The sequence below is a fragment of the Lacerta agilis genome, chromosome 11 (genome assembly GCF_009819535.1).
Source record: "Lacerta agilis isolate rLacAgi1 chromosome 11, rLacAgi1.pri, whole genome shotgun sequence".
NCBI classification, from domain to species: domain Eukaryota; kingdom Metazoa; phylum Chordata; class Lepidosauria; order Squamata; family Lacertidae; genus Lacerta; species Lacerta agilis.
In genome coordinates this window covers 26,063,514-26,207,692 of record NC_046322.1, presented here as the reverse complement: position 1 = coordinate 26,207,692, position 144,179 = coordinate 26,063,514, and the positions used below count along the sequence as shown (strand labels likewise).

Below are 144,179 nucleotides of genomic sequence, written 5' to 3'. Positions count from 1 at the left end.
TTTGTTCCATTGCGAGCAGCACAGACCTGGCTCCTTTAGGAAGCCTTGGGACTTCATAATGGCTTGGTTATTATGCAATTTATTGGCTCTTGCAATGTTGGAATTTATGTGTGGGTGGGTTTTTGCAGTTCTAACTTGTTTTACTTACATATTTCTTCTTATTGTTGCTTCTGTATTCTTAGCCTTAGAGGTCTGCTGCACTCAGAGCTTGGAGGGCGGTGTAGCTGAAAGCTCAGCTATAAAATGGAATAGGAGCTGACTGTCCGATGGATTGGGGAATGAGGGAAATGCCACTGTGTAGCAGCTGGTACTAGCAGGCAAGTCCATCACGCTTTAAATATGCAAAGCATCTTTTGAGAAGGAAACCAAAGTTGTCAGAATGGAAGGTACATCTGGAAAGACTGCTCTGCCTGAAGGCAAAATCGAACTTTTGCTCTGACTACTCAGGTGGGGTTTATGTGCCTATCTGCTCAGCAGATTAATAAATAATAGAGCAGCTTTCAAGATCCCCGTGAAAAGTGACCTACTGGGATGCTACCTAAGTTTCATGCAGATTAAAATATATACAGTACGGAACACAGAAATGGCTTAAAAAGCAACAGCAATGGGCAGTTCTGGGAATATTTCAGACAGTTGCACACAGTTTAATGGAATGGCAGGTGGCTGGTTCTGGTGATGGACTGAGGTAGGGGTGTGTGGGGGTGTGTTTGCTTGCACATGTTCTGGCACCTTCCATGGGTGCCAATCTAGTCTATGGACAGTATGCAATTATTGTTTTCCCTTCAAAATACAAGGCAAAATAATCCAGACTCACGTACGTGAGAAGTGCACCCTTAACGCGCTAGTCAGTGTACATGGGGATAAGATCATATGTATCTCGGTTTGCCTGATCTTATAGTGACTTTCTTTGTCGCCACTTCAGGCATTCGGGTATCTATGTGTCATTATGCCCTTCAAGGCCTGGTGAGAACTACAGCTGCTAGAGACTGTTTTTGGGGCCTCAGGCTGCTGAACACTAACTAAACCACACCTTTGGAAAGTGTTCCTTGCTGGCAAGGACAAACATAGAGTTGATGTCCCTAGGGATGTTTAGATCGGGACGGAGGAGGAAATTTACTTATACTGCTTTCTTTTAACCCTTTGTTCCATTCAGTCTCTTCAATTACAAGTCTTTTATACATTTCAACCTAAAAATTCATTGCCTCATCCGTTTCTTTTTTTACGAACTGCCAAGCTCCTAATTAAATCCCATATGCCGAACTGCACTGAAAATTGTTTCACGCAACACCTTTTTTTAAAGACTCCACAGAACGTGTCTAGCTGCATGTTAGAATAAGCCCTGATATTTAAAAGGGATGAAAAGGGTATTTAAAAGGGATGAAACAGCAGTAGATATTCAATGAAGCCAGAGACTTCTTGAGGTTGATACACCTTGCAGTAGTAGTAGTAGTACGGTAGTAGTAGTAGTAATTAATTAATAATACCCCATCCATCTGACTTGGTTGCCCCAGCCACTCTGGGTGGCTTCCAACAGATATAATTGTACCATAATTGTTATGAGAATGCAATAAAAGGATGCAGCATTGCAGCCCAATCCTATGTAGGTTTATTCAGAAGTAAGTTCTTTTTTTTAATTTTTATTTACTTTATTACATCTATACAAAAGGGGAAAAAACATTGAATAAAAGAACAAACAAACAATAACCAAAGAATAACAATGTTAAAAAATTACATGTTGAATTCTTCCTAAAAAACCACAAAATGCATTCAATTGATGTCTTCCTATATTCCCAAAAATTCAGTTGTAAATAATACAAAGCAAAACATAACATCCGATTCTATATTTCATATAAATCAATTCTATTAACCTTTAGTAATACTTCTTTCTTCCTTACTTCTGTCCATACTTGTGGAAGCCGTAAGGGAAGGGGAAGTAACAGATAGTAGAAATAGACAAGTATTCAGAAGTAAGTTCTGGGGTACTTCCTCCCTAGTATATCCACCTACTACGGAGGAAGTCTGCCAGAACTGAAGTTTAGGAGAGGCCTGTTTAGAATGTTGTTTTCTTTTTAAAACCAGTGATGACTTAATTCATTAAACCAATTAATTGTTATCCATACCAATAAAAACACTGATGTTTCCTGGCATACCACTGTTGCACCTCCATTTTACTGGTTAATTAAGAATGAATGAATGAATGAATATCATCAGTGCTGTTTCACCATTCAGGAGCTGGGCATACTGAGTGTATTTGACTCCCAAGAAGAAAATCCATTGGGTTAAGAGAGCATAGAACATTAATCACTGCCTGAGACATTCCAAGTGAATACCTTACTGTCTAATTATATTCGATCTTTCAGAATTGAAGGGCTGCCCCAGGGTGGGTTTGGTGTTTTGATTTGACTCTTACATTTGTGAACTTAAAGACTTTCTGTTTATGCTCTGAATGGAGTCCAGTTTGTCTCCTTTCTTTCCAAGACCGAAACATATTTCATAATGCTGGTTGAAAAAATTAAGGCAAATAGCAGGAGCTGATTTTATAACTTGAAAGGGGATCTTTGGACTTTTTATAGCTCTTAATAAGCTTTATCAATATAGCCAGCCCTGGCACAGAGCTTTTTAAAAATACCAGACATAAGAGACTTTTAGATGAAATTCTGTTTTATCTTTAATATACAAAGGTGGCTTGTTTTCAGTCTGCTCCCCCCCCCACGCACCATCCTGCTAGCAAAGCACATTAGACCTGTCAAGGATGTTTAACTGTTCTCTCATTATTGTAAACTACAGCGTCAGACTGTTTAAGATAAGTCACATTGCTGAATAAAGAGTATTTGGAATCCTGGCATTGGTTTGGGATTATAGCCGACTTGGACCATTGCACAAATTGAACTTTCCAGATTAGAGGCTGGCTGCTTTGGTTTACCTGTTGCAGGCGATTCTTGAAAGGTTGATTTTCCTCATCACAATTCTCCTGATTATCAAGATAACTGGAATTCCTAGTTAGCAGAAAGCAAAGCTTAGCCTTTTCCTCGGGCTCAATATCCAACACCTGCCGCTGTGCCACCACTACGGTTGACTGGGATTTTGAACTAGTTACTCATCATGTGTATGCATTGGGAATGGATGGATGTAGCATAGTGGTGTTTCCAGATAGGACAGGGAATGTCCCCTGTCTGGAACCCTGGAGAACCTCTGCCAGCCATTGTTGCCAGAACTGAGCTAGATGGACCAATGGTCCGGCTCAATATAAGGCAGCTCCTATCCGTGCATTTTACAAGTTTAGGCTGATTTGGTTGCTGCAGCCCCGTCTAGCAATTTATCAAAAAAATAGGTTTTAAACTTTCCCAAAATTCACAGCACATTTTGAAATTCCGCAGTCTTTCTCTGAAGGCGCCAAACACCAGTTATACAAAACAAATTAGAAGTTGGTAATAGATAAAGCTTCCTTCTACCCCGCTCTCTTTCTCTTTCTTTTGCTGGCAAATGGATTGCAAATGTTGAGATATTTTAAACTCCTAAATAGCATATATGTGAGCATTCAGAGATGAGAAGGTGCCTGCTTTTGAAGTCCATTGTTATGATGTAGTTGTGGAGTCTTAAGTCTGTAACACGAGAGATACATTTCTTGGAATTGTTTGGGCATATGGTAATCTCCTGAAGTCTTGGTTATTTGTGGCTTTGGCGAGAACGAAAATGCAGTAGAACTCCCACTGCTGGAGTCTCAAAGCTGATTTACGTGTTGCATCCCCAGCTTGTAAAAAGGCAAAGGCAAAGGACCCCTGGACGGTTAAGTCCAGTCAAAGGTGACTATGGGGCTGCGGCACTCATCTCGCTTTCAGGTTGAGGGAGCTGGTGTTTGTTCACAGTCGTCTTTCCAGGTCATGTGGCCGGTGTGACGAAACTGCTTCTGGTGCAATGGGGCACCATGATGGAAACCAGAGTGCATGGAAACACCATTTACCTTCCCGCTGCAGTGGTACCTATTTATCTACTTGCACTGGCGTGCTTTCACACTACTAGGTTGGCAGGAGCTGGGACAGAGCAATAGGAGCTCACCCCATCACGGGGATTCAAACTGCTGACCTTCCAATCAGCAAGCCCAAGCTTGTAGGTCGCCAAGGAATGCTCACCCAGCAGATGGGACACTTTAAAAGCTCCTTACTGCACGCATCCCCCAAATTCTGTATACTTGTGTTGCCGCGACCACCGGGGAAATGCAGGATGAGAATGCAGGTGCTGGATATGGTTGGCACAACACATACAAGTAGGGGACTTAACTATTACGTGGAGATTGAGGTGGCGTGTAACAATGTGCTTTGCAACTTCAGTTATGTTACTGTGATTCCCCCCCCCCCCATTCAAACAAAACTAATCTTAGGGACGTGAAAGGTTAAAGATGGAAGTTATCCTGGCAACAGAACTACTAGATTGGCAGTCACCTGGGAGGAACTGATACCAGTGCACTGATTTAAATAACAGTGAATTCACAGTAGACTCTATTGTCTGCCTTAGGCTACATCACCGCCATCGCTTGATTGGAAAACCTGGCACAGCTTATTCTGTTCGGTTTTATGTATTTATTTACTTTAATGTCTGTAAATGGGGAAAGACAAAGAAGAACCATTTCTCTCCCTCTCCCTCTCCCCGCTCCCCTTTCTGCAGAGAAGGGTACCAATTTGAAAGAATGTGGATTTTTGTGTTAAAGCGATAAAATCAATGGGAAGGCACAGTGTCCCACTGCCTCGTCACAGAAAGGCAGCAATTTAGCACCCGCAGCAAGTAAGGAAGAAATTATAATGCTTTGCCACAGCCTTGGGCCTGAAACATCAAGGAGGCTCTCGATGGTGTGTCAATTTGCTGCACTTATTTTCACTTACTTCATCGTCTTGTACTGCTCTCCTGCGGACACACAGATCAAAAGCAAATTGTGCAAAAATTGCCTTGCACTATGCCCAGAAGTGATTTTCCTCTTATTTTCAAATCAACATGAAGGAAAAGGAAGCTTTCAGGCTGCAGAAGTAAGCCTCTTACTTCTTTTCTATTCAGAGTTGTCTTAATAAAGCCATAATACCTCGTAGGAGCTCTTTGTTGCACAACCAAATATACTGTGTGGACATGGCCAATTTGGAGGTTGCTTTGTAAAAATCCCTTGGGATACAACACATGCCCTTACGACGGTGCTAGCTGAAAACCAATGCTAACCATTTTTATTTCTTTTTGCATCCATATTCCACATTAGACTGACATGCAAACTTTCAAGTGGATAGCCACAATCTAATTAAATGTTTCTAAAACTCAAATCTGGGCTTCTAAGATCTGAATATAAATCCTCTATTTTCTTTAAATTAAAAACAGCAATGTTTTTCCTTGTAGCATAATTGGCAGAAGGATAGTAGCGATTGTGTGTGTTGTTTTTTTGTACTTACCGGTATTTATTCTGCTGTAGGTATAACATTGTACCTGACCCAGGAATGGTAGAATTAAGTCAGAACAATGGCACAGGGAAAGGGTTAAAACTCCCACCTCCAGCCCAATGGTTCTGTTCCACATGATCTTCCTTATAACTGCTGTAAGCCAAACAGAAATGCAAATTTCAATAATTTCCTGTGACTGCAGAGTTCCTGTCCTCGCCACCTGCAGCCTATGATGTTCATACATTGACGGGGAAGGTCTGAAGGAGAAATCTTTTTGCCTGGGGGGTGGGGGTGGGATCACCTCAGACCTGGGGGTGAATATGGCCCTTCATCCCTCTATCTGACCTTCAAGACCTCTTGCCCTCACCTTCTCTGCTTTGCACCTTCATTGGCTGAAATGTGTCCTTGACCTCTGAAACAGCCTGAGTGGAGGATAGAGAGGGGTTTGTGAGCATGTGCAGAAACTAGCCTACTGCACAAAGGTGGTGGTTTCATTCTGGTGTCCATGGATCTAAGCTGGTTGGCATTCACTTTCAGAAGCCAGTGGATATTGGGGAGTTGAAGCTGGCGCACCAATGGAGAGTGAAATATGAATGAAGGTGTCCATTGACATTCTTCATGGATGTTGACTGGTGTGTGCGAATGGGAGGTTTCAAATGTGGTTGAGGTGATTGGTGGTATGTATGTGCATGTATGTGACTTGTGAAAGGAAACTGGTGAATAGATGAAAAGTGTGGAAGTTGGCTGTGGATTAAGTCAGTGGACGAAGTTGTGAGGGAGAAGCCAGTGGAGGTGCCCGGGTGATGTTGCGGGATGGTAGCCTCATTGTCTCTCTGATTTTCTTCCAGGGATGTCTAAAACCAGTGAAGATTTCTCAAGACCATGCATGAAAACAATGAAGAGGACAGCCATAGGGCTGCCTAGCAGCAAAGCTTTCTCAGGATCCCCACCCTGCCTCCTTGGAAAGCAATGAAGAAAACTGCAGGGCTCTAAGTGCAAGCCAGTTTATATTTCTAAATATATTTTTTCCTAAATACATCCACCTGCAGTGTCCATTCTGTCTTTTCCTTCAAAGCAAGATAATAGAAGGTCAAATACCTTCTATTTGTGGCCTTTCAGATGTTGTTGGATTCCAGCTTCAGATGTTGTTGGTCAATGGTTGAGGATTATGGGAGTCGTAGACAAGCAAGCGAATTTTCGAAAGCTGTGGTGGTTTGTGACCAACAGCTTGGTCAGCCATCTTGCTGCCACCTTCCAAAATGCATGTTTTGGAGTGTCTCAGATCAACAGAATATTCAACTGCAGTTGAAGATATCCCTGAGCATGGAGATTCCAGTGAGTGAGAGAAGTGTGATATGTAAACCACATTTTAGCCAACCATTCAAACACCACTCCAAATTCAGAGAAGCAAATGACATTATGCTGAATCTTCCTCCTATACGTGATTTCATCACTGATCATATTTCTAGGGGAAATGGTGGAAATTATGGCTACTCTCCACTTAAATGCAGAGACAATAATCTGGAAGCATTTGTGCAAATTGCTACTGAGGTGCTTTGCATGTACGTGTGCTCTTGAGGTTTGTAGGCCATGCAACAGGCTTCACATCTATTTCTGAAGGATAGTTTATCAACATTTTCATAGCTTGCATCCCCTGCTAGAGGAAGATTCCAGAGGCGACTGAAAGGGCATCTCTTCCAGCAGCCTATAGATCAAATTTAAATGTTTGCAACACCACCTCCAAGAAAAGGCAGATGGAAAATAGCACCACAATAGAGCTTTGTAAACAGCATGGTTTGTGGGTTACCCTTAAACTTTATCTGTGGTTTTCGTGCGTCAAAAGAACACATAAAGCTCACCATAAATGAAATTGGAGACATACACATGTTGTGACACATGCAAACTGATTAAATTTTCTTTTCAAGGGAAGTTTTTATATGCAACTGAAACCATATTGTGGAAGCTGCATCAATCTCTGAAATGCAGTTGAAATGAACTGTAACTGCCTGCCCTCTCGGCTTTGCCTGGAAGCTCAGGGAGCAAAAACTGCTTGAAGGCCAGGAGAATGGCAAGGTTGGCCTGGGCTTCTGTGACCATAGCGTCCCCCAGTCTCCTGAAGAATCAAGAGAACTGAGCCATCCCAGTTACTTCTATGGAGGGTGAGAACTCCTGTGGAGAAAGGGGAAATGCTAATGCTCCAATCAGAAGGGGCCGTTTCCTTTAGGGTTGATTCTGCATAAATCTTGATCAGCAATTTGCTGAGTCATCGGGATGGGGGAAGGAAGTAAATTTTGGTGTCTATAGAAGATTAGGACACTAGTAAATGCATTTTTGTACACATAACTCACCTGGAAACCTATACTGCAAAATTCAAAGAAATGTGACTTTGAATGGCTGTGTTCTGGTTCGCATATTGTTTTGGAAAGTGCAGATTAGGTAAGTTAACATTTAAATGAATTGGATTTCTTCCTCGTCCCTGCTCAAAAGTAAACCCCACTGAGTTTGATAGAATTTGCTCTGAAGTAAGGGTGCACTGAATTGCAGCACTAGGCAACCAGAGCCCAGTTGCTAAGATCCCTGCTACATGCACAAGATCCATCATAGAAGTTATTTTATTTGTTGTCTTTCTGCACAACAAAGGCTCTCACATAAAACATTCATTTAAATCAGGAGTAGGCAGTCTAAGGCCCATGGGCCACAAGTGGCCCATGGCGGTCATTTAACCAGTCCACAAGCCCCCCCCCCAAACCAAGCTGTCCACTCAGTGAGTCCCCGCAAGCTGCGCTAAACCAGCGTGGCACGGGGACTCACTTCCGCAATGCCAAAAATCACATCTGCGCATGCGCAGATGCCAAAAATCACGTCTGCACAGACACAGACACCAGAAATAGCATCCGCGCAGACACAATACGGCCCATGGAGGGATCTCTGCTGGAGTGAACCAGCCCAGGCGAGGTAAACCTCGCCGACCCCTGATTTAAATAATAAACCATCATTTGAAAGAGTAACATTATAACCGATCGATCAATATTAATGACAAAGCAACAACCACCTGGGTTCATACAACTAGCAAACAGCAGCAGTAAAGCCTTTCTCTGGCCAGCTCTGTCAAAGGTCTTCTTTGTTGCCGATCATCACACTGGGCTTGAGTAGGGACAGGAAAACATACTGAGTTCGGAGATGTTGACTGAACAAATACGTGATTTCTTGCATATAGTGCCTTCTTGAAAGAGGTAACTTGGGAACACTGAAGGAAAAAAAAATCACACCTTGCTTCTGGTAACTGCCAAACCACGTCTGGCCTTGCATATTCTCCTGCCAGAGGTTCAGGACCTCCACAGCTGGAGGCAGCAATGCTTCTAATACCAGTTTCTGGAAACTACAGGAGGAGAGAGCGCTCTTGTTCTCAGATCCTGCTTGTGGGCTTTCCATAGGCATCTGGATGGCCATTGTGAGAAAAGGATGCTGGACTAGACTGGCCACTGGCCCAAACTAGCAGGCTCTTCTTATGTTCTTGTGTTGGAAGTCTGTTCTAGATGCTTCAGTTAGTTCAAAACACAATCCTTAGGTCACAAACTAGACCAGGACATAGGAAACATGCTTAAAGAGCTACACTGGCTTCTGGTTTGAACATGATTCAAAGTGCTGGTGCTTACTTTTAAAGCACACAAAGGTCTTCTCTGGGTTCCTCTGCCATCTCAAGTAAGCTGGGGGGGGGGCAGACTATAGGGCAGGTGGTGTTTTAGCCATGAGGTCTCACTTGTTGTTCACTTAGTGCCTACTCTAACAATGTTCAGGCACTTCACAATAATGCCCCCCTCCCTCCCGCTTTCAAGTTTGGATGTGTGAATATATTTCTTCCTGTCTTGACCTTCCCCATTCCAAAGCCAGCTGGACTATCAGTTGAACATTTCTTCAATATGCACAATGGGATAATGCTCTCCACTGGGTAGAGACCAGTCCTCTGTTCTCCAGCACTTCACTATAGCTCTCTGCCCCCAGCAACTGTTGCCAAAGGCGGCTGTCTCCCTCTGTCTAATACTTCTTCTCTACCTGTGCCAGATGCTGCTCAACATTAGAGCAATCACAGATCATCTTTGGAGTTTGCACTACTAAATGGGTGCTACGCATGCCTGAATAATTTCGGCCCCTGCTTGCCCACTAAGAAATAGGCACACAGGCTACAACATGATGAAATGTGACATAAAATATTTGCTCTAATTGTGGATCTTGTTTAGGTTTTGAGTTTAGCTCTCCCTTTTGTTCTTGGGCTGGCTGAAGAGAAAGTTGAAATCACTGCACATTTTTCTTGCTTGAGCTCCTTCTGTCTCTGCCTAAGTAAAAACATTTTTGTGACCACAAAGGGGGCTTGTTCCACGAGGCTGGTGACATGTCTGCTTAAGCCTCCAATTAAACTGTGGTTGATTAATCATACTGACAATTTAACTCCTTTGTTAATTAGTGATATTCTGAGGGAAACCAACCTCCTTGAAGCATCCCCCCCCATTAATTCAAGTAGGTGTTTTGTTCAGATGTTTGTTGGCATTACAACCTCTTCAGATTTGTGCTTGAAAGCCCAATCAACACTCCTGACCTTGTGATCCTCCTTGTGACTCCTAGTCTATATGCAAGAAATAACTCACTGGGACAATTGCTGCTCTTCATACGTCAGGTGAGGGGTCCTATAAGTAAAATCTCCCCCACTGCTATCCTTTTTAAAGTTTCTTTCTTCACATAGAAAGCTAGAGACTTATGACATCTTGCTGAAGAGTTTAGCCTATTTTGTTTCCGGAAATTCTAATTTTTCATGTGTTTTCCCCTGTGTCGCCAATGGAATCACAGTCTAGGAACAGTTTTACTTTATGGTGAGTTTGCAGTTGGACTGGATTCATGTTAGGCACATACTGTAGGAAGCTTCCAGTTATGTTAAAGACTTATAACCACTGGGTTATAAGTATAAGATATAAATTGTGCTTATTACAGGAAACATGAAGAAATGTTCTCAGCTTCTCAAAGGGCAGCTCTATACTTCCCACCAGCCGTATAGGGATCATCTGTCACCACTAACTGGTGTTAGTCCAGCTGTGATGGATGTGTGTTTCACTGGCAACCTTCATTCAAGTCTAATATATTTTCAGTGTCTTCACCAGCAGAAGTCTTTATTCTTTTTCAAGACCTGCCCATTCAGCCTTTCCCAGTGACTTCCTTGATTGGATCCTGGTGACTTTCCTCGTGATAAAAACTTCCTCGTCAGGGGACCAAGCCTTTGCATGAAGAATTGCCTCCTTGGGCCTGTGAATCAAACCATATGACCTGACATCCTCAGAGCTTCTTGCTGCTAGAGTTAAAAGCAAATAAATCCAGTCTTTAGTTTTTTTTTTAAAGAAGCTGTTAAAACAGGGCTTGGTTGTTAAAAACAAACAAAACCTGGCTAAATAGCAATCCTAATGTCCTACCTGGAAATGACTGTGTACCTGGAATTCACTGCTAAAGTCTTGAGTTTGGAACCATTGCTTTAGGCTAATGACACATTGCTGTTAAATAAGGCTATAGAGTTACTTAAGGGCACTGACAAGATTTTCTGGTATTACCGGTGTACGTGAAGCAAACTTCCTTATTTAAGGGCATTAGGCCCTTTTATAGCTCCTTTATGCTCCTTTAAACCTAAGCATATTCTTGCTGGCTTTTTTAAAAAAAACCTTTCTGTATAGCTCCCTTTGGGTACCCTCAGTTTGTTGGTTCACTTGATTTGTGTAAAACACTTTTAAGATCACCACAGCTGCCCTGAAAAAAACCCTGTTACAAACCAAAATTTCATTGGGAGCAGCAACTGGGGTTGCTTTGTTTTGAAATAAACACTGATGTTGAATGGAGCCATTTTCATTAGATATGTTCCTTAATTCCTGCAGGATAACTTCACGAAGATCTTTCTCTCCATCAGTTTTCTGCTGTTAAAAAAGAGTGAACAATGAACAAGAAGGAAGGAAGAGTAAATGGATGGTTCTCACAATGGAAGGAATGTAAAAATGATTGGTGCTTTATAACCTAGTTCATAAGTAAACCACAGTTGAGCAACGAGGTGACAAATTTATTCAGGATAGCAAAAACCAAATGGGATTGCCAAGCACTCCAATAGGATCTCTACAAACTGGGTGAATGGGCATTAAAATATCAAATGCAGTTTGATGTAAGAAGGTGTAAAGTGATGGACATGGATGGGGAAGTGGGCAGAATCCTAACTCATGGAGGTTGAACTGGTGGGGACTGACCAGGAAAGAGATCTTGGAGTCATGCTGAATAGCTCAGTGAAATTGTTTTCCTGGTGTATGGCAGCTGGGGAAAGGGCAAATTCATTATTAGCGATTATGAGGAAAGAGGTCTGGCACGTCATGCGGGGCTGGACCTCAGCAGAAGCAGCCTCTCCTCCTCCTCCTTCTCCTCATGGGGTGCTCCCTCACAGCCACCCCTGCCACCGCTCAGGGGAGATAGGGACATTTCAGGATCAAATCAGGCTTTTATAATTCCAGGACTGTCCCTGGAAAATTGGGACACTTGGAGGGTATGAGAGGTTATTGTAAAACAGGAAAAGGTACAGAAAGGGGCTACCAGAATGATTAAGGGGATGGAATAACTCCCCTGTGGTGGAAAAAAAGTGGGCTTTGGGGCCTTTTTAGTTCAGATAAAAGATAAATTAGGGAGACAAGGCAGGAAATTCTACAGTGCTGCGAGAAGTAGCTACAGGAGTAGGGTCAAAAGTTAGCAGCTAAAAAGTCCTAACATGGGGAAAGTGGAAAGCTTTCTCGCTGCTACTCAGTTGTTTCTAGAAATGTGTTTTGCCACTGGTGTAGTTTGGCTATTTTCATCTTTTAAAGGGGGAGGGAAATGTGAAGGCAACAAGGTGAAGGGGTAGGATAAGGACAGAGAGGGATGGAAGAACGGCAGGAGCTCTCCTTGAACTACCTGAAATCGACCAGAATATTGCCCTTTTCACATTTGAAAAGAGGGTGGAGGGAGAGAAACAGCACAGCTTTTTGGCAGCATTCCCCAAGGCTTTAAAATATTTGCAAAACACTAGAGTTATATCCTGGGCTATGTAGAAAGCCATTGTGCGAATCTGCTGCTGCAAGCGGGGAGTTGGCCAGCGAATGAAGGAAGGAAGGCAAGCAAGCAGCAGATTCTTAGTTTCTTCATCATTCAACTGGACTTGGACAAGCCAGTCTCTCCATCAGAAGACTGTCCTCCATAAAGTAGGACACAGGGCTGTCAGATGCTGCTGTCCATAAAGATATCGGCACCTTATATTTGTTATTTGGCGCCTGAGCCGGCATATCCGGCACAGCCCTTAGTCTCTGGATTCGAACGGAGTTGAACCAACCGGGTACTCTTCTTGGGGATGATCAAGTGTATAATGTAGTTGTTACAACTGAGCCAGGTCTGAACAAGGAAAGAGACATATAAGGGAATCCCCTTTGTGCTAGTGCAATCTTCCAAAGGATGGGTACTTTAATATAATGAAACGGATAAAGATGTGATGAGAAATGTTTGATAAAAGTAAATTTAGCCTGACAGAAATGAGGAGGGTTCCCCCCGCTAAAAAAAAGGTTGTTTCCTAAAATACACCACCCACCATACTTTGTGCAGTTATTGTGCACAATCCTGCCAAAGTGAAGCACCTGTACGTCTTAATTATTTCAGTGACATCAAATTATGTATCTGCTTTTTTCTGACAAAATCAGTGGAAGTTAAATAATAGGTGGGTATGCTGAACCCCAAATTCACCTTCTATTTCTAATTGATTTCTCAGTTGCTTTGTTTGAGGTTTTGGTTTCTGAGACAAATCTAAAATAAAAAAATAAAAAACAGCTGTAACTTTACCCCCGCTTTGGCCAAAGCCAAAGTGGATGAAATTTAGAGGCATAGGAGTGCTTCCAGAGGGAATTGACCCTGCCAAGTTGCAGACTAATAGACCCAGGGGCTTTTTGTGGGGGAGGTAACTTTCATCAATAATCTATGTATATTAGCTTCATTAGTTTAGACCCCCCCCCCAAATCACCAAATCACCTTGCTACTTGGCCCACACACTTAGCCAACACCCCCTTGCCCAGTTTAAAGATGGGTTGAGGGATTCTTGTTATGAGGAATATATTGGTGAACTCTGCTCAATCCATAACTCCAAATGCTTTTAAATACTTGTTTATTGGAATAGCATCATTTAAAGAAGCTGTATCAAGAAAGGCACTAAAGTAAGTAGCCAACTAGACATCCATGGGATGCTTGTAACCCCCCTTTGAAGCCATTCAGATTAGTGCCTGTCACTACTTCATTGTGGTTGCATATTATAGTTTAACTGTGTCCTGATTGCCTCATTGGATGACCCTGGCTTCTAGTATTAGAGCATGCTTAGAAACCATTTTGACATGTAAGAAGTAAGTAAGTAAGTAAGTAAGTAAGTAAGTAAGTAGTAGGTAAGTAACATACAGCCAATCCATTGTTTGTGCAATCCATCATCAGGGCCTCCACAACATAAACTTAATGCTAAGACCTTGACTTATCATGTAATGCATCCTGCCATGCAATTGTTTGTTAGCCTATGTTGAATAATCCCATGTATTTTAAACCACAATTGCCTCCACTTTCTAAGCAGGCTTTGGCATGATTGAATCACCATTCTATAATCCATCCAATATCCTTTCCTCCTGGCTTGTTAAGATTATACCTGATCTTGGTCTGCTTCCACCCTAAATGTTTTAATTCTATCTAGCTCTTTGATATTAGCACTGTTGGAAACTGGTGTGATTGTGGATCTAGTTTTATATTCTCATAAACAGAGCAAGCCTAAAGAATTCTATTATGCTTTGATATATTTGTTTTTATGCACAGAGAAAGGATTCTATTTGGATGTGGGCACAAATCATAGAAAGACTCCATTTACTCTGCCATTTATGTTCTAGATGATATATTTGCAAATAATTACCATGTCAAGTCCTTCAACATTCGTAATCCTCCTGTTTGCTTTTTGTTCTCCAATTCTTCAGTCTGCATCCTGCTCCTAAAAATCCCTTTCTTCCTACTGAAAGGTCTGTTTAGTCTGCATTGCTCTCAATGCATTCCATAGCATCGATCCAGCTCTAGACAACGATTCTCATACAGGGGTGGGGCGAAGCCATTTGCCTCAGGTGGCAGAACAGACCCCCTCTCTGCCCCCACCATTGCGCCACTGCCAGCATCTATTGGGCTTCCTGCACTGCCAACACAGTGACCTTGCCCTTGCAGTTCTGCCAGCTGTGCCCCTACCTCTGTGTTGTGGTGGTAGCAGGGGTGCAGCTGCAGGTGAAGCTACAGCTGTGGTGATGGGGCTGGCGGCTGCATGGGGTGTATGGGATGGGCCCTGGATCGGGGGGCGGGGGCGGGCATTGAGTCAGGGTTGGGCCATTTTGTCTGCAGGCAGCCCTGTTCTCGTGGTACCAGTAGGAATGGGCATCCCTACTCCCTGCATCAAACGATACTGCAATGCAGCTCAAGAAGATCTGAGCTGAGAAGTGGGAAGCAGGGGCGCCAACTTGAATAAAACATGGTCCCCCCCCCATAATTAACCACAAGATGCGGCACAAGCACACCCTATGGATGGCAATGCCTCCCTAGGGCTCTGGGCCCTTTGTCACATTTCACAGGCACAAACATACTCTTTGATATGGATCAACCATATCCCCCCAACACTATATAAAGTTTAGATGGCTTACCATTCGGAGTCTTCACTTGGGAGTTTATTTTATTGGATCAGTGTAACTCTAGAATACATTTATTTACTCAAATGAGAGCCAAAGGGTTGTCACCAACGCTAGTCCAACTCAGAGGAGATCCATTGAAATTCATGAACTTACCGGTAAGTTAGCCATGTTTACTCTGTGTTTGACACAGAGGTGTAGGAAGGGGGTGTGGAGGGTGCGGGGCCACTCCGTGTGTCATGACGGAGGGGGGGGTGACAAAATGGCAGGCGAGTGGGTGGCACACCTTACGCCCGGCGGTGGCAGCGGCAGCTCTTCTGACCCGGTGGCAGAGAGCAGCCCTCCCTCAACCATGGCAAGGCGCACCCGGCCGCAGCAGCTCCGTTGCCAGGTCATGTCTGACCCAGCTGCGGAGAGTAGGAGGAAAGTGAGCAGCAGCTTCCTCACCCCTCTCCTACCCTGAACTGTGGTGCATGGGAGGGCACCCTCCACTCATCTGGGAACAGGGCAGCATGGGCATATGCTCCGCCACTGGTTTGAAATAACCTCAAGGCTCAGTATGACATGGAGGGGAGAGAGATTTCTCCATGCAGCAGTGAGTGGGTTCCGGATTGGGAGCTGTACGTATATTGTAATATACCATCTCCATTTAACCATATTTACTAATGTTTGCTTATTTTTTACTGAGTCATTCACTTGCTATTTCGGGTGTTTGTTGTCTTGCTTTCAAAAGAAAGCAATGTTTTTTGAGTTTAAAATATACAGCATTATTGTCCAAATAGATTTTTCTCGTGGTTGAAAAGCAGGCCAGGCAATTGTAGAGGTATCAACTGAAAGAAAAGATTGTATCATTTTATATCTTCTCCTAAAGTGCTACATGTCTGCCAAGGAAAACCCACTTAAATCTAAAATTTGCCGCACGAAAGCATTTTTCAAAACAAGGTCAATTTTGTTATAAACTATGTGGAGAGGTTAAATTACTTTGGAGAGCCTTGATTCACTTCTCCACTTTTGACAATCAGATGTCTGAGCGGAAATCAAAGGAATACCATTTTAAAACTCAGGTGACTTCATGATGAATCCAATGCAATGCTTTTCAGTCAGCACTAACTGTGTGAGACTTCAGATAAGGGTTGCAATGTGGCACTTTTTAAAAAAAAAGAAAGAGAAAGAAAACTGCCCCTAACTCAAAAGAACTTAAGAGACTTTCTAACTTCTATCAGGAAATTACAGACCCGCCAAACATACAGGCCTATCTCACTGGGCTCTCTTGAAATCCTCTGTGTAAAGTCATCGAAGGGTTCCCAAAGAGTGAATGATTAGGTTGGAAAAGGAGTTATGAGATCAGAGACAGATAAGAACAGCAGAAGAAACCTCCTCTCTAAATCCTGTTGTGATTTTGCATTTTGATTGGGTTTCGCACAATACAACCTGTTCTCAAATCCAAGTTTATTGGTTGAAAGTGGGTGAGGCTATTAATCAAATCATAGGTGATAAATTGAATTTTGATATTTTTTAAGCTTATTCTACATCATTTGGAGTGGGAATGGGCATATGACTGTTGGGAGGAGGAACGCAGAGAGAAGAAATGCCAGGGTGAATCTACAGCAGCACAACTGGATGCCTTCATCGGCCTCAGTTGCAACAAAACATGTCTCTCCCATATCAGTCTCTGCAGCCACAGCAGACACTAACTCTCCAGTGGTTTGACATCACCACCAAAGCTGCACTCCTGCACTGTCTCTAGAGACAAATGAATGCCAAGGCCGAACTGTGCATCCTTCCAGCTAGGGACGGGCAAATCTGTCATTTTTGTTTTCTCCCAGTTGCTTGTTTTTCCAATCTCAATTTTGGTTCTTCATATTTCTGCAACAGTCTGCATTTTTTAAAAAAAGATTAAAAAATCCTCAGCATGCATTTTCCACTAATACAGATATTTTTGCATAGCAAATTTCCCCGATATGATGCATTTTTGCATGTTACTTCCACTAATGTATGCATTTTATACACACTCTATGCATTTTTGTACATATTACTTAGTTGGGGAACTGCACTGCAAAATCTGAAAAACTGTGAATTTGAAACAATGCCTGTGTTTCCATTCACATGTTGTTGATTATTTTGGAAACTGTGAATCACCTTTAAATGCAAACTATCAAATTCCTCCCCCATCCTGTCGGAATACGCTGCGTGGATCCGTCAAAAGATCCGCGGTTGTTTCATTTGCTTTAATGGGTTTTTGAGAACTACTTTTAGTATCTTTACGCGTGAAAGCAAAAGTGAAAGTAAGAATGAATAGTTGGTTTACCAATAAGATTAATCCGCCTTTTATTTGTAGTTCCGGCAACATTTGAAGTTATCAATGAACGTTAAATCTGCTTCCCGCCTTTTTGGAGGGCAGCAACAGTGGTTTTATTGGTTGAAGTGTCAATCGTGATGTCACATCTGTTCCCTAATAAAAGGCTGAGGCTCCCCGCTTAGGCACGTTTTATTCTTTTGGGAACTTTTACTTTCAGTTCAGGTCAAGTTTAGTTTAAGGGATTTTGGGAGCGGGCTGGTTGGGTTGGATGGGTTTTTGCTTTTAGTTAGGTTTAGGTCGCGGAAGATATTCGGTTTAGCCTTAGTTAGGTTTCTTAGGTTTAGCCTAGGGCTAGAATTGCGGAAGATATTCGGTTTAGATTTAGATTAATTTAGTATCGCGGAAGAATTGGCGCGCAGGGACTTAGAGCTCAGGGAAACTTAGCTTAGGGCCAGAAGACGAGCCTATGCGGGTTTTGCCAAAGCCAAAAAAGAAAGATCCAGTGTCTGTCGTCATTTGGGGAAAAGCGGGTAAAGGTTTTAAGAATTTTAATTTCAACGCAATGTCCTTGGTTTGCTTTACATGGTTCAGATTCAGGGCGTCCTTTGGTTTTCGAGGCATCCATTAGTTTTCGAGGCATTATTTTAGTTAGAAGGCATTCAAGAACTCACACACCTTCGGAGTCATTTTCCGTCTTACTCAGCTTCCTTCAGATTGTGAGACTTGGCCGGCGCCCGTGCTCATAAGCACGTGGAACGCTGGCCGCTTTTCCCCGCTACTGGTACCTCGTGCATGGGCAGCTTAAGTTTGTGCACGAGGAGCTCCAGCACCCGAACCCCGACACCATCCCTAGCTGGCTGAGGCAGAAATCCACTCCTTCCTTGGATGCAACTGCAGCTATTTCCTACAGAGTATCCATTACAGCAATTTACTCATTTCAATACATTTAAACATGGCTGTTAAAAAATAAAATAAATGTCTTGCTTCCCCTCAGACAAGATGCTCTCAACTTCTTCTGGTGGAAAAAGAATATAAACATATTATTCCCTGAGTTTTCATTTTTAGAGAGATGGTTGCAAGGGTTACCCAGTGCTTGAGTAAAGGTCTATCCATGATGAAGTATTCAGCTATAAATAGAGAATGAATCTGAATACAAAGCCATTACAATTTTCTCATACTCCTCTCATTTAATTACAAAATGCACAAATGCAATAAGGGCCATAATTTGAATGTTAGCCCTCATGACACAATACACTTTAATATGATACAATACCTACAAACAGGGCATTAGGTAGATTAGCACAATGTGGAGCAATTCAATTAGAAACAGAGTGACCTTTTACTGCTTTGTGTTTGCAAACACTAAAAGCAACTCTGCCTATATCAAACCCTTAGTTTGCTGCTGTTTTTCAAACATTATCTAAATTAAAGTGTCTCTTCGACGTTGCAGATGGATCTCGATGGGTTTAACCTTTCAGCAGGGAAAAGCCCTTCTGTGGCTCACTGCTCAAAATGTTAAGACAGTATAATGAAGAAGGCCATCTATGGCACACAATAAAATGATGGCTTCATATTCAACTGGTTGGTACAGCGTAACTCTTGGTTCTCTGCGCTAACATTTGCTTCTCAGATGAAAAGGTCCCAAATAATATTTACAGGATAACTTACTAATGTTGCCCACATGATTTTGTAGGACCATTCTGGGCTCCTGAGTGCAGGAACATGTACACAAAGATCAGGCTAGTGGCCCATCTAATCCAGCATCCTTTTCTCACAGTGGCCAACCAGAGGCCTGTGGGAAACCTGCAAGCGGCATTTGAGCTGAAGAGGACTCTCCCAACTTGTGGCTCCAGGCAACTGGTATTCAGAAGAATGACTGCCTCTGACTGTGGAGGCAGAGCATAGCCATCCTGATCCTCCATGAATTTCTCTAAGCATCTTTTAAAGCTATCATAGCTGGAGGCCTTCTCTGCCTCCTGTGGAAGTGAGTTCCATAGCTTGACTATCTTTTGCGCGAATAAGTATTTCCTTTAGTCTGTCTTCAGCATTCAGCTTCGTTGCGTGTCCATGAATTCCCACGTCATGAGAGCAAGAGAAAAACTTTTCTCTATTCACTTTCCTCATGCCATGTGTAAATCTATGCCTTTGCTCTAAACTAAGGTAAAAGTAAAGGGGCCCCTGACCATTAGGTCCAGTTGCGGATGACTTTGGGGTTGCAGTGCTCATATCGCTTTACTGGCTGAGGGAGCCGGCGTACAGCTTCCGGGTCATGTGGCCAGCATGACTAAGCCGCTTCTGTCAAACCAGAGCAGCACACGGAAACACCGTTTACCTTCCCGCCGGAGCTGTACCTATTTATCTACTTGCACTTTGATGTGCTTTCAAACTGCTAGGTTGGCAGGAGCAGGGACCGAGCAATGGGATCTCATTCCGTTGCGGGGATTCGAACCGCTGACCTTCTGATAGGCAAGCCCTAGGCTCTGTGGTTTAACCCACAGCGCCACCCTTAATAAGTCCCAAATGCCACAACCTTTCCCCATAGGGAAGTCACTTCACAACACACAAGGCAGGTAGACAACCCCAGTCACCCATAGGAATGTATGCATCCACCAATTCTGGTTTCTCATTTTTCCATTTCCATTTGCCACATTTCTGCATCAGCCTGTGATTTAAATAAAACTCATGAAAATTCACCACCATTTTCACACACATTTTTCCTTAATAGATTTGGTTTTGTATATGTATGTTTTGGCCAGATATCTGCATCACAAAATGCATATTTTGAAAGATAGCTGATTTTTTGTTCATGAATTTGGGAAGTGCGAAACAGGCCTACATTCAGAACTGAACCAATTTTCTCCTCCTCCACCAGGGCCGCAGAAAGCTGCCTAATCTCATGCCGAGGGTTACCGTAGTCCCTGAGGAATGGACTGAGCCCCAGGGCTGTCAGCTGACGACTCCAGCATGACACTGAACGCAGCAAATTTTATTTCAGAAAAATGGTCCACAGAGAAAAGGGCAGCTGGAGGCTGCATGGGGAAATAACAACTGGGATGGTGGAAAAGGAGTCCATACAGGGAATCACAAAGGTTAAAGGGCTGCATAGCTTAAGGCCAGAGCTGTTCCATTGGACAGGACACACTAATTTGTAGCCACTTAAGTAAAGGTTTTTTTCCAAGTGCTGCTAGGTTGTAGGGTTTTTCCACGACCTCAGAAGCATGTGGTTTTCTCCACCTTTCTTCTGCCTGATGCAATGGGCGCCACATTGTTGAAACACTTGATTGCTGCTTTGCTGATTGCATTACTTGCCAAGTTTGACTGGTCCTGCCTAACTGCAGATGCTGCTCTGCTGACCTTGTTCATTTATGAGCATTCCTGAACTGGAGCACATTCAATAGTCGGTCTTAGCCTGTGAGTCAGCTGATAAGGCTGTCTCCTCTGTACCGATAGGTATTCTGAAAGGCTCCTGGGGGTAAAGGCTTGATCCATGGTGTGTTTTATTGTAATTGTCACTTTCCTTACAAGAGCAAGAGGGCAGTGATCCATATCTCAAAGCTGTAGACTGATTACTGTAATTTTCAGAAGTGTGCATGCACACGAAAGCTCATACCAAGAACAAACTTAGTTGGTCTCTAAGGTGCTACTGGAAGGAATTTTTTTATTTTATTTGGTTTTGACTATGGCAGACCAACATGGCTACCTACCTGTAACTGTAATTTTCATGTATCAGTAATCAAAGGGACTGTCTTCCAACACTGGGTTTCCACAGGGCCGACAATGCAATCATTTTATTTGAGCTTGAAATGGTCATATTTGGGGAGAGAAGATCTTGGGCCAGTTGAGAAAGATCAGTTATTTTGGCAGGACCAGCACCTGTTGACAAAAAAGCAAAACAAAACCCACCAAACACTATTTTAAGAAGAAAATATAAAATAAATACAGTAGAACTGCATCCAAAGTCTGTTGTGTCCTGGGCTGTGGGAGCCAATAATGCTCTGGTCAACAATCTTTAGCTCACTATATTGGCTTCCCCCTTTTTAATCGGGTGCGCTAGAAACCTCGCAGACTATGAACCATGGGAGTTCAATTCAAAGCTAAACCAAGGGCATGTTTCCAAATATGCTTTCCATGGTGATGTTACCAAGTGGCTTGTGATAAGAGCCGGGAGAGTAATATCTTCAGAATACTATTATATAGATATTCTGCTCTGTGACTGAAGTCTCGTTCACCAGCTATTGCTGTTCCTGGACACTCTTAAGGTATCCTAACCAAATTTTAGATGATGGTTCCTGAGATCAAGGGGTAGGTTTTTGTTTATGCTTGGATGCAATTGGATGCCATTTTGAATCAAGAATCTTTTAAAACACAGATTTTAACCACTGATTTCAAAACTTCACTGATTCTCTCTCTCTCTCTCTCTCTCTCTCTCTCTCTCTCTCTCTCTCTCTCTCTCTCACACCCCCCCCCCCTGGTTCTTAGAATTTCCAGGGGGTGCATGCCAGTTTGGGGCAGAGTGAGAGGGGGAAAGTGGATAGAGAAATGGATGTAAATTTTAACTTTGTAAATGAAGGTAGGTTTTCACTTTGTACAGTAGGCTAGTTTCTACAGATGCACACAAACACCTGTCTCTATCCTCCATGAGAACATGCAAGAGGTGTTGCTGTTGTTTGTTTGTTTGTTTGTTTGTTGAATTTATGTACCGCCATATACCCGGGGGTCTCGGGGCGATTCACAGAATAAAATCAAGATATAAAACCACAAAATAACTAATAAAAATAAAAACAACATCCTAATAGCCCCCCCCCCCCACAAAAAACACATTTTAAAAGGGCATGGGATGTAAATCAGATCAACCAAAGGCCTGGTTAAAAAGGAATGTTTTTGCCTGGCACCTAAAGGTGTATAATGAAGGCACCAGGCGAACTTCCCTGCGGAGAGCATTCCACAGATGGGGGCCACTGCAGAGAAGGCCCATTCTCGTTTTGCCACCCTCTGGACCTCTCGAGGAGGGGATACACAAAGGAGGGCCTCCGAAGATGATCCCAGGGTCTGGGTAGGTTCATACCGAAAGAGGCGGTCCTTCAGGTATTATCCGAGTTCAAGAACACATTCTAATGAGACAAATGTATTAGGGGCACCAAGTGGTGTCAGTGAAGGGCATGGCCTGAGGAGAGTTCTGAGGGCCGAACAGAGAAGGCTGCAGGGCCACATTTGGTGAGGGGCTGAGAATTCTTGTTTAACACTTTTCCTTCAGTCACAGATCTTTAACTCTCCTGATTTCCTTGGTGTGTTAAGTGAGCTCAAGGACAGCTGCGCAACTGCATTCCAAACAGCACTATCGTGATACACAACTAGTGTGGGACAAGGCCAAATTTTCCCAGTGACAAAAATGTCAGTGCTAAAAAAAAATCAATTCCAACTGGGTAGTAACTGAGGAGCAATGATGAAATACGGCAGGGAAAATACTTTCCTCTGGAAAGTCAAATGTCTTGTCATTGCCATGAAAAACTTTTTTTAAAGCTGTATTTCAAAACCAGGAGATTTCTATCTTCCTTATGAAACTCTGATGATTTTGAAATAGGAAACCTATCAATAATTTTACTGATTCTTCACCCTTCATATATAGAGTATATGACAGCACATAACTGGTATATACGTTATCAGGGCTCCATACAGAATAGCCCTTTTAAGAAATTGTCAAAGTGCCATAAGGTACTGAGTCTGCAATAACTACGAATTTATGGGAAAGTCCTTGAGGAAGGGAGGGAAAAAAGAAATAGTACAGATCCTTGAAGAGGATCATGTCTCTATGTGTGGAGCAAGGGCGTAACTTTGAATATAATTTGTGCTAGAGGGAAGGAAAAGTCATTTTTTTATTGTACAATGGAAGCGGTTCATTCATTCATTCATAAGATAACGAAATGCAAACATCATCAGACTTTCATCCCTACTGATTCACAGACCTGGCACTAAAAAATGCATTTGATGCAGAATAGCCATTTAAAGGACTTCTGCTCACCCATCCCTCTCATGCTAATGGAGAACAGGCTTCGAGAACTTTCCTAAGAGCAGGAGATCAGGGCCAGAGCACATGCTCTGCATACACAGGCTCAGTTTCTGCACCTGCAGTGTTTCATTTCATTTATTTATTAAATGTCTGTCCATCCTTTTTCCCAAAGGAGCCCAGGGTAGTAAACACCAAAGCAGTAAAGGACCATGATTAAAATTGAAATAAAGGCACATTAAAAACAATTATGAGCTTCTACAACCCCCCCCCTCTTTTTTTAAAAAGAACATCTAAGAAACATTTAATAGTCTCATAACTTTACAGCTAATAACATCGAGGTTGCTTGGAACAGTTATTCCTGTGCGGACAGGAACATTTAAAAATACATCCTAGAAGTTAAGAATGACAGAGACAGAGCCACCTCACCAGGGAGGGCATTGCACAAAGAAGGAACCATCACTGAGAAGGCCTTGTCATGGGTCGATTCTAACCTAGGAGCACCATCCCCAGTTAGAAGGACCAGGTTGCAAGTAATGAGAAAGATGTGAGGTTCTCCAGATGTTGCTGGATTGCTGCTGCTGCCAGCATCTCCGACTCTTGGCCCTGCCAGCTAGGGTTGAAAAGAATACAAGTCTGATAACGTATGGATGGGCACAACTCTGCGCCAGATGAGCAAATAGTCTAATCTGGTATAAGGCAGCTTCCTATGTAACTAAAGGATAAGATATGCTGAACCATACTTCCAAATCTTGTCGGTGTTGGCAAGAGAGCACAAAATGGAGTGCATAAAATATATTGTCTGGTATGACTGCTGGTTGAAAGAATAAAGAAACTTAAGGTTTATTATTCCTGGCAAGCAAAGCCATTCTGAGAACAGGTTTACATTTGGCCATCATGGAACCATGAAGTTAGCAACCCGGCTTCTCTCTCCCACCTGACTCCACTTTATCCCCCCATCTCCCCCACCACTCCACTTCCAGTCTCCCAGTTGCATACCCTCCAAGTGCCCTATGTGAAAGAGAGCAATCAGTGTGGCGGGAGACTGAGAGGAAAAGTCCATTGTGCCCATGTTGTACTAATACTTTCCTCTTGTATTTCAACTTTCCTTTCCTTCACTTATCTTTCTGTAGCCTGAGGGGCAGCTATAGGTTTCCCCCCCTCTAGTATTTTAGAATGACATTAACTGATGAATAACACAATTACCAACCTACACAATATATAATAAAGGTGTGTGGTTTCACACACACACACACACACACACACACAGGGATTAGTCAAAACATGTTATGCACCCAGTGGTGTGAAAATGCCCTTTCAGTTCAAAACCCACAACTCTGATCCCACATAGCTCTTTTAAGTCCTGCTATTTAGAGCCTAGCTCTTAGTACTTTAGTCCACAATCCTATTTTCACTTGCCTGAGAGTAAGACTTGTTGAACTCAGTGGGGTTTATCAACGAGAAGACATACACAGGGGAGAGCACTGTTAGGATAGGATCGCTAGAAGTGTTCACTCAAGAGAGCTGGATCTGTCAATTCTGCAAATTCTTGCCATTATATTTATTCAACAACATAGTGTAAACAAGAGAACTTGTAATGCTGTATCAGCAACAGATGTTAGGTATAAAGATGTCAGGGTGAAGGACAAGACTGTTATAGACTCGTCCTGAAATTAAGGCAATGCCATTTATGCAGGCAAGAGTTATGGGAATGTCGCCTGGTGTTTTGCTTCTCTGCCTCACTGAATAGTTGTGCATGCTGTGTGTACATCTATCTTGTGTGCTCCCCTGAATCTGAATTCATTTGATTTAAATATCCCATACCGTTTGCAAAACAGGGACAATTATTTATTATTATTATTATTCAGAAGGATATTGAGAAATGCTTAGAAACGTATTCAGTTAATTTCCCTGCACACTGCTTCTTTAGCACCCATGATAAATATGTGAGGTATTATCAACATCCCATGGAACAAAGCTGGAGAAGTAAATAACTCCCCTGAAAAGTTCATGAACTCTTCCTTCCCCCCAATAAGTCTTCATATCTAAGTCTGATACCATTCTGAAGTTATGCACACACAACATTTTGCCTTGAAGTCTGGCTGATTGGATTTGAATACAGTGGTGCCCCGCCAGACGAAAATAATTCGTTCTACGAGTGTCTTCGTAGAGTGAATTTTTCGTCTAGCGAAGCGGCAATGCAGCGCGGAGGTTTTCGCGACGGAAAATTCCCCCCCCACCGTCTTGCGAGGGAGCCCCATTGACATTTTCGTCTTGCGGGGCAGCCTTCCACTAGCGAATGCCGTTCGTCTAGCGAGTTTTTCGTCTAGCGAGGCATTCGTCTAGCGGGGCACCACTGTACATGTTTGTTGTCTTCTTTACTCAGCTGAGCAAGGCACGTTCCAGTTGCATTTTTTAAAAATATATTTATTGAAGCTTTAAAATTATAAGAAAAAGAAAAAGAAATACAGAAAGAAAATACTTGTGTGTCATCCTTGCGCTGGGGCCATGCTAATCTTCTCTGTATCGTTCCAATTTTAGTATATGTGCTGCCAAAGAAAGAAAGAAAGAAAATAAGGAAGAGGGAGAAAGGTTATGGGTGGGGGGGGGAGAACTTTATGCAGCATCAGTGCAGACATGGTACATGAGTACAGGAGAATATATTTGTGGTCTAACAAATACTGGAAAAGAAAATATCACAGTAATTACCAATGAGTTGAGCACCCAATTGGATTTTACCTTTTTTTGCAGAAATTCCTATAGTTTCTAGAAATTCATTTATGCCAACCCAACACTGCCGGGAATACTGCCTGAATCAGAGACATGACACGACCTCTGGATGTTATGAGTGGAGAGTAGGGATGGGAGAGAAAGCTGAATCAGTTTGCATTGACAGGTGGATCCATCAAGTTCACACTTTTTGAAACAGTATGAGCACTGAAACACAACCATCCTTCGAAATTCCCACTTATCTGGATTTTGTGATGCAGCTCTCAAACCAGTGTTTAAGAAAATGCATACATCAGGGAAGCACGTGCTTAAAAATAAATATATATTCACAGAATTGTAGAGTTGAAAGGGACACTGAGGATCATCTAATCCAATCCCCTGCAATGCAGAAATATGCAGCTGTCCCATACGGGGATCAAACCTGCAACCTCGGCATTATCAGCACCATGCTCTAACCAACTGAGCATTAAAATAGTGTACAAAATGTGTTGCAGTAGAGAAAATTGCTTGCCAAAAAAGGTGTGTGTCATTCAAAGCAGCAGACAAAAATATGTTTAGTAGGAGAGATTTGCACTAATATTCTAATGAATTTTCAGGAGGATTAAAAAAAAATAGAAAATGACAGTGCAAACTGCTGCAAAAATGTGGAGTACTGGATTTTAACTGGAAAAATGAGAAATGGGGAGAACTGAAATGAGCAGATCCTTTTGTTCCTTGTGAAGAGCACTATTGCGCTTGTGGAGTTTCCATAGGCAACTGCTTGGCAACTGTGGGAACTGGATGTTGGACAAGACAGATGTTTGGCCTGACCCAGAATAGCTCCTTCTCTGCTTTCATGTTCTTAAAATAAGGCCACATCCATAGCATACATTTAAAGCACACGGCTTCCTGCAAAGAATCCTGGGGAATGTAGTTCATTCAGGGTGTTGGGCACTTCCGCTCTGTGAGGGGGATAAATTTCAGTTCCCAGTATTCCCTGGGGGAAAGCTATACACTTTAAATGTGCTTTAAATGTATGGCATAGATGTAACCACACATTAGAGGCAATAGTAAGGAGATGGGAGCTGAAGGAGGGCATGGTTGGTTGGCTGGCTCTGAAGCTACTCCAGGAAATGTGGCAAGATGGTAGCAGCCAGCCACCCTTCCTGCAGTGGCACTGAAAAGTGTAGGCACAATGATCGTCCAGAGAGGGCTAGTGTTAGGTGCCTAAAATAAAGCAGGGGGGTGGGGTGGGGTGGAATCCTAGTGGAAATTGGCTCCTGCAAACATTGGGTATGGTTTAGGAGGAATCCTAATGCTATCAGTATTGTTTAGCAATGTTTGTCACCAAATACGTTTGCTAAACATTAACTGAACTACTGACACCATAATCAGGCCTTTCCATTCATACAGCCCCTCTGTACTCTGGACCTTAGGGTTAATGTGTCTTCATTTTGCAGAGGAAAAGTCCAGCTCACATAACCTTGCCTTTTTAGGTTTCTCAGAACTCTTTGCTAGTTGGCTTGGCAGGGCACATTTCAAAGCTTTGGTTTCGGAAGCGTTACTTAACAGTTTCACATCAAGGCCAAGGTTTCGGCCCATCAAGTATGACTGTCCTTTCCAAAGAGAGTGAGTCAACTCCTTATTGAGGAACCTGAGGAACCAAGTATGGTTTTGAAACCAGCATCACTTTGCTCCAGAAAGCTTTGCTCCAGGGAAACAGTGCAAGCAAAGTAGACTTGAGCCAAGAGAACAAAACAAATTCAGGAGAAATAAATGCAACAGACAGGAGAATGCTTGTTAAGACATTTGAAAGCCTCTTAATGAAAGTGGTGGTGATGGGTTAATGTTCTGTGTAGCAATAACCACCCAAATGCTGAGAATAGTCTATTCTGAATATATCAGGGGTATGGCCTTGTTAAAGAGGAATGGTTTTGCCTGGTGCCTAAAGGTGTATAATGAAGGCACCGGGTGAGCCTCCCTTGGGAGAGCATTTCACAAATGGGGTGCCACTGCAGAAAAGGCCCGTTCTCCTGTTGCCACTCTCTGGACCTCTCACGGAGGAGGCACATGAAAAATGGCCTCAGAAGATAATCTCAGGGTCTGGATAGGTTCATACAGAAAGAGGCGGTCCTTGAGGTATTGCGGTCCTGAGTCATTTAAGGCTTTATAGGTCAAAACCAGCAGAATTGGGCCCAGAAACTATTTGGTAGCCAGTGCAGTCGGACTAGGATCAATGTAATATGCTCAAACTATCTTGCCCCAGTGAGCAACCTGGCCACTGAATTCTGCACTAGCTGAAGTTTCCAAACAGTCTTCAGAGGCAGCCCTGCGTATAATGCATTGCAGTAATTTAACCTCGAGGTTACCAGAGGATAGACAACAGAAGTTAGGCTATCCCTGTCCAATTAAGATTGCAGCTGGGCCACCAGCTGAAGCTGATGGAAGGCACTCTGAGCCACTGAGGCCACCTGATCCTCAAGTGACAGCAAAGGATCCAGGAGTACCCCCAAGCTACGTACCCACTCCTACAGAGGAAGCTTTACTCCATCAAGAGTAGACAGCCTCCCATCCATCCAGTCTAGGGAACCGCCCACTAACAGTGCCTCAGTCTTACCTGGTTTGAGTTTCAGTTTGTTGGCTCTCATTCAGTCCATTATCGAGTCCAGCACTTCCACTGCCTCACTTGCAGGTGTAAAGGAGAAGAGGAACTGAGTATCATCAACATATTCCAAACCTCCGGATAACCCCACCCAGCGATTTCATGTAGGTGTTTAACAGCATATGGGATAGGAGCTAACCCTGCAGAAGCCCAGAAGAAAACCATGGTTGATGGTATCAAAAGACACTATGTATACATTTCTGCCTCTGACCATGGAGACAGAGCACAGCCATCATGGCTAGTAGCCATTAAGAGGCAGGCTTCTTTGGCTCTTCAACCAAGAGCTATTTCTAGCCTTGATAAGATTGACCTCATGCTTGGTGCTTTGAGGGTCAAGACATACGGCTAACAGCTTTCCAGACAGAAGCCATTAGTTCTGCAGTGTCTTCTTGTGAGTGGGAACCTCCCACCATGTGTGCACAAGATGGCACAACCCCAAATTGTGAACATTATAAACTTTCAGGAAACTCAGTACTGACTCTAGATCAGGGGTCTGCAACCTTTAAGACACAAAGAGCCACTTGGACCCGTTTCCAAAGGAAAAAACAACAACTGGGAGCCGCAAAACCATTGCGACATTTAAAACAAATATAACGCTGCATATATTGTTTCTTACCTTAATGCAATAATAATAAATAACGTATAGGAGCCAATGCAAAGTATAATTAGTAAAAACAACAAGAATAAGTTATTACTTTTTTGCATTGACTCAGGGGCGTACCCAGGATCAAAACTAGGGGGGGGGGCAAGTCATGGTTGTTTAGGTTGTGACATTTCAGCACGGAAAGGCGAATGAAACCAAAATTTTAGGGAAATTATATATAATTATAGCAGTGCTTTATTACAGTAGTTATTACAATTATTTGCTTGGTTTTTTTAAATTTTTATTCTAGTTACATGTCTTATACCAGGGGTGGCCAACTCCCAAGAAACTGTGATCTACTTTCAGCAGTGATCTACCCCCGTTTTTTGGGGTTCAGCTCAAAGTTGTTTTTTGGGGGGTGTGGTGGGTGGGAGAGAGGGCTTCCCCCTCTAAGATAGGTTGGCAAGCGAACTAATAAAGAAAGAAAAAGGGGGGGTGGGAATGGAAAAGTGGGGTGGAAAAATATAAATTGGGGTGGGGAGAATATCTATTAAAAATATGTAGTAGTTTAAAAAATAAAAATAAAGGGGGAAAATCTTTTTCTTCTTTTTCCTTTTTTTGAAAACAAAAACAAAAGGGGAAGAGAAAAGAAAAAGGGGGGATAGAGGGAGAAAAGGGTAATAATAAAAATTCAAATAGAGTGGCTGCAGCAGCTGTGGGGGGGTTGTTTGTTTTTCGTTTGTTTGTTTGTTTGTTTAAAAAATGGGATTTCTCCCCTTGGATTAAAAAAGGAGGGGAGGAAGAAAAAGAGAGGGGGTGGGAGAGCAAGGCAAAAAGCCAAAAAGCAAAAAACAGGTTTTTTTGGGGGGGGGGAAATCACGGCAGGCACTGCAGCGCGCCGGCCTCAGGGCTCCGGGCCCCCGAGCCGCCCTTGGGGCCGTCTTGAGCATGTACACCGCCCGCAGCGAGCGCTGGCGAAGCACCGGTTGGCGGAGGTTTCAGAAGCAGCCCGGACGTTTTCGCCGCCGCCGCCCCAAAGCAGCTCTACTTCATCCTGTCGGTGACCATCGTCGCCCTCCCGTCACAGCGACGCCTGGCCTGCCTGCTCCGCCCTCCGCGCGGCCGCTTTGAAAAGGATTCTGCCCGACAGGGGCCGCTCCAATCGCCGCCACCACCTCCCGCCGCCTTTATTATCCCGACTCTTTTCTCTCTCTCTCTCTCTCTCTCTCTCGATAACTCGCAAAGCCCAGCTCCTTCTTCTCCCCGCCCTAACGCCACCCTCATTGGCATGTTCCCCTCAAACAGGAACAGGCATCCCGGCGGCTCATTGGCCGGACGAAGCATTGCTCTCCCGTGCCCGCCTCCCGCCTTCATCCTCAGTGGCTACCTTGGCGGTAAGGCCCCGGCTCCGAGCCTATGCGCCAAGGCGGGCGATCTGTCCTGCCAATCGGCACGCCGAGGTGGTAAAAGCTCAGCCCTCCCCACACGCTTATTGGTGTGAAGAAGTCGCTTCCTCTCTCTGGGAGTGGTCAACGTGGACATCAATCTTGGGTCTGTCCTCGGGAACCCCGAGAGGGCTGAGAAAGACCGCCCAGCTGTTCAACGTTGATGCGGATTATTCATGGTTTTTTTGGCCCCCCTTTTTTTTGCCGATAACCATTTAATTATTATTGAAAGGGCATTGAAAGGGGGCATGCCGGAGCCGCGGGAGACCTGTCAGAGAGCCGCATGCGGCTCCGGAGCCGCAGGTTGCTGACCCCCGCTCTAGATCAATATCCTGTTGCAAACCCCCAAGGTTTTCCAAGCTGGCTGGGAGTCAATAGTTCTTATCAGTCCTACCAACAAGTAGCTATTGAGGTCTCCTATTCTTGGATCTGACTATTGACACCATCAAACTTCCTCAACCTGGTGCCATCCAGATGTTTTGGATTACAATTCCCATCAGCCTCGCCCGGCGCAGTTGGGGAGGCCTGCAATAAAAACCTTTTGCCATATGGCATAGCCAGCATCCCTATCATGGATCAGTTGCTGCAAAGGCTGCCAGGTGACATTCTAGTTACTGGAGGGAAATTGGCAATGCATTTGAAGAATTTGGAAGCAGTTCCCCTGAGGTTGCAGAGCTAAAAATGAATGAGTAACTGTGATTTTTTTCCAAGATAAAGTTAAATATGCAGGACACATAATTCTCTGGATCTTTTGCCAGCAGAAATAAAAAGTTCAGGCAATCACAGAGCACCCACCCCTAAAAGTATGCCAGTGTTGAAAGGTTAAATCCATGACTATCTTTCCTATTCTGTATATATCAATCAATCAATCAATCAATCAATCAATCAATCAATCAATCAAATAATCATAATTTAATCCCAGCTTTCATCCGAGGAACTCCTCTTCCTCATATCCTCACAACAACCTCATGAAGTAGTTAAGGTTGAGAGATAGTAACTGGACCAAGGTCACCCAGTGAGCTTCATGGAAGAGTAGGGATTTGAAGCTTGATCTCCCAAATCCTAGTCCAACACCCCAACCACTATACTGCACTGGCTTTCTACAATAATGCAACTTTTTAAATGAATTGCTAACAAAACAGAGGGTTGGGCCACTGGCTTTATCAGCAGAGCCCATGCAGTTTGTGAGTGGTTTTCTCAGACTTGGAGCTAGCCCTGAGTGAGGACCTTTTACTCTGATGTGATAGCAGATGCTGCAGAGAGGATGATTGCTTATATGTCTCTCAGGCCCATTCCAAGGTGCCATTTGCAAAAGTCTCTCAATGGTTGCCAGTTCATGCTAGCCACTGACTACAGCAGAGGTCTGCAAACTAAGGCCTGTGGGCCGGATCAGGCCCAATTGCCTTCAGCATCAGGCCTACGGACTGTCTGTGGATCAGCGTGGGGATTCTGTTCGTTTGGGCTGTGCCATTTTCCCCTTGCGCCATTCCATTCCCCCCCCCCATACACACCCCGGCGGTGCCTCCTCCCTCCTTCTTCCTGGCTTCTCCCCGCCCTGCCTAGAGGAGGAAGGGGGCTGGGCTGAGCTGGCTGAGTGCCATTTTAAGCAGCCCCTCTCTGTAGCCAACCCTTATGCGCCGCTCATCTTCCCTCCACCGCTGCCGCTGCCCTGATGCTCCTGTGGGCCAGAGAGCGGAGCGGGCGAGCTCACTCTGCCTACCCACGAGAAGCAGCAACAACAGCCTCTGGGAAGGTAAGTGCAGCGGCTGGGGGGTGGGGAGGAGGACTACCGTACTTGTCCCCCTCGCCTCTTCTTTCAGCTCCCCCCCCCCAGTGCCACTTCTCCGGCCCGCCACAATGTCTGAGGGACAGTGGACTGGCCTGCAGCTAAAAAAAGATGCCGACCCCTGGACTACAGGCCATTCATAGGCTGGGAATCTTCCCCCTGGTGGAAGCTTGGCTGCAAAGCAGGGCTCTGATTTGGGCTTCCTATTCTGAAGGAAATCAGCCCTAGGTGCTCACTGGAAGGACAGATCCTGAAGCTGAGGCTCCAGTACATTGGCTACCTCATGAGAAGAAAAGACTCCCTGGAAAAGACTCTGGTGTTGGGAAAGATGGAGGGCACAAGGAAAAGGGGAGGACAGAGGACAAGATGGTTGGACAGTGTTCTCGAAGCTACCAACATGAGTCTGACTAAACTGCAGGAGGCATTGGAAGACAGGTGTGCTCTGGTCCATGGGGTCACGAAGAGTAGTACACGACTAAACAAGTAAACAACAAAATTATTTCAGCTTAATCTTTAAACCTTTGACATGGCGTACAAATGCAGATGTACTCTCCCGCTTGCCTGTTAAAGGAATGGCACAGCCACTCACGTTGGATTTTTGGGGGGGTGGGGTGGGGTGGAGGGAGAACATTTACATTTTTCAGTCACAGATGTTGCCGATGCAATGTGACATGTTGCACCTCTTTTCACACTCACATGGGTTGTCTCCTTTAAGATTGGCACCTCCTCCTACAAATGCATGTATCATTTAAGGCCAGAAGAAGCACAGCGCCCCAACAAAACCCACTATTGCAGTCAAATGCAAATTTAAGCGGTTATAATCAATTAAACATATGATTATTCAACTAAGATTTCTCTAATTGGGTGACAGCTGTACTAGTCAGATTAGTACTCTAAATATAATCCAAGAAGACAGCCAGGAGGGGTGGGTGTAATTGGTTTTTACTATTATAGAGCAGAATAAAAAGAAAATATCCTTTAACGCTTGGGAGTTTCTCCAGGGAAATGATATATTACTTCCACAGACAGTCATCACTACCTTATCATGAAAATAAATAGAAGTTTGTTGGACGTCTCACAGCATCTCCTTTCAAAGTCTGCATGTTTCTTCAAGATGCTTGAGTAGTTCTCCGGCTAAAGTAGCATCCTGGGGAGCTTTTTCTTCTCGTTCCTGAAAGTAGCTGTCTTGAGAACAAGTTTGTTTGCATCTATTGTGTCCACTTTTCTCATAGTCTATTTCCTTATTTCATCTATCCAAGGAGAACACACAAGGAAGCATGCATCAACCATATCTTCCCTTACAAACTACTTTGTGTTTTAACTAGAAGCCATGATCCACCAAGGAAAATAATGGGTGCACCTATGTAGAGATAGGCAAGGATTTGATTTTGGTTCAGGTTTTAATGGGAAACTCCCCAAATATGACCTGAAATGCAGCTATGGTTTGAAATTCACACTTTTCTGATTTGTGCAATGCTGTCCTCCTACCCAAAATGTGAATATTAGGTGGGGAATGTGTGTGAAAGTAGCATGAAGCAACATACAAAAATGCATTTTATTATGGAAATTTGCTTGCAAAAATGTGCATACTGTATTAACAGAAGTCCATATTAAAATGCTGAATAATTTTCACAAGGACTTTAAAAAAAAGGGTCACAAACTTATGTGGAGAAATAAACCTAAGACTAGCCAAATGGGAAACTAGCTGAAATTGACAGTGTTTCCCATCCCTAACTCCATGAACCATATGCTCGGAAGATCTGCATATATGGGCACACATCTATATTGAAGTTACTACAGATTGTGCTCATGTCCTGCTTTTGGGCTTCTTGGAGGCATCTGGTTAAGCACTGTGAGAACAGGATGCTGGACCAGACAGACCTGCCCCTTCTCCTTCTTATCCAATAGGACTCATCTTACATTCTTAAAGATTAAGGATTCTCACAGGCTGATATGGAAAACAAAAAACAATTGTTGCCTTTGTTAAACAGCTGACAGTCAGAAAAAAGATATGAATACTGCAAATCATCCAATCGTAACGGTCATCTCTGGTCAAACAGATTTTGGAATTTTTTTTTTTTTTGAAGCAACAGGGGAAATGAATCCTGAAAAACTTGAAGGACTGGCCCTACCATCAGACAGACAGAGTGAGGTGACTGCCTCGGGCAGCAGATACATGGAAGGGAGTGGCAGCAAAGTGTTGGATGACAGGGGCTGCGTAGGGTGTGTGGCCTCCTCTGCACCCTCTGAGCTAGCCTGCTGCCCTCAGGTGCAATGGAGGTTATTGCCCCATTGCCATTGCTGATGCAAGAGTCAACTTCTGTACACGGAATGGGGGGTGGTGGTGGAGATGGCATCTTCTCTTTCACCTCAGGCATTTCTTGGGCCAGCCTGTGCTTATCAGAGGTGAAACTGTACTCACCTTGGGAGCAGTGATCCCCTCTTCAAATGACTTTTTTAGTTTCCCACAAGATTATTGTCTGCATCAAGCCTTTAAAAAAAGGTGGTGCTCCAGTGCTCAAACTTCAGCACAGCTCCACCCTCTAGAAGCACGACTTCTCCTTCCCTGTCTATCGATTGGAGGCTGAGGGTTGTGTCCAGTGGTGTCTCTCAACTCACTGTAAGCCTTCCAGCTGCAGCTTTCAACCATTTATAAACCCAGTGCCACCTCCCAAAATCAGCTCCATATGGCCCTCCAACTCTCTGGTGTAGAGGGGGAAGCTGAAAATTGTTTCCCTTTCTGTTTGGCTGATGACAGCCTTACCAGTTGGATAAAACCCTGACTCTATCCTCCGCTCTGTGCCCAAGCAGGGCTAACCACACTTTACTGCTGCTTTTCATATTGACAGGCATTCCTGTGCATTTTTCAAGTCAGCGGGAAGGTTGATTGCATCTATTTGGTATTCTTACTGCTCCGTTGCCTGTAATACTGTTGCTTGCTCTGGACGCTTGCAATCATAAGGGTCACAATTTGCCAGGAGGATAAGACTCCGTTGAGACAAGCGAGAACTTCGTGGGAATCTGGCAGTGCTCTGGCAAAGCTTCCATTCGTTTGAACATTGCTTGTGCAGGAGAACTTCCTTCTGGTGTACTGCACCCGAAGCGCATTGCATTTGCCCAAGGCTAAGCACATTTAGACCATAAACTGTAACCCTCTTCCCTCTTCCCCATCAAAGGCCCTGTGAAATTCTCCATGAAAAACAAAGAGAAGCCTTTTGGCTGCATTACATATTTCTCCCTGTTTTGTATCTCCAGCTTCTTAGCAATGAATAATCTTTCAGAGCTGGAGTAAGCATCATGACGCCACCCACATGGGAAAGGAGAAATGGAGGAAGGTGGCCAGGCCCTACCTCCTACAGCCCCTAGGAACTCCACAAGAACTCTTAGAAATGAATTTTCCGTTTCAAGTTACACATCCTTGCATCCCTGTGTGAGTTTCAGTTTCAAGTAAACCCAAATCTTACGGCAAATTCCGTCCCCACTGCCAAGTCTCAGATTGGTTTAAGGTGGAATCATAACTCAGCTCAGCCTCTTTGAAGCCTCACCCTGAGTCATTCGAAACTTGGCGCAGGTTTGCTGAAAAGCCTTCAAAGTTCAGCAAAGCCAGGATGTCTTTAGGGCTGTAAGGAACCCAAGAAGAAGTTGGCTTCCTTCATATAACCTTCCCGTTTCCTCGAGAAATGTTCCGCCAAGTCCGCTGTTTAGTGGCTTTGGGAAGGGAGCTGAGAGTGTCAGCCAAATCCAGGGTAAGAATCCTACCTCTTTGCATCCAAGTAAACGTGCAGGCTGTGAACCTACTGTGTGTTTCTCGCACACAGGTGTATATCTCAGGAGCAGATGGTTTTACTTCTTGGGTGTTTTTTTTTAAAAGCATTATATAGCATTGGGGGGGGGGAATACTTCCTGGAAAATGACACATATACAACCATGGAGGAAAAGACATGCAGAAGTGTGAAAGGGTAATGCTTAGTAACCCCTAGCATTTAAAAAAAAAAGATCTAAAGAGATGTTCACAGTATTAAGATTCTGAAAGGCTGTGCAGCTGGAAACAAATCACTTTTCCCAGTGGGCCAAAATAAGAGTCATTTAGCATCTTGCAGGCCACAATCTGATTTTTCTTCCATGCTGGAAGCAACATTCCCATGGTTCCATGTCGGCACCCATCCAGGCACCAATGACCAGCCCCAGTCCTGCTTAGTTTCAGGAAGATAGTAGCCTCATGTGCCTTCAGATCATATACCCCGGGACAGCTTTTTCTGGACCAGAGTCTACTTCAGTGAACACATGAAATTATTTTCTCAGTTGGCAGCTGAGTATGGGTGGTGGTGGTGGAAACATTAACTGAGGGCCAAATGTCTTTAAAACAAAATGCAAAAAAAGTATGGCTTGTGATCATGAAAGTTTAAATGTATGCAAAACAAGCAGAGTGACCATTTTCAACAGCAGCCGTGCCACCAATAGCTGCTGTTATGAATGGTAACTGTGCTTTTTTGTGTTAAACTTTATTTGAATGATCAGGAACTGTACTTTTTTGCATTACGTTTCATGACATTTGACATCACTACCAGTGTTCTGTCTGCTACCTTGACATCTCTTTTAATCTTTACCTATAGTTACCTACTTGAGAAAATACTGAATACATCCGGGGTGCTTTCCCCCCGCCATGGCTGTTTATAATGGATTCAAACCCAGGTTATTTTCCCAATTGTTCCTGAAAATCCCTGAAAATCCCATAAGTAACACACACACACACACACAGAGAGAGGAGAGAGATAGAGAGGAGAGAGAGGAGAGAGAGAGAGGAGAGAGAGAGAGAGAGATCTGGATTTAATGGGGAAATAGTTATGGGGTAGCATTTTGATGAGGATAATGTCATATGAATGCTGCAGAAAATTAGCACGCAAAGTAATGAGGAGTCAACAATAAACTGCTATATGGAAAGGTACTGGATGTCGAGGTGCCAACTTCTCCCAAACATTCGGAGGCTGATGCGAATTCCTGTGTCACACTTCGGTGTTCATTAGAATCATACAACTGTAGAGTTGGATCATCTAGTCTAGCCCCCTGCAATGCAGCTGCCCCATACAGGGATCAAACCTGAAACCCTGGCATTATCAGCACCACCCTCTAACTGGTGGAGCTGTCCGGTTGTTGCCCTTTTCTTTCTTGTATATTTTTTTCTTTTGTTTCGTTTAATGCCCCATTGGGTGCTGCAAAGCCCTTCTTGCAATAAGGAAAGTGGCCACTTTGCTAATAGAGTCTGATTCACAAAGCAAAGGTGAAGGGTGTGTGTGTGTGTGTGGTGTGTGCAAGGAGAGTAGAATAAATGAGGCTTTAGATCTTATTTAGGAAAGTGCTCTAGTCGGAATGTCGAACAAGGAGAGACTGATTGGAGTCAATGAGATCGTGTTTTCTCCTTTTGGACACTGAATGTAATTACTGAACACCCCCTTGGCTCACGTTGTTATTTCATGGCAGTGTTATCCATCATGTATCTTTCGTCTCTATAACAGGCATTTTTTTGTGAGGCACTGGAAGGGAATAAATTCACCTTCCCATACTCATGGAAGTCATAGAACCTTTCTGGGTGATGAGTTTAGAGCTTGACATATGTGATGCAGTTGCTCACTTGGTGAATACTGCATCGAGGTGTCAGGCTCAGTGCCAGCTCTCGACACCCTTGGTAGGACCAGCTGGCACTGACACCTGCCCTGATGTCTTGGTCTGTGAGCCATCTTTTAAATTCCCCACAATGCCCCTGACTGAGTGTCATTGTGGGAAACTTAAATGGACTCCTGCTGTTCCCATCACCATTGCCAGATCAACCGACTTCTTACAGGAAGGGCCCACCGGGGACACTTTGCTGAGGGTTTCCCCAAACTGGCACCAATCTTGCCAACCATCAAGTGACAAAGAGCACCTCATAGACATTGTATCATCAAGCTTATCGTTTGGGTGATAGATGTGCAAACTGCTGCTCTGCTACACATATAAATAATGAAGGGGGAAATAAAGATGCAAACTGTGTTTTATTATGTAAGGGTATGAAAGAAACAACCGTGATTTAATGGCCTGGTGGGGGGGGAAAGGATTGGCCACAATCCAGCACACAGGTATGCTCAACCCCATTGGTCCCCAAGTGCTGAACTCCAGCCAGAGGGATTTATGTGATTGTGTATGTGGGAAGAATATTCATTTACCTCATGATCTCATCGGCCTTGCTACACTTTGTGTGCCATTCAGGAGACAATGTACGTTGCTTCATATAGATTGTGACTTGGTTTCCTAGAACTATTTTCTGCTGACCTCCAACAGCTAAAATGTATCTGCAAGATCTCCCGTTGTCAATCCTGACTGTTGCTTGTACAGTGCTCAATGACAGCCTTTTTCTACCTTGTTTCCATGGAAATGGGAACTGAAAGAGGACAAGTAAGATCGAGAAGGAACTCTTGAAAATTAAGCTTTGGAAATGCTTCCCAATGTGCTTAGCTGTAATTGTATGTGAACATATTTTCCCCCCGATTTGGATTGGTTTTTTCAACTGAAGACTAGAATTCGGTAGGTAATAGAACAGGAATAGACTGACTTTAGCATCACCACATTCCTGAATTAAAAATTACTATTTCATAGTTTCACTGCACTGGGAAGAATGCAAAGAGAAGAGGGTCTTCTAGTCCAATAACTGGCACAGAAGGAAGTTCTCCAGTACTCATTCTTCTGAGCAGTAAAGAACAAGTTTCTCATACTCCAGAGAGGAGAAAGAATTTATGTATCAGTCAGAGGAGCCAACTTCTAGGGGCTGAGGTCCCTTTGCCCCCCCCCCAATAAAATATGTGAGGCGGCTGGGCCCCCCATAGTTGATAGGCATTCAAATGGTGTGTGCGCGCTGTGTCGTGTGATCAATTATGTGGGGGTGGGGCTTACCTGGGCTCCCCCAACATTTTATTCAAGATGGCACCCCTGGAATCAGTGGTCAGGATACATCAGCTAGAGAGCAAAGGTCCAGGACAGGGGGTGGAAAACTTGTAGCTCTTCAGGTGTTGCTAAGCTGCAACTCTCATCATCCCTTACAATCTGGAGGACACCACATTGGTTATCCCTGGTTTTATAATGCTTGAAGAAACTGTCCTGCATATCCAACTCCATATTTTAGGTGTTTCCATGCCTGCCTCATTAATGCAACTTGGATGTAAGATGCTAAATCTATAGACTCAATGTGCCCATGCTAAAGTCACATCAGATGTTGACAACATTGTGGGGAGGATACCTGAAGTTCCTAGATGGGACAATTTCTAAGAAAAATATTCACTGGGAAGGAATTCAAGAGACTGAATTATACTTTGAAATGATTAAGATGAAACAGGAACATAGGAAGATGCCTTCTATGGAGTCAGACCAGTGTGTACACTGACTGGCAGTGGCTCTCCAGGATTTCAGACATGGGGCCTTTCCTGCTCTGCTTGGAGATGCCGGGGACAGGGGCGTTCTGAGGCAGGGTGGGGTGTGTGGGCAGTATGACCCAGGTGCCATTCCAAAGGGTGTGTGTGACAAAATGCCCCCACCCGATCGGCAGCACCTCCTGGGGCATGCGCCACTCGCTGCGCACCCCTGGGATGTGTGCCACACCCCCACGGGTGGTGCACCATGCCCCCTGGGACGAACACCGCTCCGGGTACCAGAGCAGGTTGCTCCGCCTCTGGCCAGGGAATGAACTTGGGACTTCCTGTATGCAAAGCAGATGCTGCAACTCTGAGCTCCACATTTTTCCCATGTTTAAAATGAAATCAAAAAGGGAGGAAATGAAAGTAAACATCAAGTATTCTGAAAGCAGGAGAGCTGGTACAATATCCATTGAGTTCAGTAAGTCTTTTTTTAAAAAAAAACAAAAAAAAACCCTAAAATCCTAGAGACCTTGCAGGTACATGTTACTTAGGCAAACCTGTTAGATCAGAAGATATCACGAACCCCCAGCTTGCTTACTATGGCTTCCTGCCCAAGGGCACTTCATAGAGATTACACCGCACAAATACATAATTCCATGATAGCTCTGTAAGAACAGCACCCTTTTGAGTGGAGTTTTTGCTAGCATTCCTGTTAATTGTTTACAGATGCTGTGAAAAGGGGGGGGGCTTTCCTCGTTGGCCTAAGCAATGCCAATCCATTCACCACAAAGAATTCTCAGGAAATGCAGCGTGGAGGAAGAACGAGAAGCAATTCAGAGACTAGTTTTCATCCATTTGTTGACGTGATAATAGCTACCTATCGAGTTTTTTCCATACTGATGCTGCATGCCTTGAAGAACCACAGTCAAACCGGGGGGGGGGGGGAAAGGGTGCTTTAAAAAATGGGCATGGTTTAAGACAGGTTTGGTATACAAGGCCAGCAGGACCGAAGGGAGTAAGTTTCCACTTTCCATCACAGGGCTCTTAGGTGACACTGTGGTGCAGTTAGATTCTGAACTTAATGGTGTTATGAGAGCATTCTTTTGCTGGTATGAGCATCAAAAGAACACAGGAAGTTGCCTTATACTGAGTCGGACCACGGACACATCTAACACCACATTGTTGACACAGATTGGCAGTGACTTTTCGGGGTTCCAGAAAGGCTTCTCTCCCAGTCCTGCAGAGATGCTGGGGACTGAACATATGTAGATACAGGGGAATAACTTTCCATAAATATCCTCAAATACAGTGGTACCTCTGGTTACGAACGGGATCCGTTCCGGAGCCCTGTTCGCAGCCTGAAAGGTCCGCAACCTGAAGTGCCGATTCTGCGCATGTGCATAATGCGATCCGGCACTTCTGCACATGTGCAGTGACAGCAGTGGTGGTGTAGTGGTTAAGAGTGGTAGACTCATAATCTGGGGAACCGGGTTCACGTCTCCACTCCTCCACATGCAGCTGCTGGGTGACCTTGGGCTAGTTACACTTCTTTGAAGTCTCTCAGCCCCACTCACATGACACAGTGTTTGTTGTGGGGGAGGAAGGGAAAGGAGAATGTTGGCCGCTTTGAGACTCCTTTGGGTAGTGAAAAGCGGGATATCAAATCCAAACTCTTCTTCTTCATCATCATCATTTTGCACGTCTGCGCATGAGTAAATTGCCGAACCTGGAAGTAACCCGTTCTGGTACTTCCAGGTTCGGCGCATTCGTATCCCGTGATGAACACAACCTGAAGCAATCGTAACCAGAGGTACGACTGTATCTCCTATTGATTTAGCCCCATTTTCCTCCCCCTCATTGCAGTGAGGTTGCAGCCTGGGCTGGGCTCTTGAGTCTTTTGGCTCCACTAAAGTGTGATCTTTTCCTCACTCTTGGGCCCTGCTGGATATGACTGCACTGGGAGCACCAGAGCATCTGTGGAGTGTCCTTCATACTTTTCATGGGGTGTCTGTGAGAAATCCATCTCCTGCTGCGGTGTGAACCTCCTACATTTTTGTGCCCATGAGGAATCCAGTATACAAAATGTCTACTGAAATAGCGAATTTAAAGCTCTGTCTTTCTCAATCCCCCCACCCCCAGTATTCTCCACTGCTACTAATCTGAGCTGAGTCTGGGTAAATTTGCCCATCACTCAGCTAATCTAACTTTTTGCCATAAACGTCATAGGACCCTATACAGCTGCAAATAAAACGTTTTAAATGTGTTGTAAAGTGCAGTATACAAATGTGGCACCAGATAGCGACAGTGAGCTATGCAAAATTCAATGTATTCTTCAAAATGTTTTAAAATAAAGTATTTTGACAGAATTTTTTTAAAAATATGTTCATAGATTCCACCATAGTATATCTTGACATGGCCCTTGAATATATACTGAAATAAATAAATCTAATTCTGTGGGTACAACTGGAAGAAAATATATTGATGCTTAAATTCCATTGAAATTAGTCACATTTGAAGCTCCTGTGCTTGCTCCATTCAATTGCAGAGAGCTGCTTCTGTTCATTTTAACTGGACTTTCATAGGAGAACATCCTGCTAGATCGTGGCCAGAGCTTATAACTGTGCTATACAGTCCCACGGTTTTCAATGAGACTTGAACATGCTTTCTGTTATTTGCTTGGCTCTATGTCATTAACTGGCAAGGAGTGATGCTTTTGCTGAATGACCACCATTTAATACCCTCCTGTTTTCTCTTTTCTAATCAGCCCTTTATTTTCTTAGGAAAGAATTATAGTTGATTTGCTGCAGCAAGGAGCCTTCTTGCTAAATGTTCAATTGTTGTACAAATCTAATGTTATTTATTTGTTCGCAATTTAGCAAAATAGCACACTAATATGTTCTTTTTGGAATTTCACTTTCTCATAAAATCAGGCTGCCTGCTTGCCTAGGCTAATTTGTATCCCAGGCAAATTGTGTTTCCTGCCATTTTAGACCCTGCATGTGAAGCTTCCTATCTTCCTACTCTGTGTTCAAATTTTCTTCCAGTTCCTGGTCTCCTTTTTTGCTGCTTCTTCACACTGTTGACTCATGTTCAACTTGTGATCTACGAAGACTGCTAGATCCTTTTCACATGTACTACTGGCAAGCCAAGTGTTCCCCCATCTCATTTTATCCCACAGTTTCCTGCCTACTACCATGTGTTTGCTTAACAAAAGGTTGAAAGAAAATGTTCTCAGTGAGCAATTGACTAAACCTGGCCATCCTTTGCCTGCCTCCTATCTTAAAATTATCTCACCATTATCTTGATGTAATCCATTCAGGTGTTAAACAGAGTTTACCGGCAACTTGATTTACATGTGCTGACTTTTACGAGGTGTGAGGAACTCAAGATATTTTATGAATGCCTTCCAGGGCATGCTTTGAGATTAGACTGGTACCAGGGTTCAAGAAAGTTCATAATGGAGGGTCACCTGTAATGCCAACCTTCTTACTTATGCCATGATCTACAGTAATAAACCATAGAATAAGTTCAGATTCACACACACACACACACACACACACACACACTATTGACACAAGGACAATCTATGGTATCTGTCTAAACAGCTTTTGCCAACCTGGTGCCCTCCAGATGTTTTGGACTACAACGAAGTTGTACTCCCAAATATTTTGATTAGCCTTTCTCAATCTTGGGTCTCTGAATGCTGTTGGACTACCACTCCCATCATTCCTAGCCAGCTTCGCCAGTGGTCAGGGATGATGGGAGTTGTAGTTCAAGAACATCTGGGGACCAAAGTTTGAGAGAAGCTGATCTAGAGGGAACCGGGTTAGTGAAAGCTGGTCTAAAAAACATTTCCAGTAGCAGGAGATTTGAAAGACCTCTGCTTGCTATCTCAGAGATTCAGGACCAGAAAGAGACAATACTGGATTAGTGGTATTATCTGTCTGACCTGGTATCAGGGAGATTCCCATGTTTCTTGTGACTTTCCTTCAGACTGTACTGTATTAACCACACTAAGAAAAGACTGTATGAAGGCCTTTGGTTCTCTGAAGTTTTGCAACTGCTTTGAAATGTGACCAACCTTTAAACAGATCTTCCCCATCATCATTTAGGCACCAGCTGCAATCTTTTTGCTTATGTAGGTTTTTTTGTGCCTGTGCAAGTTTCAGTTCTGGCCTTTCAAGTTTTCCTTTCCCCCACCCTGGGGAATAATGATCTATTCCTCTGTCACATTGGCCTGTAACCCCTATCCTAGTTTTAACATTATTTTGGGGTGGGGGTGGGGAGATGGGGCTTTTTTGCCTTTAAAAAGAAAATGTGAGAGATACTGGAAGGGGAAACAAATGATTTTTTAAAGTCAGATTTGGTCAAAGCACTTTGGGTTTTAATATTAAGCAAATTAGATTTCCTTTAGTAAGGATTAGTAACCCTATGTGTTCGGTTATTGACTAATTTCAAAGATTTTTACATTGCCCGGCATCTGGCAATCTAGAATACTTTGCATGGGGGGGGAAATCAAGTGATTAAAACATTCAAAAACTAAAACAAAACTAAAGACAGAAGACTAGAAAGTGACCAATAGGACCAATGGTTAACACATTAAACATGCAAATACATACTCCACAAGTGTCACAGAAAAACCAGGACATCCAATTTTTATTATGAGAAAACAGTGGCCATTTTGGTTGCCGTGATCTCGTGCAATTTTGTGGTGCAATCCCCCCCTAGAAACACACTTTGTAAAGGGTTGTGGTCTTGCATGATGCCCCTAAACATGCGTTTTTTGGCACCGTGGCCCAAAAAGTGCTGGGGGGGGGACCACAGTGCAAAATCACACTAGATTGTGGCAACCAAAATGGCTGCCATGCTCTCACGATAAAAAAAATGGGAAGATGGCGTCTGGAAAAATGGGATCCCGCATTTGGGCTTCAAAGTGTTGGGGGGTATGCAACTGCACACAGCTAAAAAGCCTGGAAATGAAAGGAAGTTTATACTTGGCCCTAGAAACCCTACCGTTCAAGCAACATAAGTAGGGAAGATTGCAGCATCTACAGGAGCCACCACCCAATCCTCCCTCATTCTGAAAAATAGCGGTAAATGGTTTAGTTAAAAAAAAGATGGTCTAGAACAGGGGTCAGCAACCTTTTTCAGCCATGGCCCGGTCTACCGTCCCTCAGACCATGTAGTGGGCCAGACTATATTTTTAAGAAATAACTCAGAGATGCATTTTAAATAAAAGCACACATTCTACTCATATAAAAACACCAGGCAGGCCCCACAAATAACCCAGAGATGCATTTTAAATAAAAGGACACATTCTACTCATGTAAAAACACACTGATTCCCGGACCATCCACTGGCCAGATTGAGAAGGCAATTGGGCCACATCCAGCCCCCGGGCCTTAGGTTGCCCCTGTCTAGAAAGATGCTCATGCATTCAGTCCATTGCTGTTCTCTTAATTAGCACCCCACCCTTCTCCCTTTGAGGTGAGCTCTGAGCATGTTTGGACTGCCCTTTGAGGTAGCCCTAATATGCCAGTACGAATGATGCTAGTTAGCCCTCATAGCAACAAATCAGGCGAGCTTTTCATGTAGGTCTGACTTTCAGGCAGTTTGAACAGCCACATGGTTTACCTGCTTAGAGACACACAGGAGGGATCTCTTTGCCAGAGATGTGTTTTTGGTTTAGGATAGGCTGAGTACTGCAGAGGCCTGGTTGGTCAGAGAACTGTACATTAACAGGAATGTTTGCAGAGCTGCTCCAAGTTCAGACATGTACAAAGTGTGTGTAGAATACGAGAGAGCGTGCAGCTTTGAGATTTTTTGAGGGCTGGAGTTAAAAAAAAAAAGTTTGACAAGTTTTCACAGCAGCCCTAAAAGATCAACCTACATTGGCTGCAGCAGATGAGGTGTTTAACCTGGTAAAAGGCACTGCATGCAACTGAGGTGACGACCCAACTTATTTCAATAGACCTGGAGGTAGCATGCATGGAATTCCTATAGTTCTTCCATTCAGGCACTAACCAGCCACAACTCTGTTTAGCTCTAGCAAGTTTGTTCCATCTTGTGCTTCCATACTGCAGACTTGCCGATGGAGCAAGACCCCCCAAGAGGTGTCTATAGTCTAAGCGAAGTGCTACAGTTAAGCAAAGCTCAGAGCTTGTTTGGTGCTTGAAGGTTATTTTTCATGAGTAGCCTTAGTCGAAATGCACCCTCCTTGCACTGCTGTAATCTGTATTAGCCGGCCACAGATTTTTCCAACGAAAGAAGATGAAACATTGTTCTCGCCTGCATTTCACATTTCTTAAAAGATTACATCTGCTCCTGTATAATGTCTGCATCACAAAACAAATCATCCGCTTGCTTTGACCCTGACACCATTTTATAGGCTTAATAATAATAAATCTATGTCCTGAAATAGTTTCAGCAGCTTACGGCAATCAATCAACATTCAGGAGCCTTAAACCATTAATGTCATCAGCAATGATCCAGCACCTTGGGAATCTATCTAAATCAGCCATTATTACCGAAAATGTTCCTTAAGAGCTTTAAGAAAAAGGTAGTCTTTGGGAGCATAAATTGCAGCTCTCACCCTCTTTGGGAGATGGGAAATGATTGTCATAGCGATTTTTAAAAATCTCTTTCAAGCAAGGCGTTTCTAAAATAGTGCCTTGCCTTATTATGTACAGCGCCTTTTAAGCACTAGGGGAAACCGTATAAATTGTGGCTTTGAATATCGGGACTAAAATCAGGGCCATTCCAAGTTTGTTGGCTGTCCTACAAATCCAAACGTTACTGCTTTCTCCACCCCCTGGAGTTTATGCTGAGAGGCAGAACAATAGCTCCTTACATAATTCAAACTTGATCAGGATTATGTTTTTTGTTTTGTTTTCATTTGTAATGTCACCAGCTTAACTATTGCACTGCCAGACTCCACATTAGTTGAAGCGGAGTAAATAGTAACTTCCCTTCTTTTCCTAGGCAATTAAAGCACTTCATTTAAGCCTGTGGACATCCAGATGTTGGGCTCTCAACTTCCGTCAGCTACAGCCAGCATGGCCAATGGCCAGGGACAATGGCACCCCTTTAGAGGGAACCTGAATGAATATATATATATATATATATATATATATATATATATAGTATTATAGTATTTCTCGTCTGAGGACAATGAATCCAAGAACAAGTTTTGTTTTCCTAGTGAAGAAGGTAGGAATGTTAAAAACAAGTCCTAATAATATATCAAACAAAGATTTAAGTTACAGGTAGGTAGCCGTGTTGGTCTGCCATAGTCAAAACAAAACAAAATAAAAAATTCATTCCAGTAGCACCTTAGAGACCAACTAAGTTTGTTCTTGGTATGAGCTTTCGTGTGCATGCACACGAAAGCTCATACCAAGAACAAACTTAGTTGGTCTCTAAGGTGCTACTGGAAAGATTTAAGTATCATCCTTTATCATGTTAAAAGAGCAGTAGGACGGCCTTCAGCTAAAAGAGGAAGCATCAGAGACAGCCCAAAGAACTGATGTTGGTGGCTGAAAATTCAAATGGTGCTCCATCTAATCTTCTGCCCAATCTGGTAAAAATGCAGAAGTACATCTGCCAGGTAATAGTATCCTAAGGAAGGTTGCCCACTCAGCCAACCCTGGGGAAAGGCATACCAGAAAGGTGAGCCGTAGCTTCATGACTCTTGGAGCTGACATGTTGGTAAGAACCCTTTTCCAGAAATGTACAGCACTTCTCTGCTCCCCAATGACTATATTCTGCTTAACTGCTTTGTCTTTTATCTTTAGCAGAAGCAAGGGTACCTTTTCAAGGCAAGACCAGGAACTGTAGCCTTGGGGAACATCCCATAATTTTTATATACTTTGCCCGCTGTTCTGAGTTAACTAATTTGCATTCAGTACTAAATAGTGACTCGCCATTGAATAATAAAGTTGTTAATAGGGACGAGTGCAGCAATTGGTGATGAGATAAGCTGTAAATGCAGCCTTTAATGTCAGTTTTTTTACTGTTTAATTTTAAAAATCCCAGTAAAAAAACACACCAGTTACGGTAAAAACTAGAGATGTCCAGGAAAGGAGGTGACAAACCTGTCTGTAAATGATGTGTGCTTCCTTCTTGTATAGTTAAGGTTATGGGGGAAGGGATTAGTACCTCTTAAAAATTGTTTTAGTTAGGGGGGAAAGGCAGGCACAGAGCTTGAACTGGATATGCAACTCAGCACAGTAGCAGAGGAGTTCACTGCCCTGTTTGTAGGAAAGTGCCTTATGCAGACTCAGCTCAATAGTTCTGTCTAGCTCAGCATTGTCTACAGCAGTATTTCCCGAACTTGGGTCTCCAGCTGCTTTTGGACTACAGTACAACTCCCAACATCCCTAGCTAGCAATGCCAGTGGTCAGGGATGATGGGAATTGTAGTCTGAAAACAGCTGGAGACCCAAGTTTGGGAAACACTGGTCTACAGAAAGGATGGAGAAACTGTGCCCTCCCCCCACCACATACATTGTTGGACTCCAACTCTCACCAACAATGGTCTGGGATGATGGGAGTTCAGTTCAATGAAGTCTGGAGGGCCATAGGCTGGTGGGATGTGCAGACAATATATTTGCAACCTGGTCAACCACAACATTGAACATGTCTGATCTGCACTGACTGGCAGAAACTCTCCCAGGTTCACACACGAGGATTTCTCCGCCCTACCTGGAGATGTCAGGATTGAATCTGGAGCCTTCTGCATGCTAAGCATGTGCCCTGCTAGGCTGAACTGCAAAAAAAAATGAGCTCAATCTGGTTCTGATCTGTTAAAGTCATACAGTGATGAGGTTTTACCTGGGATGTGGAATTCACAATTCTGGGAGGAGTGCAGATGAGTGGGAAATGCATCAACAGGACTATACTCTACTCAACACAGTCATGGAATGCAAATTCATGTGTGTTTACTTGACAGTAAGTCACTATGTTCAGTGGGGCTTGCTACCAGGGAAGCACGCCTAGGGAATGTGTTCGTGGTCAACTAGTTGGTAAACAGATATATCAAATTAAACGCACTACAGTATAGCCTTGGGCACCAGAGATTTCTGAAGCATCCCAAAGCTGGAAAACATTTCATGAGCAGGCTGGTGCACCGAAGCTGTGTTTTGTGTGGATGCAAGGAGAGTCAGGGCTTCTTTTCTGAAGCACTGGTAGCATGCCAGCTACTAACCTCAAGCCACTGTTGTAGCATATGGAGGACATCATGTATAGACAGATGGCATGCACAAAACAACTCGCTGTATATTGGCCCTGATCCAGTTCAGAATAAAAATGCAGTGAAGCCGATTGAAGTCAAGCACATTGCAGCATGCTTCCATGGGAAGCGCTGAAGCTTGGGGTACCTCATTCAGAAGGTTCCAGGTTTAATCTCTGGCATCTCCAGGGAGGGCAGTCCAAAGGCAGATCTAGGGGAGCAACAATACATGATTCAACATGATGCATTTATGCATGCTTATGTATGCCTTCCTCTAATATGGACATTATTTAACTGGAAAGCTACAGTGCAACGTTTGGAGAAATGTGATTTTGAATAATAGTTTAATTTCAGTCCCTGTATTATTCTGGGAAGTGTGAATTAGGTAGGTTCACATTAAAATGTGAAACGAACCATTCCCACCCCCCCCCCCATCTCAGCTCTGGAGTCAGTAAGAAATGGCTCTTAGGCAAACAGTGAATTGTGTGATTGTCATTGGCCTTGCAATAATCAATATGCTGACCTACCAAAATTTGCTGACAGTACCATGGGACGTGGAAGCTGGGACATGGGTGTAGAGTCATGACTCCATCAGCATCTGCTAAACATGCCACCAATCTGATGTATACAAAAGGGCTCTGAGGATTAGGTGACTCCCAGATGGTTGCAGGGGTGGAAAGACATGGGCTTTATCTTATCTGGCCTAATAGATAAGTGTTAATTCATCCTCTGTGGAATTGATTCACACTCCAAACAGGAAACACTTATTTTGGGGAAGGGGAGATGACACTAAGTACATACCAGTGTAGACACTTGGATGTTTGGACAATTTGCAGCTATGCACTTTACTCTTTCACCTGTCTCATGGCCTTTTTTGTTAACTCCACCCCACCATTACCTTGGGTTTAGGAAATTGAAGTAATTTAAAGACATCTATCACAGACTCCTGACCTTTTGCTTAACCTTGCATTACTTGAGGGCCAGACAAGATATGATGGCCACAGACAGACCCATCTTTTCAAATGCAAATTTGCCCCAATCATCCATAATGTGTAGGGGGTGGAGTGTACTGCTCACCCACAAAATATCCAATGCCTTTAAAAATCCATGTTTTGAAAGAAAATGTATTCAAAAATATACATTTAAATGCAAATTTCCATGCAGATTAGTTTTTTTTAAAAAATTACACAGATCATTGCAGAACATGACGGAATGGACATATGAAAACAGGTACACAATATTGGATTTCTTCTAATGGACAGAAAGTATTGTTCAGATTAAATGGCTTCTCATGCCAAGTGTGTGTGTGTGGTGTGTGTGTGTGTGTGGTGGTTTTCATGTGGCAATTAATTGTGTCTGTAGGTTCCCAGTAATGTACGGAAGTGAGAGCTGGACCATAAAGAAGGCTGATCGCCGAAGAATTGATGCTTTTGAATTATGGTGCTGGAGGAGACTCTTGAGAGTCCCGTGGACTGCAAGAAGATCAAACCTATCCATTCTCAAGGAAATCAGCCCTGAGTGCTCACTAGAAGGACAGATCCTGAAGTTGAGGCTCCAGTACTTTGGCCACCTCATGAGAAGAGAAGACTCCCTGGAAAAGACCCTGATGTTGGGAAAGATGGAGGGCACAAGGAGAAGGGGGCGACAGAGGATGAGATTGTTGGACAGTGTTCTCGAAGCTACTAACATGAGTTTGGCCAAACTGCGAGAGGCAGTGAAGGATAGGTGTGCCTGGCGTGCTCTGGTCCATGGGGTCACAAAGAGTCGGACACGACTGAACGACTGAACAACAACAACAGGTTTTATTAATTCCACAGACACACAGCCCCTCCTCCAGAGTATGTTTAGCACCAAGGTCTATATCTGAAATAAGCTAGAAATTCCCCTATGCAGATTTGATGTTATGGTGCTTTTACTTGTTGTCAAATGCTAGTTGTACACCTTTGCCGTCTTTGCTATCTTGTGTAGAAAACAAGCAAACAGGAGTATCAACGGCACTGCAATCCACTCACGTGCATTAGCACCAGCTACTGTATTTTTAATCTAAACTTAAGGCAATGTTGAATACAATCTGCCATTGTGTCAACGATCTGCCATTGGGAAACTGCCCTTCACTTCTCAAAGAAGCAATGCTCTTCACTTCAGCTTCAGCAGGGTGGTTGCATATTGCTTTGTCATTGGCATCTGGTGTTGCCTACTTTTCCTCAGCCAAATTGCAGCACTGCCAATAAAACAATGTGGCACTCAACTCAGGTTATATTTTTTTCAAGGCTCTAGCCCTCATGGTTGCTGAGAATTTCCTGAAAATGAATTGCAAGCAAGGCTCTAAATATAACCAAGGCCGCACATAAAGAGTGCCCAAAATTATGGCTGCGTTTGGAGGAGCTGACCTGAGTTCAGAATTCCTGTCGCTCTCCAATCTATTATAGTCTTCCGCCTACAAACTGACAGCTACTGAAGCCTTGGCTACGGATTCTTTTGCGAGGGTGATTCCTTAATTCTTCTCCCCCGTTCTGCTAATGGGAAGAGCAGCAGCTGGGGAGAACATTTGCTGTGGGTCTCGCGTAGGCTGCATTAGGGATCAGCGTTTAAGCACACCATTTCAACATCGATGCAGAACCCATTTAGATTTCAGCTGTGAACATGTTTAATCTTGTTCAAAACTGAGCCTCTTAGAATCTTTCTGTAAAAGCCGAGAACTGCGAGAAATTAAGCCTGTGTGCATTACCTTTACTGCGAAAAGGTCACTGGCAGTGCGCAAGAAACAACATTGTTCCTTGTCTAGCTCCATGTTGACAATATATTGGCATTTTCCAGGGCTGGAGCTAAGTCAATGCAGACCCACCTGTTGCCATGTGTATTCACGAAACCCCTGATACATAAAGTGGGTGATCCTTAACTACCAAAATATGGCAATTCTTTGAGCATGCAAGAGAAAGCCATTTATCAAGTCCGTACCACAGACATTTCATGAGAGGTTGAGCACCTGCCACTTGGTCTAATAACCAATAGGCAGAAGGGATTCTTTGTCAGCTCAATCTCCACGCCAGGTTAGGATCTAACATGTTGCTCTCGATTCTGGTGAAAGGCCTGTGTAAATTGAAGGATGTCGTATATGACAACCACGGTTCGCACCCAGACAAGGGCAAAGTACAGTTAAATCAACGTCACGCTTCTTTGTGTGAATGTTAGCTTTGGCAGCCTAAGAGAGAGTTCCTTCCTGTCGTCAGTCAGGTTTGTAAGGGAGAAGGCATTATAGGCCAGAGCAAGGCTGCGGAAACTTCTTGAACCTTCTGTTCTGGTCAACCTTCTGTAGGCCACAGAATCCCAGTGCGTGGGCGGGGCAGAGACAAAGTGGGAGGAGCATAATATGCAATAATAATAATATTTTTTTTGCATACTAGGATTGTTCTCTCCATACACTCATACACCCAGCACTATTTTTTCTAGAAAAAGACTGGTACCAAACTCACTATGAACGCTTCCCTGGTTCTCTTATATGGCATGGCACCCACCCTGACAGGTGCCAGAACTGAGTTCTGGAAATTTCTAGCTGGCCAAAAAAGCCCTGCATACACACGTCCATCTGGGCAAGCAAGGGAATCAGCTAAATCTTCACCTTTTGTCTAAACTAAAAAACGGGCCCCAACAATTGCTGCAACCTTTCTTCACAGGGGAGTCGCTCCACCCCTTGATCATTTCGGTTGCCCCTCTCTGATGTGTTTTCCCAACTCTACAATACCCTTTTTGAGGTGAGGAGACTAGAATTGATATGGTACAGTTTACAACTAGGTTCCACCTGTACTCAGATGTTGGAGAGTTTGGAAGTACAGGACATCTATGCTATTGAAGAAGATCGCATATCTGAAAGCACAGCAGCAAATGAACTAATATTCACCGCTTGATAGGTAACTTTATATTGTCTTATCTATGCAGACCCAATTCAGCTGGATTGTTGACTCAGAATATATAACACTGTGTTAAATAATTTTGTGGTGGTGCCTATTTTAATGCTTTAGCGTTGTTTATTTGAAATGAATGTATATGTGGCCAAAGGTAATAGCAAAGCAACTTGTACATTTCCCCTCCTTGTTGACCTCAGTATTGTTACCAGATCTGTGTGCGTGTAGCTGCAAATGCATTGCACATTCCAGCAAGAGGACTATATGGCAGTTTAATGTACGCTCAGACACTAAGCATGTGGCGGCTCAGCTTCTGCCCATTTCTGTGCCTCTTGGGTGTGATTATATATCTGGGTAAGTCTGGTGTGTGTCTGTGTGTGCGTCTGTTCATGTACAGGAGGAGAGTTACTGGGGGAGGCGGGGCCGGATATGTCCAAAACTGTTGTAGCTGCTATCACAGTACAAACAATAATAATAGACATTCCTACCAGACTTGTATCTGTTTCAAGTCCTTATGGATCGCATCCAGATATAATATGATTACAGCTTCTTCTTCTTTTTCTAAACGAACCCAGCCATTCCATTCATGTCTCCGAAATATATGGTCCTTGAGGTTCTTAGGAACCATTTGGGTTTCATCGTAGGTTGCCTAGCACATCACAATGACAAACAATTAACACATTCTGAGGATCTTCCCTGGATGGTTCAAGTAATCCTAGGATTCAAATGTTATAGACTTCCAAGAGCTTTGGAAAGTTCAAATTTTTCCTGCATGCATTATCCTTTCCCAGGGTATCAACAGCTGTTTTCATTCTAATAGCTTTGTCCCAGTTGTGTCTCCATAGCCTTCCTAATGCCCTTGCAGATTTGTCTACAGCTATAAGTCTAAGCTGCTCATATACAGAATACACTGCATACATTTCAAATCTTTAGGGGAGCAATGGTTTGATTTAGATCAATAGATTACAAATCAAGCCTGAAACCTGGGTTCAAATCGGTGCTCAGCTACCAACTCATGCCGGGTGGTCTTTAAGTAAATCATTATCTCAGACTCAGCTGCTGAACAAGAAAACATGAATGAGGGTGTGTCCAGATGGCATGTTTTGCACCATCTGCTATCGACTGCCAAACTGCCAGTTAAAGACCACCCACTGTGAGTGGGCATACAACACCTAATTAAAGAGGCACACATTTTTTAACAATTGGTCTAGTTGGAAGTCCATCCATCATCCTAATTCCCCATTATGGGTCCTTATTCCTCCTTCTTTTATTTAGCATTTGTATGGTCATAGAATAATAGAATTGTCAAGTGGAAGGGACAACAAGGGTCAGCTAGCAATGCTGGAATTTTTTACCGAACATGGGGCTCAAACCCACAACCTGAGATTAAGAGTCTCATGCCCTACTGACTGAGCTATCACCAGTTAGACAACTTGCTACAGTTTATCTGCTATGAACAAAGAGGCTGATGCAGCAGAGCCATTTCATCCACTGGTTATTTTAGCTCCATTTTGTCTCCAAGGTCTCCAGTTGCCCTGATACCTAACTAGAGTTCCTAGTTGCACCAAGTACTTTATAGATGCAAAGCATGCACCTCTATCCATTGAGCAGGTTTAAAGAGAGGCACATGGGTCAGTTGTGTACAATGTGAGGTCATGTTAGTTAAAGTGAACTTCACCAGCTCACTTTGGAATCAGGCCTGGCAAATTAAGCTGTTTTCATTCAGTGGGTTTGTAACTGGCTGACTGGACCGAACCCAAAGGGTAACGACTCCTCTTCATCCTGGAGAGAAGTGACTACTGGGGTGCCATGGGGTTCTGTGTTGGGCCCAGTCTTATTCAACATCTTCATCAATGGACTTGGATGATGGGCTGGAGGGCATCCTGATCAAGCTTGCAGATGACACCAAATTGGGAGGGGTGGCTAATACCCCAGAGGACAGGATCACACTTCAAATGACCTTAACATAATAGAGAACTGGGCCAAAGCAAACAAGATGAATTTTAACAGGGAGAAATATAAGTACTACACTTGGGCAAAAAAAACCCGAAAGGCACAAATACAGGATGGGTGACACCTGGCTTGAGAGCAGTACATGTGAAAAGGATTAGGAGTCTTGGTAGACCATAAACTTGACATGAGTCAACAGTGTGATGCAGCAACGAAAAAAGCCATGCATATTGATGGCTTGCATCAATAGGAGTATAGCAACTAGATCAAGGGAAGTAATAGTACCACTGTATTCCTCTCTGGTCAGACCTCACCTGGAATACTGTGTCCAGTTCTGGGCCACCACAGTTCAAGAAGGATACTGACAAGCTGGAACGTGTCCAGAGGAGGGCAACCAAATGGTCAAAGGCCTGGAAACGATGCCTTATGAGGAACGGCTTAGGGAGCTGGGTATGTTTAGCCTGGAGAAGAGAAGGTTAAGGGGTGATATGATAGCCATGTTCAAATATATAAAAGGATGTCATATAGAGGAGGGAGAAAGGTTGTTTTCTGCTGCTCCAGAGAAGGGGACATGGGGCAATGGATTCAAACTACAAGAAAGAAGATTCCACCTAAACATTAGGAAGAACTTCCTGACAGTAAGAGCTGTTCGGCAGTGGAATTTGCTGCCAAGGAGTGTGGTGGAGTCTCCTTCTTTGGAGGTCTTTAAGCGGAGGCTTGACAGCCACCTGTCAGGAATGCTTTGATGGTGTTTCCTGCTTGGCAGGGGGTTGGATTGGATGGCCCTTGTGGTCTCTTCCAATTCTATGATTCTAGAGGACTTGGAAAATAGTCAATCCCTTGTCCATGCTGGCTGGGGCTAATGGAAGTTCAACGACATCTGGATGGCTACAGGTTCCCCATTTCTATCTATAACATAAATATGATCCAAATAGGCAGAGGGGTTCCCTGTCTTTTTAGAAGGCAATTCCATTGGATGTGTAGAGAACCAAAGGCCGCTCTGAAACCCAGAGGGAGGGAGATTAGCTCTGTAAATAATCCTGTGCATGGTGAATGCATGGCACTGAGTCACATGACAACAAACGAAAAGCTGTGGAAACACAAGAAGCTTAGCTTTCCCTGGAGTGAAGGGATGACTAATTAACAAAGTAATCTAAGCGGAGAGATTAGTTCTGGGCAGAAAGGTAGGATGGAAATAAATTATCAAATAAAATGCTAAATACTATAGTCTCTCAATTCCCCCCTTTCCCTTTTAAACCAGGATAATGCCATTATCTGTACTGTTACTTAAACTTTAAGCAATAATGCTGATAATGGCATTACATTGGTTTAACTGGAGAAAGGGTAGAACGAGAAGCCGCAGAATTGACAATTTTATTTTAAGTCTTAAAGAGAACAGAAAGCAAGAGATAATGATGGAAACAGCAGCTCATACTCGCCAAACAAGAGACTTTCATGTGTGTGTATATTCCTTCTCCAACTTCAGATGGAGAAAGGGATAGAAACTGAAAGACAAATTGGATGCTGGTCTGTGCCCATTACAACCAAAAGAACTCCATATTCCCAGATATTCCTCCTGTGAGTAACAGACAGGTCCTGTCCTTTCAGAAGGTAATAGAGAATATTCTTTTAGTGAAACATCTATGCAGGGGTCACCAACCCAGAGATCATGGGCACTAGTTTGCCTGCCAGAACTGCCAATGACACCAGTGAAGGACACAGTAAATATCCCCTCAAAATTCCCAGTGCACATGGGAGTGTTAACTCTTCCTACTCAGTTCCTATTTGCTCCAGCTTAGCCTCTCCTCCATTGAACATGTCCCTTTGAACATACCCACACTTCATTGGATGCCAGAATTAGATGCCTACCCTCCAGAAGTACAAAGAACTTCTCTCTGTGAGTGAGCAGAGGTGGTGGAAGTAGATCTGTTCCCCGCTGCCCCATTGAAGGGGAGGCGTGTTCCTGTTTCTTTTAAAATGAAGGAGCTACGCTGTGTTATATCACACCTCCACAACAGCCATTTTGTGACTGGTGCCCATCTCGCACTTTCCTCAAAATTCCAGATGTGCCCACTGGCTCCAAAAGATTAGAGAACCTCCCGGCTTATGCACTGCCGTAATGTGCATGGTCATTTGCTTGGATAATATAATGTAATTGGGTGTGTACAGTTAGCTAGAGTTTCTTCAGCAACTCGTATCTGAAGAGCTTTGTTCCTGTGGCCCCCTAGACAAGGATTATCAGTGGACGGAAATAATCTCCAATAGCCTTTTACAATTTTTGATGCTTCAGATGTAACAGGCAGCACCAACGCATGGATACACCAAGGACCTTCGCACATGTTTTCCCCCACACTTCTCAATATCCAAATAGGAAGTCTGAGCTTGCAAATTTCCATGTGGAGCAGAAGCAGTTATGTATAACATGGATTCCTCTTCAAAAGCAGCAAGCTGATTTGGAACACCAATTGCCCACAGACCTGCTTGTGTGAAAGTGTCTCAAGCAGATTTGACATCCATAGTGGATGTCGGTGCCCAACAGGATTTTTGGACCAGTACTTGGAAGTGCTGGAACCACATTTGATTGAAACCCTGAGGTTTTCAGATTGTGACAGCGACACTCAGCACTTCCAAACAGCAAAGGCAGACCGAAGTTTTTCAAATGTTCTCTTCCAGCAATTTAACCTTGGCTTAACTTTAACTAAATGTATCAGCAGATACTCTCCATTTCTTATATTTACTACAGTTGCAGCTCCCCCGCCCCCATCTACTTCTTTCACCCACTTGAGTCAACTGCTGGGAGCATTTTTTGTGCCATGTTGAACCCCAGCTCTGTTCCCACATAAGACTTGTTTGCATGTCATACTATAGCAGTCTTCCCCAACGTGTTGTTCTCCAGATGTGGTTGGACTACGACTGCAATCATGCCTGAGCATTGGCAATTCTGGATGAGGATGATGAAAGCTAGGGAACGCTGCCTGTTGTGTCTGTCCCTCCCTCAAACAGCTCTCAAGAGGGTGACAATCCATCGCCCTTAGAAGTTTCACAGTGATGAAACCATGGTTGGTCCAGATTAAAAACAATGTCATGCCAAATAAAGGGGGGGGTGAAGGGGAATGACAATGGCCTGATGCACAGAATCAATTCGATCCATAGACCTGAGGTTCCACACCTCTGCCTTAGGCCCTCAAGTAAAGAGAAGTGTGAAAAAGAGGCCAGGACACAGAGAGCCACAAGATATATGTTTAAAGATTTGGGCATGCCCAGTGAGATTTCTTAGAACAGCACCGCCCTCACCCCCTGACCTTTAAAGCCCTAAACGGACTCGGCCCAGTATACCTGAAGGAGCGTCTCCACCCGCATCATTCTGCCCAGACACTGAGGTCCAGCGCCTGAGGGCCTTCTGGCAGTTCCCTCACTGTGAGAAGTGAGGTTACAGGGAACCAGGCAAAGGGACTTTTAGAAGACATCTGAAGGCAGCCATGTTTAGGGAAGTTTTTAATGTTTAATGTTTTACCGTGTTTTTAATATTCTGTTGGAAGCCGCCAAGAGTAGCTGGGGAAACCCAGCCAGATGGGTGGGGTATAAATAATAAATTATTATATTATAATCTGCTTTTGGAACTCGTTCATGTTTCAAAAGAGAAGCACAAGCCCTGGATGCCACCTAAAGTCTAGAGGTGACACTAATAATCTGTTTTATCCTAAAAGCCACTTGTGTGAATGAAGTTTTATTATAATACAGGCGACACAACTTATGTGGGGGTTATGTTCTGGGGATTGCGCGTAAAGTCAAAAACATGTATAGTAAAAATATGTTGGGTTCAATTGCTGGTGGGATTGCGAAAGCCATTTCCCCCAGAACCCCCCCCCCCCCCGGCACACACACACTCTCTGCCAAGCGCATAAAGCTAAGTGCACACAAGTTAAATGTGAGTAGGTTGCAAGTTACCTGCACCACATGGAAGGTCATATTATACTTTTGCCATCCAAATAAAAAGGAAAGTATGCCCATCTCATGCACTAGGACCTACTAATCTACTGGGGTACCAAGTTGAAATATTGAAATATTTATTTTTCCCTTTGTACTTGGGATCCCTTGGGGAGAAATCATATGCTACCATCCTTTAGACTACCAGCTGATCATCAGAAACCAAGCACACAAGAGAGTCAGCAATGCGACAATGACCTCATTGAGGATTCAACACATAAAGCGCAGTTGCAAAACAATCTTTATTCTGGCTGAAGATCTAGTACAATTTTTTTTTTAAAGCAACTTAAAAACAGGACACAGCTCCATCAATTTCAGAAAGCCAGCATCTTTTAAGGAGGTGCATTTGCCTTTTAAAGGCAACGTACAAAGTGATCCATTTAGTTTCTTCCTCCTTTACAAAAATTAAAAACAACAAAATTTTTAATGTTTTAAAGACATTTAACAGAACAGAGCTTATTTTATTTTTTCCTAAGGAGGGAAAAACCAAGAATAAAAATAGCAGCATGTTGGGCAGCTAATGCAGTCTCATAGGGACAAATGGTAATGTAACTTTTCCTAATTTTGTATCTGGCTCATTTTAAAAGCAGATCTTAAAAGATCTGTGGGGTTTCTTTGTGTGTAAGTGTTTTGTTTTTTTTTAAAAAAATGGAATATTGCATTTTTAAACCATGTCCCATGGGAGGCATTTTGCTTCAAACTGCCCATTCTGAAAGCGATCCTGAACAAAAGCCACCTTAGGAATCACTTTCCCAAACAAATACCATGCATAGCAAAAAAGCACTGTGTTAAAATTAACCAATGTTCTTCTCAATGAAAAACATCAGAATGACCCCCCTTTCCCCAAAGCATCAAAGCTCATTGTTAATCACATGACAAAGCCACTTTTTCTACATAACAGCTGACACTGAAACATAAGATTTGGCTTGACACATTAAAACAAATTCTAGAAACATGACCTTTTCCAAGCTCCGTCTTTGAAACAAGTTGCTGGAATTTGAAATCGGGTGCCCCCAGATCATTCACTCTTCCCTAGTCTGAAGGGCAGGTGGGGTGGGGAAGGTTGTGCGTTCCTTTTTCAACACAAGTTAGAGACGTTGAAATATGCTCAGTTTAGTACCATGATTGAATACAGCAGACTTATTCCATTTCTCTTTTATAACAGGAAATAGTGATCTGGACTCAATTTTTCCTCCGTGTAAAAAAACAAGCAAGCAAGCACTCCCCCTTTATACAAACTTCCAATTAACAGTGTTTCTCTGTTTTATTTGCAACGCATCTTCTGCCAAATGGCATAAAAAAACTTCCAGGGCAGCCAACGACACACAAAATGATAAAATCTGAACATTAAAATACACCTCAGAACACCATCCAGCCTGCTCCTTCCGGGTTGTTTGAATACATGGGAAACTTGGGAGTAAAGTTTCACTTCATGCTTATACAGGTGAAATTCGAAAAATTAGAATATTGTGGAAAGGTTCATTTCCTTCAGTAATTCAACTTAAAAGGTGAAACTAATATATGAGATAGACTCATGACATGCAAAGCGAGATATGTGAAGCCTTTATTTGTTATAATTGTGATGATTATGGCATACAGCTGATGAGAACCCCAAATTAACAATTTCAACTTTGGGGTTTTCATCAGCTGTATGCCATAATCATCACAATTATAACAAACAAAGGCTTCACATATCTCGCTTTGCATGTCATGAGTCTATCTCATATATTAAACTTCAGTAGCTAATGAAAACAATTGCTTACATAAATGGACTTTTCCACGATATTCTAATTTTTGAGTTTCACCTGTAGTTGCTGAAAACTGTGGTGAGAATGTGGTCCACACACACACACACACACACACACACACACACGTGTAACATCAGAGACAACAAACCTAAGCCTCAAGTTAAGGAATCCATAACTTGTTTTGTCTGTAGTAGCTGTATTCATTTTAGGTGCATCGGGATATAAACAGGACAGTTCATATTCTAGAAACCCAGTTTAATTATCTTTGTAGCTCAGAAGTTTGGTTCTGTCTCTCTGCATCCTAAACCAGAGAGGGAGATGCAATGCACAGAGGCAGCGTTTTGCATGTGCATCCACTGCTAGATTGGGGACCACAAACTAAAAAGGGTATTGCTATGCAGTTTCCAAGGCTGAGATACTGTATCCAGCTCCAAAAGCTGCACATGTGGTTTCCCAAAACAAGATTGGCAACAGTGCACAGCAAATCCTGTCAAACTGAGCAGTGCCGATCAATGGGGTGGCTAGTTTGGGTGGTGTGAGGACTGAATCCAGGCATCACCTTTCTTTGCCCCAATGGACCTATGCTTAGCTTTCTCTTCCCTCTAAACAGGTGATCAGAGCTCGCAGCGCCACCTCTCCATTTGACAATACGTCAGGTGCAGCCAGCCTACAGATGCGCAGCCATCTCTGTCAAAGTGCATTCGGGTCATATTACAATAGCAAACTACTTGCTATTCAGTGACCAGTCGTAATTTGCCCTCCAAGAACTATCATTGGAGCAAAATGCATGTGTTTCCTTCCCACTACTGTTGAGTGGAGAAGAATAAATGAACTGATTAAAATTGGTACAGTTCTTGTTGATCAATGCTCCTTGAGATGAAACGTGACTCTCAGCCCACTTCCACCTGAGTAAACTTGGGAGTAATTCCATTGACTCTCATGAGACTATTCCAGTGAAAGTGGATTTAAGCTTGCAGGGGCAGCCCAAACTCCCGCCAAAGCCTTCTTCAAGGTTGGCAAAGCCCCAGCTGGCTTTAAAAGGGGTTTGAACCGAACCCTGAAGTTTTCTGAAACACACTGCATTCCTCAGAAAAGCAAAGCCAACGAGTGATAAACAAACTCCTCACAGCATCAAATATAAAGATACTTGGGGGGGGGGGAGGACTGAGGGAACAAAGCTAATTTATTCATAGTGTTACCAAACAAGAAAGAGATATCTGCAAGGAATCTGTAGTGCTTTGTTTTAAGAAGCACTGATTACCTAATGGGTCAAAACCATTAAAAAGTTCCACAATATCTATTTTCTTTTCACTTATTCACTAAAACAAAAACAAAAAAAGACTTCCAGAGTTCCTTAACACTAATTTGTAAAACAGAAAATGCAACTATGATTTTTAAAGTTTTGCTCAAGAAATGCAGAATTTGGTTAGATACTAGAAAAATGAGGTTTTATGTTTCTTTCATTACTTTTAATCCATTGGTACCTGAATTGTTTGCCTTTTCAGATGACTATATTTGTTTTTTGTTTTACTCCATAGAGATATGAAAGTAATAAAAGATTAATTGTGGGAAACATGTGTCACAGAACCAGGGCCTCCTAAAGTTATCCTTATTATACTCTGTTATTCACAAAAATATGAAATATGGAAGCCAAATGCACACATGGTTGAAAAACCACCCACCAAAAACCATTTTTCCATACAATATGGAAAATATCTTGATGAAGTGTCTAGATCTGTTCAAAATTTCACATGTCAATCAACAGGATTCAACTTGATTTAACTACCCTAGTAGGCAATGTTTTCTGACTGTTTTTCTGCAGCATTCAAAACAAGATGGACATTTGTCTTCATTCCAATACAAACAGAACCAGCACAGAAATCTAAAACTCTCCCAATAAAATATATTGGGATTCCATAATCTGAAGGTATTTTTCAAACAATATTGTTGGACTCAGTGATACTTTGCAATTTTCATATATTCTTTTATTGAATAAAGCAGCTTTGAAGCTTATCAGGCACTGCCCAACAAAATATTTAGTCAAGAAGGAAATCTTGAATTTTAACCTTGAGCTAGCAGCCCAATTCTCTATACAAAGTGAGGCGGGGGACGGGGGGACGGGACGGGACCCTGTTAAAATAGTTCATAGTTTTAATTCTTAAACCAACTTTTACTGACATCCTGCACATTAATTTTTTAAAAATGGCCGAGGAAATAATGAACGAACTGAAAAAATAACACCAAAATATGTATTAAGGGAACATTTTGAGATGAAAAAAGGGGGGGGGGGAAAGAAAATAAAAAAGCTTATCCTCTAGTTACACTTGAACAAATACAGCCTATAGAAAATGAAGTATTGCATAGCAGTGTAAGGATTTAGCTTTCAGTGAAACAAATAGTGAACAGAATGAGTTTGGTATTGACAGTATCCATCTATGATATTTAGTCATCTGGAACTATGTACATATTATATATACTGTATGCCATAAAAGTCCAGTTTTATTCAGTCTTAAATATCTTCTCAAAACAGGAATTTAAATGTCTAAACAAAAACACTTCCTGGCACTTATGTTACCCACGTCTGTTTTAAAGTGTCTTCTAAAGTGTCCCTTAAAACGTGAAAGTGCCGTTCTGCTACATATCATTCGCCAGAAAACCAGCAATCCACAAAACTGGCAATCCGCATCCTCTGTGCGCAACCACATCGCCCAAGTCGCAACGGAGAAATTCTGATGCTACTTTACACAGCCCCTGCTGCACTTTGGGAGTCTTCAGAGTTCCAACATTTGAGCTCTTAAAGCTTTGATGAGGTGGCCGACAAGCACCATGGTTAAAGGCCTCTATGTCCCTGCAGGGAGACAGGTATAGCACTTCTCTTTTGATGTGTTTTGCCTTCTGCTTAGTTTTTTTTTTTCTCCTCTAAAAAAGAAAGCACTTTAGATTAGAAATGTGTGTTCGCAGCTCTTAAAAACTGCATTCTCTCCCACTGCGGTTGCGAAGAAAAAGCTTCAGTCCCATCTGAAGACAGATGGCTTTGACACTTCAGCTCCAACTCAAGAGCATTCTCTACCCAGAGGCCTCAAGATTGTTGAATGATCTTTGTGGGTGTTTCAATAGAAAGAGACAAACCCCAGAGTATTATTAACATCTTCATCGCCTCTGCTGTGCATATACTGGATAGGCTAGTGTGACATTGAGAGAGTCATTGTGTTGCACCAGCGATGTGTGTTGATAATGTAGCACCAGTTCTTTCAGCGAGTTGTACAAGTTATATGGCTCTGCAAATCCAAACCCAGTGGGTGTTTCGTTGATAACACAATGCTTCACTTCACCATCCACACTAAAAGAAGAGAGAAAGACTTTTTTTAGGTTGCCGAAGATACATCCTTCTTATTTTAAGTTATCCTTAAAATGAGAAAATAAAAAAATCCTTTATTCCATTATTACTATATAACCTAAAATTACTCCCACTGCTTCACTCGCCTTTAAGTAATAATATTTTTTTGGATTTTGTAGCTCCACATATAGATAACCTAAAGTTCCCATTTTCTCTGAAATAATTCCAACATCTCTCAGAATATTTCTTGAACTTTGTCTGCAATCCTATACATACACCCCTGGAAGTCCCACTGAATTCAACGGAGCTTACCTCAAAGTAAACATGTATAGGATGACACTATTATTCAAAAACATTTTGTATCACTGAATAAAGTTTGAACGTTTTTACTTTAATTCATGTTCAAGTCATTAATTGCACATCTTTATGTCAACAACCGGCCTTTACTCAGAAGGGAAGCTAGGCCTAAAAGTGCCGAACATATTGGGTTGGCAGAATGAGCATTTAAAAAACATCCCTACTCAAGCAAACAAGTATGGGATTGTGAGGGGAGCATGGCCAAATTACACTGGCTGTTGGGGTCTTCTCCACCAGCAGAGCAGATAAGAATATACTGTAACTAAGAGAGATTAGGTAGGGAGGACAGCACATAGGTGGGCACAAAAGACCCACAAATGTTGGTAACTGATTAATATTAAAATGTTACGATTCAGGACAATATCCTCATAGAACTGGAAGGGATAATGAGGTTCACGAATTGTTTGCCCAAGAAGGGGCTCAAACCCACAACCCTGAGAGTAAGAGTCTCATGCTCTACCAACTGAGCTATCCCAGATACCTCAAACATTATTAGTCAGATTCAAATGCAAGTCCCACTAGAACAGCGAGGGTTCCCCCCCTCTCCTCCCCCCTGCCCAATTGGCTCTGGAGAGGTTGGGAGATCGCCCAGAAAAGCACACAGGGGTAGGAGAGCTTGTTCCATCTGGCAAGAAGTCATTGCTTATGCTGACAGAACAACTGTAAGAGTGTGATGCTGAATTCTGCCCAATGTTGCAAGATGGATAATTTTTAATGGAATTGAGGATGTTACATGTCCCACTGCTTTAGAAATAGGCTAAAACATTTGGATACGTACACAACAGAGCACGCAGAGCAACCCGGCTTGCTACTTTCCCGAATAAGGAATGTGCCATCCCTTTTCCCACGCAGCAAATTTTCTGCTTGGCCTCTGTTGATATTTCCTACATTCCATGTTCGCTCATCATGATGAGGCAAATCCTCATCATCTTCCACCATAGAATATTGCCTATTGGGAGGAGAAGCAACATGTAATAGTTAAGAACCAGATGAAATTAACTTTTAATACATTTATTACACTTCCACCCAAATTATTTAATTCAGGACTTCAAAAGTTGGCCCCATCAGCATTCTCAAATACATGAGGGCAAGATTCAGGCTTTGATGAGAAGAAATTAACTTCCTAATCATCATGACTGTCTTCCAAATATTGCAAGACACAAACTACAGAATTGTTTTCCTGAGTCTATAGGATGTACAAATTGCTGCCTACAACTTTTGCCATGTGGCAACAAAAAGAGATCAAGAGGATTCTTGTCAGCTTCATATTATGCTAACAACCCAGTTATTATTTTTAACAGGTTGGATTCAGACTGACTTCCATGGATGGAAAGTCTCCTTCCAACTGTCTAGGAGGCTGCATGGTGGCAGGTGGAGTGAACAGGTAAGTCATCTCCCTTCCCCCACCAGTGAGAATGAAGCCTGGACCTAACCCAACATGACTGAGAAGTTCTCAGGTAACTGCCAGTGCTAATGGTGCTGCCCTGCTGCCAGCACAAAACAGTTCAACATGAGCTGGCTTTGGGTCTGCTAAGATGGCTCTAGTTTTAAAACAAGACTATGCATTCACCCAAAACACAGACTGCTATCCATAATCACAAATGTGTCTTATAAATAAAGCAGGGAGTAAAAAAAAAAAAACAGGGAGTAAAAAAAATCCGGCTGCTTCTTCCCCAATCTCACCTTGGTGTTATTTAAAAGCATTCCTCTATGAATTTAGAATCTGCCTTGTTTTGCTGGTTTACTGAAAATACATTCTGGAATGCTCAGCATCACCATAGTGAATACCTTTCCAACAGAGCTAGCACCCAAAGTTTGTTGAAACCCTGTTGCCTTCTCATTTACTTGCTCCAACATCTAAGGCTTTAGCAGCTGCTGCAAAATCACCATTATGGGTTCAATAGTAATAATAATATAATGTGGTTGCAATTGTAATAGTAAACTGAGAGCTTCTCTTTATTGAAAAGAACAGGAGGTGCCACAGACCTCTGTGTAGATAGAAAACTAGATGAAAGGTTGACTATCTCCTCTACTTTCCTAGGATTAAGATGTACAAAAGGATAACCACCTTGTGGTATCAAGGCTGTGGGAGAATCGGACACCTTAGCCTCTTTTACAAAATATGAAATTGCTAAGCACTCAACTCTTAGCTCTCCACTAGCCCAAAAAGTAAAATTGATGCCCAAGCTAGCCTTCTTGAAGAGACCAAGTATCACGGTCCCTACACTACAAGATTCATATTCCATCAATGAAAATGTATAGAGCCATCATTTAAATGGTGTATTGGCCAAACTGTGGGAGGCAGTGGAGGATATGGGTGCCTGGCGTGCTCTGGTCCATGGGGTCACAAAGAGTCGGACACGACTGAATGACTGAACAACAACAACAATACAAGTGCTCAAAATGACTTTGGATGCTTACTCTTCTGTATTTTCATTGCCAAGCCATTCATTCAGTTTCTTTTGCCGAACTCCCTTCTGAGTCAGCCACCTGAAAAGTAAATTTGAAGGCACAGTTAGTCATGGTAATACGCATTAAATATGGACTCAGATTGAAGTAGTACACTTAAAAATCTGGCAATTCATAGGCACTTACATCAAGTACTGATCTCTGGTCTTTCTGAGCTGTATAAGGTCTGGTTTAATGCTGTTCATGCGTTTGTCTATCTCCCTGTATTCAGCAGCTTGCTTCTTCAAATCCTCCTCCAGTCTATGCCGACTGTCCACAATTTCACTGATTCGAGATTTCAGCTTTTCATAGTTATGCATAATTCTGGAGGGGAAAATGAGGCATGTTTGATTCTAGATAGATTCTTAATGCACTGCTCAGGCTTGCAGCTTCTAAGGGAAATCCTTTAGGGCAGTTTAAATATAAAAATCTTAGACACTGCTACCAACCTTTGTATTTCTTTCTCATTTCCTTCCCGTTTGAACTTTTCAATATATTCTTTGCTGTATCTTTCCTGTGTTTGGCACTGCTCTTCAAATATTTTTATGGTTTCATTAAATGCTTCAATAGCAGTTCTTTTCATTTGAATTTCCTAGAGGGGAGAAAAGCTGCAAATTCAGTTTCTGCAAAACTCAGAAAGGGATTGGATGAAGCGCATTTGTGACTGAATTTTTTTTTTTTAACGCCAGTAAAATAGCAAGGGTGGTTGCCTGCATGTCTTTCTTTCTGATGCCTGAAAAATCAACTTTGGTTGGAGAACACAGGAAGTTGTCATGTATTTAAATCAGACCAGTGGTTCAGCAAGCTGTGTACTGTCTGCTCTAATTGGCAGTGGATCTCCACAGTTTCATAGAGGAGTCTTTGACCTGCTGCATGCAAAGGATGCATGTGCTCTACCAATGAGCTGAGATCCAAGGAGCCAAGCAACTAGTTCCATGTCCCCAAGGGTGCTATGGGCTGGTGTGTGTGTTTTTGAACAGCAGCCCTGCCCCTCAACCCACTACCACCACTACATGGCAAACTAAACTGCAGGGACATTCAAAAGCGGGTGTTCAAAGAGAAAAGGTCAAAACTTCTGCAGGGCACATCTAAAGTAGTTCTATCAATCCCATCATTTGTTCACTGCATTTCTGTAGGTTTACAGCAAAGGTAACAAAGACATTTATATATCTATATACTATGGGCTGGATGTGTACTAAGTTAGTTGTGTTTTTGTTCCTAACTATAGGCCTGCTGATTTCAATAGGAACTTAGTTCAACTTCCAGGCTGGATCCAGCCCAATATATACTTAGCATCATCATTATTTTAAATTGTAGGAACACTTTACTCTAATATTAAGTTCATCTGAGCAATTGGTTAGATTTCCTGGTTTTATTTTGGCTATAAAGGTAAAGGGACCCCTGACCATTAGGTCAAGTTGCAAACGACTCTGGGGTTGCAGCGCTCATCTCGCTTTACTGGCTGAGGGAGCCGGCGTACAGCTTCCGGGTCATGTGACTAGCATGACTAAGCTGCTTCTGGCAAAACCAGAGCAGTGCACGGAAACGCTGTTTACCTTCCCACCAGAGCGGGAACTCTTTTTTAAAAGGCATATCTACTTGCACTTTGACGTGCTTTCGAACTGCTAGGTTGGCAGGAGCAGGGATCAAGCAACGGGAGCTCACCCTGTTGCGGGGATTCAAACCGCTGACCTTCTGATCTGCAAGCCCTAGGCTCTGTGGTTTAACCCACAGCAGCATCCGCGTCCCAGTTTTATTTTGGCTATAATAAATGCTGAAACCAATGGTTTACTAGTGGCAGTACCATAAGCATTACGTCCAGTCTAGATACTGTTCCTGACTCCAATGGTTAAGTAGAAGTCCTTCAAGAGTACTAACAGTACAGAGTTCATATACCTGCAACTATGTTATTCTGATAAGAAATAGTAGACTATAGCATCATTATTTAAAACATATCTCTTGCTGGGTAAGTCATTATTATAACAAATATAAGCATTAGTCCGAAACCAGGTATAGTAAAATTACAAGTGGGTTGTGTGTGCAGACATAAAACACAAAACTATAGTGTTACTATAACCCAGAAATAATATTTTTTAAAAGGCATATCCAAATCTTTAAGAAGAAGAAGATTCCTCCCATATCAACAAAGCGGTTTACTCACACTAGTAAAATCTAGTCTCTGTATAGATAATGTCAACGTTCCTGCTGTGCCCAGCTGTCTTATTCAAACAGCATATAATCTTTACTGTAAAATTTATTAATTAATACTGTGCTAGTGCCCCTGGACGTGACCAGACAAGCAGGACACTTGCCAAGCAAACGAGGATATGGCACACAGAATGTCTGCAGAAGCTGCTCCCAAAGCACTGGATTACATTGATGGTTGAGGAGTGAAACAACGGCAAGCTGTTCCGCTATTCAAACCATACACTTTTCGTCCTTTCAAAACATGCACTCAAAGGTCATCGTAGCACTTTTACAAATGTCAAGAAGATTTAACCTCAGAATACTCCTGATATAATTCCTACTGAAATGAAGGGCCCCCCGCTGTGGCAGAGTGCTTTATAGACTGAGTTCATGGTAGACATTCCACACTACTCACCTGAGATGTTCTTGTGTAGTCTTCATAGAGTCTGTCATACTCTCTGTTCTTCTCCTGGAATTGGATATTATATTCATGCAATTTCTTCCCAACTGCTTCAATGCTATCCTCTTTAACCACTTGATCCTGGAAAGACAAGCACATGGAAATGAAGACCAGGCTTCTTACACATTAATGTTTGTCACAATGCAATGGGTTGGGTCTAGAGACTGGCATGTATAGTGCAGCAGCCCCCCTCATCACCAGTACTCAGCCAAGAAATTTTGACTGAATGAACGTTCATGGATTCTGCACGTGACAGAATGCATTGCTTACAATGCTGCCACTGAAAACAGATGTATACCCCATGCATTTTATTGTGGAATGAGCTTAAATTAAATTAAATGCAACGGCTCATTCTTCTTGCTTACAAGAAAAAGCTCGTGTCATGATTAGCCTATTAGTCCAAAATGTTTCTTTTGCTTATGCCACTTACAGAGCTCCTGAAATGTGCATCACTATTCAAATCAGCAACTTTTCATTTTAATAGATTTATAAACCACTCACATTACAAAAATACCAAAAGCTGTGTACAGAAAACAAATATAAATAAATGAATAAAAAATAAGTATACAATATATAAAAAAACAACAGCAGATGGCAATATTGTAGCAACAGCGGTATTATGCGCCATTATTAGAACTTCTGGACCAAACTCAACAGCAACCCACATCTAGTGCATTGCAGCACTCAATTATTGAGGTTACTAGTACATGGACTGCTGTGTCCAGATTGTACCTGCCCAGTAACATTCACAGCTGGTAGAAGCCACATGTAGCCACTGATACCATCTGAGCATCTAATGGCAAGGTTGTATCAATGCGTACCCCGCCTAGGCCATGAACCCGCTCCTTCAAAGGGTATGTGACCCCATTCAGAACAGGCCAATGGCCATTTTCCCAGACCCGGGAATGCCCACCCACAGAGGAATCTCTATCTTTCCAGGATCCAGTCTCAGTCTTGGTCATTTCCAGCCTACCACTGCATCCAGATGCACACTGAAAGACTTGAAGATCCACTTATAAATGAGACAGTTATTTAGATAACAGTGCACATTCCAGAAGATAAGCTGTGTTAGTCTGTACTAGCAAAACACCCCATGGCAACTTAGACTAACAGATTTAGTGGGCATGAGCTTTTCCTTGTAGGCAAAAACCTACATTGAATCTGATGAGGTTAACATGGGTTAGGGTCAGTGAGCACTTAAATGTTACGTTAAACTGTAACCATGCCCCCATCCTCACCCCAATTCCAATCCTTCACAGATGGACATACGTTCATTTTGTGAGAAGACAATCTTACAACATTTTTGTACTTAAGCAGAAGAGGAGATGAAAATCTTTTTTTTTTTTTACCTGTTGATACTTGGATACCGGGTAAAGCAATTTAACATCCAGCTTTGGATTATACTGGGCTAAAGACTCGTTCCGGTAGTGGTTTATTAGCTCAACAACGGAATTGAACGTTAATGGATCCGAAAAGCCGTATTTCCCATCTCGGTGAAATATTTTGATTAATTTATTATTTCCTCCCTTCCTGTAAATAAAATTTAATGGGGAAAGTCAGTTATCTTCATGAGGAAAATGTTTCTTAAATCCAGCCATGTAAAATGCACTTCAGTAAATAATATGATGATGCAACGAGCTTTACCTTAGTGTAAGCGTATAGTCTCCATGCATTTTGGTGGAGGCATCTCGTACCAAGAAGGTGCCATCAGCTGTATCACGAAGCTTCTCATTCACTTCTTCCCTGTGATGGGACCAAAAGCAACATCTGGTTTAGCTTCTAAAAATACTAGCCTTTCACTACTAACATATTTTCTCCATTTTTCTTTTTTATTCAGCACAGTCAAAGTATGAGGAAGTTTTCATATGAAAACCTGCCAAGTTCTGTTATTCTATGGACTGACTTCCCACTTGTTCCAAGAAGTTTATAGCAAGAGAACTCAGTAATAGACTACTTTCTCCTGTATGTACAAAAATGTGAACTGCTAGCAGTTGTATTCTTATTCTTCAGTATTAATTTCAAAGAGCTTTAGATGTTAAAAACAAACGTTGGTGTTCTTGATACATTTGCAAAACAGTTATTTCCATTTGTAAGTAACCAACAGAGAAATGTTTTAACAGAATATAGCTCTGGCATGTTTTGTACTTCTGGTTTGCAAATATATACTTTTTAACTCTTTAAAAGCACTGCAACCAAAACCTGTGCTTCAATGTTTTAAACATTTCCTTTTAAATAGAGAATGTGCTAAAAATGTGCATATATAATTAGCAAGATAAAAGGTGTCCTTACCTTGAGATATCTCCCCAGTACCATTCAGCATCTTGCAGAGACATGTTGTTGTTCATACCGTTATTTGCTACAGTATTAGGCTTTGGAGGTTTAGGAGGCAGTGCTGCAAGTGAAAACAATAATGCACATATATTTATACTGCCTGCTGTATAGAGGTAGGCTCCGTTCTAAAATGACAATCAACTTAAATCCACTGAGAAGAAGAAAATTATTTCATCTTTGTTTTAATTTATTTGCTTTTAATCAGCGCTGCTTTTGAAACTTCTCCCTCTCCTGCCAGAAAACAAGCTTAATTCCTTTAGTAAGCATTTGTAATTTCAACACAACCCTATGCATCTGCCCCACTGCATTCAACATGGTTTCCTCTAGGTAAGTGTGCATATGATTGCAGCCTTGGTTACCTAAAAGTCCTGTGCTCTCAGCCAAGGAGAGCTCCTCCCTCCCACTCCCATCGTAGCACAAAATGCAATATGGACTTGGAAAGACATAAACTGAAGTTTTGCACCTCATTTCCCACCCCTGGTATTCCCACCTTTCTATCATTTGATGTATTAAAATTATGCTACACTCCACACACACGCTTACAGACACATACTGATTTAATCATCCAAGAGGAATTACGCTGCTTTCTAGATTCGACACTGCTGTGGCTAATAACAACTGGAAAATTACACAGCACTGCTATAGGGAAAGAATTGGGCTTCTCTGATCCTCTGATCCTGCCAAAATACACTTTAAGGAGTCCATCTGTGACCCAAATATCCCTGGTTCTAATCTTAGCATTCTATAGGATAAAACTGCTCCAAACGGCAATACTGATTTTTTATTTTTATTTTTTAAACCCACAGTCCTGTTTCTCAATGTCAAACCTGCATGCATACACCAGTGGGTGCCAGAGAAGATTCTGCAGCATTTCTGGCTTACTAGCTAAAAATGGGGGTGGGGAATTGGGGCTAAATAAAAATTAAATCAAGTTATTTACTTTAACGGAAACTCCAATCCCATTTATCTACAACAATGCATAGGGGAAAGATGCACATCAAAATGAATGCTGTATTTTCAAAGGTGTAATGCAGCCCACTGATCTTCCTATCCTGTGCTAAATGAAAGTAGAAATGGTGACACCTAACATTTAATAACGGTGCCCAATAATTTAAAACGCCGTCATTGTTTTGAGGGGGGGAAAGCAGCTTTTTGCAGCATTTTCTGCCTGACATCAAGACACACAAAGCAGGACTATTTTTTACTGTATAACAAACAGACCTACAGGTGAGAGGAAAAAACTAAAAACAGAAATCACATGACAATTACAGTTTCATTAAGCAAGCCAAAGAGAATTCTGAACAACAACCCTTGCTGTCTTCTTTGTTCCCATGCACTAAAGATAATTTAATTCTGCAACTTAACAGCAGCAAGTTAACCCCCAAATCCCAGTTCTGCTCTGAGAGCAGCTTCTGTGACATCCAGCCTCCGACTATAATGCTGCAACATTACCTGGTGGGTCCATTTCTATGTAAAACATCAAATCCGTGCCACAATTTATATCTGTCCTAGGATAGTCTATGTCCAGCTCTTCCATGTTCCAGACAGTGTTGTACATTGGTATGAGTTTCAGCAAGTAAGCTCACTTAGAAGGAAACAGTCGGGATCTCTTTGTAATGGTGTCTTGGAATTCATTTTAAAACCTATAAGGGGCTGCACTGTAACCTATTACATCATAATCCCCAGCCAATCATGTCAAAAATAATGTCACTGGACCACTCCTGTTTCATTCACCCCCCCCCTCCACACTCTTATTCCTTGTTAATCTTATAACAATTGTCATTTCAGAAAGAATAGACACTTCACAGAATTGTGATCGGCACCTGATTGTATTTATAAAGACGACTGAACATGTTCTCAGTTTACACTGATTCCACCCCCACCACCCCTTAATCTGTTCTGTCTGCTGCTTGGTACATTCCACTGCTGGCAGCTTGACAAAAGGCTGATAGCAGCAGCAGCAGGAAGCGTTTTCCTTCAACACAGTAGATTTCTTGGTGCACAGAGAGATCACATCTCTGTCCCAGCTTTCTGTTCTCTAGCAGGGTTTACGACTGACTGCAATCGTTCCATGCACATTTTGACTCTACTATGGGTGCACTTTTTAAATAAAAGCCTGACAAGAGGAAAGTTCGGAAGCTCCAAATATATTATAAAGTGCACATTTTGCACAATTCTGGGTACCAGCTGCTTCTTTAAAACACAATGCCCTGTACGGTTACTAATAATAACATGTCACCTTCAACAAATGCCCTTTTTCAGGAAAGCTGGCAAATGCAATTGTCTAATTCTTCACAAAGCATAGAAACTCAAAATCTATCTTTGCTGTTTTGAGTTCCAATCAATCTTTTCTTTTTTTTTTAGATAAACAATGGTAAAAGTTTACACTGCCATGAGTAAAACAAAACAACTTCCTGTTAATTAAATCAAGCCCACCATTGTTAAAAGCTTGGCAAAAATGCAACAGAATATTTCAGTATGCCTAGTTCATTCTGTTTCTTTTGACCTGCTGTCATCAAGGCATTTGCCATTTTGGCAATTCCTGAAGAGCAAAAATTCTTGGTCAGCCTTCTCTGTTTTAGACTGGATATTTTCTCAGGTCTCCTCCTCCAGGCTCTCTCACAGCTAAAGCTACCTTTTATTTCTTTAAAAGGTGATTTCTTACTCAACATCAGGAAAAAAAATCCTTAAAGATGTCACCAAGCAGACAGATTCCAATATTTTACACATTTATCACCACAGAAAGCCAGATGTGGAAAATATTTAACTCATTAGTACTACTGTTGCCTTACCAATTATTATACCGGAACTCTAGGTGATGTGCATTGCAGAACACCACGAATGAAAGCCTACTCACATCTTCTAAGCACTGCACATGCAAATGAACTCTTGACCATTTTTATCCTTCAAGACAAGTACTAGCATGTAAGGACATGGCTGCAGCACCAACAGCAGCAAAAACATGCACACACTCGTTGCCCTGCAACAGCCATGCTTAAACCCACCCCACAGTAGCCACCCCCTCCTCTCCAACCCTTTAGGTGGACATGCTCCAGAGATTCCTTCCATTTGCCTCATGTAACAGGACACTTCAGACAGTCCCAGACACAAGTCCAAACATTGAACTTGAGGGTTTAGCCCACCTGCTATCCAAATAGCTCTGTTGCCAAGGTACATTTCTTAAATTAGGTTCTGAGAGACGCAAGAGCACACACAGCTAGCTCCTGTAGCCCAACGAGGCGGTCGCTGTCATTTTTATTTGTTTCCCCACCTCAAATCGCTTTTAACAGAGAAAGTGGGAAGAATAAGTTCACTCCCTCACCAAAAGTTTTACTACTGGCTAAACTCTGGACCAGCCACACTTATATGATCAGGTTACTGCATGACCCAAACTAGTCTAGCTTGCTGTGACATGATGTGGAAAACCAGAACAGGCAAGACACTGACAGACAGGTGATTTTCCACTGTTCCAACACATAACTGAACAGGTGTCAAGTTTCACTCAAATCACATTTTAACTATGAAAGCTTGCTGATGATCATATATATTAAAAGTATGCATATACAATGTATAGATGCATCCATTTATATACACACACACATAATATATACGATCACATGCATTTCATTTAAAGATTGTATATTTATACACACACAGAGAGAGATAATGAGAGTGAGTCACTTACTTTGTATACTGTGCATGGCACTAGCTCACGCTTGCAATGCCAGATTGTAGGTGGCCTCTGCCCAGCTCCACAGATATATATATATCAAGAAAATAAACTATCCTTGGAACCAAAGGCAACAAGAATCAAGTGTCTCCAAAACTGTATTCTGTATTTTAGCTCCGTAATTCCAGAAGAAAAAGCAGCAACGTGCAAAATAATAATAACAAAAAAACTCCCAAGTCCTCTTAACGCTTTAGAAAGAATCGACTTCTGTGGCTCTCTCTATTTCATCACTGATTTTAGTAGTTTTAAAAAAAAAAGTCCCCTGCAGTTCTTGCACGTCTCTCTGAGATAAAGATCTCAGCTTCATGATTAACTTGGGCAGGTTCAAATATTTGCTGAGCAAGAGATTTCAGGCTGGGGGAGGGTAGGCAGAGTCAAAGTCAGAGTTGTCATCTGCTAACAAGTGGCCAATGCAAGACTAACCCAGTCTCATTTTAGCCAAGTAAATGAGAAGACCATTGTAAGTGTCCTTAAAATAGTCTCTGTAGCTGGCTGCTGCATGGAGAAGTGAAGTACATTACTGTCAAGAAAAGCATTATGAGCAGCCAAATACAGGAAGTGGCTGAGCTCGTCGGGTGGGGGGGGGGAGGAGGGGAGAGGAACAGAATGAAAGCCTTCCTTGTAAAGTTCTGCGTCTCTGAGAGCCTACAAGCGCAGAAGAAGCTTGTTAGCATTCACTGCATCACCTTCCACACACTTTCACCGGGCCGCAACGACAGGTGGTGTTTGAAGACCCATAAAATGAAGCCCCCACACTGCTGAGTCAAATTAAAATCAACTCGAAGTCCCCGGCCCCTCCCTGAATGCCCGCTAGCTTCGACCTGGGCACATCGACAGCGGCAGAGCTTTCAAGTTACAAGCAGTGCAAACGTATGCATGCTTTACTGAGAAGAAGTCGCAGTGTCTCGAATGGGGCTTGGTCCCTAGTACGTGTCCACAGACAGCAAACTCAAGCAAGTGCATTGTTTGGGTCAAATGCTATTGTTAGGATGTTAGAAAGTTTTGATAGGGAACAGTCATCTTTAAAATTGTTTTTTGTTTAAATTTGAAACTCAGACCCTTTGTTTGCTTGCAGTGCCTGCTTATATCAATCCATCACTCAATCAAATCAGGATTTATTAGTCAACTGACCATAATAACTTATAAGTATACTTTGACACCTTTTGGCATCTCAGGTACCAATTGGTATTCTCAATCTTGCAAACTGCATTATAAGTCCTGAATATGGGTGAGAAACATATTTTGGGAGATTTTACTTTCTTAATGAGCTTCACATCTCCTTGCCTTTGACTACAAAAAAATGTTATACAACCACAAAGGAAATAAGCTTCTGGTTCATTTAATGGGGAACAGAAAATTAATTGGGGGGAGGGGAGAGACGCACATTTATGTTTCCCATTTTAAAGTAATTTGAGTACTGTAACGGCAATCTGCTAAAACTGTTCACATTTAATTACAGAAACTGCTATTAATTACAGAAACCTGTTGACTCCATTTTATGATATTGTTTCAATGATTATAGAAAATTCCACTGCCATCTACTCTGACTTGGAATACAGGAATGGTATTCAGAGTCACTGACCACTATGCATTTCTATAAACTTATAGGAGTACAGTGGGACCTCGGGTTACATACGCTTCAGGTTACATACGCTTCAGGTTAAGAACTTCACTGCAGGATTAGAACAGAAATCGTGCTCTGGCGGCGCAGCAGCAGCGGCAGGTCCCATTAGCTAAAGTGGTGCTTCAGGTTAAGAACAGTTTCAGGTTAAGAATGGACCTCCGGAATGAATTAAGTACGTAACCAGAGGTACCACTGTATCTGATATTTAATTTGGGATTAATTTAGTCCTTCCCCTATAGATGGCACCAAAAACACAGAACTCAGTGTGTGGAGCTAATCCGTTCATGTGTGTGCAACGCTGCATGCAGAAAGCAAAAGAGAGGGGGCAGGATTGTGCATTGTGCCTGCAATTTGATTTATTCTCTTTCCTAAAAAACAGAATTTCACCACATTTTGCATAATTTGGTTACTTGTTAGATGGTGCCTGAAAGACTGGATTCACAAAGCATCTAAAAGCAGAGAAAGAATTTTCGATTTTGTAAAAGCAGAGGTTGAATACAAACCCAACTTCAACCGCAATAATTCTCTGTTACTTAGTTTACACTAAGGAAATCACTGGTGTCTGTATTCCCTTCTCCCCCACATAACATACAAAATAAGAAGCACTGACAAAGTATGGTAATCACAATTCAGCAAGGTATTTTATTCGTTTAAAATTATATGAGCCTTGCTTATTATTAGCTTAGAAGGGGAGCCCTCTGCTGGACAAACATCAGAATGTAGACAGGCGTGGTGTCTATTCCAAGACAGAACTGAGTGCCTACCGTTTTCATAATCATTTAACAAAGGTCAACCAACCATATCAATTCAATGACCAAAGCTGCTGTCAGCTTTCACATGCATTTTTTTTCACAATTCCCTACAACAGCTCTCTAAAGCAGGCAACAGTTTTCAAACCAATCCAATCCAATTCAAATAACTTTACCGTGCTAGGCATTGGTCATGACAAATCTGAATCAAAAATAAATACAAGCAAAAGGGATGCTGCAACACAAATAATAGTCTCTATTTAGATCTCTGTATCTCCCTTACAGTTCACAGTTTTCATACCCAGTACCAATACAACCCATTTGTTTCTGGGTATCAGTGTTCAACTGACTATTGCTTTTTAAAATTCAGCTTGCACACCCAAATCACATCTGTTTGACTTCACATTCTGTTCCCGAGACAGGCTCTACTGCGCTCAGTTTTTCAGACCATGCCTTAGATCTGCTTTAAAGAAAAGTACGTGCAAAAAGTTTGCTTACTTGGTCATCAGTCAACTGAAGAACACCTGACAATGTCCACAGTATGCAAAATCCCCCAGCGGAAGGTTCTTTCCAACATTATGTCAGTGCAGTGCCAAGGTCTGCCCTATGGTTACAGGTCATGGTTTAAGGAGAGTGACATTAACCTTGACCCTGAGCTTGGACGATACCCTAAGCCAAACATTTCCTGCAGGAGCCAAAATGGCACAGGGAGGAGCAAAATGGGTGCAAGCGCCTCACTGGGAGTCAGCACACATGGTAAGCCATACTCTTCTGTGTTGTGATGAAAAATGGCTTTAAGCAAGGGGAAAATTGGGTGACAGATTAACATCCCTATTTTACAGACAGGGTGGGGACAGCACAGTAGATTTCTATCTAGGGAGTTTGTGGCAGAGGTGAGATTTGAACCCAGCTCATGCTACGACTGTATATCTTATCTTTGGATATTTCTACACAGGAGTTTCCCTCAGTGCTTAATCAGAAAACAAGGCAAGCAGGAAGCTACAACTGCATACCAGAACGGCTCCCATGCACTGCCCTAGATTCCCCATAGCTGCCTTATGGACAGGTATCAGCGTGGCTTGCCAGAGAAGCCTACTTGGTTTTCAGCTGTGCACATTGCTACCTGAAGTTAAGCATCAGAGAAGGCAAAACCATTTTGCCTCAGACTTCCCAATTCAACATAATAATAAAGGCAGAGGGTAGGAAAATGCCACAAGTACAGCCTCCTCCAAAATATACTTCAAAATGCTTCCAAAATCCAGGTTTTCTTACCTGGTGCAGGTTGTCTTTCATTCCATTCACTTGCAATTAACACTTCCAGGATTTTTATGTGATGTTCAGGACTGTCAGAGCTGTAATAAATATTGGTCTTATATTAAAACAAGGAAGCATGTGCTGAACAAGTTGAATATTCTGAATAGTACCAGACACATATACAAATGATTTTACTTGCTTTTGTAACTGTAACTGGTTTTCTAACTGCACAGTTAAATGGGTGGTATTCAACTAAGGTTTACTTAGTGTAGAGCCACTGGAATTAATGAACATGACAAAGTTAGGGCCATTAATTTCAATATATATACTTTGAGTAAAACTTTATTAAATACTATCTCACTATTAACTCACCCTAGGACCTTATGGTTGGTGGGGAGGTAAGAAATCTTATAAATAAATAAGTTAAATAAATGCATTCACCTTACCTTGCTACCTGGGTCCTGAAGAGCAGAAAGCTGAAAATTTCAGCTAGGGACCTTGCATTCAAAAGGTTTTTGGTAGAGTTCTGGCAAAGTCTGGAGAAATGTTTGAGTAGATACTGGAGTGTGAGCCAATACTGTTGAGGTATATTAGGAGATCTGATGAGCCTCTTCAGCACTTGAGCATATTCCTCTGAGTTTTGCACTTCTGCAAAGAAATGAATGTTCCCTAATGAGGTTCGTTTAATTCAACAACGAGTTTTACAGGAAGACATGAATTCTTTCTTCTCTTAAATGATGAAAACTTTAGTAAGCATGGACAGAAAAAAGGATCAACTATACAAAAGTCAAAGTGAAACAGGAGTATCATTTGGTAAAAAGCCACAAAATGTTCAGCGTGTGTTGGTAGAAGTCTGTCTTCTGTTTAGTATCATACATGATTGGGTAATTCTGAGATGTAGCTGATAAGCATCGGAGGTGCTGTTGTAACTTTGAAGGTTACACCAGCAGCAATATCCTGTCCCTAGAATTTGCAAATGACTATGAAGGCTACCCCTGAACAGGCTGAGTCCTACTGCCTGAATTCAATACTAAAAGAGATGGGCCTTATCTATGCGTATTTATTGCACTGTATCCCAGAATTGCGAATGGACTTCAGATTCTTGTCTACTCTAATACATTTACCTCGCAAGTACTGATAAAAGGTTAACAATTAGCTCTTTCTGCATACAGACAAATCCTTGATTTGTTAACCAGTGTTTGTACAAATATTGCACTTGCCAAGTCACAGTGAGTTCTTAACACTAAGAACCGCTTTGTACATTATGTTTTTAAGAAAATTCAATGAGATTTTGTTAACATGAAAATGAAAGGTGAGCGCATAACATGCAAACAGACAAACGTTTTCAACTAGATACGTGTGTCAGGGAAACAGGACTGGGCGGCAGATCTTTGCTATGTGTACAAAGCAGATCCAAAAGGAATGTGCGTGTTTCTGCAGGGCTCAAAAACGCACGCAAGACTTGTCTAAAGGTCCGATATTTGGTATATTAAGTCTCCCATAACCTACCCTTGGAGGAAACAAAAATTAACCACTGCTAATGAATTCTGCGTTTGCGAAAAAATGTTTGCATTCATACCTTGTGCTATAGAAATCATTTCATTGTAAACAGATGCTGGAATGACGGGATTTGGCAAGTCCACAAAGTACCTCTTCAAAGCATCTGATAAAACCTGCAGATCGATGGCATCAAAATCCACTGCAGAAAAATCTGAGAGGGGGAGAGATAGATCCCAGTTATGCTTTGCCTGTGGAGCATGTTCAGTCTGCCTGCCCCCACCCCAACCATTTTATTGATACATTACAAAACAGAAAGCGATGCTTGCATCTCAATTGGGTTTATAATGAACCATTTGTAGTAAACAAGGCACCCAAAAAGTGCTTTTATTTATTTCAGGCACCCCCAAACTCAGCCCTCCAGATGTTTTGGGACTACAATTCCCATCATCCCTGACCACTGGTCCTGCTAGCTAGGGATCATGGGAGTTGTAGGCCAAAAAACATCTGGAAGGCCAGTTTGGGGACGCCTGATTTATTTATTTCGATCCGGAAGGCTACCCAAGTCAACTTACATAAAATAACACACGACACAACATCACTGAGGCAGCTTCTACCCAGTTTCATGCAAGTCATTGCTCTGGGGTACCATACCCCCTATTTCCTATAGGGCTATATTTCTTATTATACTATCCAAGGGCAGATAGGGAGCTAGGCACAGGAGCTGTGCATTGGCTGAGCTGCTTAGTGATGGCAGTTGTGTGTTCTGTTGCCTGGATGTTCTGTTGCCTGGGCGTGCGGTTCTTACTCCCCTCCCCCTAGGACTCCATACCTTTTACAACTATCTAAAAAAAGGGGCTCTTCACAGAAGTTCAATTTTATGTAGAACACATGTAAGAGACATTGCAGAAAGACAACGTACTGTAAAAGCTCTGCTTCCTAATGTAAGACGTTTGGCAATCACATGACATGCCCTTCTCTAATGCCAGAAAGTATGGTACAGAAAGTAATGGCAACAGGCCGCTAAGAGAGAGCATGGCGATTCTGCACACTGATGAGGAAGAACTGCAAAACCTACATAAATAATTCCTCAATGCATATTGAACAATTCACACATAAGGCCCACAACAATGAGCATCTTTGCTGAAATGACTCAATGTCAGTTACTTTGTTCCTTTTTTAAAAAAAAAGCAATATATAATAAACAAGAACCTTTACAAACATAATGAATGTATTTGCATTATTCACATGTAACACCATTCAAGGAATCATGAATAAAAAGGAAAATACATTGCTACACCATACAAATAACATACAAAGTAGACTCCAGTGAAGGAGATCTGTCCAAAGTCCCCCAGGAGACTTTGTTGCTTTGATATACCTCTCACTAATGGGGCAATATGAGTAGATTGTTTTAGGCCTTCTAAGAGTCCAAGGTATTTTTAACTGAGCTATGTTTTACATACTAATATTTTGTGTAAACAGGAGCGCAGTAAAGCATTACAACCAATGATAAGGCCAGAGTGAAAACAAGAAAATGTTTTATTGGCTGGCGCTGAAAGTTACTTTACATCTCTAAAATTTCAGATATATATTCAAATACATATACACATATAGGCCTATGCATGCGTGTGTATATGTCTTCATGTGCTTGTGTGTGTGATCTGTGCATGCGGAACAAAATTCTTAAATGGATGCATGTTAAAGTTCAAAAATGTGTTTTCAGGTCCAATAGAAATCCTCCTCGGACCCAGAAGCTTTGAACAACTGCAGACTGGTTGTATCTGGAGTTTTACAGCATGTTTTCATCAATATTCTGGTTACACAAGGCTCTATTTCTCATGTTCTGCTCAAGCAGTTATAGTGATACATGTACTGGATCGGTCCCTAGGGAATTCTCTCCCCAGGGAGGTCCACTGGCACCAACCTTAGTATTGTTCTATTGCTTGTGTTTTCCTGGGCATTTGGGAATTTCCAACACTATGATATTGTGTTCTTATATCTCTTTTAATAATGTTTATATGATTTTTTTCATTGTATTTCTCACTTTCTTTGTAAATTGCTTTGAGACTGGGAAGCCATGCATAAATCTTACCTTACCTAACCTAAGTTACAGCATCCTCCTCAGCCAATCATATTTCTTAAAAGCTATTACCGACCAAGGTATTTCCAAGTAGGCCTAATCCCTGGAATTTACGAAGTCAATGGGACATGGGGTCAGTGAAACTTAAGACTGTAACTGAACACCAATGGAGTACCCTGCTCTGACATGTGTAAGTTTTACATGTTAAATTAATTTGTCCCATGTGAATTACACTGAAATCTATTAATATTTGTACCTACCACACTCAGTAATTTGTCTCAGTTCACCAGTACTGCTTGATCCATGTGACCTGTATAGCGTTGAACATTCCAGACCTTAAAAACAGAGCAGATTGGGTTTTTAAAACAGAGAAACAAGCACCCTCAAACAAATCCTGTGGCTTTTTGTACATCCTATTTCACCCAAATGCCACAGCATAGCAGGAGTCTGCACATGCTCGTGTAATTATATTCTTAGTCTCTCACATCTAATTGCACCCCATGCAGGACATGCCTGCAAACAACTAGCTAAGCAACACTACAAAAATACTGTATACCTTATCCAAATTCTTGACTTTGAAATTTGCATCAGGGCCAAACTAAACATGAAATGGAAGATCTACGATCAGTTCTGACTTTAAAAAAAAACACCAAAACCTTAATAATTAGTTGGTGGAAGATGTTTCAATAGCATAAGAGTTTGGCGTGATCGTTTTAAAAACCCTCCCAAAGTCAGTGGCTGTATATTTTGAAACAGCCGTTCTCAGTACAGGTGCTACTTCCTTTCAATAAGAAGTGTTTGATGTTGCTGACATTTAACAATGGCTGCATTTAAAGTAAACCAGTCATGATGGCAAGAACTACACTTAAGAGCAGGCTTCCTCAACCTCGGCCCTCCAGATGTTTTTGGCCTACAACTCCCATGATCCCTAGCTAGCAGGACCAGTGGTCAGGGATGATGGGAATTGTAGTCTCAAAACATCTGGAGGGCCGAGTTTGAGGAAGCCTGTTTAACAGATTGCAAACAAACAACCTTCACACTGTCTGTCTTTTAACCTGCCCCAATAGTCAGTCCTGTTTTAACTTCTAAACACTGCAGAATTGAGCCCGACCAATTGAAGAAGTCAGACAGAGAAAGGAACACAAATACAGTGGTACCCTGGGTTGCATACGTAATTGGTTCTGGGTTACAGTTCGTAACCCGAAAAGTACGCAACCCGAACAAGCACACGAAAAACCTGGAAGTAGCGGTTTGCGCATGCACAAACTGCGCAGAATGCTTCTGCACATCAGCGTGTTGCGCACGCTCCGGGTTGCGCTTCCGGGTTACCTGAGTTTGTAACCCAAAAAGTACGTAACCAGGAGCGTACGTAACCCGAGGTACGACTTCCATGCTGGCATGGGAACAGTACAGTAACAGAAATGCTAGTCAAAATATAGAAGGAAAATTCGTGTTTCATGATGGGAGGAAATTTCTCTCCTCTGGCAACATTCTTCAGCAAATGGGAAGGGCAAAGAAAGGTTTGTAGCAAGTTTGAATTTTGACACACACAGACGGAGAAGTGAGAGTTTCTACTGAAGTTTACTAGCACTGAAGCACTCTGACAGCTGTTCTTCTTTCTAAGAAACTGACACAGCCTTAGCAATTGGGCGTTTTGCTTTAGGAGTTTGTTTTCTCCAAAGTGTTATGTTAGTATATTTGTTTACAAACAGGGAATACAAAGACATTATTACTCTCCAGGGCTCCCTGCCATTCAAGGTAAACCCAAACACTGTGCCTTGGCTTCTCACACCTGAGGGAAGAGGGGGCCCCTTAAGGCAGCCTTTCCCAACCTAATGCTCTCCAGATGTTGCTGGACTACAAATCCCATTATCCCTGACTATTCATTGGCTAGGTTCAATGGGAAATGTAGCCCAAAACATCTGGAGGGCACGAGGTTGGGGAAAAGCTGGTTTAATGATCCCAAGCAGTCCCTACCTTTGGATCAACTGTTCACTTCAAGGACAGAGTTTTTGCTACCTATTTGAAAACATTTCACATTTCTGGGCCTTTTCCAAATTTATCTTTAGGTAATACATAATTCATTTCAACATAGCTCAACAGCCAGTTATGAGGTGGCAAGCTGTTCAAGCTTCATTACTACTTTAATAAACAAAGTAGCCTCAATTCAAGCAGCATGGGACTGTATTATTATTATTATTATTATTATTATTATTATTATTATTATTATTATTATTATTACAACTTCTGGACCTTGGGTATAATTCCAACATCAATGGAAGCAAGCACATGAGTATTGTGCAAGACTAAGCATGACCTGATATGCCTCCTGACATTTAGGCCTGCCATTTGCAATTCAAAAATGTGAAGCTCAAAGGGGGTGGTATCCGAATGACCAGGCACACAGCAAAGTTATATTCTAGCCCCATGCCACCATATGCATACCTTTTCTTTCAATGGCTTCCACTAACTTGATAAGAAGAGGAGCTGCCTTTTCAGGTGGCGAAAACTGCTCTGAAAGATCTGGAAGTGTAAAAGCTGTAAAGGAAAGAAGGGAGAAATAAATAAAATATTTTTTTTAAAAAATGAAGTAGCTGAGGTACAGTTATAAGAGTTCATGAAAAGCATGAGATGTAATGCAGCTGGTTAAATTTTAAACACTGAACAAATTCCCTTTATCAGCTGGCAAAGTCTAGGCAAACAGTTTTCTCGTCAGCCCTTGCTTATTAGAACCATACATAATCACTTAGTTAAAGAAGAAGAAGAAGTTTGAGTCCCAAATAATTCAGGACATATTCAGCATAGTTTCAGTAGAAATTCTGCTGCTGACCTGGAATGAAACTTCAGAAACACATGCTGCACCCTTTGCTATTTTGAACCACTTATCACTACAATATGAATTTTCTCATGTAATAGTAAATAAATAATAAGGACCCTTATATTTCTATAACTCTTTCACTGCAAAGGGCTCAAGTCATGTTGCATCAATGCACACTCATTTCTGGGAAACATAAATAAAAGAAAGGTCATGAACCTTATCCCGATCTGCGTCTAGCCCATGTGTGATAGCCATGCACAAGTGTTTTAGTGGATGGGAATAGCAACCATGTCGCAGGAATGCTTTGGGGGTCACTGTGCCACTATCAACTTCTTTCCAAAAAAAAAGGCAACCTTATATTGAATGCTATCCCTGCCAGCTTGGCATATTTCCATGGCTAGCCAAAACAGAGTATAAGAGCAGTGATAGACCCAAATATGCTGGGAATGTAATAAATGGGATTGTTGCTGCATGGTGGTTCATGGAAAGTGCATAGTAGTTTGAAACAGGCATCCAATTTTGTGATCATGGACACACCAAATTGGCAACTGGAGCTCCTCATTGGGGCAAACTTTTGAGAAGTCCCCGGTCTTGTTTGTTTCCATTTTCAGTGTAACTGATGAAGGAAGCCTGTTGGGCATGGTGATGCAGAGCTCTGTACCACAGGGCACCACTGGAATGTGACCATTTATCAATGGTGCACTATCATAGCCCCACCACTTCTTCCGCTGAGGGGGAGGCATTTCGGTGCGCAGCATCGCCGCTCATCTTCCCCACCCCAGGAGGAGAAGCAAAGCGAGTGGCGACAGTTGGAGGAGTGCCGAGGCTCCTGCAGAGTTTGCCGAGAACTGGGACATGGCAGGTGTGGTAATTCCTGTTTCAGCTCAGGTGGCGAAACGGGACAGGCTGCCCCTGTGCAGAATTGCACCTGTCTTCCATTCTGGGCCCGTTTGCCCTGGGAAGTTCAGATGGAGATGCGGAGGAACCCATGTTCATTGCTCCTCATCAAGTTCCCGAGGCCTTTCTGTCCTTAAAAGACACTTGCACCCGCTTTTCCTCGCACTTCATATACAGCATAACCAATACTCAAACTCGCTTGACCCCACCACCCACTTTTTCTGTTGCTAAAAAGGCTCATTAAGGCCAGTATGCTTGCTTCCCTCACAACCTGTAATCTCCCTTAAATGACACGTGCAGCCTCCCCAAGGAAAAGGGTTCAGAATGGAGGTGCACTTGGGTGGCGACAGGCACAGGGAAGCCTGTGTTGTCATTGAGTCCACATTATAGCACTTGTTTTGCCCTTCCTTTGTAGTTGCATATTTGATGAGCCTCCTCCTCCTCTTTTCTTCCCCTGTCCTCCACAGGCTGCACCAGATGCATGATCACATATGTCCACACACACATACACACTCTAGTGTTCCATACAAAATGCCAGCATGTTTCTCTGTGTCAACATGTGCTCTGCACAACTGTAGAACTCCTGTGCACTTCAAAACAGAACACAGCCGAATGTGCAAAATCTATCCAACCTTCTTATAATAAAATGCAATGAAACAGAAAGCTCTGGAGTTGACCAGTCGGGGGAGCTACGCACCTTCTTTCTACCCCCCCCCCCCCCCATGATTTCTACAAGAACTATAAAAATACCACTTTTTTTTTTAAAGGATCAGAAACTTCCTCTTAACAGTAGCTCTTTGAATATGCCACAATTACTAGGAAATCCACAGTACAAGAACCTGAAGATTTCCTTGAAGTGCTCTTTGTGAAATGTGTCCAGCAGAAGAACAAACTCTGTGAAAGGGACATTCACTCCCATCCTAGCGTGGTGGAGCCAGCAGCAGCCAGATCTCGCATTTGTCAACAAGCAATCATGTTGTAAAAGTTTAGAAGAAGCTCTGCCAATTTGTGGGAAACTGATCATTGTGAAAGATATCCATGCATAAAGCACCTTGCTGTTATTTTTAAAAGTACTTGTACTTTTATACCTACATAAGTGGTCAATCACTGTGCCTTTTTTCAAATGCATGCATGGCCATGTACATGTCGGTTTTCTGCACAAAAATATCTGCATCGAAAATAGCTGTGCACAAAGCAGTTCTGAGGGAGGCACACGGCAGAACAAAAAATCCAGCTCACTGCCTTCTCTCTCTTACTCCCTCTAGTGGTTTCTGTAAGGAAAGCAAATTGCATTTTTCCATCCGCCCACCACAATTCCTTTGGGCCTAGTTCTCCCATCCTAGATCAGAAGTAAATTAGGAATGCTGTATCAAGTATTTTGATGTTTTAGAAGAGAGGCTTCTCTTCTCTTATCTTTTGCAGTTAGAAAAATAGGCTGCTGCGGAGCTAGAAATGCTCTTGCAATCAATTGGGTTTGCTACATAAAATATAATTTTGAGGGCTGCAACATGCCCTATCCTATGCACATTTCCAATAGGGATTACCCCCATGTAGACAAATAAGTTAAAATTGCCTGAAAATCTACCACTACCACCCATTAATCAGTGTTCGAAACTCCCATTGTTCTAGGCGCATTTTGCGACAGGGAATTCCATGTGCACGAGCAGTTTTTGAGCTCTGGGCACAGTACTGCACCTTAGAGTTCAGATTAAAACTGCAGAGTGGAAGGAAAGGAGGACCTTTTTCTGCCTCGCCACTTCCAACTACTCTCTGGAGACTGGAGAAGAGACCCTCTTAAGAATATTAGGGGGGTGGGCAGGGGAAGGACTAGACCATGTGAAAAATGAACAAAATATTTCAACTGCAGTTCATTCATTTTCAGCTCTGTATTCTTGTTATAAAAAAGCGCACCTAGACATTGCGTTGTTGCGCCCATAACCTAGGTTTACGGTGCCATTTAGCTCCTAGCTCTCATATCTCAGTTTCTTACACTGCCATTAATTGAGCAGCATTTAAAATAATATGTAAGCTGGAAATGGCCACTAGAACAGGTATTCTCCGTGCTCTCAGAAAAGAGAGAATGACTCTCCTAAGATAATATGAAATAAGTGGAACAGGAAAAAAGAATCTAGTATGGTATATGACTACTTCACAACTGTTTTTACATATGCAAATTTAACTGATTAATCACAGGCAAATCAACCAATATCATAAAGTTAAAAAAGATTTATTTAATTGGGTGACAGCCCTGATTCTTTGAAGCCAAATACCACCTCACTGATTCAAACAAACTGCCAATCATAATTTTAATGAAATTAGTTGAATTCTAAAAAAGCTAATGGGGAGGGGAACCCCTTAACATTGTAACGTGATGAAGTGACGAGTGTGCAAAGCATATCACCAACAATCCTGACACAACGACACTCTCTTAATAGTAGTGGGTTTTGTAGCTCTTGCAGCAGTGAGCTGCTCTGTTCTGCGATGCTCCTGTATAAAATTCCCATACCATTATACTGCAATTGGTACTTTCGACAGTAAACTTTCCACCTTTGGCACAAAACTGAAAATTACAGTCATTTAGGGGTTGGGTTGTTTTTTTTTTTTTTAGTAATAAAAAAAAGACCTCAGGAAACAGTTGTCTGCCAAACTAAACACTTTACAACATTCTTAGAACTAAGTACCATTTTACAAGATTTACACAGAAGGAAGCCAGGTTTGTTCGTGGTGCTTTAAATTAAAAAAATAAAATAAAATAAAACGCTGACATGCTACAGCAACAAAACGGAATGGAAGCAAGTATTCCAGCTACCATTGCCAAAACAAGCTCTGAATATGGATTAGTGGTAATGGAGCAGAGGACTGAACACGTATCGAAAGGATTACGGCAAGAAACAAGTCCCCACCACCTCACCCCAACCCCTCTCAACACACAATTTTCAATGGACACAGAGAAATTACAAAACTTCGACAAGCAGCCTGCAATCTGTACCTGACTTCAAAACTATCTTCTGCTTTGATGTGTGCTTCACAGCACAAAGGTTTGGAGAGCCAAGTCCACTCTTAAGAATCTGGGCAACTTTGCAGATCCCTTTGCTACAATCCAGTATCAATTTTTCACTTAAAGTAATCATTTTAATGTTCACGTTAAGACAAAGAGTACCCTTTGGGTTTTATTTTGAAGCCCGCTGTCCCCAGTGTTTAAAAGTTGCCGGGGGTTTGTCTTAAAAAGAGCCTTCCTCCCTGGTCATTAGGCATTCATCCCAGGTTAAAAAGGAGGCTTCTGATGACATGTCAGAAATGCTGGATTTTCCACTCGTTCTATTTTTACCTTGCCACCGGCGAGAACCAATCAGACGAAACAGAAGCCGAGATTCCCTCCAATCCAAAAGCTCTCCCCCCTCTTGTTAATAGAGACATGCCTGAACAGCATTTAGCAACAGCAACGTGTGTGAGCAGACGAACATACCTTGCAACTGAGCACTGCCAACATAGCTATGAGCTGCAAGACGAAACCGGCACACAGCTGCACTTTTTTGCAGGAGTTCTCAGTAAAAAGAGATTTTCAGAGTTATTACCTGGCAAAGACCTATGGAAAGTTAAAGCTGGAAGATTGGCTATGCAAGCCTCTGAGCCAAACCCTTCATTACTGCTAGAGGAAGCATGAAAGTGGATAGAACCAAAATTATAACCTAACCTGCCCTTTAAAATGTAATAAGATACACTATTGGAAAAAGGGGGAGGGCACCTCATTTACAGTTAAAATAAAAACCTGAGTAATTTTACCTTTTCTTTTCTCCTAGATTTTCTCAGCACCGGGTCCAATGAAGGCCTAATGGCTACAGCAGTTCCAGGCAGGCACAGCTCACAGCACATTTCTGCCTGCCTCCCTCAACCTTCAACACCAGCATAATGGATGGGGCTGTGGATACAATGGTGGCTGTCACCCCAGCATGGCCTGCTGCTGCCTGTTTGAATTGCTCTGTTGCCATTTTATGAGGTGGTCCAACGGCGGAGATCGTAGAATCACAGAGTTGTAGCGTTGGAAGGGACCACAAGGGCCGTATTTTCCAAACCCCTGCAATGCAGGAATCTTCTGCTCAACATAGGGCTCGAACTCATGACCTTCATGCTCCACCAACTGAGCTATGTATGTAGGTGGCTGGATCCCTTTATTTGTGTTCAGTGTGAGTTTCACATGTACTCAATCACAGATTAATTCCTTGCCATGCTTTATTTTTAGTTTTTTTAAAAAATGAAAAATTTGCACTCAAAAATACACTCTTTCTGCTAAAATATATGTTTCGTATGCTTTTCACTGCATTTCCCCCTTAAATACATACCGGTACTATTGCATTTTTAATTCTGTGAAGTATGCATTTTGTGTGAATGTTTTGAGCAGAAATAGCACCACGAAACTCTGAGGACTGTGTAATCTGAATGACAGCTGCAATTTAATCCACGTTTCACTCCTGGGGTGGAAAATTAAAACGTGGACCAATGAATTTCTCTTCCTTCCTTATCACAAGGATTGGTGTTGGTATTCTCTTATCTTTTTTTAAACTTTAAAATGAAGCCACAGTTTAGTGAGGGAACAATGGCAGCCCAACTGCTACTGTGGGGTGCAATAGTGTAGTGTGATGTTGTGTTGTTAGCAGCACATTGTATGAAAACAAGATGGTTGCTCCCCATGGGGTGACCACAGAAGACCTCAAAAAACAATTAGTAAGTAATACAGCCCCCCCCCAGCTTCTGCCCTGTCCCCCAAATGTTCAAGAACTCTCCCCCATATTTTGTCTGATCCAAGGTCTAGTGCAGAGCTTTCCAGGCTGTATCTCATGACACAGTTGTTGTGTTGGCTGCAGTGTGTAGGTGTGTCGTGCGAATGCCCCCCGCACTGCTCCTGCGGCTGGAAAGGGGTTAGTTTAATCTCCTGTTTGCTAGTAAAACTGAATTACTGTGTCGCAAAATGATGCATGTCTAAAAAAAAGTGTGTCACCAACATGAAACAGTGGTGCAACAACTGTTCATTTGGATGGCACTTGTTCCAAAGAATTGCTTTCTGAGCAACGTAATGTAAATGTTTATATTTGTAAAAATGGTGCATTTATATTTTGCACATTGTATCATTTTAAGCTGCTTTAATAAGGTGTATATGCCATCTGTTGTTTGAATATGTGTTGTGAGCACCTCCATACCCTCCAAAAGAAAATGCTGCTTTGAAACTTTAGAAAAAAGCTTGCATGGGGAAATACTGCTTACCAACAACTTACCAAAGCCTTCATCCGAAAACTTGATTATAAAGTAAGTTGGACATACTGTACACTCTCACACCAGGCTAATTCAATCTCAGCTCACTACCCAGAAAGCTCTCGTTTACCAGTATTTTTAACAACAACAAAAAAGAGATATGCTAGAAAATGCCTCCCCCTCTTGTTAAAAGAAAAAAGAAAATCAATCCTCAGCACAACAACGCAAGGGGTTCCTATAATACGAAACAAAAATAGATTCTGAGGGGGAAGTTAACTGGATTTCCAAAAAACAAAACAAAACAAAAAACACCCCACTGGCTTAGAATCACACTAACAAGATGCATCTCCCCAAATTGCTGGCTCTGAGCCAACATTTTGCAATAATAAGCCACAGTGCTTCTTTATTAAAGTTTAATTATTATAACAAGGGCTGTAAATTGTATGTCAGCGCTCAATTTAATATGTAGCAAAGCCATGCTATCTCGTGTTAAAAGGAAGCGATATTGTCTGTGTGGGAGGGAGGAGTTTGTACATTATGTTCTATCAGATTAGGCTTTGGTAACTTTATGAATTATGAGCTGTCATCCACTTTTTCATCTGCCACAGAATATACTTCTTGGAACTGGGAACTATAAATAAGACAGCAGATGTTTTTAGTTGGCTCCAACTGGAACTCTTAAAAAAAAAATCCCTGTAGTTAAATTGTCCTGTTATATTCTACCCCCCTCTATGGGCTGCTTTTGAAGCACACACTATTTTATAAAAGCCACAACACCTTTTTCAACCTGCCTTCTGTTTAGAAATGCCATGTTCAGCGTAGAACTGTTAAGTTCAAGGTGCTGACAAAATTGTAGTGGCACTGGAGTTAACAGTTTAGTTTGTAAGATCCTCAGAGCTGGGAACTGTTTTCTTTTTGCTTGTGCTACTGTAGAAAAACACTGTGTAAAGCATGCTGTGGAAGTAATAATAATAATAATAATAATAATAATAATAATAATAATAATTCATGATGGCATTATTTTTCCTTGTTGAACAGCAACTATATAAATGAATTACCAGTATGTATAGTTGCAGTGACCACATACACATCACCCCCCCCCCCAAAAAGAGAGAGAGGACAAAAGACAAGAGCATCTGCTTTGCTTGCAGAAAATCGCAGGCCATCTCCAGGTAGGACAAGAATGTCCTCAAACTGAAACCCTGGAAAGCCACTGCCAGTCAGTGTACGATGCTATATTGAGCCACAGACCCCTGTGTTCCTTCCTATAAGCATTGGTGCCCATTTTAAAATTACGACTATAATTTAAATAGAAAGCCAATACTTCTCGATATTGGGAGGGGGAAGGGGGAACCCTGTGTCCAGGTGACCTATGTGGCTGCTCAGACTACTGTCCATGCAATAATTTCCATGCCCCTGTTATCTTGAAACCGGACTAGGTCAAAACAGAGGGCTCCTTCAAAAAGAAGACTGTCCTTTGTAAAGCAGGACTAACAGACAGTCTACATTAGGTACTGCTAGGGCTATCAGCTTAAAAGAGCAAGAGAGGTTAAAAGAGCTTTAGCTGGTAGGGGATCTTGCCAATGTCCTGCTTTGTTTTTAGTGTAATTAGAAAATGCATTTACTTATCTCATTTTTAACTGGCATTTAGAGCTACATGTTCTCTCCAGGTTTTATCTTCACTGAGGGGTAGCCTGAGAGATTGACTGTGGGTTACTTTTGGCCAGTAAAATATTAGTATCTTGCCCGTTTGGTACCCAAGTGAGACATGCAAAAGGTATTTTGCCTGAGCCCTGCAAAGGCTAATCTTGCAGGGACCTGTATTGCATTGTGTTAAAAATGGAGCAAGTACCGTGTAATGTTGATAAATCTTTGCCATTACCCACAAAAAGAAGAAAGAATTTCCAGTGCCTAGAGAGCAATTAACAACAACATTAACAATAACCCCCACCCACCCACCCACAACACTTTGCATGCGGAAGTTCCCATGTTTAACTCCAGGTATCTCATTGTATGGTTGGAAGGACTCCTGGCTGAAACTCTGAGCTAGATGAGCAAATGGGTTTGACTTGGTATAAGGCATCTTTCTATGTTCCTAAGTTCATTAGAGATGGTCAGCACCAGTTACAGGGCGGACCAAAATTCTCAAAATGCTTAGAAGGGATACCATTAAGGGGAGGAAATGCAGAGCAGCAAAATCTACTGGAAACAATGTAATGTAAGAGTTAAGTGATCTTAGAACTATGCGATTGCTTTGAAATTACTCTCCACCTCAGGGTGTCAGTATTTTCCACAAAAACCTTAGATCAGTCTCCTGCACAACAGCAGGCCATTATGCTATAAGCAGCATTATGCTGCAGAGATCTCTTTCAAGTTTCTAGTTATTCCTTAATTATAGGCTAAAACTGATGCTTTAATTTTTTTTAAAAAAGTAATCCATGCCTTTTTTCTAATCTGTGCAGTTCCATAAGAGCATTGCATATATCCTTGAAGTGTTACATTATTTTGTCCAGAAATTAAAAAGTTTTTGACTAATCATGTGACTAGGGGAACAGAAATGGATTTTAATAGATTTATTTTATATAGTATTCTTTAACAGATTGGCTCCTTACCACTTATATTGTCCAAACTGGGCTTCTATATGAAGAGTTGAAGTCTTATCACCCATTCAAGGAAAAGGAGAAAAGATTCATAATGGTAGCTTCAGATTATCAGAAAACATTGACGAAACTTAACTGTAAACATTTATTGTCAATGTACACATTTGTTCTTGGGTTCCTACTATGTATCTGTTTTGTTTGTACTATTAAACCATTTAGCTGCCTATTTTATTTCTCATACAAGGGAGATGAAGCAAATACTTTCCTTCCAAACCAGCACCTCACATTTAGAAGACGAAATGTTATGTGTCTGCCTAATTTAATGACATAATGAAGAATTTATTCTACACAGAAAATTGCGTAGGTCTCCAACTACGCACATAAGCATATGCTGTATGTATTTGTGACAATGTCTGGTCTTATTTCATATTGGCACCCTGACAACAAGCTGTCACTCCTAACAGGAGTTAACACCGTGACATTTCACACTGCTCTGCAAATTCATTTGTCATCTGTTAAGATACCTATGACAAGTTCTGGCAATCATTTTATAGTGAGCTATTTTCAGTCTGGTTTCGTTTTTTAAAAGAACAGCTTTGTTTACATCGAAATGATTAAAATCACATAAGCAGGGTGGAGAAACAGTGGTCCTCATGATGTTGCTGAACTACAACTGCTATCATTTCTGAGCACTGGCCACAGCTGGCTAGGACTGAGGGCAGCTGTAGTTTACCACCATTTGGAGGGTCTTAGGTTACCAATAGGGGACAGGGACTAATTCAAATAATTGATTTAATGCAGGTTTCTTGCTTGCAATTATATCAAGAAAACCACCCCTTGCCCATCTGTGAACATCTGACTATCTGGAATTTCAAAATTCTGCCAGTAGGAAAGCTCATTTTTTTTCTAACACAAAAACTAAAGTATTTAACAATCCCAAGATTTCTAGTATCAGCAAACAGTTCCTTGCTGTTCTGTTTACACAGCATCATACAACATGGCACTATGCCAGACCCACAAGGAAGACCATGCAACACAGACAGGAGATGTTTAGGCCAGAATGCTCAACGAAGACTTTTTCATTACATAAAGCAGCCCGACTTGTACGGATAACTTAAGATCTACATATTTGAATTCTGGTAAACAGGAAATGGTGAGTGTGTGTGTGTGTGTGAGAGAGAGAGAGCTGTGTCTCAACTAGGTCTGGTAACCTTTTCTTCTAATAGGCCAGTGCACATATTCCTAAAATAACTGAAGGCAACACCGCCCACAGCACCTGAGCATGTACTTTGCACGTGATTTTTTTATGACACTGAATTCACACAGGCAGTTAGAACAAGTTGTACCCTAATTAGCCTTTCCCTTGAATCTTATAGCAATGTACAAACATATGCACCAATTAAAGCTGCTTAAAACTGAGCTGATGTGGCAATTAATCTATTGCACCTCATATTGCTTTGCTGCAGAAAGAGAAGTAACCCTCGGGGGGGGGGGGGAGGTGTGGATCTTATTTTCTTGTCCACCACTTTTTCTTCCCTGTTCCCTGCATGCTGTTTTGTTGTGTTTTGTTTTTTTAACATTGCATTGCCTCTCCATGTCTACGCATAAGTAAGATCCACTCAGTTCGATGGGACTTACTCTCAGGTAAAGGCATCTAGGATTTCAGCCAGTCGCTTCCCTTATACTGGATGCCTTGGTACTGCTTTCTGTCTCTCTAGTATAACAGGCATACTGTGTAAATAGCTACCGGTATCTTAATTATCTAGAAAAGGGTTTACAGTTTGTATTGTGCAAACAGTGCTGTCATCAGAGGCCCATACAAAATAACCTGAACACACTGAATGTGCTCTGATAATGGTGGTGGTCTCTGAGCTAGTGCTTGGGAGTCACTTGCTGTGGTGGTGCATGGGGCAGATGCAAACAATGGGTAGAGACAGGATCCTGTTTTCCCCCACTCAATGTGCTACCAGGAAAGGGCAGGTAGACCATGCCTTAACTGGTCTTAACTGGTCACTTTCAGAGAGCTTTTAAAATTGGGCAATGTGCACAGATTGCCCCCTGCTGCCATAAAGCAACAGAAGACTCACTTGTGTATTTGAATCATCAGTTTCCTTACTACGGAGTGGCAACAAGGGTACTGCAGCATGGAACTGGGTCAAATGTGGTGTCCGGGCCAAACTAAGCATATGCTTAAACACATATCATCTTTGGTCCCGTGTAGGTAGCATCTGAATTAGGACCAATATTATGCAGGGCTATCTGGTTTATCATATTCTGTTTTCCAGTTACCCTGTATGCACATATATTCAAACCTATCATAGCAGCATCCAAACACATGATAAAAGCATAGCTTGAAACCATGTGTGAAGTAGCCGTAAACTGCTTACCAAAACGCTCACTGTTAAATTGACAATGGACTCAGTGATCTGGTTCACATGTAAATGGTGAACCGGCTGCTCATTTGTACCAACCCCCTCCTCTGTGTGTTGCACCAGAAGGCAGGAAGGGGGACCCAGAATGTTGTGTATTGCCCTGATTATTCTGAGAACCGCCCTGAGATCTATGGATATAAGGTAGTACAGTATACAAATTTAACAACACCACCACCAGCTTAGCATTGCATGATAACTGGGTAGTGAGACCAGCAAATCTAGCTGTTCTGTTACTATCAGCATTCTTTATTTTCAAAGCTGCTCAAATTCCGGAAACGTGGGAGATTTCAGGGGGGTCAAAAAAAATATGGTTGTACCGTGCCATATTAGAAGCAAAAAAACTTGTTTTGATGAATTGGAAGAGCCGTAAAAAGATTCCATTGAGCACATGGATTGATAATGTGGATAGATTAGCTACATACGAACAAATTGCATGTCGGCGCAAATTAAGAATGGATAAATATGAAGAAATCTGGAATGAATATTTAAGCGATAAGGCGGACAGTGGTGGGAGGTAGGAGGTGACGAGTGAGGTGGGGAAACAGTGTTTAAAAAAGGTGTAGCCATAGGTATATCAGTGTATTCAAATTTGAACTGTCAAATTGTTATTATTGTTATTATGGTTTTTATTTTTTGTGGTTGATGTTTGTATCGAAAAAGTGATTAAATAATTTTTTTTAAAGCTGCTCAAATACTTAAGAAGTATTGAGAACAAAATGCCTGCGCTTTCTAAAAGTTAGAAGAGAAAAATATTCCAGATCTTCTCAACATATTTGACTTAAATGTATGTTTTTTAAAAAACAAAAAAACACACACACACCATACATGCCCAAATCCTGAAGGAATATAATCTTGAGCCCAGTACAATAAATTGGAACCACATTTAATCCTACTTTCCCCCAGTAACTATACCTCAACATTTGGGCTCTCTGCCCTCCCCACCCCCAGTATGCTGTAATCTTGCCAGCAGACAAGCTTTGCTTTTAATAAGTTGATCTGCCAACTTAAACAGCAGTCTCCTAAGGCAATCAAATAATGAAACACATGCGCAAGTGCTTGCATGTAATCTGTCAAGAGGTTTACTCACCCCGACACAAATGGTTTCCTTAATATTAGCTGTTACATAAATGTACATTCACAACCCTTAGGTGCTCAAAAAGCACACATATACTATGTTCCATCAATCTCTCATTTACCACTCTTCCTTCTCCTCTTCGTTTCTTCCCCTCTTCATTTTTTTGTTTTTTTTGTTTCATGATTTAGCAGAGAGAAAGAGATAGAAAAGTCAAAGTACAGAACCTTGTACAGAATCTGTACATAGGCAGGAATCCAAAGAGAAACAAGACTTCTATCAAAAAAGGCAAAAAGGCAACAGATGATGTCAATAGGGGCTGGTAGACAGAGGGGGGCAATTGTTCCTCCATACACACCTGTAGTTCCCCTCTGTTCTGGGGCCCCTAACTCTGGTGCAGTGGAAGATGTTACCCATCACCAGTGCTAAAATGAGATTCAATTGCCTGTCCACTTGGGTTCAGAATGTGGGATGGGGTGAGGCATTACTTTGTGCTTCACCTCAGGCAGCAAAATGTCTTGGGCGGTTTCTTACCGTTAAGAACCGATTTGTTGCTTTGTCTCTTCTTCCCTTAGAAACCAAAATAGTGAAATAAATAAATAAAACCTTAATTTGCTGTTTCTGTGGAAGAATTTTCCCATACTGAAGAAACAAGCTGTTCCAACTTTAGAAGAGTTCTTCCACAGTAAGTGTGCAGTGAGAAAAATATAAAACAGTCCCTCAAGTTCTTCACAGGTTAAGAGGGGATATAATCTATTCCAGCTCCTTGCTACATGTACCAGTACTGTGGTACCTCGGGTTACAGATGCTTCAGGTTACAGACGCTTCATGTTACAGACTCCGCTAACCCAGAAATAGTACCTCGGGTTAAGAACTTTGCTTCAGGGTGAGAACAGAAATCGTGTGGCAGCAGTGGGAGGCCCCATTAGCTAAAGTGGTACCTCAGGTTAAGAACAGTTTCAGGTTAAGAATGGAACTGCAGAACGAATTAAGTTCTTAACCTGAGGTACCACTGTATAATACCGTATAGGCACCTGCAAATGCACATTTACTGACTTTATATGCATTTATTTGCTAGTCTGGGCCTTTAAAGTCCTACATGTCCTGGTATTTAAAGGGCTGCTTTCACCCATAGAAACCTGCTCACCAATTTCTTGTAGCTTCTGGAGAGAGGCCCTTTTCCATGATAGCACCTAAATTATAGAACTCCCTCCCAAGAAATATTTGTTTGTCCAAGTCTTCAATGGCTTTTACTGATGTTTCAGACTTATTTACTGCTTTGGTCTAGCTTTTACTACTGACCTCACAGTTTTATTTCCTGGTCTAATTTTGCTGTTTAGTGTGGTGGATGTGTTCTTACGATACCGTATCGTTAAAAATGTAAGCTAGCTTGCAGCTGTTTGGTAAAAGTCAGAATATGAATAGCATAAATAAAATGTTTCATGCATTTGCAAAATCTAATTTTGAAGTAATTCAATTTTTTCCTTCCAAGCACATGAAATCATTCCGAGGTGATTCCATGTAACATTTCTCTACTCATGCTCTGGAAGCTGCCAAGCGCATAAAGCTGCTTTCGCGCGAGTTAAATGTGCACAAGTTGTGATCCTACTGCATTCTAACAGTGTTCTTAGATGGAATCCCCCAAAGGTTTGGGATAAACTTTTGTTTTGGATAAAATGAAGTATTTCTTCGTGCACCACATAGTCAAACTAGGGAATGTGTTCTCCCAGGAAGCAGTGATGGCTGCCAGCTTGGATGCCTTTAAGCAAATTCATGGAGAAGAGCGCTTTCAATGGCTACTAGCCATAATGGCTATGCTTTTTGTCCACTGTTGGAGGCAGCAATACTTCCAAATACTACTTGCTAGAAATAAGGGAGGTGGAGGTGGAGGGGGGTTGTTTCTTGTGCTCATATTCTGCTCCCTGGTTTCCTACAGCTATCTAGTTGGCCACTGTGAGAACAGGTGTTGGACTAGATGGGCCATTGGCCTGATCCTGAAGGCTGTTCTTATGGCTGCAGTGCAACCCCACAGTACTTTCTCAGACAAGATTCCCAGGTTAAACAGGCAATCCCGGATAATCTTCATTGGTCTGATCCTATTTTCACTCACGTTAATGAGGGATTTGGCTGACGACCTTGATAGGAAGAAGATGACAGCTTGCTCTTTCCTGTCTTACTCTGAACAAATACGGAATATTTGAGAACAAAAAGAAAGTTAAACACACCCTTAGCAAAAAAAAAAAAAAATGTTGTTTTTAAAGCATTTCAGTGGTAGTTATGTACGAAAAAGCTAATTCAACCTTGCAGATTAAAAAAGGGGCAACATTTGTTTTTCTCCTGTCTTGATACAAACAGTCAATGAGAAATGCTGAACATCAGGCAAATAGCACAAACTATAAAAAAATTAATTGGTTCCTTCTCTTACCTAAATATAATAAAAAACCCTCTAGTTGTGAGTTTTGGAGGAAACATCTGGAGAAAGCCCAAGACCAGCCTATAACTGTCTTCCCCCTTGGGTGCTTGTGGGGAGAGTTGCACCAATGTTGCAAGAATGCTCAAACATCATAGATATTTACACTATCAATTTGGGTATTTATTTTTTACTTCAGTCATTCAAATGGTGGGCATTTAACGTTAACAAACAGCTTATGAAGGAACCTTAATTATGGCCAAGCTCACAAAAGTTACACACTTGTCTCCTGCTCCATAAAAAGAGGGGGATGTGCCATCACTCCTAAATTGCAAAATCTTCCCTGCCCAGATGCCTGGAGGCAATTCTTTATCACAAGAGGCAAATAGAAAAGTGGCTATTTACAAATCTGGGAGCTGCCAAGAGGCAGTCAGGGTGGAGGCAGTAAGGAGAGCATGCCAGTAACCACTGAGAAGTGATGATGGGACCCTGAGTGTCTCAGTCAGCACTATGTAAGCATATAGAACCCGGCGTTCTCCAGTGATGCCGGCAGTACACACCTTGGGTTCCTAGCAGCTGCACACTTACATAGTGCTGACTGAGACATCCCCTGAAGTGACCACTTTCCCCCTCCACCTGATTGTTAGGCACAAGAACATGCCTTCTCTCTCAAAATGCCCTGCAGTGCAGACACTATTCTGACCAGCAAACAGCCTTATTTGCTGACAGCTATCTGGAGTGGTAAAACCAGTCTGTAACCGTTTTAAACCAAGGGTGCATTCACTGCAAGGTGCTTTGAGAAATGAGTGAGGACAACTGTCAGTCTATTAACAACAAGGAGTCTTAAAAAGCCCATGACATGTGTTGTAGCTATTATCATCTCACTGGGTACAGGCCCCAAAATTATTATGCCCCATTAGAATTCATTTCTGGACCACAAATAATTAAAATTAAAGATTTTTGTTACCATCAGCACAAAAATATATCCCAGAGAGGAAACTGCAAAAATACAGAACTGGTGGCAGTTAAGGGTGGGTTTTTTTTTAAAGCTTGTTTTTTCCTTTCTTTTTTTACCATCACTTTGCAGCATCAGTGCACTTGAGAAGGCCCCTTCCTGGATGAACAGGGCTCCTTTAAAATTTAGATATCTGATTTAAAAACAAGCAGCTCTTCTTATGTACCATTGTATGACTGAATATGCATTCCTCAACACTTTCCCCTACTAACAAGCAAGACTCTGAAGCCCACAGAGAGGTCAAGTCGCAGAACTGGATTATGCTAGGAAAAGCCCTCAATAATGCTTTTCATAAAAATGCTTATGCTGGCTAATTATCAGCTAAATTATTCCGGATTTGGAACAGCCGACTGAATTTGAATTGGCAAGAACTCTAAATCTGTTTTATAGTCCATGTTCAAAAGCTTAAAATCAAACAGCAACCATTTCTGAAGCTTCTCTCTCTTAAGAGAAAAAGTACAGTGGTGCCCCGCTAGACGAATGCCTCGCTAGATGAAAAACTCGCTAGACGAAAGGCATTCCCTAGCGGAAGGCTGTCTCGCAAGACGAATTTTTCAATGGGCTTGCCTCACAAGACGAAAAAATTCCGATCCCCCCCCCCGTCAAACTGCTCTTCCCCTGTTGGTGCTTCGCAAGACGAAATTTTCGCTATACGACAGCACTCGCAGAACAAATTAATTTCGTCTTGCGAGGCACCACTGTAATCATAACATATAAAGCAAAGAATAGCCCCCTCTTTTTAAAAAAAGACTTGTACTCATGATTGCTGCGGCATTCTGTGGCAATAAAATCCATAATTATTGAGGAAAGTTTAGCTTACATTTATTTGTCCTGAATTTGTGACCGATCAATTCCACTATATCACTCTTATGTTCTAGTGTTTGGAGAATATTTTCTCTCTCTCGTAATTCTCTCCACACTTTTCATAATGACGAGTTACCTTTTTTCTTTTCTTTTTTTGCCCCCTGAACTTGGCAGCTGGAACTTCTCAAGCCTTCCTTCATAGGTGATGCTCCACATACATCCCTTCATTCTTTTCTCTCCCTCACACACACAACCTGTTTTCTTGCTATACAATCAGCAGGTGCTGTCAGTGAGCTTTTTGCTATGAACCAAGGATCTCATGAACAATTTCAACCAACTTGGACACCATCAGCATCTATGTGCAATAAGGAACTTTTGTCTCACAATGCACCACTTTGCATGTGCTTAGGCTGAAGTTGATATGAAGCTGCACAGCCATAATGTCTAGAAGTATCTCTTTGCTGTCTGCTTTAAAAGGTTAAAGGGACCCCTGACCATTAGGTCCAGTCACGGACGACTCTGGGATTGCGGTACTCATCTCGCTTTATTGGCCGAGGGAGCCGGTGTACAGCTTCTGGGTCATGTGGCCAGCATGACTAAGCTGCTTCTGGCGAACCAGAACAGCGCACGGAAACGCCGTTTACCTTCCCACCGGAGTGGTATCTACTGCACTTTGACTTGCTTTCGAACTGCTAGGTTGGCAGGAACAGGGGCCAAGCAACGGGAGCTCACCCCGTTGTGGGGATTCGAACCACCAACCTTCTGATTGGCAAGCCCTAGGCTCTGTGGTTTAACCCACAGCGCCACTTGCCGTCTGCTTTAGTGTTGGATTAAAGGCATGAGCAGACCCCAGTTCAAATATTAGCTCAGCCACAAACTTGCTAAGTGGCCTTCAGTACAGTTTCTCAAGTCTTAGCATCTCTTCTCATCTGTAGTATGTGGAAGAATAATATTGGCCTGCCTTGTTGGATTTTTGTTGTTGCAAGGACTGCTAAGATTAAGTATTCAAGTGATTGTTTAAAACTGAAGATTTACAGCCTGATACACAACACTGACAGGAAGCTCTTAATCCATTCCTGGCCCTGTCTGGAATTCACATGTTGTCATTGCTCGCTCACAGTTGAGACCAGGATGCAAGCCCTGCTTCTCTTGAGTATCAGTTTCTCTTTCAACAAAAGACAAAAGCACATGTATGGCGAAAGCTCTGAACTGTAGTAATCAGCACCCTGCTTTCTTACACAAAGGAAGAGCAGTCATTCATTCACTTGGGGAGTTCAATTCTATGTCTCTTGCTGCTGGTCAGCGAAGTCTCTTCTCCCTGCTCCAGCAACAGTTTAATCAGACTGCTAAACCCCTCAGTACTGTTCTTACTACTAACTGTTACAGCAAGGCATGCAAGTAAAAAAAAGAGACCAGTTTTGACTATGGATTACATGAGCCACAGATGCAAGATAATGAGTTGGGCTATGCTGCATTTACAGCGCAGTGCAATTATGACTAAATCTCTGCTTGTAACAGAAAGCAATCGCAGTGGCTCAAACTGTGCCGTTCACCTGCTCACCATTCATCATGAGACATCCTATGATGTTCAGTTTAGCAGGCAAGCAGCTGTGGGAGCTTCTGTACTCACTGCAGCAGTGATTACTTTTGCCTCCAGTGGCTTGCACTTTGAGAAAGCAGCATTGTGGGGTTTGCAGCTGGGAGACTCAGATTCAAGAACTGTCTTAGGGCCCACTCTGGGTTTATCCTGAGAAATGCAGTCACAGCCCCACAGAAAATAGCGAGTGCAGCAGAGGGACTATCAGCAGATCAGCAAGTTGAAGGGGGTCAGTTCCCATCCACCTGCTTATTCTTCTCTGTAAACGCTGCCCCCTGTATTGGGATGATTTGCTGCCTTTGCATTGTGAAGGAAAGCTCACATTGCCATATAATGTCCACCTTGGCTCCTTAAGCCACATTATAACTTCAAGTGAGGCACAGCAAAGTCACATCCCTGTGTAAAACACAGCTAAATTTTACTAAAAATCTCTAAACATCTTAGGCTAATCTAAGCTTGGCTCCTCTTCTATTCCTCATTCCATTTCAATCTAAGATCAGCCATGACTAGCCTCCTAATATTTGTATGTGATACATTCAGTGATGGGGTAGAAATTTTTCCACTACTATATTTTTCCGTGGAAATTATTCCATTTCTAAATGCATATGCCAGAAAATTGATTAGTAACACAATGAAAGGATACTATACTATGCAATACTAGTCAAATTACACAGCTCCTGAACTGTATTGTTTCAAGCGAGTCATTCCTAAACACGCATGCATATACAGTAGTACCTTGGTTCTCAAAGTTAATCTGTTCCGGGAGTCTGTTCGACTCCTGAAACCATTTGAAAACCAAGGTGTGGCTTCTGATTGGATGCAGGAGCTTCCTGCACTCAAGCAGAAGCCGTGTTGGACGTTCAACTTCTGAAAAATGTTCGCAAACCGCAACACTTACTTCCAAGTTTGCGGCATTTGGGAGCCAATTTGTTCGACAACTATGCCATTCGAGAACCAAGGTACCACTGTATAACAAAGCTAAACACACTAATTTCTAAGCATGCTAAAATTGGCCTAACAAGTTTTTGGTCCCTTCGTTCCTTTCCTTAGCCAGTTTCTTGAGTTGTGCGTTAAAATATTTACAAGCATTCTGAGAAGAATAATTTCCCAGTAAAGCTTTGAACGACGCATTTAGTCAACACTAAGGCTGTCGTTCTATTAGCATGTGCTGCTGAGCGTAAGGTCAATGAGACTTATTTCTGAGTAGACATATGCTGCAGTGCAGGTGTGGTTTACTGACTTTTCAGCAATCAACCACATAGTTCAATTCAAATACTTCTTAGGGGAAAAACCTGTGATATGTATGCAACGTATTAAATCCCAATGTTGCACTGTGCTTTTAAAGTTTTGTTTGATAAATAAATGCAAGTCAAACAAACATGCTAACCAACTCCAATCTATTCAGGGCATCAGAAAGTTTGTTGGAAACTCCATTCATTGGATCCGTTCAGACAACAAAAAGGCACAGACAGAAGAGCTCTTGGTCTCTGTTGCAGCTGTGGAATTCCCCTCCCCTTGGAAGCAAGCCAAAAAAACTAAGCATTATTTTTTGGAAGCACTGTAAGACCTTTGTCTGGGCTGGCTTCTGGGGGTCAGGGTTTAGTCAACATAAGTTTTTTTTTAAAAAAATGTGTTTTATTTGATTTTATGTAGTGTTATATAGTGCACTATCTTTGTTATAGGACAAGATGAGAATTTAAAGAATTAGGACACAGCATTTGAATCTTCATGTTTTGAAATAAAAAATTAAAAGCTGGCTGGATTTAATAAAGCAAACCCAACCACTCCTTCAGTACTGTCAATATAATGCCACAAAATGTATAAGCCTGCTAAATACTTAAAAGTGCAACACAAATGCCCTTTTCATTCCAGGGTATTAATATAAGGTAATTCCTCAGATTTCAGCCTTCAGACTGATTTCATGGTAATTCATCATGGACACAAGATTTTAAGCAAGATACACATGCAGAAAGTTTTATGGCCAGCTGCGCTGCAGACATCTGCGTTCTTTCACAAGAAACTGTGTATCTGTAAATGGCATTAAGGAAAGATTTAAGGGGGCATGGTGGTTCAGAATCAATCATTTCTTGGCAAGAAATTAGCAGCTGCAAATGACCACGTTTTGCAAAAAAAAAAAAAAGTCTTCCTTCATAAGCAAACCCCTAGTGAAAGACTGCTAACCTATAGATTGTGTCAGCAATGCGTATCACCACCAATTAAGCATATCCTTCAATTTTGTATTAGAAGTTGGGTGGGATGGGGGTTTGGGGCTGGTATGCAATTGTCTATTTTAACACAAGCAAGTGCCCTAAAGACGACAGGTTTTGGCTTTCTTTTAATTTTAGCAGGAGTTATAATCAGATACACTACAATGTTGGAACCATTAGATACAATATTTAAATAAGATATCTGTCTTGGTTGGGAACACACACAGAAAGACTGGATTCCATTTTATTGCTTTCAATCCATCAATTACTTGTGTTAAATATTTTTGGGACTACGGGTATTTACCAGCAGATGCAGTCAAACAGCAGTTAGAGAAGCTCTGTGGTGTTGAGGGGGGGAGTGGTTTAGCCTTTTAAAAATAAATAAATCAGTTGTTCAAATGTAACACCAAAAATATGCCAAGCAAACAGATAATTCCATCCCTTTTGTGTGTATATTACTTAAGGTTAATAGGTACCTAGAATTCCTTTGATAAATCAGCCATTTAGCCCTTAAAAAAACCTAGTGAACACAAACTTCCTAAACAGGTAGACATTTTATGAGGCATATTGAAATGACAATGCATTTTTCAACAGTACTGATGTAAAAGTTGTTCAGAAAGTGTATTACCATAACAGAGTTCCCCAAACTTGGGTCTCAGTCTGTTTTTGGATTAAAACTCCCATCATCCCTAGCTAGCAGGACCCACCCAACCTGTAGAACAGCCCTCCCATCAGATGTCAAAGAGATGAGTAACTATAGAACCTTTAGGAGTCATCTGAAGGCAACCCTGTACAGTATAGGGAAGCCTTTTAATGTGTGAAGTTTTACTGTCTTTTATGTGTGCTAGAAGCCGCCCAGAGTGGATGGGGCAACCCAGTCTGATGGGCAGGGAAGGGGAGGAGGAGGAGGAGGAGGAGGAGGAAGAGGAAGAAGAAGAAATTGTACTAATTCCTTTCCCTTTTTCCTCCTCATTAGGAATAAAACAGCCATGTACACACACACACACACACACACACACACACACCTCTTCATTCTGGAGTTCAGAATTGTTAGCATGCATACATTAGCCCTCTTTAGGCATTAACAATGTCTAACTATACAGAGCCTGCAGAGTTCAGGAAGTCAGCCCCACGTCCCTCCATCCTGACATTCCTGCTTTTATAGTGTTGAACGGGCTTATTATCCCACTTCAGATCATCCTGCTCAACGTGGGAAGGCGCAGAGTGTAGGGGTGGAGCCCCTTATGCCTCCTACACAGGTATTTAGAACACCTGAATAGAACTATTATCTCCGCGGGCAAACATGTAGATATAGCTCACTCTTTGATTTCCAGCACATGTGCAAGTCCAGGATGTACAAGTCCATGATGGAATACCAACTTCTCAGCTACTTTGCTTGATTGATATTTTAGAGTACAGGGATCAAGATACATATTGAAATGTGGGTTAGGGCAGGATGTTACTTGTAAATGTCACAGGTTTTAAAAGCACCTGCCTTTGCAATATATTTCATGGATATACCAACAATTGCCTCCCACAGAAGTATCTGTACAAATATTGAAGAGACTTCATATATTATTTCACATCTTTGTAAATAATGCAATAAACTTTTGAAACATTTTCTTTCTGGGTCTGAAAAACAGCAGTAGAGATTTTCCCAAGCTGAGATATTGTCACTTATCTTTTCAGAAGCTTTATTTCAGCAGTAAACAACCAACCCCACTTGCTTTGCTGGGGAATCAGTCCAGTAGATTGCAATGCCTCTTACAAATAAAAAGAAACACAAATATGCTGTAGAATAGGATGCTGTTTCACAGCGCTGAACTGTCAATTTTCAATATTTTACTATCCATAAAGGCTCCTGATATTGTTTATTTGTACAAGTAGCCACTCTCCCTTGAGGAAGATGTCCCTAGGGATTATCTGAATTCTTCTGCAGGGTGCTCATAATTGCATTTCCCTCTCTGTGCAATTCCCAACAAAAGACAGAATATACATAGAGAAAGGCCATGCTGTTGAGCTTTGACGAATGTTGTCAAATGGAGAGGTGAAACTCACAAAGATATGTCCCCCCCTTCACTGCTATGTCTCTCCCTCTCCCTCCCCCTCCCCCCAGGTTATTTTTGGAAACTTTTTACCTTTGAAAATATATTTCTAATATTAATTGGTAGGACAACCACCATACCCAAAAGTGATAGTATGTGTGTGTGTGTGTGTGTAAACCAATAAACATCTTAAAGGTTATACAGATAGAAGTGCCCTCCATCTTGCAACCATATGATTATACCAGCACTGATACTCACACAAATGTTAGTGGAGTAGAATAAGCTGGGGTGGGGGTGGGGGGATACTGGAAAGGGAAACATACCTTGGGAGGTATTCAACAAAAATTTGCTGAGAATGGATGCATTGAAATGAACATGGTTAAGTTAGGTCCACTGATTTCAACAGGCCTCCTCTGAGCAAAACCTAGTTGAAGACCATCCGTACTTCTCCAATCACCCCAACTCCCCCTCCCCCCAGTAATGACCAAAGTATAAACAGCACTGTCTACAAAATTTCAAGGGGGTGTTCCTGAATTTCATCCATAAGTTATGGCTATTTGGTTACCAGAGCAGTGTGACAGCCGGTTCCTGTTGGCTAAATCCCTTATGGCTCCAATCTGAAAAGAGAAACCACACTGTGTGGGCGAGTAATGTGGTTTCTTCCAAGACCAGCATCCCTGGAAGAAATGATATTGGTGTTTGACATAACCACATGGTTTCCCCATACCACATGATTCCTCTTTCTAGATATGACAATAACAGAAAGAGTTCTAAACATGGGAAAGCAGTAGACCCATCATCAAGATAATGTTAAATTGGCCCTTACTGTCAAGATGTACTTACACGAGTACATAGAGGTCCTACCCTCAGATAATCACTGGAATTCCCAATAACTAATTTGTATTTTAAAAACGGGAGGGTTAGAAAGAGGAATTTCATTTTTCAGCAGTAAGGCTAACCACTGTTATTATTTTAAAAAAGTGTTTTGTTGCATTGCATCTTAAAGATTAATGTATTTCTTATGTCACATGCTTTTGGTAAGCAAGGTCCACTTCATCAGATGGGTGAAATGTTATCCTAAATTGCTGTATACATGCAAAGGGAAAGGATTGTAAGCAATGAGGTCAAAGGAACATGAAGGGCAAAGTGCAGACTGATATGTTAAAAGCTTAAATGTATGTACACTGGTACCTCGGGCTGCGGACACGATCCGTTCTGGGGTGCCGTTCGCACCCCGAAAAGTCCGCAACCCGAGTGGCGATATTGCGCATGCGCGACCTGTGCAGAAAGCTTCTGCGCATGCGCAAACTGTGCACAGTGCTTCTGCGCGCGCACGGCAAAACATGGAAGTAAACACTTCCGGGTTTGCTGCATTCGTAACCCATGCCGTTCGCAACCTGCAGCGAACGCAACACGAGGTACGACTGTAGAACCATTCACAAAGCAAAACAGTACTGAAGATAACAAAGATCCTGCAATGGGTAAGCCAGTTACTAATTTGTTGGTCATTAGGGTGCTACAAAACCGTTACTTTAACTGCAAAAGGCTGAGACGAAACTGTTGGAAACAATTATTATATGTCTTCCACAACCCCTTAAGAGTTTCTATGTTATGTAGTCTATGTTATGTAGACATACATTAAATTGCTTTGGTTAGCATTATATACATTGAATCCTAGGTTAGCATAGAAAATTAAATTTGAAAAAGAAAACATTTCTGTTGGCTAATTAAAGCTTAGCCTTCCTCAAACATAGTGCACAATTTTCAATCACATCTGTTGATGTCAAGATATGTATGCTCACAAAGACAAAACACTTGTCTGATTACGGAAAGAGAAGCGTTCCAAGTATCAAGTTACTAAGTCTGATAAACAAAAGCAGAAACCCCAAATAAAGCTTGTTTTGTTTATGGGAACACATGTTAAAAATAGTTTGGGGGAAAGGTACCATGGTGAATATATCAGTGAGAAACCACAACAGAGGCCTAATCTGTAAACCATACAACTGTGTTTTCATTTTCAATTTGACTCCAAGTAGTACAGTAAGAAAGATCACTCCTCATGTGCTCCCTCTCCTACTTATAGAGCAATATGAAACAAGTTAAGCCTGGAAAATATAAACTTGACCAAATACAGTCAAGCAAGCTTTACATCAAGTCTCCTTATAGTCAAAATGCACTCTAATGTGCAGAACAATGGTTTATTATCCTGGGAAGGTTCCTGTTGGTTCGCTGCCCACATTCATCTGGACTATATAAAAGATTAACCATTTCATAATCCTGGGAACAGAAATCCCACTTTTAATAATTTACACTGTGGCTCCAGAAGAGGGAAGGGACCAGTGCTGGTATTTAAGCAACAAATATTTTCCCCACACCGTAGGATCCAAAGGCATTTCTTAATACCTAATGTGTAAGGGGAGATTATGTTTTCAACATAAAGCTGTAGGCAGCCATATTGTCACTACTTCATGGAACACTTACACAGTTGTGAATCATTCCCTCTTTTGTTCTAAAACAGCTCTATTAAACATGCATGGTGCTTACATTTGCCATGTGTAAGAAAGACAGCAGATAGTATCATGTTACATGTTTCCACTTTCTCTTCTACTTTGTGGGCATTCTGCACAACAGAACCTCCGAGGGAAATTCATTTATGCACATCCTGCTCCCCAGGCAACGACAAAGGAGATAGATGTACACAGATACATGTAGTCAGAGCCACCTCCTGCAATTCAATTCCACTCCACTTTGTCACATAACATGTGCCACCTTCCCACCAGCAACTACTTTTCTGAATCAAGCTTTAACATTTTACCATTCTGTACTACTTTGGGATTCTGAGGCCGGGCGGGATTCAGGGGTCCATGAAAGGTGAAGATGACAAACACTGTTACTCAACAAACAAAACGATGAAGATTCATGTTACGTGAATTCATTTAAAGTAACAAAAATGATTTCCTAGTAAGTTACTTCTGTTTCTCTCTCTCTCTCTCTCTCTCTCTCTCTCTCACACACACACAGAGAGAGAGAGAGAGAGAGAGAGAGAGCGAGAGAGAGCTTGAAGAGAGAACATGAAGGACTAGAAGTCACCAAGACTAAGTGTTGCATCCAACTGGCATCTCTGTAATGATGGAAGACTCTCTGTTCCATTGGAACCTTCCATCAGGAGAAGATGAGAGCGAGGCAATTTCCAGTGATTCCCATGCCCCCCTGCAAGCACCAAACCATCACCCATGCTGTTCCAGAGGGTCCTCCCAACAATCTGGAGCAGATATGGGGGGCATGGACTGTGGGGTGGTGAAGGAGAGTGAAAACCATCTCCTTCCCAACCTCCTTCTCTTACATGCATATATTTCTTACAAAAAAAAGTTGATTGACCTGGCTTTCAATACCAGTATGCCTCAGAGGACAGCAAAAATACATTTAGGCCCAGTTGAAGACATTTTGCTGTCTGAAGCAAAGGACAAAATGGCATTTCCCTCAAGCAAAAACCAGATGGGCCAGCAGTTGAACCTTACATTGACACTAGTGATAAGATGGCATCTTTTACTACATCTGAGGCAGCAGGCCACATTTGCTGGGGTGGGGGGCAGTGGAAGAACTGGAGAAATCTGGAGGAGCAGCCATGGGCTGCTGCAGCAGCACCTGCCACCTGAGACGCATTGCCTCATTCTGCATGATGGTTGGGCTGGCACCTGTTGCATTTAAAAACCATGGATTTATCTGAATAATGTCGGTGTACATTTTCTTAAGCTACATTAGCAGAATTGGCACATGAATACAAGGCAATAGTAGCAGTGATATTTCATTTCCATTTATAGCCGCAAGTAATAGTTTCAGTGATATGTGTGGTTACTACTATCCAGGTGTTATTGAAATAGTTGTAATTCATGTATGCAGATCATACAAATTGCCAGACTCCCATCAGCCTCAGGCAGTGCAGCCAATAATCTTGAGTGATGGGAATTGCAGTATCTGGAATATCTGGAGGGCACCATGTTGGTGATAGCTGCTCTAAACTGAAATGTTTATTATCTAAGAATTTCCCGGTCCTATGTGTTAGAGCAGGTATGTCCAACAGGTAGGTCTACTGGTAGATCACTGGATGTCTGTGGTAGATCACCAGTAGATCACTGGCTCCCCCCTAAAGACACTCATCAACTTTGGCTCCCCTAAAAAATGCTCAACAACCTTCCCCTACACCCCTAAAAATTGGGTTTTCCTTCTCCCTAAAAAATCTCAACAACTTTGACCTGAACCCTCCAAAGGGGGGTAGATCACTCCCAGTTTTTAACTCTAGGAGTAGATCACGGTCCATTGGGAGTTGGCCTCCCCTGTGTTAGAGCAACAGCTTTTTTTGGGGGGAGGCTACATTCAGGACACCCCTTCCACACTTGTCTTGAAGAGAACCCCTACTTTTTTGCAGAGTATTCTGTAGATTTTCAAGAGCACAGTACTGAAGAGTACTAGCCAGATCTCACCCTAGCTGACTTGACAACATGCCCTGAGACTCAAAAGAGTAAAATGTTACAGAGGAAATTCAGTAGTAATGGAAAATGTATCTTTCAAGAAAACTCGTTTGCTGTTACCAACATGCTAACTGAAGTGCCACAGGGTTCCCTGGAACACAGTCTGAAGGCAAGTATGCTGAAGTACTTCCCAAAACCACTATGGTTTTCGCTATTTTATGGTCATGCTGCACAAGGGCAAGCAAAATGCAAGGAAAGCATGAACTATTTTCTAGTCCAAATAGGAAAATGCAGTTGTTACAAAGAAAAATATGAATAATAATAGTAATAGTAATAATAAAAAGCTACCAGTGTTCTGACCAATTTCAATGACCTACCGTTTGCAGTATCCACTTAATATTCCATAGAATACAGGCTTGGACATTGAACCACAATGATTAGCTGTGGGGGTGGGGGAGCAAGTCACCACTAACCTGGTTGATCATTGTCTGTTCCTACTCTTGCCGGACTTGGTGCCACAGGAAGGGGTCGAACAGGACGAGGCTTTGGAGTTGGGGGACAAATCTTTTTTCTTCCGATATATTCTACGTAAGTTCCTGGGAAGTCCCCCCTTTCTCCAGTAGTTTCGTTGTAACCATTCAGCCAACCAATTTCCTCAGGTTTTTCTTCTTCCCCGTCATTGAATCCAAGGGCAACTAAAGTACCTTTATTCACAGTTAAAATATCTCCCAGGTGCAAGTCAATGTCTTCCTCTCGTTCTTTTTTGTAATCATACAAAGCTCTGTACTGGTATCCTTCTGCACTCATTTTGGCAAAGGTCTTAACATTCAATTATTATGGCGAATAACAGCAACACAGTGCTACTCGGTTTTATTGTATATACAGCGAAAGAAGTTATAAACAGGGGAAGTAACGTGTCAGTTAGAAGGACTGTAACACAAACACATAAGAAGCACCAGAATCTGTGGCTCTACAGCTGAGGCTGTATGTACGTCTTTTACATTTAATCAGTGAAATTTCAGAAGAGTAGACTTTTATCTATGTATAGACTCCCAGCTAGTTCCTTTTCAGGTCAGCTTGGCACTTATGGGCACAATTTTTCAAGGTGAGCTGAAAATTGCTCCTTGCTGCACCTCCTTCAGATGTACTTGCTGGAAAAGGTTCGCTTTTCTTAAACTTTTTGCGTTGGAGTTCTGCACACATACTTCACCTACAGAGGAAGAAAAAAATTCAAACATGAAATTAACACAATTACTCCCATTCTCTAACTATGGTAAGCTCAGGTTCTAGTGGGAAATGTTTCAGAAACAAGTGTGCTGCCACAGAACAAAAAGACCTGACAATACGGACTTCAAACTAGAACTCCAAGAACCCAGAAAAGAATCTATTTGGCACCAAGAGGAAGCTCCTACACGAACACCCCTCTTTTCGTAATATAGATAGGGGGTGAGCACTAACAACTAGTTTCCAGCGCGCTACTTCTTGTAGTACTGCCTCTACTTTGGAAATCAAGTCCAGTCTGGTGGGACAGAACAGGGTGGGGCAACATTGCTTGCCTGGCTTCTCACTGAGGAGGTCACTGCCAGTAACTGAGAGGGGCACGCTGGTGTGGAAATAAGTATAATGTGGGCAGAGAGGTGGGGGCATCAGGTTGAGTGCCCCCACACCATGCCACCCTCCCCACCATCTCGCCTCTCTGTTACCAGCAGCGACCTCTGCATTGGGAAACCAGGTGAACAATGCTTCCTCATTCCAGTCCAGGGGTTGCTAGAATGGATAGTTCAGTTGGCTGGAGCATGGTGCTGATCATGCCAAGGTTGCAGGTTCGATCCCCAAATGGACAGCTGCATATTCCTGCATTGCAAGGAGTTGGACTAGATGATCCTCGGGGTCCCTTCCAACACTATGGTTCTATGGGAAGTCTCCCTAATACCGTAAGTGCTCATCCTTAATGGCTAAGTCACCCCTGCTCTCTGTTTGGCACACTTCCACCACCCCCACCCCCATGCAAATTACTGAATCCCTAGTTTATACATTTTTTATTTTTTATTTTACAGAGGAGCTTCAATATCAGTATGAAACTTTATTTCGGTCACAGGCCAGCATAAGATAAATCATACGGATAAACTGAACACCTAAGACTTAAAACAGGTAAGGGATAATGACTAGCGATTTAAAGGTGATTATATCATACATGCTTAAAAAGACAGAAACGGGGACAGACAGTTAAAAGCGACAATAAGGGGGAGAGCATGAAGGAGCACAGTTCTCTCATTTTAGGCCTAGTTTGTGGCGCAAACTATCCTTCAGCGAATACCCATCATGGCAGCACAGAATCGAGCGACCGAGTATGGACAGAGGAGCTTAAGTTCTAAGACAGGAGAAGGCAGGAAAGGTGCTCTAGGGCTCTTATCTATAAAATATTCCCAGGGGATCAGTGCTCTTCTCCCTACTGGTCTACCTTCTCCAATGCTGAGGGCAAGCATGAGAAAGAGTGAATTAAACTAGGGTGGGTTTAACCCTTGGCATCCTCCCAAACATGCCTTCTTGCTTTGGGGTGGTTCTTTTGAGAAGAAGCATTGCTTGAACACAAATTGGTTTTACACATGAAATCATGTGCTTCCATTTTTTTTTATTTCCGTAGAAACTATACATTTAACAGCAAGGTTACAATTTTTCTATGAAGACTTTAACTTATTCCTTTTATATTTTGATGTGATTTCCCACAGCTTTATGTAACTGTACTGAAGCTGGACCACCTAAGGAGCAGTATTTTGTCAGGCTGGGGGAAGTGGTAAATACTTAAATTAGACCCGGAGCAAGAGACGAGGCTTGAACATTTAAATCATATTGGTGTGATTACGAAGTTAGAAAAGCAATACACTGCTGTAAAATACTATAAATATACACACTAAACACTAGCTTACAGAAACCCAGAACAGTAGGTGACTTATAAAGTTTTTATTATTTCACCTGTTATTCATTCTACAGCTATAGAAAAACCTAAATTCAAATCATAATCTAATTGCTGCATTGCTGTACCAACAAGTGAAAGCATTCACTTAAACAGTGAAAACCTTTTAAAGCAAAGAATAAAATGTCTTCAGGGGGCTATGTAATTCTAGCAGGTGAGACTATTTACAGGATAATATTTTTTTTCATACTGCATTTTAATAGCCACTCTGCCATTTGCTGCAAAGTATAATGAATAACGGTTATGTGAAAATTCTGACTGATGGAGGAATTCTGCCACAGAAATTCTCTGGGGGGAAAACCCTGCTCTATCCCAGTTGCAGTAGAATCACATAACACATTTTTTTATATATATAAAAAATCTGTATTTCATGAACGCATAGTAGAATAGACGTGGTACCCAATCCTACATTTTCAAAGTCACAGAAACCATTTACACCTGACCTAATAATTCTAGGATCAAAACTCCTTCAGTAGAGTTAAGGTTCTTACAAAGTCATTCATGCATCAAAAAGCATGAAAATTATGAGTTAAGGAGACAGTTTTGTCTTCTGCACCAAAGGCAGTACTGTATACATGTTCTATACTGTGACATACTGTGCCTTCATGCATCTGAGCCACACGGGGATCAGCTGCACTAAGGGGGGGGGGTCATTTTCAGTGCCCATCAACTGATGGGCACTGAAAGTGAGCCCTGCTTCGTCCATTAGTGTGGTTCAAATTCCCACTCAGCCATGAAGCTCGCTGGGTGACCTTGGGCCAGTCACCATCTCTCAGCCTAACCCATGGGTTGTTGCGAGGATGAATTGGGGAGGAGAACAATGTATGCCACCTTGATATCCTCTGAAGATAAAGGTGGTATATAAATGTAATAAATAAATGAAAATAAAATTGGATGTTTGGATTCAAACCACAGCTGCAAATAGACATTCTTCATCTTTAAGCAGAGGCTTGACAGCCACCTGTCAGGAATGCTTTGATGGTGTTTCCTGCTTGGCAGGGGGTTGGACTGGATGGCCCTTGTGGTCTCTTCCAACTCGATGATTCTATGATTCTATGATTCTATGATCTGTAGCATGCTTTTAGCAAGCACCTTTGAAGTTATCACCTGATGTCACAATGGGATCACGCAACTGACAAGTGAGCACCTCCTGCACCTGTCAAGGTGACCTGCAGAGGATGGGGGAGGTTTGGAAAAGGTCCCCTGCCCCTGTCCTACATGGTCCTCAAGTTTCTGGATGCTGGAAACCAAAGAGCTTTCCATTATGTCTCCTGAATTTGTTCTTAGGACCTGGCCTTGGTTCATACATCATGGTAAACCATAGTATGAAATAAACTATGGTTTACCATGATTGCTCATATTGCATCTACTCTGCTGCTCCCTTTGCTTAGCACAGAGAAAATAAATGTGAACCAGGGCTTAATTTGTTTCTCTCCAAACAAGCCACAAACAGAAGCCAAGAACAAACCTTGGCTTCTGCTCACAGCTCGTCTGGAGACAAGCAAAGCATGAGTGCTGGTTCACATGTAACATTCAGAAAGCACCCAGCTCAGTAAAGGAAGGAGTGTGGCGAGCATGATTTGTGGTATGCCATGGTTTGTTATTGACCATGGCTTACTGTTCTGTGAAAACAGGGCTACCATAGAAATATGGAAAAATTAGAAACAAGATAGAATCTCACACAAACAAAATATTGAAGCTCAAGATACTGAGATCCAAAATAGTGATGGTACCACTGTTGACCTCTTTCCTCCTACACCCAGCACTTTGCTTCTCTATTTACAAATAACTTCTTACCAAAGATTTCAGTTAAGACAACTGTACTGCTATTATCACCAACTACTCCATTAATAACACTGTTTGGATGATTAGTTGTCTATACCTGATGACTGTATTAGTGAGTCCACAGGAAGAAGAGGAATTATGTGAAGAAGCTTGTAGCACAGATGGCTTCACAAGCAATCGCAATGACACAGATTCAGTAGTCGCATCAGGGGATAAAATATGGGGAAATATTTCTCAATATAACCGACAGTTACTAATGGATGTAAATGTTTACTAAAAGTTATTATCTTTTTCTGTATCTAGACCTGCAATGTGCAGTTATGTATGAATGAAGAAAAATGGAGCACAAAGTGCCATATCTCTGTCTACTGATGACTGGCAAATATATTGTAAGTAATGATAACAGGACCTTTGGTTCTCATGATCTTAAAAACATGGGATTTTACACCATTTTTACTCTTCTATGAGCCATGCTTCATAATATATGGGGGAAAGTGCCTTTTGATCCCCTACGTCTCCAATGCACTGAGTAAATGTTGGTGAAGACTAATCAATAAGGACAACCAATCATCATCCATAAACAGAATTATTTTCATGCATGTTGTCATTTGGCTGTGTGACTGTAAGCCAAGTATAAAAGAGCATTCCTGTGAATATACACAATGTCAAGAAGCAGCTCTGCACAAGTCACCATCTATCAACATAATTAAAAGGTGAAACTAAAGAGGAGAAACAGGCCTCCTACTAGTACAGTCCCTTCCCAAACTCCTACTTTGGTTATGTTAGTTGGGTATACTGACTGCTTTGATTAAACAAGAATTACATTTGAGAGGCAGTAAGCTCTGTTACATGTGCCTATTTTGGGGGGGGGCACCTCTTCTGTCATTCTGTTACACTCCTCACTGCAAAGCTGCCCCTTTGATGATGAAGATGCAACAAGTTATCAACCATCCAAATGGACCATGTAGCTTCTCTACAAAAGCTCTTCTCCCACAATACTCCAGCCCTTCCACTGTACTTAGGAACCCACAAATGAACATGCAGTATCACTGTATGCTAATTTTCTCCACTCTCTGGTATCTGCAAAAAGAACTTGACAAGAAGGGGAAATGATGCATTGAAAGAATTGATATGCTACAAGGGTGCCAGCCCCTGGGGGCTGAGGCACTGTGCCCCCCAATCCTGATGTCGTGCAACATCGCATGCACGACGACAGGATATCGCATCAGGTCCCCTCGATCCTCCAGAGAAGGTGGCGCCTCTAAGTCGTTTGACAAATGCAAAAACTTCTAACAAAGCCCACCACCAAAACTCAGGGGTAAACCACTTAGTAAGAAAAAATATGCATATCAGTATATATATATATTTACTGATTACACTCAGTAATCAGCCTCTAATAGAAAAGACAGAGGATGAGATGGTTGGACAGTGTTCTCAAAGCGACTGGCATGAGTTTGGCCAAACTGCGGTAGGCAGTGGAGGATAGGGGTGCCTGGCGTGCTCTGGTCCATGGGGTCACGAAGAGTCGGACACGACTGAACGACTGAACAACAACAAAATAGAAAAGAAAACCACTTTCTACAGATACAGCATGCAGAATTTTGCACTGCATTGCCAGTGCACCTATGGGACTGTGCTATTGCCCAGGCATCAGGCTGGCCTAGAATGCTGGACTAGATAAGCCTTTGATATGATCCTGCAGGGCTCTTATGTACTGGTGGAAGCTAGCCAAACATCTTATACTGGATTTAGACTCTTGGAGTATAGTGGTGGGGAGGTAAGGTTATGTGCCTCAACACCCCCCCACTAAGGAACTGAACACTTCGGCATTGGCTATGAAAGTCTTCTAATAACTCTAGAACTTTCACAACTATGCCTAGGAACACATCTGGAACTGGAAACAAGGGGGAATGCACCGTAAGTATTAATTAAATTGTTCTACAGTAATTTCTGTGTACGTTGTTTTCGTCACTAATTCTTGCAACAAACAAGCAAGTCCACTTAAACACACCTTGACTTGAGAGTCTGGAACATCGCCAACACTAAACTAAATATATACACAACCTGTGCCAGAAAATTAACACTTCTCCAAATATCTCAAATGCTTTGAAATATTTACTATCACGTTAAGAAATAGTTTCAGTTCCACAAGCGCACAAGTGTGTGAGGAGGCCTACTCACTTTGTTCTCGTTGCCACAACCATTTTGGCACACTGCCAATTAGAGTTCTTCTCTAAACACTGTAAAATATGTCTAGTTTGACCTATTTCTCCCTTCCCCACCAGTAGAGAAAGATAGCACAGCCCCTCCACCCACCCCAACTGACTTGCAGTTAAATCTGAAAAGGGAGGATTGCATTGTAGATACAATACAGCAACAACCCCCTTGAACATCAGGGTTGGCAATGTATCACATGGGAAGCAAATGCCCCAAGTTGCTTTGTTAAGTGCTGAACTTCTTTATACCCATGTACTAATGTATTCCCCAAGCGCAGCAGTTTCATTTTGCCTTTTTGTTATCAGGCAGTGCAAATCTGTATTGGAAATCAGGGCCAAGCAATGGTCTTGCCCAGCAAACCTCTAGATGTTAAGCCTATTCTCCAAGACAGCAAACTGATGGATCTTACTAACACAGCTGCCATGCTCCAATACTTCCACAATACAGAAATACTGCAGTATTTATACTAGCAAGTGATAGGGTACAGATCAGTCTCTGGTTTGCAGTCAGTTTGAGAACAGGAAAGAATCTCTCAGGATAGACTCAACTCTTTCCTTGACCAAGGCATTTTAGTATGAGTTTTCTGCTTCTGAAGTTGTGCTGAAGAGCTGTTTGCTCCGCCTAAGACATCCTTATGACCTTACATATTAAGCAATAACTTTTTAAAAGAACTATTTACTTGTTACATTTATTCTTTGTGCTATTAATTTGTTCCACAAGCCAATCACATTTTAAACATAATTAAAACACTGTCTCCAGCCATTATTGTAAACAGTCCTGTACTAATTATAGGAGCTTTTAAAGAAGTTAGAATGCAATTCTCTGCACATCTATTCAGAAGTAAATTCCATGGAGTGCAATGGGGCTTACTCCCTTATAAGTGATTACAGCATTGCAGGACAATCCCAAGTACTATATGCAAACATTATTATGATCTTTTAAATAAAGTGGAATTGGATTTGCCTGATCAAAAAGCAGAATGCCCATTAAATTTATGTGGTCCAGATTTTACCCTTCTGTAGCTTACAGGTTTTAATTCTGAGGAGTAATGGAATTCTTAGCAGTCCCTCTACCTCAGAACAGTATACTCTGACTGTAGAAGTCATTCCTAGCTCTTCTGGCCAAAATTATTTAACAAACTGTACCTTATACATGCAAAGAATCTGTTCTACTATACAAATTTTTAGACTTTGCATTCATTCCTCAAAAAGCTTCACATTAAGACTACAACTGTGTACTTACTGAAATAGAAGTTTCAATGCACTCAACAGAACTTGCTGCCGAGTAGAGAGGCACAGGATTGCACCTGAGTGCCATAGCCTTAAGTTATAATAGCTCCTCCTGTCGGCACCACAGAGATTTTACTAGGGTGTTGGTTTTTTGCTCCCTTATACATTCAATTAATTTATCTGTATCCAACTAAGTTCTACGCACAGTAGACCTATTGAAATTAAGAAATAAGTTAGTCAAGTTCATTAATTTCAATGGGTTTACTCTGAGTAGAGATTATGTTGGATACAACGCAATGTCTTCATTTTTCACATTATGGGTACCGCACACTGGATTTTTTTCTGTTGATGAATAATAAAAATATAACCCAGCAAGACACATCATGTGAAAATGCAACACCTTGCTTAATTCCTTTTGCAATTCCCTTTGCACTTGTCATCTGAATAGCTAGAAATTTCTCTGCCTATTTAATTGGTTCTATGCATATTATACCCTCTTTTTTCAGTGTGGGCACGTTTTAATCCAATGCTTAGAGGCAAGGATTTGGCAGCAGAAAACACTAGACTTTCCTCTCCCCCTCATGAACTCAAATCCTTCAACCAGCAGTTTGTTCCTCCAGAACCAGACACTTTCCATTTCCAGGAAAGACACAATACACTAGTAAGAGCTATTTTTTCTAAAATGCCATCAGTAAATCCCAAAACAAACACAATGCAGCACTCTCGATAGCACAAGAAGTTCCCTTAACAGCTCATTACACTGAAATGCAGCTTTGGCAACACAAGCTCCATATAATACCAGGGCTATGAATTCAACAAATTGCATCTCTGCTTCACATTGCATCTAATTAAAACCAGTAAGTCTCCCTGTGTATTCAGGATAGGGTAGTAGAGTTTGCTTATTTATTTATAAGAGAAATTAAAGTTTTTCAAAATAGTAAAGACAATACATGTAGAAAAGAGCAAAGTTATGTTGGACAACATTATGCAAATTTGGTACTTATAATATGAATACATTACAGGGGGGGGGGGTAAGCCTTCAGATACATGATTAAAATTCCTATCAGGAAAATGGTGTGAAGCAATTTTCCAGATTAACTTCCGTGGATTGCTCACTTATCCAGAGAATGAGATTTTAGTGTCAATATTTAGCCAGCTTTATTTAGCACCAACCAAGTCTAGCACCTTGTGCTCCACTCTTGCCATTGCACACTGTCTAGACCAAGAAGTGCCATGCACTCTTTTGATTTGCTTCCCCACATAAGCCAGCAGCGGACTTCCTCACGCAGCACAGCCGCTGTGCAAAGTCCGTAAAATAAGCACCGGGGGTGGGGGGGAGGCAGAAAAAGAAAGAAAAAGGAAACGTGTTCTGATTTTGAAATATAAAGTCAGCGAGATGGTTATTCCTTCCGGGTTTTTCAAAAATTCGCCTAACCGCGATGCATGCAGTTCAGCGCAGCTTTTAACTCTGTCGGCCTCCACCAGCACCGGAGGCAAGGCAGGGAATACGAAGTATTTAATCCGGCAATTCCTCCCTTCCTCGCACCCTTCCCAGTTCCCAGACCTTGAGAGTGGAGGGCACCTAGGCTTGTCTGGGGCTGAGGAGCGGGGCTGCCATAAATGCAACCTCCTGCAATCCCGAGCGCCCTTTACCAGAGAAAGCTTTTTTTTTTTCCCCCTCCTTCGCAAGCAAACCAGCAGCGGGGCTGGCGCGGGGATCGGGTCCCGCCGCTGCAAGGACGCCGCTCCGCTACAGTTCAACTTCCCCCAGCCAAGCCAAGCCAGCTGGGCAGGGGAGACGGGAAATGAATGCAAGGCAAGGCAAGGCTTTGCTTGCTTGCTTGCCTGCCTGCCTGCCTGTCACCGGGAGGGGAAGAAGCAGGAGCCGCGCGCAAGAGAGAGACAGCGAAGCCGCCCCCCGTTTTCCCCCCTTCAGGCGGCAGGAGGCCTCGCGCCGCCGAACAGGATGTCTGCAGCGCGCGGCCAAACGGCGCCCCGGCCCCGCCGACGCCGCTGGACTCCCCTCCGCACGCTCGCTAGGCCGGCAGCAGCGAGGCAGGGAAAGGAAGGCGAGGGGACGGCGACACGGGAAGGAAAGGCTCTCACCTTCGGCTGTCACGCACCCTCCCGGGCCCCAGCCGCGCGCCCTGCAGCTTGGGAAGAGAAGCCGAGCGCGCCAAGCCTCCGTCTGCGCCTGCTGCTGCTTCGCCGCCGCCGCCACAGCAGCCCTCGCTCGCCGCCGCGCTGCTTCCTTCGCCTCAACCCCAGCCAGCCAGGCAGCCCGAGCCCAGCGCAGGCTGGCGTCCCACCCAGCTCGCCTCTCGCCCCGCCTCCGCTCCCTCACCCCTGCCAACCCGCGCCGGGCCTGGGGGACCCAAGCGCCGCCTACCCGCCTAGCGAAGCTGCTGCTTCTCGAGCTTGCTCTCGCTCTAGCCGCCGCAGCCGCAGCGGCCGTCGGCTTCCCCTCGGGCTGCTTGGCGGTTCCTCCTCGCCGGGCCGAAAAGGTTCCTCTTGCTGCAGCCGCAGCGCGCCTGGCGCGTAACGCCCCTCTCCGTCCGGGTGGCGGGCCTGAGGAAAAGAACTGGCCACTGACCCGCTGAGGTGACAGTGAACGATATGGAGGGGGAAGGAATTTTAGGGGTGTGTGGAAATCCCCAGCGCGCGCCAAGGGGATCTAAGACCAGCCAGGCGCCTTTTTTTCCGCTCAGACGTTCCTTTACTGCAGAATGGGCGCCTGGCCACACCGAATTCTAGGCTCCGCATCACTCGATTTTTTGCACCCGCAATGGTCTATCGAGCCCCTTGATAAGGCTGTCAGTTTTTTCTCTGGTAGGCTCCTGTGCCTTTCACAACTATCTGCCATTTGCACGCCTCTACAAATGGGTGAGGGGGCTCCAGGTGCTGTTGGGCTTCCATAAGCTTCAGCCAGCATCCTAGGAGCCAACTGGTGGGAGCTGAGGTACCTTCTGCCCACCCAATAAAATATTTGAGGGGGCTATCCCTCACAAAGTTGATGGGCATTGGCATTCAAATGGTGTGCATGTGCCACATCTTGTGACTGGTTATAGAGGACAGGGCTTACCTGCCCCTCCCCCTAATATTTTATTCAAGTTGGCACACACCCCCTCGCCAGCATGGACAATGGTCAGGGGCAGGGCCAGGCGGCAGGATCTGCGAGGGCAGCAGTTCCTGCTTCCAAGGAATGCATCATTGCTGCAGCAACAAAGGCTGTGCAGTACTCCTTGGAGGTTGGATCTGTGTCCTCCTCAGAAGCCACACACACACACACCCGCAAATGCTGCCAGTACAGCAGTCTCTCAGCTGATAGGAGGCACCAGGACAGGCTTTTGGGCTCTACACCCACCTGGCATGATTCAGAGCAGACCCCTTTCCCCACATGATGGCCCTTGATTCTCACTTCAACCATTGATTTGATTCCCACCCTCTTGTTCCCATTGTAGAATTCCTGATGTAGATCTTCACTCACCTCTTCTTCCCTGTGGGATGCCATTTTGTGCTTTGCCTCAGGTGCCAAGATGAATTGGTCAGTGGTAAGCACATGAAAAGAGCCTGGCTGGGATCACCTTGTCAACCATACTTAATAAAAAAAACAAGTTGAAAGAAGTCTTTTTGTATGCAGTTGCAGCGGCAAGAACAGTTATAGCAAAAAGATGGAAAGAGCAAGAAGCGCCAACGGCTACTGAGTGGCAAATCAAACTACAAGAATATGCAGAGATGGCTCTGTTGACAAACAATCTGAGAGGAAATACAAAGCAGAACTTTACTGGCAAATGGGAGGTGTATAAAAAATACGTGTTAAAATACAATAAAAGTATTGTTATCATGCCTGCATTCGAGGAGTGAAGGGAATGAAAACAGCCTGAAGGAAAAGAGATGGGAGCAATGTAATGCCTAAGAATGCATGGTAGAAGGGAGTCAAGGAAGTGTGCGGGGTTGTAAGCATTCACATTTATAGCGGTTTAAGCAAAGGGATTTCTCAGGAAGATGGGGAATTTCCCCCTTTTTTTTCTTTTTTTTTCTCTTTCTTTTTTTTCCATTATTTTTTACTTTTTTTCTTTTTTTCTTTTTTTTTCTTTTTCTTTCTTCTTTTCCTTCTTTTTTCACGGTGTGTATTTAACTTCTTATTTGTTTGCTAGATGGTTGTATAGTATCTGTATATGTATAACAAGTACATTATATTGTGTTCAAAATTGGAAAATAAGACGCATACAAGCAAAATGATTACTGTATGTAACTTTATTCAAGACTGTACTTGTGGTGGAGTTTTCCTTTTTTGGTTGTATCTGTAAAATCTATAATAAAAATTATATTAAAAAAAAAAAAAAGATGTAGATCTTCACTCACCTCTTCTTCCCTGTGGGATGCCATTTTGTGCTTTGCCTCAGGTGCCAAGATGAATTGGTCAGTGGTAAGCACATGAAAAGAGCCCGGCTGAACCAGACCAAAGGTGCAAATAGGCTATAGAGAACCCTGTTCTTATGCTGGCCAACCACATGCCTATGGGAAGCCTGCTGGCAGGACATGAGCAGCAACAGCACTTTCTCCATTCCCAGCAATGGGTATTTAGAGCCATTGTGCCTGCAGTACTTCTGCCATTGCTAGCCTTATTTGTCATGAATTTGTCTAAACCCCAATCTGGCACTCCTGCTGGCAATGACCTCCCCACTGCCGTGCCTTCACTGTAAGCAGCAACAACCCATCTGCCAGGCAACCAGTAGAGCTGTTCCACTCCACCTAGCAAACCACTTCTGCCTCATAGGGAAGTTGCTCCAGCCTCTTAGCCATTTTGCTTCCCCTTTTCTGAGCCTTTTCCAGCTGTACAGTATTGTTTTGGTGTGGCAACCAGAAATGAACACCATATTCTAAGCATGGCCACATCACAGATTTGTTCAATGGCAATATAATATTGGCTGTTTTATTTTGAACCCTTTCCTAATGATCCTTAACAGGGAATTCAACTTTTTCACAGTGGCTTCACACTGGGTCAATATCTTCATGAAGCTGCTCCTTGGCCAGTCACTTCCAGTTCAGAGCCCTTGAGTTGTATATGTGGTTGGGATTATTAGCCCAACATGCATGACACAACGCTTGCTTCCACTGAATCACATTTGCCATTTAAATGCCCATTCCCCCAGTTTGGAGATACCCTTTTGGAGCCTCCCGCAATCTGTTTTTGTTCTTACAGCTCTGTTATCATCAACAAACACAATTACCTCACGGCTTACCCATAACTCCAAATCCTGTATGAACCAATTTAAAAAGCTAATGTTCCAGTCAATCCTTGGGTGGACTTCACTTCTTTTATTGGGAGAACTGTCCGCATTTATTCCTACACTCTGCTTCCAGTACTTCAAACAAGTTACTTTAATCAGGATTATGGGAGTTGGAGTCTTACAACATCTGAAAGGCCTCAGGTGCCATAGCCCTGATCTAAATGCTGACCCCAAGGCTTCAGAAGTCAGCCTAATTGTAAAACAGCTTGTTTAGCACACTTACCCCGCAACTCCCGCTTTGTGCAACATCTCACCCGATGAAGAGTTCTGGAATACTTTTTAGTATTCAAAGCTTGCACACATTTTTGCAATATTTTATCGGCTCCAATAAAGTTATTATTATGCAACTGGATTTGGATTTTTTTTTACCTTAGCCAAGTTTATTTAGAAGTAAACACACACATTCCAGTGCTGCAGGTTGCTCTTTCATCCCTGTTCCTAAGAAAGCTTGAGCTGATAAAACACTGGAGCCCTACTATGATTAAATGAGGACAATCCTAGGTTTTTTTTTTTAAATGTTTTGTGGACTTCAATGGCTCGATGACTAAATAAAACCACACAAGCTCAAATCAGAAAATTCTGATTTCAGAATGTCCTGTGGCTCAGAAAACTATGTAAATAGCAGAGTTCTTTGTAATGCAATGTTCCAAAACAAGAGGTAACACCATTAAAACAACACTTTTCTGAGTGGAAACTCTAAAAGATGCTGTAGAGGAAACATTCTTAGGCCTCCTTTCCACTTTTTTCCTCATCCTTTCCAAACACCAGAATCTCCTCCTCTTCTGGAAGTTTTTCTTAAACCCAATTGAGTGGGTTGTGGATTCCACTCCATGTGTACTGAAAAGAAGTTGCAGTGTCAGTGAAATTGCAGGAGGAATATACAAAATTCAAAGAAAGAACTTTCCATTTGGATCGGGTCCCCTTTGAAAGAACTGGATAAACTGCTTATGTCAGAACTGTAGATTCAATTACACTTGCTGTGGTTGGCAAATTGGCTCAAAACACCTCCCCATCCTTAGTTTAAAGGAGAGTTCAAACAAAAACCCAATGCAAAATGAAATAAATACATGTATTGATGATATGCTTTTTCTGTGCTACAAATCTGCAAAATGTGTATCATGTCTTGAAATAATTAGATATCTCCTGAATAAAAGGGCATTTTTCATTATGACATGTTCATATGTCAGCTGTGTTTGGGTTTCCCTTATGTGATGATGCAATGGGACAATGATGTGTCATGGTTGTGCAGTTGCTTCCTGAAAGCTGTCAGTGCAGCAGACCTCATTGAAAAGGTCTGTCCTGCAAAATCTAAAATGTGTGACAGTACAGTCAGAGAGCTAGCCCACTACCAGATTCAAAATGAGAGATACATGCTTGGACTTGTCAAGAGCATCCAACTGCACTATGAGCTGTTTAGGCTTGCAAAGATAAGGACAGTTAAAAATAAGTTGGAGTAGATGGGAGGTGTTCAGGGTAGCCAGATATTAGCTTAGGCCATAGTATAAAACTGGGGCATTCAGATAACCTATCAGAATATAGTTATTGTAACAGAGGGCTGAGTGAAATACTCGGGCAGACAGGATTAAAGTTCTAAAACCAAGGCTGAGAATTTTTAATGCCTTTGTGAAAGGAAACTGGGAATCAATAGAAATGTTCAAAAGAGTGAGTTCTAATAACCATCCTGGGAGCCATCAAAGAAGATGGATTTAGCACTGAATTTCGTAGAGACTGAAGACAGCTACACTACTGTCATAAAGGTCGGGGAACAAACGTTTGTAATAATCAAGAATATAAAGACATGCAGAAGAGTTTGAGGTGTGTGGACAAATGTGAAGGAATCAGCTTCTAATTGTGTCAAAAGAAATAGCAAGATGAACACCACAATCCTGTGCACACTGACCTCATTGCTGTCAATGAGATATACTTCTGAGTAGACATGAATAGGATCACGCTGTTCAATTGGGACCTCTTCTTTCCTTTAGAATTCAAGTACATTTTGGAAAGAGTAAAAGAATAACCATTCATTTTCTGGTTTTAAGAAAAATTAGTTAATTGACTGGTATTTACAGCTTCCTTGGGTATGCCATTAAGTAACTTCCACATTTGTTGATGTTACTGGCCATGTTGTCATGGTGGATCTTCCTTTTCAGTAAAAAATATTGTCAGTAAGGCAGAGCTTTCCAAACTGTGTGTCGCGACACATTAGTGTGTCAGCTCTGGTGTGTGGGTGTGTCACACGAACGCTCCCCATGCTCCCCCTGGGGCTGGAAAGGGATTGGTTTAACCTCTGGCTTTCTAGTAAAGCTAAATTACTGTGTCGCGAAATGATGCATGTCTAAAAGGTGTGCCACCAACATGAAAAGTTTGGAAAGCTCTGCAGTAAGGTATCTGTAATGAAGAAAATAACAAAGCAGGGTTCTCAGGAAATGTTCGCTATGTCGACCTGGGACTCAGAAGTTTTAGTGATGCGCAGTGTCTCCGAACTTCACCATTCCTTAGCATTTTCCACACTGATAATTAGATATCTGGAACTTTATTTGCAAGCACATAGTAAAATGTGCAACATTATCTGTAATTGTGACATCTGTGTTTATTTCTCAACCTTGTAAAAGTATGACAACACAGATCCTACTGTTTCTAAAATATGAGTAAGGCTTTCACTGCTAACAAAGTCACAGTAAAACATGAACCATATTATCCCATAGATAATTATTGTACTATGCGCTTCCCAGTCATGGAGACAATTGTCTACCATTTAGAGAATATCTGTGACATAAACAGCACTTTTATAAGCATCTACAGATAATCCATTAAAGCAACCATAAAATTTATACTAACAGAACTCCCTTTAGAAGTCACAGTGCCCTTTATGCTGTGTTTATTTCTTCTTTTATGGGGCAGATCAGAGGGCTAAAGTTGGTCACAGAATCACCCTGTACTGGTACCAATTTAATAGGGCTAGTTTTTACTAGGTAAAAGGTAAAGGTAAAGGACCCCTGGACGGTTTAGTCCAGTAAAAGGCGACTATGGGGTTGCAGCGCTCATCTCTCTTTCAGGCCGAGGGAGCCGGTGTTTGTCCACAGACAGCTTTCCAGGTTATGTGGTCAGCATGACTAAACCACTACTGGCATATGGAGGACTGTGACGAGTGCCAGAGTGCATGGAAATGCCGTTAACCTTCCTGCCGCAGCGGTACCTATTTATCTACTTGCACTGGCATGCTTTCAAACTGCTAGGTTGGCAGGAGCTGGGACAGAGCAACGGGAACTCACCCTGTTGCGGGGATTTAAACCACTGACTTACCGATCAGCAAGCCCAAGAGGCTCAGCGGTTTAGACCACAGCGCCATGTGACAGATGGTGCATGAACATGGTCAACTATTCTATTTTTTCTCAGGGTAATTTCCCGTGCCATTTCAATATTGAATTGCCATTTCGCTCTGTGCCGCGTGATTAGTAAATGTGTTAAATATGGCTCATCCCCAAATAGTATCCAGAGAGTTAAAACCTATATAGTAATGGTTCTGCTACAGACCAAAGTCAGAACTGATTCCATAGCTAAAGGTCAAGGGGAAGGTCCAGATGGCTGCCTGCTAAAAGTTATTTTTGTGAGTGTCTTGAAAATTATCCATACTGAATGGAAAGGTTGATGTCCCCCTTTGGTAGCAACTACAGATAAACAAGAATGTACAACGTAGGAATTCTCTGAGGTTGATATCTGGTCTTCCTACCACCCCATGGGTTGTAATAACCTACAAGGGCTACCATCAGTTAGAATGCATGCTAAAGTCTATCCCCAGGCATTCCACATTAGGAAGGAAGGCTTCCCCTCTTCAGGTCCGTTTGTTACATATGCTGCTGCTCCATAACCCTCCCGGTTACAGGGGTGGGTTTTGGTCCTTCAGATTTCAGTGGGACCCTGTGCAAGGTCAAAATTTGGCACGTGCTCCCATGCCTCTTGCCTTTTATTCTGCTCACTGCCCACTACAACAGAACCTTCAATCCACTTCTGCCAGTTAATGACCCCCAGGGCATTTTCTAAGACTCTCATGCAGTTCTACTTATCACAGCTCATGTACTTGGATTTGTGAATGGCATGTATGCCTTGGAAAAACTGTGACACTAATCTTCTCAATGACCCAGAGCTAGCTGACATCTGCACTGTGGCTATGTGTCCTGTGTTACAGAAGATAGTCCTCTATTTGAAGGTGTCCTCTCTCTGAAGGGTTTCCTGGTTCAAGTCCAACTGGTTAAAGTCCATCTTCAAGAGCAGAATGACACGAAGGTTAGCACAGGGGCCTTCAAATAGCCTATCAACAGTTGCACCTAGACAGCAAGCTGAGCGGGCACACAATTCGCCAGGTCACAGCCTTCTGAACTGTAGTAAATATGCATTGTGTTTCTATTTAAATCTCAGTAATTATTTATAAATGTGCATCTACACGTCACGAAGAGTCACGAAGAGTCGGACACGACTGAACGACTGGGGTCTTCGTGACTCTTCGTGGGGTCACGAAGAGTCTTCGTGGGGTCACGAAGAGTCGGACACGACTGAACGACTGAACAACAACATCTACACGTATAAAGCAAAGCAACTTGCAAACTTTATGCAAATTTGTGCCTTTGTAGTGCCATCTTTTTAAAAAATGATGACAACCACCATAATCATCTGGCTGGCATTCCCCCCCCCCCCCGTGAAAATTAAGCTACAGTCTGGTTATCAGTTCTGTTGCCCTCTTCCCAATCTGTTGGGCTGCCGGTTCAAGAAGTTGGTAGTAAGTACTCTCAGTAACATTAGAACCGAGTGTATTGACCACGCCTGGGCATCACTAATGTATTAGTGGCATTGATTACGTGTCAAAAAAGATCCCAGCAAAATACCTGTACTGATGGTACCATCTCACTTTACGAATGAAAAAGTGACAAAATAATGCTTTCTATTTTTGATTTGACTAATTTTAAAATGGAAAAATCGCCTTCAAATGTAAATCACCAGAGTGCTCATTTGGCATAGATACAATCTGCAGACAGGAAACACATGTATGTGGGCAGCAAATGTTTGAGGGAAAATATATTGCAATGAAATATGAGGAAGAACTGGCAATAACTGTCATGATAACTGCCAGACACTAATACAGTGGCAATAGTAGAAGGATGGGAGCTATTTCATAAATACCGATTGATTTAGTAGATGTCAGATTAACAAGATTACTGTATCGTTTGTATATCCGTCATTTTCTAGATATCATTTTTCTACTTAAAAATCTTTTAAAGGTTTATTTTGGTGCACAGCTTGCCTTATCTGTAAAGTTTGAGGCAAGCAACACAATCTTTTTGACAATCAATGATAAAACTGTATGTCACTCTCTCTAAAGACCAACAACCCGAGCCATTTGATGCTAACGTTTAACAGAATTTGAAAACTGAAAAGGGAATATTTTAACTCATAGAGTGTAGTATTACAGTACTTCTACGGGTCTCCTCTCACCTGGAGGCTAGCTAGGGAAGAAGGATACCAAGTCACACAGTTACAATACTCTGTGTAGTCTTTTTATTCTGAACCAGTGGGGTTAACAAGAGTGTCTCTACAAATGAGGGGAAGTCCAAACAACACCATACAACACTTCTGATGAGGGAGCCGCCACTGGCAGGTGACCCGTCCAACTTCAGCAAGTACTCTGTGCTGCAGAGCCAGAAAACGCATTAAACTCATCCATCTGCTTGCACTGGGTTGGCAAACGACAGTTTAGAAAGCTTCCTGCATACAATGCTTCATAACTTTGTATCTAGAAGGCCCAGAGACTTGCTTTTTAAAATGAAAGCTCAGAGTTTGGGCTCTCTGCTGGCATGGGCCCTGGTGCAAGTACTCCATCTGCACCATTATAAATCCAACCCTGTTAGGACCTCAGGGATTCCTATTGCCTTATTGCTTATCAATCACAGCTCTGACTTCACTCATTGGTTAAAATTGGTTAAAACAGGTGGGAGCAGCCAGGCCGGCTCATTTAACAGAAACTGATTAGAAACGGCACATTATGCTTCATAGCTTTGTTTCTAGAAGGGCCAGAGACTTTCATTTTGGCGAAGGGAATTGCACTGCAAAATTTGAAGAAGTGTGAATCTTGGAGGCTAGCTATGTTACCCATGTTGTTTCGGAATCGGAAAGCACAAGTCATGTAGGTTTTCCTTCAAATGTGAACAGAATCAAAGTCCTCCTCAGTCCCTGCTTCAGAGAAAACATGCATAGGATTCACACGTAGGATTTTCCCTTCACTAGTATATTTGGGCATTTTCTTCCACTCTAAACAGAATCTTTGAAAATGTCGAGTATTATATAAGCAGTGTGCGGGGGAATTGTTGAATATGCTGTGTAATGAAGCATGGTGGAGAAATCTTTTATGAAAACAATACACTGACATCAACAAGAATCCACAAATAATTTGTCTTTTAACGATAAAACTGTCCTCACAATTCAGTTGCCATTTGCACAATATCAGTAATGCCCAGAGCAACCAATTGATTCGTTAAAAAAAAAAAAAAAACTTGCATGCAACTGGTACAACTCCTTACCAGTCATTTTTTTATCTTTCAAACCACAAAAAACTGCAATAAAGTAATAAGGAAAAGTATGGAACTTCAAAGATAAGGCAGAAATCCAGCCCTTTACCTTTGATACCATGCTTTGTTACTCACACAGCAACTGAACTCCACATGCTTGTCAGCAGAAGTTCACTAGTCTGGAATAAAGAATTCTCCCACTTCATTATTTTTGTATTATTATTATTTAAATTTCTTATTCACCCTTCTCCATAAGGTCCCAGGGTGGTTTATAACAATAGAAAAATACCCTATTAATATCAGACTGAACAACCTGCAATTAAAAGAAGGAAGCGGGTCCTAAAAATACATCTCACACATGTCTAAGGCCAGGTAAAAAGGTGCTTATTCAACATATGGCAAAACAATGCTACCAAACTGTGACTTAAAGGCTAAACCCGTGTTGTTTATTTCCATTTTTTAAAGAAGGGATGGAGAACCTGATGTTGTTGGGCTACAACTCTCAGTCGGCAGAGCATGAGACTCTTAACCTCAGGGTCGTGGGTTTGAGCACCATGTTGGGCAAAAGATTCCTGCATGCAGGGGGTTGGATTAGACCCTTGTGGTACCTTTCATCTTTCTGTTCTAACTCACATAACCCTTGACCATCAGCCATGCTTGGCTGGTACTGATGGGAGTTGGAGTAAATCAACATCTGTAGGACCAGGGAACAGCTACTTCTTCTAAAGCACTGCTTTATACAACAAGGGAGAAGAAAAGTGTCAGACAACAAGAGAAATGGCATATATGGAAACATCTGGCCCAATTCCCATGTGAAAATTCCCATTGTGTTTCTTCTCAGAGAAGCACTCAGCATCCACAGCTTCTACAAAAATGTCTGATCCATTTGTCTGTTGGTGTGACTTCTGCCAAGAATGAAGCTGAAAATTGTTCAGTTGGCAAAGAATGTTATTAACTTCTAGTTCAGAAGAATCCTATCCCATTGGCTTTCTATATAAGCGTCCAAGTCAAGTTCACAGTTGTTTATACCACATCAGAAAATGGCCGTTCCAAGAGGGTCTGTGAACAAACAACACGAACAGACACACAGACACAGATACACACTTAGGCACAAACTCTTCCCTCCTCTAAATGAGATGTTATAATATATGAGTGGTGTTACAAAATAGTGCAATATTGTTTTGATTGTTCCACTGTTAATGTCCTAATGTGTTGAGGAGGTAACAGACCATGCTTGCTGTACCTACAAGACATATCCCTCCAACACTGACACACTCACTGGCTACATTTGTCCCTGTGTCCTGCATTCAATGTATGTGTGAAAAGGAGCTTTTGCATGTACAGATGTTCCAACTCATGTGAAGGTGTCCTCCATGTGTACACAGGCTCCTTTTTCACATTGTCACCAGATTTACTGGTGTGGTGGTTGCCCAAGGCATATGTTGGTGAAGTTTATTTCTGAACAGGCCTAATATTTCACAGTTTGTCATGAGAAACTTCCCGATTTTTGATGACTGAAATTCACTTTTGGCACAAATGCACCAGAAGATATTTGAGCCCAAGTGAGGCTCATATTTTAGCAATTATTGAAAACACTTGCATTTGTAGGATGGAGTATGAGAACAGTTAATAATTTATGTTGTTCTGATTCCAAAGTACAAGAGTGTGAAAAGGAATGACTAATTTGTGATTATTGATAAAGAACAGAATGTTAATCTTTTATGAGAACATCTTGGCTGCATGTATGTTTTATCTCAGAAAGACTCAGACATTCTGAAGTGGCCAACAAATGTGTATTGAGCAAGTCCTCAGCCTGTGAGCCCTACAATAAACATAACTGAGGAAGAGAGATGTTACTACTGCAGAGTTGGGTCTTCTTCCCAAGAAGTGGCTTTCTATAACAGAGATAGGCCATTTCAGAAAAGCTATGCTTCAGCTCTGCATCTCAGTTCACAGATTTCCATATGTCCTCTGTTCCCACCCGCAGTTGATAACTGGAAGGGCACTAAGCTCCTGCACTAATAAGCCAAATTAGTGGGGTAGGAGAGCTGGGGCAACATCTGGCAACCAATGCATCCCTTTGGTTTCAGGTAGTACATGAGTAGTCTGAAAAGCCCAGAACACAAATTTTCATGGTCCTCTAGCAGCTGTGGTAGCTCATTTACAAGAAGTAATGTATTCAGTGTTAACTCTGGAAGTGCATACTCAATTTTGACCAAATTAAGCCTCCTAGAGCAAAATATGCATCAGGAGGCTTCTACTCAATATATACGTTCTAGGAAATGTCCCTGAGGGATAGATAAATCTATTAATTGTATTTTGGATGTACCTAGGTTCACCAAAATCGCTTTCAAAAATTGCAGCAGCTATAGTTGTATGTCACTGAGCATTCACAGACTGCCTCTTATCCTTTGATCCCATCAGAGTTCCTTCCCTCCTGTTTTTTCTGGCTCTTGAAAGCATTTCCCCTTTCTTTCTGCCTTGTTTCAGAGCAACTGGAAGAGGCAGCATTTTATTGGATTAAAATAATTTTATTTTATTGATTTGTATTTATGAGATGCCTCATAAAATCACTTCTCCAGGCTTCACACAAACTAGAATAAAATAATACTATGATAAAATCATGCTAAACTTAAGAGCGCACATAAAAACTCAGAACCAGCACAGTTAAATAATATGTAGAGCACAAAAGTGAAACAGCCACCAGATGCATACATTAAAACACTGGCTGTTGCTTAAGACTCTTCCCCTGAGCTTTTCCAGTTCTGGTCCTCATGAAAATTTACCAACATTTTAATGTGAATTTCTTCTACCATTTTCCCCACCTGCACCCCCACCCCCCAAAATATTCATTATACAGTCACAGACACATTGACATATATACATTTTAATATGCAGCTTTGACTAATATGTGTATTTTGCAAGCATTTTTCCACAATATAATGCATATCTGTATGTCATTTTAAATGATGTATGCATGTTTGGGCACACTTTCCCTAATACGTGCATTTCTGTGTGCAACGTTTGGTTGGGGGAAAGTGTGAATTTTGAAGGATGCTTCTATTTCGTTTCTCAAATTGGGTTGAGATGTGAGAATTATGTCGTTTCTCATTAAAATGCACAACAAATAATTTAAAAATCCCCCATTCCTTGGGTAGTCTTCTTCATCAACATTTGCTGCCACCAGTCAGGTTTATTACCCCACCTTTCCAAAGTAGGCATGAAACCATGTAGGAAGCCCCGGCACTCTTGCAGCAACAAGAATCTAAAGCTGTGTTTGTGTTATCACCTTCCTGTTTTATTGAACATTGCTCTTTCCAGTTGATTGAGTTGTTTTTAAATGTCATGAGTCCTGTGCCATAGGCACTGGAAAGGCAGGCTGTAAATTTTCATATAAATTAAAAGTCAGAAGATCTAACGTTATATCCATAAAACACATCTTCCTCAGAAATAAAAAGCCCCATCTCCCCCATTCACAGATTTTGTCATCCTTGTGTTAGCTTCACAGAAAGGTTTGAACTTATATGTCCTGCATTCTCTTTCTGTTCTCATGTCATGTTTTGGCCAAACAAGACAGGTGCATGAGAAAGAGAAAGCTATGATGAGACTAGGCAGGTGTCCGATATCAATTACCATATTAAATACGAGCAAGGCAACCTAGGTAAAGTGAAACCCTTTATTATATGAGGGCTAGATGATGAGAGTGAGCATGTTTAGTGTTTCATAGATCTCTTCTTTAAGCAGAATTCAAACTGGAAACCAACACACGTTTACATTTCTTTTAAAACAACAACAACAACACAAAACGTTTATTTATCTAGTTTCCTGGATAGATAGATTCCTTTATTACGGTCAACGACCAGCACACACACACACACACACACACAAAAAGACACATACAGAATCAATAACAAATGCAATTTAAAATTGATCTGAGATTTGATCTAAAAGGGGTTGGCCGTATTAAAATTAAAGTACATTAAAATTAATAATTATTGCTTTAAAAGAATAAATTTAGAAATTAATTAAAAAATCAACAATTCAGATTATTATAATACTTAAATCAAAAGAAGGATCAGGAGGCACCTAATTGTGCGGACCGAAGCTTAATAGCGACAGCACAGTAGTTCCCTGGAAATATGCTCCACTCTTCCTCACAGTGGGAGCTCAGAGCAGCTAACAATGCAACGCAAAATATCACAATTATAAACAGCAATCAAATATCTTTAAAACATCACATCAAATACAGATACAGAAACGAAACAATCAGCAAAATTATCAGAAAAGCCTGGACCAATCTGAAAGTTTTCCCCTAAATGCGGCCAGAGTAGAGTGCAACCAAATATCATTTGGCTGCCCCATGGATGAATTGGGTTCCCCTTATATGGTGTATTGCATTTGAACAAGTTTTATATCTAGTCTAGTTACAGTGGTACCTTGGTTTTCGAACATAATCCGTTCCGGAAGACCGTTCAAGTTCTGAAACATTCAAAAACTGAAAATTCAATATGGAAGCCTCAATACGAAAAACTCAGTGCGGACGCTGCATGGCATGTTTGACTTCCGAGGCTTGTTTGAAAACCGAAGCATTTACTTCCAGGTTTACGGAATTCAAAAACCGAAATGTTTGAAAATGGAGACGTTCGAAAACCGAGGTACCACTGTACTAAGTTTTTATTCCAAAGCCGATGGGTGAGTAATAAGTTTGTATAACATAGTCTTTATTTAAAGAGTCCCACCCCTATCTGAGGTCACCATTATTTATATATATATATATTTATGTTAGATTACGAATGTTTGGCCACTATGAAAAGGCATTTCCTGCTGAAATGCGTCTGGCCAATTCATCTATGGTGTGCTTGCTTTTAATAGGCATTTCGCCTGTAAGGAGAATTTAAGAGTGCATTATTCATATCTATCTAACAGGAGGGAAAAAATTCAAAATTTTTTTATGTTTGTATAATCTACAAATAAGTGTTTACCTTAAACTTTGTCTTTTTGAAGTTATATTCTGTTAAAGAGAAGGGAACTTCTTTTTCTGCTTCTTTCTCTTATGAGCAACCATGTGTCCAGATGGCTACAGCAATGGAAGTTCAAACCAGAAAGACAATCACCACTAAATCTCTCATTAAACGTCGTTCTCATTACAGAAATACAGAAAACGAAAAGGATGGCGTCCACTTCTCTGATATGGGAAATGACATCTGGTTGTCAGACATCACCAAAGGTCTTAGGGATTGGTTGCAGCTGTGAGGGTATTTGGCCGCGAGCCCTTTTGGCTCGAGTGGCGGTTAGGCATTGGGCTTAGTGTGGTATCGGAGGGGAAGGTTCGGGCCATCGCCTAACCCTCCAAAATGCTGGGTATTCCGTAAAGGAATCCGGCGGTCATGGATCCTGTCCGACGCCCTGTTGGTGGCTAGGGCCATGGCACGACCCCCGGTGACTTCGGGGGTGGAGCTTTCAGTTGTATCGCGCATCAACAGGCTCTACCTCCTGGGCGGTTAACCCTTGAGTGACTCCACGCTCTACGGGAGGGGGGTCCTACTATAGTTTGTTCAACCCAATGCCTAAGCCAATACCACTCACATGCTGTAACCAATAAAGTTGTGGCCTTTTACCTTCCATTAACCAAAAATTATTGTGTCATTGTGTTTTATTTCTGAATGCGGGAGTTGGGTCCTCGAGTCACAAACGTCATTCTCATTACAGAAGTACAGAAAACGAAAAGTAAAACCAGAATCAAAACTTCTGTAACACCCTAATCCAGCCTTTATCCAGGACAGGTTATTCACTGCACCGCTACTGAGAAAGGAAAGGAGATGTTGGCAGAAAGGATTCAGTCCTGATGGCTGCTGCCTTGCCAGTGTGTTCCCTGGAGAAAGGGGGGAAAACACTTTTAAAAATCTAAGTTTTGTCTTGCCCCTCCAGTGTAAAATGGTTCCTGGGTAGCCCTGAGGAGGCAGTTGAGGGCAGGAGCACCAGGAGCTAGATAGCAGGCAGCTCGCCAGGCTGTTCTGTCTTCTTTCTCTTGCCTCAGGGCAAAGCCTTCAATTCGGTTCCTGCCTTCAATAGCCACTGCGGGGCTACTCAAGAATCATCTTGCCCTCAGGGGAGGAAACACTTGGCTTTTTAAAACATTTTTTTCTCTCATTGAAGCTTGCTCCCCCCCTTTCTGCTTAATTATATAATGTTCATTTTCATCTAAACTGCTTTGAGAGGAAAAACAAAATAAAATTAAAAATTCCTTCCAGTAGCACCTTAGAGACCAACTAAGTTTGTTCTCGGTATGAGCTTTCGTGTGCATGCACACTTCTTCAGATACACTGAAACGGAAGTCACCAGACCCTTAAATATAGTGAGGGAGTGGGGAGGGGTATTATTCAGAAGGGTGGTGGGAATGGGTGATCAGCTGATAGGTGTGGAAAACCTGTTGACTGTTAACAACTGCAATTTTTACAGGGTCTTACAGGGAAAGGCAAGGGGTGAGATGGCTAAAGATAGCTTTGTCATGTATAATGAGATAAGAATCCAATGTCTTTGTTCAGACCAGGTTTCTCCATGGTTTTAAGTTTGGTGATTAGTTGCAATTCAGCCACTTCTCTTTCCAGTCTATTTCTGAAATTCCTTTGTATTAAGACAGCTAGAATTGAACTACACGTCTCTGCTAATATGGCTACTTTGCAGTTGTGGGCCATAAAATTCAAAAAGCTGCTGGACGTGAAATTGGCCATGCAGGTAGGTTAAAGGAATTGGTCCTTCACCACATCTGACTGGGTTACTTAAGACAGACACCTCTGACTTCATATTTATAAATAGTTTGGGCTCTGGGACGGTAAATCCAAGGCCCATAAATCACACTGTTTCTTCCAATATGAGTTGCCAGAGACCAGCGCCATATGGAATAAGCTTTAGTCATCTCCCGAGGAAGTCTCTCGACAAAAGTATTTCACACAGGTGGCCACAGCAATAAAGCAAACATTAAAATGTTTGCCTAGCTCAGAAGGGTCTGTCTTTCATTCTTGACTTCAGGGGGAATCTAACCCAACTCTCTACTCTGTCTTGACAAAATCAAAGCATCTTCCAGTGTTGTCAGCTTATTTGTAAGATAGAGAGTTTTGAAAATGAACGCTCTCAGAATATGGGCCAATTGGTCAGCTGCAAACTTGGCACAGCCACGAAGCATGTTTGCTGGGCTGCTTTGCGGGAACACGATGTTCTTTTTCACTTCTAAGTGTTGAGGAGAATGAAATCAGGGCTCAGCCCAGGACATAACTGGATCAATGCTGGAAAAAAAGTCACTAAGCATAAAATGAAAGCAGGAACGAAAAACTGAAGTGTGTGTGTGTGTGTGTGTGGCGGGGAATCTCAGAGAAAGACACACAGAGAAAGTAAATAAAAACACTTTATTTCATTTTAGAACCCAGTTGTTTGGGGTTATTGTGCGAGCTGGATCAAACAAGGAGAATTTTCTGGCCAAGGCTGACGGAATCTGATATTTCTCTTTCCCCCCCAGAAGGGATAGCATGCATAATTCCAGGGGTGGGGTAGGGGGGGGGACCTTAACTTGACATTCTTAACTGTAAAATCAATTTCAAAAGGTGGAAAGATCCCATGAAACCCAACGTATTGAAAGCCTCCTCTAAACAAATTTGAGATGTGATTGTTTTAACGGGAATAACTCAGCATTCTTGTGCTTGAAGAAATGCCAGCAAACATCCTGTTGCCAAAAAGCACTATTCTCCTTCCATTTTGTGAGTCCTCTCACAAATGCCTTGGCTCAGAAGGCTACATTTTGGTTGGAAATGTCAGCTAGTCTAGAAAGGATCTAACAAACTAGGATGAAACGTACCCTTAATTTGCAACAAAACCCTCTATTGAAACGGACAAGTCCACAACCTTTGTTTCAGCCTTTCCAACCTGCTGCTTTCCTAGTAGTAGTAATAGTAGTAGTAGTAGTAGTAGTAGTAGTAATATATTTCTACCCCGCCCATCTGGCTGAGTTTCCCCAGCCACTTCGTGGGTTCCAACAAAAGATTAAAAATACATCAAAACATCAGTCATTAAAAACTTCCCTAAACAGGGCTGCCTTCAGATGTCTTCTAAATGTCATATAGTTGTTTATTTCTTTGACATCTGATGGAAGGGCGTTCCACAGGGTGGGTGCCACTACCGAGAAGGCCCTCTGTCTGGTTCCCTGTAACTTCACTTCTTGCAGTGAGGGAACCGCCAGAAGGCCCTCGGCGCTGGACCTCAGTGTCTGGGTTGAATATGATGGGGGTGGAGATGCTCCTTTAGGTTGGATTCCATATCCCATCAGGCCAAAGGTCAGGAGGAGATGGTTCCTGTCATCCTATACCTGTATTTATCTATATCCTGTATTCAGAGAGAGCAAGGGAGAAGGAAATGTATAATTCTCTTCCTTACTAACTTTCCAATTTCCCCCTGCAATTTCCCATTCATCTTCTCTGATGCGTGTTCTGGGAGGACTTATTCCCCAAACAAGGAGAAATATGCTAACAACCCAGATTTCCAAATCCCCAATGTGACAGATAATGGCACAACGGCACAAGGAGCTGTGGGATCTAGAACAAAACCCTACAGTAGCAAGACAATTGCAAATGTGGCGTGCAGGCACAGTTATTTATATGCACGCACAATGTATGGATGAAGTCACTCCACGAGACGAGCGATTCTGGAAATAATAGCCTTTTGACCTGAAGCATGCTTGCCATGCCAGGATAGATATCTTTATATTCAAGAAGGCACTTATACAGCCACAAATGGCTACAATGCATTGTATAGTATTACGGGAAGTGCCTGCCAACTGGAACGGTGGCTGATTTGTGCATCCAGCTGGCAATTTTGTGTGGGTGTGATAGCCAAAGGAAACTCGCATGGGAGATGAGCCCAAGCTTCAGATGCATAGGAAGATGCAGAGCCTGCCAAAGACATTATGCTGCCTGAAAGAAATCCTCAATCCAGGGCCGAGGAATGTGTGGCTCTCCAGATGTGGTTGGACCCCAAGTCCCATGAGCCCCAGTGAAGCCAGTGACCAGGAACAATGGGAGTTGGAGTTCAGCAAGGTCTAGAGGGCTACATGTTCCACACCCCTGTCCTAAACTGAGAGCTCCCCCAGCCCTGCTAAGGCGAACAGTTTCAAAAGACCACACAGACATGGCTCTCCTTTATGAGGCATGGCAGAACCGGCATTTTTAATCTATATGAAAATTCAGAAAATTCCACACAAAATATTCAAGGCAGGGTGTGCAATGAGGCCCCTGCATTTTATTCCACAAAGCATTTATGTTGCAAAGCCAGACTGTGACCTGAAGCGAATACTCTAGAATTATAGCAAAAAGCTTAACGTTAACTCTTGGAGTTATATCTATAGAACATAATAGATGGGCTGCAGTGAGTAAATAATGCATTGCAAAATGTATGGCTGTAACCGTGCATATCCATGTCTCCTGCCACCCAAGAAGCTCAAACCTCAACATAAATGCGCTTTTGTTAAGCAGACTGCTATTTGAACTAATTTGATAAATTCCTCCTTAAACATAGATATAATAAAGCTGGATGCTAGGGCTTTGAAACAAAGGCGTTCTTAGGTCATCTGGGGGGGGGGGAGTGCTTTAAAATGCATATTTTATTCTTGTTTAAAAGATCATATAAATTGCCAGCCTTGGAAGACTCAGCTGCTCCCTGTAAACCTGCATTTATAGCTTTCAGATAAAAATCTAAAAGTGAGAGTTCTCATTCTCAGCTGCTAGTATCCTGCTGGCTCTCTGTGACTTTTCTGACCTTGATCCCATGGAAACTGAGCTGGGCTAGCTTTAAAAAAAACACTAAGGGATTAGTAAGATTGTTTTAAACATTTATTTTAACTAATCCAATGTCTTTTTTTTTAAAAAAAAAAAGTGGTGTAAATTAATCCGAGGCAACTAAAATTCTCACATGGGTACGATTTGTTGAATCGCACATTGGTTTCCTTGGCAATGTCTGTACTGCTGCGAAAGAGCTGTAAATTAAAAAATGTTATCTTATATCTTCCGCCTCATCTACTCTCCCTTGCTGATAGCTGTCAGCCAGTAGATAAATTCACTATTGTAGATTTCGAAGTGGAAGTTGAGTGCTGTGAGCAAAGTATACACAAATCTAAAATGGTAAAAACTTTGCAGGAATTGAACATCCATCTATCCATATCATGCATGTGAAGATAGCAATGTATCTGAGAATGTTCTACAGAACGTTCAGTGTTGTTATCAGCCACTTTTCTTTTCCAGTGTTTAGTCAACTAAAAACATCATTATTCTCATTTAGGTTTGTGTTTCACTTAAATATAGGACCGCCTCTTTCCATATGAATCTACCCGACCCAGACCCTGAGATCATCTTCTGAGGCCCTCCTTCATGTGCCTCCTCCTCAAGAGGCTCAGAGGGTGGCAACATGAGAACGGGGTCTTCTCTGCAGTGGCTCCCCGTCTGTGGAATGCTCTCCCCAGGGAAGTGTGCCTGGCGCCTTCATTATATACCTTTAGGAGCCAGGCAAAAACATTCCATTTTAACCAGGCCTTTGGTTGACCTGTTTGACATCCTATAGCCTACCCTTTTAAAATGTTGCTCTTTTGGAGGGGGGTGCTACTGGGTTATTGTTCTTATTTTGATTTTATATATTATAATTTTTTTCTGTGAAATGCCCTGAGACCTCCTTCTCACAGTTGCATAGCTGACATACTGAATGAATGGGTTGGAAGGAAAGAGGGTGGCTTGCTACGTAGGGTTAGGCATGCCGAGTCAGAATAGGCCAGAGTGCAGAAGGAACTGAGCTTCACTGTGGCTTTCATTGCTTGTTGTTCTGGAAATGTCCGCAGCATTAAGAAAATCCCTTCCGATATTTTTGAGATGGCCTCATGGGCCACACGAGATGCGCCATAGGCCACAGTTGTAAAATCTCTGAACTGGACTACACTGCAGAGCTTACCTCCTTCAGAGAAGGAGCAGCTACAAATGTGTTAATGGAGCATATCCCCCAATGTCATTTCTCAGAGTCATCTCGTTGATGCTATGTTAAATAAGGTTACAGAAGGAGTAATGTTTCAGCCTTATTTAATCCAAGGAAGAGCAGTTCTTGGAAGACTCCTTCTGGGATGACTAACATCAGATGAATAAATTCCCTTTTGCCTAATTGACTCTGCTTAGTGTTTGTAAAATGCCATGTCAGTAATGAGCACTCTTTGTGTCCAAGCACCTTGCAGATTGAATGTTTTCTGCCGGCAGTGCTTACATTTTATGTGTGGAATGCTTCGTTTTTTCAACCAAAGAGCATCACTTGATTATAACAAAGAATTATAGAGTATAACGGCAAGCTTGCTAAAGCCCTGGTGATGTGACAGGGCTTATTAAAAGCAAATGTTAGGGTAAAACAGAAAAATATTGCCCATGCAAGATCATTGCAAGATAATTTAGGTAGCACTGAGCCAAAGAGATTGAGAAGGCTTCTATGAAAGCTTTAGAACCTGAGAGGAGCTTTCCCTTTCAGTTATTATTGAGGGGGAGGGAGGGAGGGGTTTGAACAATGCAAAAATGTTTGCTATTCAAATAGAATGCACAAAATATTGCCCCCACACTGA

The 144,179-nt window shown here is 42.2% G+C and overlaps 1 protein-coding gene and 1 non-coding gene across 5 annotated transcripts; both read right to left on the bottom strand.

Annotated features, from left to right (window-relative positions):
- Window positions 1–25,899: 25,899 nt before the first annotated feature.
- LOC117055352 lies at window positions 25,900–26,003 on the bottom strand. Its single transcript, XR_004427609.1, has one exon. It is a non-coding gene; the product is annotated as a U6 spliceosomal RNA (small nuclear RNA).
- Window positions 26,004–62,784: 36,781 nt separating this feature from the next.
- On the bottom strand, window positions 62,785–122,921 carry PIK3R1 (phosphoinositide-3-kinase regulatory subunit 1). Of its 4 annotated transcripts, XM_033164578.1 has the most exons (16): window positions 122,806–122,921; window positions 112,968–113,704; window positions 85,327–85,419; window positions 83,142–83,216; window positions 80,881–81,012; window positions 79,748–79,949; window positions 79,320–79,399; window positions 71,903–72,005; window positions 71,258–71,356; window positions 70,963–71,143; window positions 69,569–69,694; window positions 67,416–67,558; window positions 67,114–67,290; window positions 66,940–67,008; window positions 65,297–65,467; window positions 62,785–64,164 (listed from the first exon to the last, which is right to left on the bottom strand). In XM_033164578.1, exons 2-16 carry the CDS (start codon window positions 113,299–113,301, stop codon window positions 63,975–63,977), a joined length of 2,175 nt encoding a protein of 724 aa, XP_033020469.1. In that variant the 5' UTR covers window positions 113,302–113,704; window positions 122,806–122,921; the 3' UTR covers window positions 62,785–63,974. The 4 variants fall into 4 exon arrangements, with proteins under 4 accessions (XP_033020469.1, XP_033020470.1, XP_033020472.1 ...); XM_033164579.1 differs by lacking the exons at window positions 112,968–113,704; window positions 122,806–122,921 and adding an exon at window positions 89,586–89,823; XM_033164581.1 differs by lacking the exons at window positions 79,320–79,399; window positions 79,748–79,949; window positions 80,881–81,012; ... (2 more) ...; window positions 112,968–113,704; window positions 122,806–122,921 and adding an exon at window positions 75,630–75,692.
- Window positions 122,922–144,179: the final 21,258 nt, after the last annotated feature.

Excerpts from the sequence above, each read along its gene's own strand:
- PIK3R1 (XM_033164578.1), bottom strand. The coding sequence starts at position 113,301 with ATGAGTGCAGAAGGATACCAGTACAGAGCTTTGTATGATTACAAAAAA. Across the intron at positions 83,217-85,326 it reads GGAAGCCATTGAAAGAAAAG|GTCTGGAATGTTCAACGCTA; the intron begins GTATGCATATGG and ends TCTGTTTTTAAG. Across the intron at positions 71,144-71,257 it reads GACTATACGCTTACACTAAG|GAAGGGAGGAAATAATAAAT; the intron begins GTAAAGCTCGTT and ends TTTTATTTACAG.